Source organism: Leptidea sinapis, chromosome 45 (genome assembly GCF_905404315.1).
Source record: "Leptidea sinapis chromosome 45, ilLepSina1.1, whole genome shotgun sequence".
Lineage (NCBI taxonomy): Eukaryota > Metazoa > Arthropoda > Insecta > Lepidoptera > Pieridae > Leptidea > Leptidea sinapis.
This window is the reverse complement of record NC_066309.1, coordinates 4,175,922-4,320,100: the sequence shown is the minus strand read 5'-3', so window position 1 is coordinate 4,320,100 and position 144,179 is coordinate 4,175,922. Positions and strand designations below refer to the sequence as shown.

General features: G+C 35.0%; 1 protein-coding gene across 1 annotated transcript; it reads right to left on the bottom strand.

Moving 5' to 3' along the window:
- Nucleotides 1-44,129: 44,129 nt before the first annotated feature.
- Nucleotides 44,130-130,338, bottom strand: LOC126977472 (monocarboxylate transporter 4-like). The gene is made up of 12 exons (XM_050826304.1): nt 130,189-130,338; nt 81,981-82,160; nt 79,132-79,295; nt 74,309-74,459; nt 69,970-70,088; nt 58,148-58,315; nt 56,572-56,731; nt 54,995-55,136; nt 51,429-51,560; nt 50,495-50,669; nt 48,558-48,710; nt 44,130-46,477 (listed from the first exon to the last, which is right to left on the bottom strand). Exons 3-12 carry the CDS (start codon nt 79,247-79,249, stop codon nt 45,960-45,962), a joined length of 1,836 nt encoding a protein of 611 aa, XP_050682261.1. The 5' UTR covers nt 79,250-79,295; nt 81,981-82,160; nt 130,189-130,338; the 3' UTR covers nt 44,130-45,959.
- Nucleotides 130,339-144,179: the final 13,841 nt, after the last annotated feature.

Here is a 144,179-nt window from a genome sequence, read left to right as displayed (position 1 = left end):
ATTTGTGTAACGTTATTTTTTTCTTATACGATAGCGTAATAAATGAATATTGTATTTCCACATAAATGTAGTACTTTTATACTGATAAATAAAACCATTGCAATATATTTAGCGTTCACGACCTGTATAGCCGAGTGGTTAGCGATCCTACCTACTAAGCTAGAGGTCCCGGGTTCAAATCCTGGTAGGTGAAAGCATTTATATGATGAATATGGATGTTTGTTTCCGAGTCATGGATGTTTATATGTATTTATGTATGTAAGTACATTGTATTAAATGTATCGTTGTTTTGCAACCCATAGCACAAGCTATATGCCTAATTTTGGGCAAGATAATTTGTGTAAAAAGTGTGTCAATACATTACTACTAGCTGACCTGGCAAACGTTGTTTTTCCATATAAATTATATTTGTAAACCTTCCTTGAGCTTCAACGAATCAAGATTTCATTGAGATCGGTCGAATAGTTTAGGAGTTATTAGGGAACATACAAACATACATTCTCTTTTATATATATAGATTATTATTATATTAAAAAATGCACAACGTTAATGTTCAAGTTACTAAATATTAGCTAGTAGTATAAACGGTTGAATGCTGAATCTATTTAATCAACACGATGTCCGTGCGGGTTCTAGTCAACCACATTTTACGCTCTATGGAAAAACTTCATCATCCAAAGTAGTTATAGAACAGTCTTAATACAGACAGGAATTACAATCCCAGAAGTACCACAATGCGAAAGTGCAAAGAAAGTTTTTAACAATAGAGTTCCGTGGCGTGAAGTCTTCGTGAAGTCTTTTGTCCTGATATCAACTTATATATAAGAAAAAACTATGTATTAGTTATATTGAATTTTTCATTGTTGCCATATCATTAAACAGTAAACTAGTTAACGACGATTTGAATTTACCTACAATATAATATTATTAAATTCAGTGGGAGGTTCCTTTGCACAGGATGCCGACTAGATTATGAGCGCACTACAATTGCGCTCGTCACCTTGAGTCATAAGATGTTAAGTCTCATTTGCGCAGTAATTTCAGAAGCTACGACGCCCTTCAGACTTAAAATTCATGAGTTCAAACGTTATCTAGATATCTTAATATATATAAATCTCGTGTCACAATGTTTGTCCTCAATGGACTCCTAAACTAATGAACGGATTTTAATGGTGATTACTTCATGGAGTGCAGTTTGGTCCAACTTGAGAGATAGGGTAGTTTTTATTTTGATTTGGGACCCATAAATATTTTTATTTTCAATATTTGTTTTGTATGGACATATTTTCTACGAGAGAATTTAGTGACGCACGGTTTGACAGTTCCGCTGTGAAACAATTTCATTCTAACAACAGGGAGCATATTTACGAAATAATTTTTGATATTTTGAAATATAAAACAGTTGTTTTTTTACTATCTACAGAACAACGTCTGTCGGGGCAGCTAGTTGTTCAATAAAGTTGAAATCCTTTATTTGTCATTAGTAGCCAGATTGCTTTGTTTCCAAGTGTCCAACTGTCCCATAACTTTTTCTTTTCTTCGACGTATTTCTATATAAAATTTAGGAATTTGAAATACGAGATTCTCAATACAATACAAGGAAGAAAGGTACGTGGAAGAAAGTTCCTGTATCACCGCATCGTAGACGAACGTAACACATGCAGATGCTGGGAATAATATCATTATTTGTGAATTCAGTGACAGGAATCATGTCAAAAAAAGTGACAAAATGAAGCTACGTCTCTAAGCAACGCCAAGCGATCTAGCCATTCACAGAGCACTTGATTACACGGCTCATATATTATATCCGTTAGATGCTACAGTTCTTAATGTAATTACAAAATGTAATGATAATTAATAAGGGATAAAATATAACAAAACTAAAGTATGCGTATTGATAAAAAAAATACAGAATGGTTCAGAAATAAATGTTAGTTTTTGATATTTGCAGCCAGTGCAGCAATGTAATCATATACTTAAAATTACCATATAAGACACTCCACACACACACACTCACACACATATATCTAGATAAGAAAGGTTTATGAAAATATTTAAATTTTATGTAAGTAAGGGACGAGAAGGGCAGAACGTTCAGCTGATGGTAATTGATACGCCTAGCCCATTACAATGCAGTACCGTTCAGGATTCTTGTAAACCCAAAAATTCTGAGCGGCACTACAATTGCGCTCGTCACCTTGAGTCATAAGATGTTAAGTCTCATTTGGCCAGTAATTTCACTAGCTACGGCACCCTTCAGACCGAAACACAGTGATATTTACACATTACTGCTTCACGGCAGAAAAATGCGCCGTTGTGGTACCCATAAACTAGCCGACATCTTGTGCAAAAGAGCCTCCCACTGGAAAGCATGAATTTTTGTTTCTTTCATAAATAAAGTGAAAATCACTGTTGTGCAACCTTGGGAACTTTCGTAGCTATATTCGCTGGTAGACTGAAAAATATTAACTCTAAGAGCAGTTATTTAAATTCAGAGGAAAAGTGTTCTAAAATAAATAATACCTTGAAACACGTACATTGTTAAATCGACGAACATTGAGCTTCTATTGTCTAACATTTGGAATGTTTATTATCAGTCTTCAAGAATGCCTTCAATTTACGAGCGTTATTCACGCTTTCTGTTGTTCCTTTCAATTCTGATTGAGGCCGGATAAATAACGTCCAAGAAAAGGGGGATAACATTTTTTCCAATAAAAGCTGCCTAAAATTTGATTAATTTGATACACTTTAGTTATTTAATTAAAACACTTTTAATACGCATGTAACATAACTGTCCCCCTGAAAATAAAAATGTAACTTTTACGCAAAAATCTAAACTAGAAACAGTTAAAATTGCATGCGATTTAATCCTTTAAAAGTTTTTTATTTAAATGTGTTACACTCGCGTTAATCAAAGAAAATAGTACATTTCACTTGAAACGGTAATTTTGTTGTTAACACCCTTGAAATGGAGTGCATTAGGCCAACCCGGCTGTTGAACCGCCTCGTCCTGTGCAGCAGTAATATTTATATGGTAAATTATATAGATTATCATCCTATCAATCTCGTATCATCACCCGAACGCCCCGCTCAAAGCCTGTACACGCAAACGAACGCAGACCAAAAAATAATATTATAGAAGCTTCACTTAATTACACCTTTAGAAGAAATTTACTAACAACAGCATACTAATTCTTTACGATAGAAAAAGGCTGTGGTTCTCATCTAGTCGGTATATTTTAAAAACTCTTTATCTACGCGGACGATTGACGAATCGCGGGCATCAGTTAGTATCTTTATAAATTATAGCCTATATGTTGTTCTGATGTGTAAGCTATATTATTGTTAAGTTTCAATAAAACCCATTCAGTAATTTTTGCGTGAAGAAGTAACAAACACACACACACACGCTGGGCGAATTTAAAATGGAAATAAATTAAATTTTATTCATCTTATTACTATTACAATAATAAAATAACCATAAACGTAAAGTAAAGTAAGAATAGCCATAAACCATCTAGGATAAATTTTGCAACGAATGGTGGTAGTTTAATGTAGATACGATCAGTGGTTTAGGCGTGATTGACTCTCAAACAATGACAATTTTCATTATATATATACAGATATATAAGTAGGATAAATCTAGTATACTTAATGTGAAATCTTAACGACAAAATCTAAACTACACAAATAACAGGCCATAAACAACAATGTTCTGGGCATTTACCATAAAGTAGAGACATAATGGTTTGAAACACCTGGCGCTAACATACTGTATGTTATTACAACACATGCACTGCGAGTTAAGAACCTCTTTCTGCTTCCGTTTACTTACGGTCTGTAAGATATTGATAGTGCCTTGTTAAATATTTTTTACTATTTATGTTTGGATAATTTATACTTCTGGATAAAGCCTCTCGTTTATAATAAACCGATGAAAACAGGCCAGGATTATAACTTCAGTGTGCGTGACAAGCTACATTTTACATTCGCGATTTGTATGTCACTTTATGTTAGTGTGCGTGCTTTGCTCAAAATACAGGTTAACTGTCAAAGTCAAATTTGACGTTTTCACAGCTGTCAAGGTCTATGTAGACCTATAAATTATTTTAATATTTATGTAACTGTGTTATGTGACGAGCATTTAAACTGAGATTGATATTAACTCGTTTTTGTATTAGTAATTAAATTCTACAATATAATTAGAGCAACGAGCAACTAGTAGAAAGATCGACATAGAATGTGTTGATTTTTATGGTAGTTTTTATGGGGTTTTGATGTGGCAGGTATTTAAAATGGTAGTTGGGACGAGCGACGGCAAATACCTTATTTACATTACAAAATAGCATAGACAAAGAATAGTAACTAGACTAATTGATAGCTTCTGTCTCACTCACACGAGAATAAGAAAAACTTATACGAGTCTTATGTAAAGCAATGAGATAGAGTGATTTATTGTTTCGGCATTCGTACCGTTTTTTTCAAGGTCAGCACACCAGGTGTGCTAAACAAACTTAACCGCGCTACACAGATATTTTGTTTACTTTTATTTGCGTCTATAAAAATAGCTATAATGGTTGTGAAACTTGTGAAATATCCACTATTTATTCAACATCAGTGACAATTTTGAGTAGAATCGAAGGAAATATGGTGCGTTGTTGTGTTTTAAGATGTAAAAGTGATAGTGAAAGGACACTTGTGTTATATAATGTACCTATTGTACCTTTATATATAGGATATTATCTGTCTCATATTGGCCACGCCAAACCGATGTCTAGTTACAATACTTGGTCTATCAAAGAAATGAAAAGAAAAAAAGAAAAAAAATTAAAAGAGATTGATGTGAAATTGAGTAAAAATTAGGCGACTAATAGTAAACGAGTATAGATAAATATATAAAAGCACGAAGTGAAAATGTTTCGTTGAGTATCTGGTGTTCCAAAATCTTGATAAACAAGAAATAGTTTTAAATAATAGTAAAAAATAAATCACCGTGGTAAATAAAATGATCAAGTTACCTTGAAAACTTCATCAATATTAAAACATTCTAATATTGAATTTTCTTACAATTATCTTATATAATATTTAATAAGACAATTCTAGTATATAGTTTTGTATATATATTTTATGTATCTTAGAATCGGCTTAATCAGTTTGTATGAAAAGCAAAAGAACCCTAGGTTTGTACACGGGGCTTTTGGTGGCTGATAATTGATCTGCCTGGGTTTCATCTTTGAGGAAACGTATTTTTCCGCGTTTACACATGGAATGCCATAACTACTCCCATACAGCCAACGCGGGAAATGTGAAAATTACAAAATATACCTATCCTTAGCAAAATATATTAACAAGTTTTTTTTTTTTTCTAAAATTGACATTAAAATCTTAAGTCTAATAATTTAAACATGGAAATAATATTTAATAATTTAATTTATTTTATTAGAAAAACAAACAGTATTACATAACTTAAATAGGTTAAAATTATACATCTATTTACCACTGACAGTGTTCGCATATGCGTGTAATATATTATGTAATACGTATTACTAAATATTTCTATGAACCAGATTTAGTTGTCTGTGGCACTAAAAACCTGTGATTTTTTGACGTCATTATAATAAACTTTTTTGGACCATAGTCTAGACTTGTTCTACTACAGACAACTACTTACTACTACTTTGACAAAAAACCACACTAATAATTGCAGTTGAAGATAGGATTTTACAGTGGTGAAGGTTATCTCACTAATTAACTTAAAATTAATTCAGTAATTTAATAAACAAAACGATCTCAATAAACTGTAGTTTCCCATATATTATGTAAAATCGAGTAAAAAATTATTAAAAGTACACGATTAAGTATAGATTGGTATGTAAAAGCACGAAGTGAAAATGCTTCATCGAGTATCTGGTGTTTTAAAATCTTGATAAACAAGAAATAGTTTTAAATCATCGTATCGTCTATCGTAAGCGGGCGAAAACTCATAAGCTGTATTTATTTACTACACTTTTTGACACCACATTAACAAAATATAACTTAACTACTAACATAGATTATAACATCATATAGTGCAAATACATAATAAATAAACATATTATTTTCTTCGCTATCTAGTGGGGCCCTGTTTATAGTACAAACAAAACCCTTGTTGCGTAGCAACCCTTCGAAGTATATGACGAGAGTTGTCAAACTTCAACACATTGTTAATTTCAACAGCTCCGTCAGCAATACTCGTAGCTCAGCGGAAAAGTGTTTACTTTAGACGCTGTAGACCCGGGTTCGATACACCTACCAGTGTATGGATATTTTTGGATTTTGTAAAGTTAAAGTAAATTTCTTTCAGGAACAAATCGAACAGAAAAAAAGGATGGAAAATGTGTAACCAGGACAAAAATAGTTAAAAGAATTTTCTAATACAATTTAAATTTAAAGATGGAATGGGAGAGACATTTTGAAAATAGAACGGATCCGGGGGTATATAAGCCGTACTAAGCGTGGCCTACGGCAGTTTTAGTTCTGACTCGAAAGTGTAAAGAAGAAGGAGAAGAAAAGAAGAAGTAGTGAAAAGTGGAAGTGTTACAAGAAGAAGAAGACAGAAGAGACTTAGTGTTCGGTGCGGTGTGACGCGTTTAAGGTACCGCCCGCGCCGCCCACAAGAGGAACAGCGGCAGACCGGCGAAGTGCAAGTTCAGAAAAAGTGTACCCCAAATAAAGGCTCGTTCCTATAAGCGGAGTATTATTTCCAATCCCTGACTCACTCTCGTGTCAATATTAAAAACGAATAATATCATTAACGTTTTACGAGCAATTAGAATTTTATCGTCCATTAAATCGTAAAAGATACTTTGAATACAACCACAATAATAAAATCTTTAAATACACGAAATTTCTTTTTAACCAACCTCAAAATGGAAGAATTCCTCAATACAACTGTATTTTTTTGTATTTATGTACAGCAGTACATGGTAAAATCCGAATGGGCATATGTTTGTACTAAGATTCAAGTAAAATTGTAAAATAAATTTTGTGTGTAAATAAATAAATATAAAAAAACCTATTCAGGCGATCTTGACCAGATCGTCGCCTTGTAGGGGGCCTACCAACACTGCGTCTTCTAGTACGTGTACGGTCGCCATTTAATCAACAAACATCTGGACATTAAAACAAACATTTGTATACAGAAAGCATCATTTGGTGAAATGAAACTGATGATGACACAAAAACTACTGACTTCAAACAAACATAATGCTATAAGACAAGGTAACTAAAAAGAAGAAAAATTAAATTTTTTATCATCGCGGAGCTTTAACATTGTAATTAATATTAAGACGCTTACTCTCGATTTATATTTTATTAATTTGGTGCCGATATTTCGATCCAATTGCATCAACTGCGGAGGCGACGAGAAACTCTTGACACATTGACACTTGACACTAATAGTACATCAATCTGTCCACGTGGCGCCTAATTCGTTTTGGTCGTAGTATCTTTATACACATATTACACACAAATACTTTATACTGATTTTTTTTCACTTTTATAAAAGGAAAGGATGTGTGCTGGAGACGAAACACTGAAATGAGAACAACTTTATAGTTAACTCAAGCAGACTTTACCCAAGACCAACGTAAAATAGCCGAATGTACAAAATAAAGTGTTTAGGAAAGATCTTTCAGTACCAGAATATTATTGTTTAAGTTAATATTTCTAGATAAGTTTTTTACAGCTGCCCAACTATTGCTTTTTTTATAGCTGTTGGAAACAAGAAAAGAACACATTCACAAAATTTTATATTCATTTACGAGATATTATGTCATAAGTTACAACAAAGGAAACAACCCTTAAGGTGGAGATTGACATGTAATATTTTGGTGTAATGTATCGAGTTTTTGAAATAGAAACCAAAGACCACAGAACACTTTTACTGCCAAAGACTGACTTGTTACGTTAGTTTGTTAAAATGTAATTGCCGGCGAGCTCCTTCTCCTCCTGGCTATTGGTCCACTCAACTGTCAGTTTTTTAGCAAATTCCTTCGAGTGTTCCATTACAAGTAAGTCAGTGCACGTCGTGTCGTCGCGAGAGCAAGTCGCAAGCGTAATCCATATCGTTCACTCACGAACAAGTAAAATGCAGCGGTACAACGAAAAACCCCGTTTATTTATCGTCCATTACAAAGAAAAACCAATTTTAGAGGATCCTATTCATGCAAATCATTTCAACTAATTATTATATTTGGAGCACGCTTGAGCCAAGAGCTCGAATCATACATTACAAACATTCGTTGCAAGTCAAACTGTGTCGCCGAATTGGCATCGAATGATACATTACAAACAAACAGTACAAGTCAGTCTCCACCTTTATCTAGTAACATTGTAGTGTACTAGCCCGCTAGTATAGCTGTAGTCAGTTTATTTTCTTACTTTATTCTGATAGGTTTATTAAATCACGACATATCAGCTGCGTGTGCGATTGGTCGAGCACGCCGTCACTTGCCGTGACGTTAGCAGTTAGCAGCGTCCATCGCACCGAGAAGTAATTATCGAGACTAATAGTTCAAGCATTAACTCCGCAACCAGCAGCCTTGTCACTTGTCTTTAACAACAATAATATTGTACCTCGCAAGCAAAGAGCATGTAAATACTACGTAATAAGAGGCGGGATTGCCTAAGTAAAAATTGAAATTTCGTTTAGTATAAAACGTACAGTCATTTGACATAAGTTTGAAATCGTAGTAATTACAGTATCGCGATTGGCCACAAAGTATAATCCGGCTAAGTTTGAAAGCGAACAGTTTCTTGAAACGTAGTGGATCCCCTTTTTTTAAAAAGATTATAGCTGTCATCTGTCAATCTGTCAATGACTGCACGTTTCATACAATCGAGTGAATCGCTTTTTTCTTAGAGATTTCTTCTTCGCTGCTCGCAAACAATAATCTTGTCACTAAACGAACTGTATTATCAGTATCAATCGTTTGATTTAAAAGACCGTGGACACAAGTATACAATTTAAGTAAAGGATGATATAATAAATATACACCCACCACTATCACAATAATATATAACGTTTACGTTATTTACAGAACTATAATAGCCTTATAGTCTCAATTTTATTATCACATATCAGTAGTAAACTTTCATTATTTTCAATATTTTTGAAATAAATATGCTAAAATGTTTCCCAGCGGATTTATGAGTTTCACATTTTTGCGAGTTTATGTGTTGCTCGTTACGTTTATAAACCAACCGCAGTTAACGTTTTTGTGGTCGTTTTCCTCGGGGCACTCTGAAATAAAATGTGAATGAACACGTTTCAACATCTAGCATTTTGTGCTTTTTTTTTATTTCATTGCTTCGATAGAGTAGTAATTTCACTTTCTCAACCAATTCGTCATCGATTTTTGGTGCACTAAGGATAGATTTAGCTACAGGGCTTCATCAGAACGGCGCCTATTTCTGCCCTGATGCATTAAAATGTAAGCACTATTGTGTTTCGGTCTGAAGGTGCAGTAAGCCATCTCATATCTCAAGGTGACTGGTCGTAATATAGGGACATTCTTGGAGTGAAATACTTATAATAAACATTCCAAATGTTAGACAATAGAAACTGAATGTTCATTGATTCAGCAATGTGCGTGTTTTATGGCATAATTTATTTTAGACCACTTTTCCTTTGAATTTAATTAACTGCTTTTAATGGATGGTTTGAGAATATATTATGTATGTCATTGAATACGGTTATGTTCATAACAGATGCTCACAAAGTTACTTATTTAGCTAAATGAAAAAGTAAGTAAAGAATGCATTTTTTCATGACATCACAAAAAATTATATACAAAATAGGATGTCATGAAAAGGACACCCACTCAGCATTTTTGGAATTGAAATATGGATCACCCCAATTCCAACACTGATTTTCAGAAGTTACCTAGTAACGGCCGTCTTCAATAACCTATCTATCCTTAGTTTAACTTACTAGAGGTAGAAAAATCTATCCTTTTACGCTTACTTACATTTCAATAACCCATTGACTATAACTATATTGGACATAACTATGGATGGATAAGATCTTGTCATTAACCGGTAACAGCAATGTATTCGTAAGTTAAACTAAGGATAGATAGGTTATTGAAAACGGCCGTTAGTCGACCTGTTGACAGCAGCCGTATACAAGAAGGTTCCTTTTGTTATAAAGGTAGGTCTCAAAAGTGACCTTTAAACATACTTTAAATGGTACATTATATTATTATTATTTTATGATTTAGCTATGCACCTAAAAGGAAAGTTAGTAATAAGACTATGCTTTGTATGACTACTTTCTTTGCTGCAAATCACTTAACTAACTGTAACAGGTCTATTTATAACAGGTGACCATAGGGTTGTGTGTCTTCGCCCTTCATAAAAAAACAGAATAATATTATCTATTGTATTGGATATAAAATAAGTATTTTTAATCCAGTGGATTCAAAACTGGCGTCACATAATAAAAAATTATCTGACTAATTGTATTTCCAATTACAGAAAGTTATAAAGAAATTCGTTGAATAAGAGAAAAGTTAGGGGGGACTGAGTTTCACAGCTTGTACTCTTAGAACAAAGCAATGTGGTCAGTATGAACTATTATAGCATTTCAACTTTATTGGAAAATGTCCAGCTTCCGGTAGAACTTGATTAACTAATACAATTTAATTTTGTTTTAAACTAAGAATACATATTTCCTGTGCTAGATTCATTGTTATTAATTATAATCTAATTAATTAGCAATAACATATACTAATATGAATTTATTTGTATGATAATATGTATAAATTAAAATATGACAAATAATATATACATGCGTATATTATAAATGATTCGAATAACTTGGAGTCAGACTAAATGGAAATCTAATCATATAGTGATCGAGCCAAAGTTCAGGTTCAATTTGTGCAATAAAACAAAATATTTGGAAGGTTGTACTGAATTTGTTTCTTGAAATTTGTATATTATGCTTTGATAGAAACCTTGATATAATGAACAAGATATCTATCAATAGCTTTTATTATTTTTTTAACGATGCGTTGCTACGCCGAAATCGCGAACGAGCGTTTATATGAAAAATATGACGGGTTGGCTTCTCTTACGTAGACGTGTTAATGGCGTTACGTTCTCGTGGCACGTAGGCTGTTCGTAGTAGATGTAGGTAAAACATGCACAGTATGTAGCATACGAAGATAATATGATCTGTATTATAGTTTTCTTTCAACAAAATATGGTTGGTTGATATTTTATACAAGACTAGCAGTTTGACCCGGCTTCGGTATTTAACAATTTAACAAAAATAAATAAAATATAACATAGCCTATGTCACCCGAGGATAGTGTAGCTTCCCAACAGTGAAATTTTTTTTAAAATCGGTTCAGTAGTTTCGGAGCCTATTCAATGCAAACAAACAAACAAACAATCAAATCTGTCCTCTTTATAATTATTAGTATAGAAAAAAAAATGCAACTGTAGGCGAATACCACTGAATGTTGTTTATATTTTTATTTATGATAGTAAGGGACGAGATGAGCAGGACTTTCAGCTGATGGCTGAAAAGCTCTGAGCGGCACTACAATTGCACTCTTCACCCTGAGACATCAGATTTAAGTTAAATCTCATTTGCCCAGTAATTTCACTAGCTACAGTGACCTTCAAACGGAAACACAGTAATGCTTACACATTACTGTTTCACGACAGAAATAGGCGCCGTTGTAGTACCCATAATCTAGCCAGCATGCACACGAGCCTCCCACTGGTAAATGTGGTACCAGTTTAGGACTTCAGATGACTTGAAAAGTCATACATTGAACTTACCCAGGTTCAATATTGTGAGTTACTTGGCGTAGATATAATGTATTCGTATAATAAACATAAAAATATATCCATTAAAATAAAAGTAACAAAATAGCAGCTTTTTGATAAATAATTAAATTTACACAAAATCTTTTCTAGAATGCCCAATTAAAAATTTTTGCCTGTCTATATTTTTTAATTAAAATTACTTTTATTTCAGAAAATGAATGTGCGTTACGCGTCAATAACACCAATGAAGTTGTTAACAAAATTTGATAAGTGTCAGATTGCCACCAATTAAAAAATAAAAAAACGGGTTGCACTTTTCAAAAAATTTTTTCATATTTTTTTATTTTATTGATTTGACGCAAATGAGTCAATATTTTTGGTAAGATAACGTTAAACCATGCCGGTAATTCCTGAGTTGTTTGGCTCGGATCGGCTTCCACCATCTCTTTCAATTCTTTGTTAATCACCTGTGTGGGTGGTCTTCTACGTGATTCGATCTTAAAATAAAAGTTTTCATCACAATAGCATTTAAACCAAAATCGCACGGTGCGTTAATTGGCAGTCCACCCTCCACGCAACATTGATATTGCGAGCAGTTTCTGTCGCGATAGATCCGCATCGAAACTCATATTCAAAAATGACTCGAATTTTGGAAGTATCGCTCTTTCTTGTCTAAGCTGAATAAAAAAACGAATTAATAGTCGATAATCGAATGTTGCACATTTAAAAAAGAAAGAACTACACAGGTACCATATTTCAAAAAAAGTTTCACTCAAAAATCTCAAACCATGAAGGTTCCATATACCTATATATATACAATATTACAATAAAACAGCAATTTCATACTTTAAACTCTATTATTTTTACAGTTTATTATGGATGAATTTTGATTTTTTCTAAAAAATAAACTCTTAAATGCAAAATAATTGTAATTGTTCTGAACTGAAAAAATTTATGTAACGTATTTTTTTTTATGAATATTGTATTTCCACATAAATGTAGTACTTTTATACTGATAAATAAAACCATTGCAATATATTTAGCGTTCACGAGCTGTATAGCCGAGTGGTTAGCGATCCTACCTACTAAGCTAGAGGTCCCGGGTTCAAATCCTGGTAGGTGCAAGCATTTATATGATGAATATGGATGTTTGTTTCCGAGTCATGGATGTTTATATGTATTTATGTATGTAAGTATATTGTATTAAATGTATCGTTGTCTTACAACCCATAGCACAAGCTATATGCCTAATTTTGGGCAAGATAATTTGTGTAAAAAGTGTGTCAATACATTACTACTAGCTGACCTGGCAAACGTTGTTTTTCCATATAAATTATATTTGTTAACCTTCCTTGAGCTTCAACGAATCAAGATTTCATTGAGATCGGTCGAATAGTTTAGGAGTTATTAGGGAACATACAAACATACATTCTCTTTTATATATATAGATTATTATTATATTAAAAAATGCACAACGTTAATGTTCAAGTTACTAAATATTAGCTAGTAGTATAAACGGTTGAATGCTGAATCTATTTAATCAACACGATGTCCGTGCGGGTTTCTAGTCAACCACATTTTACGCTCTATGGAACAACTTCATCATCCAAAGTAGTTATAGAACAGTCTTAATACAGACAGGAATTACAATCCCAGAAGTACCACAATGCGGAAGTGAAAAGAAAGTTTTTAACAATAGAGCGCCGTTGCGTCTGCCTTCGTGAAGTCTTTTGTCCTGATTTCAACTAATATATAAGAAAAAACTATGTTTTAATTATATTGAATTTTTCATTGTTTTCATATCAAAGAGTAAACTTAACGACCATTTGAATTTACCTAAAATATAATATCATTCAAACCAGTTCCTTTGCACAGGATGCCGAGTAGATTATGAGCATACTACAATTGCGCTCGTGACCTTGAGACATAAGATGTTAAGTCTCATTTGCCCAGTAATTTCAGAAGCTACGGCGCCCTTCAGACTTCTTAAAATTCATGAGTTCAAACGTTATCTACATATTGTTCAGTAAAGTTGAAATCCTTTATTTGTCGTTACTAACCAGATTGCTTTGTTTCCAAGTGTCCAACTGTCCCATAACTTTTTCTTTTCTTCGACGTATTTCTATATAAAATTTAGGAATTTGAAATACGAGATTCTCAATACAATACAAGGAAGAAAAGTACGTGGAAGAATTTCCTATAAAACCGCATCGTAGACGAACGTAACACATGCAGATGCTGGGAATAATATCATTATTTCTGAATTCAGTGACAGGAATCATGTCAAAAAAGTGACAAAATGAAGCTACGTCTCTAAGCAACGTCAAGCGATCTAGCCATTCACAGAGCACTTGATTACACGGCTCATATATTATATCCGTTAGATGCTACAGTTCTTAATGTAATTACAAAATGTAATGATAATTAATAAGGGATAAAATATAACAAAACTAAAGTATGCGTATTGATAAAAAAAATACAGAATGGTTCAGAAATAAATGTTAGTTTTTGATATTTGCAGCCAGTGCAGCAAAGTAATCATACATTTAAAATTACCATATAAGATACTCCACACACACACACTCACACACATATATCTAGCTAAGAAAGGTTTATGAAAATATTTAAATTTTATGTAAGTAAGGGACGAGAAGAGCAGAACGTTCAGCTGATGGTAATTGATACGCCTTGCCCATTACAATGCAGTACCGTTCAGGATTCTTGAAAAACCCAAAAATTCTGAGTGGCACTACAATTGCGCTCGTCACCTTGAGTCATAAGATGTTAAGTCTCATTTGGCCAGTAATTTCACTAGCTACGGCACCCTTCAGACCGAAACATAGTGATGTTTACACATTACTGGTTCACGGCAGAAATATGCGCCGTTGTGGTACCCATAAACTAGCCGACATCTTGTGCAAAAGAGCCTCCCACTGGAAAGCATGAATTTTTGTTTCTTTCATAAATAAAGTGAAAATCACTGTTGTGCAACCTTGGGAACTTTCGTAGCTATATTCGCTGGTAGACTGAAAAATATTTACTCTAAGAGCAGTTATTTAAATTCAGAGGAAAAGTGTTCTAAAATAAATAATACCTTGAAACACGTACATTGTTAAATCGACGAACATTGAGCTTCTATTGTCTAACATTTGGAATGTTTATTATCAGTCTTCAAGAATGCCTTCAATTTACGAGCGTTAGTCACGCTTTCTGTTGTTCCTTTCAATTCTGATTGAGGCCGGATAAATAACGTCCAAGTAAAGGGGGATAACATATTTTCCAATAAAAGCTGCCTAAAATTTGATTAATTTGATACACTTTAGTTATTTAATTAAAACACTTTTAATACGCATGTAATAATAACTGTCCCCCTGAAAATAAAAATGTAACTTTTACGCAAAAATCTAAACTAGAAACAGTTAAAATTACATGCGATTTAATCCTTTAAAAGTTTTTTATTTAAATGTGTTACACTCGCGTTGATCAAAGAAAATAATACATTTCACTTGAAACGGTAATTTTGTTGTTAACACCCTTGAAATGGAGTGCATTAGGCCAACCCGGCTGTTGAACCGCCTCGTCCTGTGCAGCAGCAATATTTATATGGTAAATTATATAGATTATCATCATATCAATCTCGTATCATCCGAACGCCCCGCTCAAAGCCTGTACACGCAAACGAACGCAGACCAAAAAATAATATTATAGAAGCTTCACTTAATTACACCTTTAGAAGAAATTTACTAACAACAGCATACTAATTCTTTACGATAGAAAAAGGCTGTGGTTCTCATCTAGTCGGTATATTTTAAAAACCCTTTCTCTACGCGGACGATTGACGAATCGCGGGCATCAGTTAGTATCTTTATAAATTATAGCCTATATGTTATTCTGATGTAAACTGTATTATTGTAGGGTTTCAATAAAATCCATTCAGTAGTTTTTGCGTGAAGAAGTAACAAACATACACACACACGCTGGGCGAATTTAAAATGGAAATAAATTAAATTTTATTCATCTTATTACTAATATAATAATAAAATAACCATAAACTTAAAGTAAAGTAAGAGTAGCCATAAACCATCTAGGATAAATTTTGCAACGAATGGTGGTAGTTTCATGTAGATACGATCAGTGGTTTAGGCGTGATTGACCCTCAAACAATGACAATTTTCATTATATATATACATATATATAAGTAGGATAAATCTAGTATACTTGATGTGAAATCTTAACGACAAAATCTAAACTACACAAATAACAGGCCATAAATAACAATGTTCTGGGCATTTACCATGAAGTAGAGACATAATGGTTTGAAACACCTGGCGCTAACATACTGTATGTTATTACAACACATGCACTGCGAGTTAAGAACCTCTTTCTGCTTCCGTTTACTTACGGTCTGTAAGATATTGATAGTGCCTTGTTAAATATTTTTTACTATTTATGTTTGGATAATTTATACTTCTGGATAAAGCCTCTCGTTTATAATAAACCGATGAAAACAGGCCAGGATTATAACTTCAGTGTGCGTGACAAGCTACATTTTAATTTCGCGATTTGTATGTCACTTTATGTTAGTGTGCGTGCTTTGCTCAAAATACAGGTTAACTGTCAAAGTCAAATTTGACGTTTTCACAGCTGTCAAAGTCTATGTAGACCTATAAATTATTTTAGTATTTATGTAACTGTGTTATGTGACGAGCATTTAAACTGAGATTGATATTAACTCGTTTTTGTATTAGTAATTAAATTCTCCACCATAATTAGAGCAACGAGCAACTAGTAGAAAGATCGACATAGAATGTGTTGATTTTTATGGTAGTTTTTATGGGGTTTTAATGTGGCAGGTATTTAAAATGGTAGTTGGGACGAGCGACAAATACCTTATTTACATTACAAAATAGCATAGACCAAGAATAGTAACTAGACTAATTGATTGCTTCTGTCTCACTCACACGAGAATAAGAAAAAACTTATGCGAGTCTTATGTAAAGAAATGAGATAGAGTGATTAGATTTATTGTTTCGGCATTCGTGCCGTTTTTTTCAAGGTCAGCACACCCGCTGTGCTAAACAAACTTAACCGCGCTGCACAGATATTTTGTTTACTTTTATTTACGTCTATAAAAATAGCTATTATTGTTGTGAAACTTGTGAAATATCCACTATTTATTCAACATCAGTGACAATTTTGAGTAGAATCGAAGGAAATATGGTGCGTTATTGTGTTTTAAGATGTAAAAGTGATAGTGAAAGAACACTTGTGTTATATAATGTACCTATTGTACCTATATATATAGGATATTATCTGTCTCATATTGGCCACGCCAAACCGATGTCTAGTTACAATACTTGGTCTATGAAAAATAGGCTTATTTAGTAACAAGCATAACGCCATTACGCTATTGAAAGAAAGAAAGAAAGAAAAAACTTTAAAAGAGATTGATGTGAAATTGGGTAAAAATTACGCGACTAATAGTAAACGATTATAGATAAATATATAAATGCACGAAGTGAAAATGTTTCGTTGAGTATCTGGTGTTCCAAAATCTTGATAAACAAGAAATAGTTTTAAATAATAGTAAAAAATAAATCACCGTGGTAAATAAAATGATCAAGTTACCTTGAAAACTTCATATAATATATTATGTAATACGTATTACTAAATATTTCTATGAACCAGATTTAGTTGTCTGTGGCACTAAAAACCTGTGATAATAAACTTTTTTGGACCATAGTCTAGACTTGTTCTACTAAAGACAACTACTTACTACTACTTTGACAAAAAACCACATAATTGCAGTTGAAGATAGAATTTTACAGTGGTGAAGGTTATCTCACTAATTAACTTAAAATTAATTCAGTAAATTAATAAACAAAACGTTCTCAACAAACTGTAGTTTCCCATATATTATGTAAAATCGAGTAAAATTTTATTAAAAGTACACGATTAAGTATAGATTGGTATGTAAAAGCACGAAGTGAAAATGCTTCATCGAGTATCTGGTGTTTTAAAATCTTGATAAACAAGAAATAGTTTTAAATCATCGTATCGTCTATCGTAAGCGGGCGAAAACTCATAAGCTGTATTTATTTACTACACTTTTTGACACCACATTAACAAAATATAACTTAACTACTAACATAGATTATAACATCATATAGTGCAAATACATAATAAATAAACATATTATTTTCTTCGCTATCTATGGGGCCCTGTTTATAGTACAAACAAAACCCTACATATTGATGCGTAGCAACCCTTCGAAGTATATGACGAGAGTTGTCAAACTTCAAGACATTGTTAATTTCAACAGCTCCGCCAGCAATACTCGTAGCTCAGCGGAAAAGTGTTTACTTAGACGGTGTAGAACCGGGTTCGATACACCTACCAGTGTATGGATATTTTTGGATTTTGTAAAGTTAAAGTAAATTTCTTTCAGGAACAAATCGAACAGAAAAAAAGGATGGAAAATGTGTAAGCAGGATAAAAATAGTTAAAAGAATTTTCTAATACAATTTAAATTTAAAGATGGAATGGGAGAGTCATTTTGAAAATAGAACGGATCCGGGGGTATATAAGCCGTACTAAGCGTGGCCTACGGCAGTTCTAGTTCTGACTCGAAAGTGTAAAGAAGAAGGAGAAGAAAAGAAGAAGTAGTGAAAAGTGGAAGTGTTACAAGAAGAAGAAGATAGAAGAGACTTAGTGTTCGGTGCGGTGTGACGCGTTGAAGGTACCGCCCGCGCCGCCCACAAGAGGAACAGCGGCAGACCGGCGAAGTGCAAGTTCAGAAAAAGTGAACCCCAAATAAAGGCTCGTTTCTATAAGCGGAGTATTATTTCCAATCCCTGACTCACTCTCGTGTCAATATTAAAAACGAATAATATCATTAACGTTTTACGAGCAATTAGAATTTTATCGTCCATTAAATCGTAAAAGATACTTTGAATACAACCACAATAATAAAATCTTTAAATACACGAAATTTCTTTTTAACCAACCTCAAAATGGAAGAATTCCTCAATACAACTGTATTTTTTTGTATTTATGTACAGCAGTACATGGTAAAATCCGAATGGGCATATGTTTGTACTAAGATTCAAGTAAAATTGTAAAATAATTGTTGTGTGTAACTAAATAAATATAAAAAAACCTATTCAGGCGATCTTGACCAGATCGTCGCCTTGTATTGGGCCTACCAACACTGCGTCTTCTAGTACGTGTACGGTCGCCATTTAATCAACAAGCATTTGTATACAGAAAGCATCATTTGGTGAAATGAAACTGATGATGACACAAATAATACTGACTTCAAACAAACATAATGCTATAAAACAAGGTAACTAAAAAGAAGAAAAATTTAATTTTTTATCATCGCGGAACTTTAACATTGCAATTAATATTAAGACGCTTACTCTCGATTTATATTTTATTCATTTGGTGCCGATATTTCGATCCAATTGCATCAACTGCGGAGGCGACGAGAAACTCTTGACACATTGACACTTGACACTAATAGTACATCAATCTGTCCACGTGGCGCCTAATTCGTTTTGGTCGTAGTATCTTTATACACATATTACACACAAATACTTTATACTGATTTTTTTTCACTTTTATAAAAATAAAGGATGTGTGCTGGAGACGAAACACTGAAATGAGAACAACTTTATAGTTAACTCAAGCAGACTTTACCCAAGACCAACGTAAAATAGCCGAATGTACAAAATAAAGTGTTGAGGAAAGATCTTTCAGTACCAGAATATTATTGTTTAAGTAAATATTTCTAGATAAGTTTTTTACAGCTGCCCAACTATTGCTTTTTTTATAGCTGTTGGAAACAAGAAAAGAACACATTCACAAAATTTTATATTAATTTACGAGATATTATGTCATAAGTTATAACAAAGGAAACAACCCTTAAGGTGGAGATTGACATGTAATATTTTGGTGTAATGTATCGAGTTTTTGAAATAGAAACCAAAGACCACAGAACACTTTTACGGCCAAAGACTGACTTGTAACGTTAGTTTGTAATAAAATGTAATTGCCGGCGAGCTCCTTCTCCTCCTGGCTATTGGTCCACTCAACTGTCAGTTTTTTAGCAAATTCCTTCGAGTGTTCCATTACAAGTAAGTCAGTGCACGTCGCGTCTTCGCGAGAGCAAGTCGCAAGCGCAATCCATATCGTTCACTCACGAACAAGTAAAATGCAGCGGTACAACGAAAAACCCCGTTTATTTATTGTCCATTACAAAGAAAAACCAATTTTAGAGGATCCTATTCATGCAAATTATTTCAACTAATTATTATATTTGGAGCACGCTTGAGACAAGAGCTCGAATCATACATTACAAACATTCGTTACAAGTCAAACTGTGTCGCCGAATTGGCATCGAATGATACATTACAAACAAACAATACAAGTCAGTCTCCACCTTTATCTAGTATCATTGTAGTGTACTAGCCCGCTAGTATAGCTGTAGTCGGTTTATTTTCTTACTTTATTCTGATAGGTTTATTAAATCACGACATATCAGCTGCGTGTGCGATTGGTCGAGCACGCCGTCCCTTGCCGTGTGACGTTAGCAGTTAGCAGCGTCTATCGCACCGAGAAGTAATTATCGAGACATTTAGTTCAAGCATTAACTCCGCAACCAGCAGCCTTGTCACTTGTCTTTAACAACAATAATATTGTACCTCGCAAGCAAAGAGCAAGTAAATACTACGTAATAAGAGGCGGGATTGCCTAAGTAAAAATTGAAATTTAGTTTAGTATAAAACGTACAGTCATTTGACATAAGTTTGAAATCGTAGTAATTACAGTATCGCGATTGGCCACAAAGTATAATCCGGCTAAGTTTGAAAGCGAACAGTTTCTTGAAACGTAGTGGATCCCCTTTTTTAAAAAGATTATAGCTGTCATCTGTCAATCTGTCAATGACTGCACGTTTCATATCGAGTGAATCGCTTTTTTCTTAGAGATTTTCGCTGCTCGCAAACAATAATCTTGTCACTAAACGAACTGTATTATCAGTATCAATCGTTTGATTTAAAAGACCGTGGACACAAGTATAAAATTTAAGTAAAGGATGATATAATAAAAATACACCCACCACTATCACAATAATATATAATGTTTACGTTATTTACAGAACTATAATAGCCTTATAGTCTCAGTTTTATTATCACATATCAGTAGTAAACTTTCCTTATTTTCAATATTTTTGAAATAAATATGCTAAAATGTTTTCCAGCAGATTTATGAGTTTCACATTTTTGCGAGTTTATGTGATGCTCGTAACGTTTATAAACCAACCGCAGTTAACGTTTTTGTGGTCGTTTTCCTCCGGGCACTCTGAAATAAAATGTGAATGAACACGTTTCAACATCTAGCATTTTGTGCTTTTTTTTTTATTTCATTGCTTCGATAGAGTAGTAATTTCACTTTCTCAACCAATTCGTCATCGATTTTTGGTGCACTAAGAATAGATTTAGATACAGGGCTTCATCAGAACGGCGCCTATTTCTGCCCTGATGCATTAAAATGTAAGCACTATTGTGTTTCGGTCGGAAGGTGCAGTAAGCTAGTGAAATTACTGGGCAAATGAGACTTGCCATCTCATGTCTCAAGGTGACGAGCGCAGTTGTAGTGTCGGTTTATTGTTTGTGTTTTTCAATTCAAATTCAAATTCAAATATTTTTCTTCAAAATAGGGTTCAAAATCATTTATTGGGCGCAAGAAACTCAGCAGGCTATTTTTTTAAATATAAAATATGGATTACAATGTGATATCGTACAATAAACATTTATAATTAAAGAGCCTGAGGGTGTTCACTTCATTCCCAGTCCGTGGTGTCAATAAGAAAATCGTTTATGCTATAGTAACCTTTCCCACACAAACGTTATTTAACAATTCTTTTAAATTTCGTGACACATTTGTTTTGTACATTTTGTGGGATCATATTGCAGAAGCATATACATCGCCCAACAAAAGACTTACTAACTCGACCCAACCGATTAGTAGGCATAACAAGATTATGTTTGTTCCTCGTGTAATAATAAAAATAATCCTAAACGGCACTGCATTGTAATGGACAGGGCGTATCAATTACCATCAGCTGAACGTCCTGCTCGTCTCGTTCCTTATTCTCATAATTCTTTACTGCCAATCGTACGGATTGTTTTAGGGACACCAAATTATCATGGCGTTTAGAGAAAACTCTAAGACTGACTATAAATCATAATCTAGCGGATTAAGATCGGAACTAGACGGCGGCCAGTCTTTAGCTCTGATGACGTCCGAAACGTTCGTTTCTGACCAATACTGCGTAAACCGAGCTTTATAACATGGCGCCGAGTCTTGTTGGAAGGACCATTATTGGTTATTCAACATGGTGTTGTTAAGGGGTTTCATCACCTTCTCAAGAATCGAATCTTGATACACTTGTGCTGATGTTTCGACACGTATTTCACAAAAGTATGGCTCAGTCACTCCTTCATAGCTAATACTCCACCAAACCATCACTGATGTCGGATAGTGCCCACGTTGCACTCTGCTGACTAATTGGGAAGTTTCCTTAGAGCTTTGAGCATAAATACGGTCATTTTGTTTGTTAAAAAGTTGCTCACTTGTAAAAAAAATACGTATACAAAATTTTACTGTGACCTCTCTGTGCGTACCGCTTCGCTTGTTTCGATTTTACCACCCTATTCTTTTTTAAATTATTAGTTGAGAAATGACAAGGTATATACACCTATAAAATTTATCGAGTACATTGAATTTATCACAGATTTCTCATTACACTTGGAATATTTAAATAATGGAACCAAACCTGAAATATATCCTTACTAATAAAAAATATGCAATTTTTGTCATAAGCGGCGGCATTCTGAAACAAGAATAACATAAAAAATATATTAATAATGCATACATTTTAAAATCTTTTTGGAGTGAACTAAAAAGTATGCTAAGATTATTAGTCTACCCTGAAGTTTAAGTTAAAACTTGCCAGCTTAAAATAACTTTAAAATTCAAAGTCAGTATTTTGTATAAAGTGCAAGTTTGTTATTTGAAGGATAATTAATTAAGCTAGAAGTTTGCCTTCATATTTTAAAGGCCGGCAACGCTCCTGTGATTCCTCTGGTGTTGCAAGAGATTGTGGGCGGCGGTGATCACTTACCAACAGGTGACCCGTACGCTCGTTTGTCCTCCTATACCATGAAAAATACTGAATAATGAAAATTTACTATAATGTATTGAAAAATTGTTGTAAAAGAGTTTGTTGAATAATTGGGACCATGTCTGGAAATACAGAAGTCTATGATATTATATTGATGAGAAATAGTGACGAAATGAATAAGAATTTACTTAAGGCTGAGATCTTTATAGTGTACTTAGACTTTGCTCAGATTTTACTAACGTAAAACTTTGCTGAGTGAACGTTAAACAAACGCAAACTTTACTTTTGCGTTGGTCTATCTTTGCTTAGACTTGGCAGAACTTCAGCTGTTAAATAACTATAAAAAAGTGTGTGTATACTTATGTATGCACGCAAGAAGTTATACTTCTTTGGCCTAACAAAGCAAAAATCCTTAAAATTATTGATTTCTCGTGCTATTCTACGTTTGTACAAAGAACAATATTGTAAAAATCTTGCAACGATGGCTTTGACAATTAATTATTAAATATCGAATACGGCTGTACGGGCTTGAACCCTTTGCCTATCCTAATAATAGACGAAGAAACCAAAAAAAAAAAAATTACGAATGTCGCAAACGTCAGAAAATTTTACGAACCAACTTCACCCTGTTACTTTTGTGTTTTAGTGATGCGCGCGCATCTTAAAATTTCACTCTCATCATGAGGTATCGTAACTGCGCTCGTTACCTGTAGACATAAGATTTTAAGACTCATTAGCCCATTAGTTTTATTTTTAGTTATCTATACTAATATTATAAAGCTGCAGTGTTTGTTTGTTTGTTTGTTTGAACGCGCTAATCTCTGGTACTACTGGTCCGATTTGAATGATTCTTTCAGTGTTGGGTAGTCCATTTATCGAGAAAGGCTATAGGCTATGTTTTTTTTTTAAATTAGGGATCCGTAATAAAATTGCTATTTTGTAACACAAGGTGTAAAATCGAAAACCTATTTTTGCGTGCGCTGCAAAAACTATTGACAATAGAACAAAATGATGTACAGGCTATAATATAGGCAATATTATATTACTTATAAAACTATCGCGTGAATTATACTTTATATGGCAAAACAACGTTTGCCGGGTCAGCTAGTATTTTATAATATTTTCAAATGTTTGTAAACAGGATTCTTGGAGACATTATGAAATATGGTACTATAACATTAGTGCATAGCTTTTATAACTTACCTACGTAAAACAAACCCAATGTACATAAATCTAATGCTAACTTCAATTATTGAGCCTTTTGAGGAATAAGTTTAATTCACATTAAGAGATCAAATATTAAAAATCGGAATTTTTATTTCATTTATTTTGATGAAATAGATTATTATAATATTTAAGGCTCTCATATCATATTTCTTGAATCCGTGTTATCCGTTTAAACATTCTCGGATAAAAAAAAATTATCCTTTGAAGTACCGTTCACTGTCAAAAAGTTTTACTTATTTTCGTTACTTCCAAAACATGTTTCAGTAAAGTATGTGAATTCTGTGCATTCGATTATAATGTGAACCCGCTCCAAATTTCGTTTGCGGTCAAAGGTCAAAACGTGACAAGGGTAGTAAGTTCACGAATCACCCAGCCCTTGTATTTCTTGAAAGGATCTTGTCCTATTTTTCATTTAGCCTTCCCTTTAGTCGTTTCCATTATACATGGTATCGTGTTTCAATTAATTTTGCTGAACCGTGAAATTCTTATTGCAAATTCATTTCGGCTTATAGTAAAATAAAATCTATCACGATTAACTTATACAAATCGCTTAAGCATTTCAATTAATTCAAATTCTAATATTTTTATTCATAATCACCCATTCAAAGAGACTGCCTCAGACCTGAGAAGAACGGGCTTCAGAAACTTAGCAGGCTTTTTTTTATTAAAATATAGATTACAATAAATATCGTACAAAAAACATTTATAATTAAAGAGCCTGAGGGTGTTCGCTTCATTCCCAGTCTGTGGTATCATTAAGAAAATCGTTTATGCTATAGTAACCTTTCCCAAACAAATTTTTTTAACAACTATGCATTCAAACATTTCTAACTTTATCTTTTTATATTTATCTTGTCATGTTTTGTTGATTATTATTGTGATTGATCGCTTGATTAATATTTTAAACATAATTTTATGTTTGAATTTCAATATATATGGAGGTTGGTAGGCAATTTCATTTAGCAGCGCTTCTTTATGGTAAGTATAATAATCACAAGCACAAAAACATATTTTTTTAATAAAGAAATTGGAATGGCTAGTCAAAGTCAACGACAATGTTTTTTTTTGCATAAACATGTTAGAATGATGTGACATAAATATTATAAAGTACATGTTGGCCATATTTGTGACGTGCAAATTGTACAAAATACATTACTAAATCATTAATTACATTAATATCAATTTAATTTACCAGTTACCATGGAGGCTCCATTGCACAGAATTCCGGCTAGATTATGGGTGCCTATTTTTGCCGTGAAGCAGTAATGTGTAAGCATTATTGTGTTTCGGTCTGAAGGGCGCCGTAGCTAGTGAAATTACTGGGCAAATTAGACTTAACATCTTATGTCTCAAGGTGACGAGCGCAGTTGTAGTGCTTTTTATGAATATTTATTGAAGTAGGCGTTACTTTGTGGAAATCCATAATTATACAAATGATTTGAGTTTTCTTTAGTGTTAATTCCGCCAATATTTGTCTTTAAACAATTCGACACGTGTTTCGCCTCTACACGAGGCACCCTCAGGACGTGTTGTCCCGCCAAAATCGTTGTAGTGCTGCTCAGAATTTTTAGGTATTTCAAGAATCCTGAGCGGCACTGCATTGTATATGCATGGCGCATCAATTACCACCAGCTGAACGTCCTTCTAGTCTCATCCCTTGGTGTCATTAAAAAAAATTAGATTGAAGTTTATCTAGGTGAGCGCAGCCGGTTAAAGTTTGACACAAGGTCCGCTTTCCATGTTTTTTTTCGCAGCCACTCCCATCATACAGATTCATTTCAAGGAAGTTGTACAACGTACATCGCCACCAAATGCTAGAATAATTGACAACCACCCTTCCACAGCTTGAATACTATTCCAAAATTTAAAAAAAAAAAAATTACGGATAATTAAGAATTGGTAGTGTTGGTAGACCCCCTACTAGACTACAAGATGGACCGGCGATCTGGTCAATATCACCGGATTAGGTTGGATGAAGGTAGAGCAGGACCGATTGTCGTGGAGATCTTTGGGGGAGGCCTTTGTCCAGCAGTGGACGTCTTCCGGCTGATGATGATGAAGAATAAGAAGCACAAATCTAATATTATTTAAATATAAACACGTTACAAAATCGTATATTTAATTTGGTTTTGTTGATGAAAATGTTATAATTATTTATTTAATTATGTTCTCCATATTAATTTAATAACAAATACATGGGAAGTTCATTTTTTTCCAAAAATTATAGTTACTCCGTGGGTGATAATATAGTGTTGAAAATCAGCGCTGTATACCGTTGGGGTACTTAATTTATATGACAAAACAAAGTTTGCCTGGTCAGCACTTGTACTACAACAAAGCAAGGTCTTTTTTAATGGAAGAGCAGGTCTACCAAGCTTACAAGTCACCTGAAGTTAAATGATCACCGCCGCCCACATTCTCTTGCAATACCAGAGGATTAATAGGAGCATTAGGACCTTTCAGAAAGCTGTGCGCGCTTTTTTTGAAGGTACCTTCGTATAATATGTCCTATGGTATATTGTTATCAGGTAGTGCAGTTGATATTAATACCATCTTTATGCTGCAGAAGAGGGCTATTCACGCTTTTTATAACCCAGGAACCTAAAGAACCTAACAAACCTTCTAAAGAATCATTAAGAAAAAAAATTTAATGAAACTGTTTTAACTGTAGCATGTATGTACATTTGCACATTATCGAATTTGCTAGAAAAGGTGATTATCACAATGTTAACAGAACACACATAAACTTATTATGCCTACTACTCGCCTAAGTCGAGCTAGTGAGTGTTTTGCGGAAGCTCTATATGCTTTTGCAACATGATCCCAGAACATGTTCAAAATAAATGTATTTCGAAATTAAAAAGAATTTATTTATTAAAACGACTTTATTCACGTTTTACCGGTGTGGGTACCGACTAGTTCGACCATTCGGAGCTCCTTCATCAGGGTGAGTGTAGTGGGTTCGCGATAACGTCCCGTCTCTTACTGCAGACATGTGCTCGTAGTGCGCGGTGAACGTAGTGTTTAAATTCTCTTTGGTGCAGCTAGACAGGCCAGGGGACGTGGGGGGCGCCGGTGGCACAGTAGACACAATATGTACCAGTACGGAAACTACCTACAAACGGTCGAAATGACACACTCACACAAACATGCGCATCGACGAGGCCTCTAAGCAGTTTTCGCGGTCAATACGAGACGAGTGTCTCATTCACATTATTTGTTTACGTGATCATTTTAAAAATGCCAGCGTATTGCGTTGTATACGGCTATTTGAACTCTGCTTCATCAAAACCGGAGCTATCGTTTTTTAAACTTCCTGGTGATTTTGAAATATTGTAATAATATGATTTATTGTTATAATATTATCATTTGTAGGTACTCGAATTATAAGTCCGTGTGATCGATTGTAATAAATTCGTGAACATAATTATTCACAGTGTTGAACAAATATGGCGGCTGCAATGTTTGATAATAAATCATTTTTTTTTAATGTAGTATGGTTTGGTTTTCTTCTTTATATTTATTTATTTTGGACTAGTTTTCTACATGTGTTATGTCATGTTTTTCGTAGGTATTGAGATTTAAGATGGCGGCTGCAAAAAATTATCAACTTTTTCGTCACCGGTGTCGTTTTCAAGGTTTTCGAGGGTGCTGAAATAGATAGTGCTATCAAAATGTACATCCAAGATGGTGGTTGCATGAAATTGATAATTTATGCATCATGGGTGTCTTTTTCATGGTTTTGGAGGGTGCTGAAATAGATAGTGCTGTCAAAATGTAAATCCAAGATGGCGGCTCTAAGAAAATGACAACTTTTTTTTATCATGGGTGTTGTTTTCATGATTCTCGAGGTTGTTGAAGCTGGACTTTTGAAATAAAATTGTGTGTTCTTCGACACACCCGAAAATGGTACCCTTTTTGATTTTATTGTAAAAGTCATGTCCACCATCTTGTATCTCGAAATAGGTGTTGATTGTTCTTAATAATTGACACTCACGAAAACGATAATTGCCTCGTCTAGACAAAATGTTCGTGGTAGTAGTGAAACTTCAACGGACAAAGTTTAAACGCATATTTCAAAGTTTCTAGTCAATATTTCAAATAAAATATTTCAACGAAAATTAAGAATAATTCCAAAAAAGTTTTGTTCCAAGAAAAACATTCAATAAAATGTTTTTGAAAAATATTACAAAGTCATCATGTGGACTATAATACACTGTATAGCCAACATACATACACCATACATAAAAATCTTACACTAGTTACTCTTTAACGTTCCGCAAAGCCCTATAAGGAACTTCGTTCTAAAAAGACAGTCCAGAGAACCTCTTCATTTTTTAAAGTCGCTTAGAAAAATAGCCTGACAACCCTATTGCTTCAATAGGGTGTGCGCACGTGTGGGTAAGTATTTTTTATAGTGCCGGTGGTGATGACGAGCTCGGTATCACTGATACTATGTCGCTATTCACACGACCTCATTTTTTCTATAAAAAAAACGAATAAAGTAAATTAAATAATGAAACCTTTAAAATAGTTTATCGGTGCTGGCCAAGCCAGATCAATTTAGGACGGGATTTGGTTGTTTGTATAACATATCAAGATCGCCGGAATACGTTGGATGAGGGCAGCGCAGGACCGATCGTCGTGGAAATCTTTGGGGGAGGCCTTTGTCCAGCAGTGGACAAAGCTGATGATTATGATGATGACGAACATTTTTTTATAATTTCGTAATAGGAAGATCAAGGAAGATGATTGTTTTGTTTTTTTCAACTAGCACTTAAATGATTAAGTTATTCGGTCGGCGCTTCTTAATAAAAGTTTAAACCCATATTTCTCAAATACCGCAAAAGAATTACTTTCAATACACAATTCCTTTTTCCATTCGTTTAACAAAACAAGATCGCAACATTTTAAAACCGAAAGATACCGAAAAGATTAATGCAAATAATTCATAAATATTTATGTCCATAATTCGGATCAGCAGTATTGCCAATTTCTAAAATCCATCAAGAATAAATATATATATTATTCGATTATTTTCTTGTTTGTAATGTCGCATTTTTCAGGTTCATTATTATGGTAAAAACAATAATGTTAAAGGCGTAGATCGTTATTTATATATCTATCTCACATGGGCGGGTCCACAGGGAAAAAGACAGAGAGGTAGACCTGTAGCTAGTTGGGAAGATGACATCAAAAAAACAGCTGGCACCAACTGGATTCAAGTAGCCCAATCTAGAGAGGACTGGCTATCTTTGGAGGAGGCCTTCACCTACAGAGGAGTTCTTACGGAATGAAGAATAATAATATAGGATTAAGGAAAAACTAACACAAGTAAATTTTAGGAACCAAAGTTAATTACTAACAAAACTAATAATCGTATATAGGTAAACTAACATAATCTAATATAACTTCATGTTTTATAAGCTGTAAGAAATAAAAGGCTTTATTATTATATATATCTATCTACCAAATCACATCACAAATCAACTTGCTTTGTTTGTGTTGTTCCGGCCATGTTTTTTCTTGCACATTTGAGATTAATTTACTACTTAATAACTAACTTCGCAGCTATTTCGGTCAACGGATCAGCCTAGCTATCCAACGCGGAAATTCTGCCAGTATTCTTGGTACGCTTCCCCGTAATGTCAGTTTTAATTTTATGTCCAATATATAAAATTCTCGTGTCATAGTGTTAAATTTTGAACTCCTTCGAAACGGCTTGACCGATTCCCATGAAATTTTGAGTGCATATTGGGCAGGTCTGAGAATCGGACAACATCTATTTTTCATTCCCCTAAATGTTAAGGGTGATCCACACGATATATTTTTTAAATTTTTTGCCTTTTTTTTTAATTTGTTTGATTATGTGTCAGCATTAAAAAATACATACAAATTTTCACCCATCTACGATCAACAGTTACTTTTGTATCGCGACTTTAATATCAGCAATACAACGTTTGCTCGGACAGCTAGTAATCATATAATATTGTAAATATAGTTATAAGATTTGTTTTGTTTGAGTAAACTAAAAATACTTAGATAATTTAAACCTCTAAATAGCGTCGCTTGGCAATGAATACTCGCGAAGACACTCGCGATACTGAAATACTGAAAATGTAGGATAACAGTTCACCGCAATTTTTTCCGACGTTTTCACAGCTGTCGTAGTCTATCTAGACGTTTAAGTTATAGATCTGTAGTAGTTAGTATTCTAGATAATAATGATGAAATATTATAGGTAATTATATATTTTAGTTTAGGTTAATCTATCATGATGTATTTATAAAAAATAAAACACCATTTTTATTTGTATATCTGGTCTTTTTTATAACCAACTCACCAATCAAATAATGAAATTTCATACTATTGTATGTGTACCTAGGAAAATTTATTGAAATAGGCGTTACTTTGCGGAAATCCGTAATTATCCAAATGATTTGAGTTTTCTTTAGTGTTAATTCCACCAATATTTGTCTTTAAACAATTCGACACGTGTTAATACACTTTTTAATTCCGTTAAATTTTTTTTTAATCATAGAAAACAAACTGTTAAGGAAAATATTTAAGTTTGTTTCAGCGCCATTTATAAATTGTATACTTGAAAAATGCTCTGTGCTTCCCTGGGGCAGAAAAAGAATAGGCAAGTCCCAGCCCCAAGGGTAAGAGGCGACTAAGGGCATTTATCAGTGGGATGCTTCTTTGCACACGATGCCGGCTAGATTATGGGCACCATTTTCTGCCGAGAAGCAGTAATATCTTAGCATTATTGTGTTTCGGTCTGAAGAGCGCGGTAGCTAATGAAATTACTGGGCAAATGGTACTTAGCCTCTTATGTCTCAAGGTGACGAGCGCATTTGTAGTGTTGCTTAGAATTTTGAGGTTTTTCAAGAATCCTGAGCGGCACTGCATTGTAATGGGCAGGGCGTATCAATAACCGTCAACTGAACGTTCTGCTCGTCTCGTTGAATTGAAATATCATTTCACACCAGTTTAAGTTCTAATCGTGTATCTCTAAGGAAATTTGTCATTGCGTAAAGAGACGAGGCAATTTTGTATCTTTCCCTTTTCCAGAAACTTCAACACCGTATCATTAGCATTTTTATAGGTACTGTAAGATGTCGTGCCTTCGAGAGATACCGGGGAAATAAAATGCGTTGGCTGTAAAATATTCATAACTCCGTTTTTGTGACTTAAACTAAAGCGATTATTCGGTAAATAAGTCTCTATATTATTATAATAAAACAGATCATTTAATACGTTTAGATAGACTGTAAAAGTTGTGAAAACGTCGAAAAAATTATTGAGGTTGACTGTTAACCTCTATTTTGAGCAATGCACGTACACTAACAATGGGTGACATACAAATCGCGAGGGTACGACGTAGCTTGTCTCTAGCAGCAAGAGGCTCTATCTAGACACATATATTATCAAAATAATAATAGATTTTCAACATAAGATATTGTTTTTTATAACTATATTTACAATAATACGACTACATAAAATTAAAACTATCATTAGGTGGAAGCGTACCAACAATACTGGCAGCATTACCGCGTTGGATAGCAAGGCTGATCCGTTGACCGAAATAGCTGCCAGCGCTTGGGTTTCCAGTAGCCTTATTGAGGCGCGAAAATAGTATTTTGAACATTCTCCGCGCCTCTGGGCCCCACGAGCCAAGTGTCTCGACACCAAACGGCACAAAGATGCATGACTCACTGAGACCAACATATTTGCGATGCTTGCTGTCTTCGGCAGTCGAAACAGCAGCTCCAGCACCAACTGACGTAACTCGGACATGAGAAGGAGCCAGAGTGTCGACGCAAGTAGCGTCCCACACCAGCGCCCTTCCCCGTGCCCAAGCCACCAGCGTTATTCCATCAGGACGCTTGCCAACGCGGTGGGTAATACCATTTGGCTCTAAAACAGCTAGTATATTAAGAGCGGCAAATGCCCTGCGGATGACTTCATTAATGCTGGCGTGACGACTGATACGGCCTGCCGATTTTAGGCAGGATAACCCGTGGCGTCCAAGAACATCTACCTGAACGCCAAATATTGTTTTAATTCAAATATATACTAGTAACAATCTAATAACTGTAGTATTAAGTTTACAGCAAGCAGTTGTTTGTCTAGGTCTAAATCTAGAAAAACTAAATTCCTTCTCACTATTATGATCATTATTATGAAGGTCTTTTGGTAATTCACTCCTTCACTCCGATTACCATTATCATAATTATTAGCATCTTTATCATCATCACTATCAGCCGGAAGGCGTCCACTGCTGGACAAAGGCCTCCTCCAAAAAATCTCCACGTCGATCGGTCCTGCGCTCCCCTCATCCAACGTATTCCGGCGATCTGGCGAACCCCCTTATACGCATTGTATATGTCAATCTTTTAAGTTGAATTTAGATAGTAGAGTATATTTTTTCAAAAAAAAAACGCTTAATGTGTTTTAAAAATATTAAATGACATTAATGTTTACGTTACGTATCAGAGAAGATAGAATTTATCAATCATCTATCGCAGCAATTTTGTATACTTTATTTATTCAGAAGCTTCAACACCGTAGCATTTGCATTTTTATAGGCAATTTAAGATGTCGTTTCCTTGCGGGGTCTTTGAACACAAGGGAGACGTAGAGTTGATAGTATTCAGCTTTCACAGAGTGACTCATTGATATAGATTCTAGACACGACACTAAAATGCTACAACCTCTGTGATTCGAATAAATCTATATAACCTACTTACATACAAAATATTTTCTTTGTTTAACGCGTTTATATCAAAGTAAAATAGAATAAAAAACCATTTAAAATTATAAGGTAAACTTTGAAAAGGCACTCAAGTCAAGGAATAAATATTATGACTGTTCATTGTCAGTACATTCATGAAATTTAAAATACGTTTACAAAAATCGTCACCTTTTTGCTGTTAATAGTGATTTTCATTATTATAACACTAGAAATAAGGGATTGCTTGTAACTAATTCTAGTAGGCTTCATAGGATACATAATAGCTTTAAGGGTAAATGTATACACTTTAATAATAAATTCCCAGCCACTGTTCAGGCATTATCTATAAATAAATTTAAATGTTTTATAAAAAATGGCTCTGTCGTAAATTCTATTACTCCACTGCTGAATATCTAAATGATCGGACAGCCTGGGACTAGATTGTGATTATTTTATAGCGATAGAAATGACTGTACAATATTGGTTAATTTTTTGAAAAGAGCGCAAAAACATAATGCTGGGAGAGTTTCTTGCACCGCTTCTTCTCTCTCAGAGAACCATTGGTTTCCGAAGCGGTAGTAGGATCTAGTAGAAATGACATCAAAAAGGATTCTAAAGGAATCAATTTTGAGAAAATAAATGCCTTTTATGCCTTTTTATAGATCATTAAAGGCATTTATTTTCACAAAATTGATTCCTTTAGTATTCTTTTTGATGTCATTTCTAATACTACAAACGTTTCGGAAACCACGGCGCTCTGAGGGAGAAGAAGCGGCGCAAGCAACTGCCCCAGCATTCTTTTTGCGCTATTTTTATTAAAATATACAATATCGTAATGTTATTGTTATAAAATAATCATAATCTATATTCAGCTGTGGAGTAGTGAGATTAACGACGGAGCCATTTTTTAATAAAACATTTAAATTTATTTATAGATAATGCCTGAACAGTGGCTGGGGCTTTATTATAAACGTATACTCTTACCCTTAAAGCTATTATGTATCTTATAAAGCCTACTAGAATTAGTTACAAGCAATCCCTTATTTCTAGTGTTATAATAATGAAAATCACTATTATGAGCAAAAAGGTGACCATTTTTGTGAACGTATATTAAATTTACATAAACGTACTGACAATGAACAGTCAGTAAAAAGTTTTTAGGTACTTATTTTTACTCTGATATTCGGAAATCAATATTAATCATTTCTATTTAAGGACCAATATATATATTATTATATTAGTTTTTTTATGAAAAAGTAGGACAAACGAGCGTACGGGTCACCTGGTGTTAAGTGATCACCGTCGCAAACATTCTCTTGCAACACCAGAATGATCACACGTTGCCGGCCCTTAAGGAAGTCGTACGCACTTTTTTTGAAGGTACCCATGTCGCATCGTCCCGGAAACATAGCACAAGGAAGTTAATTTCACAGCTTTGTAGTAGGTGGAAGAAAGTTCCTAGAAAATCACACATCCAGAAAGTGGGGATGATATCCTAACAATAATAATATAATATTCAATTAAATTCCTATCCTATAATACCTACATATATACCTACTAATAAAAAGTAAGAAAACATTTCTAAGTGTCCCGATTAAAAATTGATTTCTCTGTTATATGCAATTCTCAGGAAAAGTAATAGTTCAATACGGAAGGAATCACTCAAACATAAAAATAATATTGTGTGCAAATTTCCTATAGCTTTGTCTTATCTCTGACTTCCAGTTGGCTTCGTAAATCGAATTCACTTTCAATAAATTCGCTGAAATACCTTCGCATATTTTATTCCATCGAAATGGATATTATGAATAATGTACGAGGTGTTTATTGAGTTGCGTAAATTACGTAATAATAATTGTTTTCGCAATCAATAACCATTATAGATATCAGCTAAGATTACGCAATTAAAAAATGTTTTTATTACGCGATTAACAGAACAAACAGTTAAAAAGTTGCTTACTTCTTGCCTGTTGATAGAATCTGCTCGTATGTCTGCCTCTTCCAAAAGCGACTATCTGATTTAACTGGCGATTTAATATGATTTATATGATCTATATATTTAACTAGCTGCCCGAACAGACTTCGTTCTGTCATAGTTAAAAATTAAAAATTACAAAAAAAATAATGTAATTTCCAGGCGATCCCGTTATTTATATATCAACAATAAACGACGATAACATACAAGAATAAGTTTCGTAGACTGATATACTTTAGGAAAATTTATTGATGTAGGCGTTACTTTGCGGAAATCCATAATTATACAAAGATTTGAGTTTTCTTTAGTGTTAATTCCGCCAATATTTGTCTTTAAACAATTCGACACGTGTTTCGCATCTACACGAGGTATCCTCAGGACGTGTTGTCTCGCCAAAATCTGGCACGAGACTGAATCAAGTGAGCCGAAAGGCGCACTTTTATACCCTGGTATAAATGAAATATGTCAAATTGTTTAAAGACAAATATTGGCGGAATTAACACTAAAGAAAACTCAAATCATTTGTGCAATACTTATAACTTGATGATACTCGTTCTAATACTTTCCGGCCGGTACCGCCGCAACCGCTAATTCCTTGCATTTTAAATCTGGAATATCTTCGAAAATGTTCGTTTATATTTCAAGCTGTAAGGGGCCATATTGATCTATATTCAATGCACAATGTATTTAATATATACTTTATTGGATAATTACTTAAAATCGCTTTGTAAATAAGCCATTATTTCTCGTAATAAGTGAATAATAAATTGTTATTCTGGGTTATCCCAAAGAGATGTAGACCGTTTTATGGTGTCCAATATTGTAGTACATTATTTTTATTATTTATAATTATTTATGTCATCATATTAGAAACCTCTATCAGTGTTATGTCTGAATTATCAGAGTTTCTCGACTATATTATGCATGTGTTATACATATAAACCTTAAAATATAAATAAATAAAAAACCGCATCTTATATTATAAAAATATATTTTTTATCTATTATTTATATATAAGTCATTGCGTAGTATTAAAGATTCTATATCTTCTAAGCATACATAGGGACAGACAGCTTCAAGTGACTTTTTTTTATTCTATTTAGTGATAAAGCCGACATACTAAACCACGCAATAAAAACTAAGTATATGTGGAATAAATTTTATATTCTACAACGGCAAGTATTCCTCTTTCAAGTGAAGGTTCCCTGATCTGTGATTCAAATGATATAATATTCAAAAACATTATGATTCATGTTTGATTTAGGGTCGATCACATGGAACTTGGCAGCCCATGAATAATTCCACAATCACCAATGTTTGAGTCACTATATTACATTTCTAGTAAAAAAAAAGAATTTAATAGTATTGTGTGGAATTTATTACCTCTGACAACATGAATTTGATACGTCTAGATAGACTGCGACAGCTGTGAAAACGTCGAAAAAATTGAGATTGACAGTTAGCCTCCAGTTTGAAGAATGCACCCACACTAACACAAATCGCGAGTGTAAGACGTCACGACTTGTCACGCAAAGTAAAAGCACACTAAAGTAGTAAACCTGGCCTGTTTTCATCGGTTGTCTTGCAGCAAGAAGCGTATCTAGTATGTATACGTCTAGACGTACCTATAAAAGATCTAAGGATTTATTACTGAAATCTAAAAAACAATGGGATAAGTGATGGAATAAACAGAAGACCAACCTAAGCTCTTACGCGGTTTCACCTACCTGTAACAGTGACAATGTGATCTCATTCGTAACGTATCATAAATCAACCATTTTTACCAGTAGCACGCTCCTTTGCATAGGATGCCGGCAAGATTATGGGTACTACAATTGCGCCTATTTCTGCCATGAAGCAGTAATGTGTAAACATTATTATGTTTCGGTCAGAATGGCGCCGTAGCTAATAAAATTATTAGGCAAACAAGACTCAAGGTGACGAGTGCAATTGTAATGCCACTCAGAATTTAAGGATTTTTCAAGAATCCTGAGCGGCACTGCATTATAATTAGCAGGGCGTATCATCGTCTTGTCCTTTATTGTCATTAAAAAAATAAAAATAGCGTAAAGCTTCAAAAAATCGCGTACACCTTCCTTAAAGGCCGGTAACGCTCTTGTGATTCCTCTGGTGTTGCAAGAGAATGTGGGCGGCGGTGATCACTTAACACCAGGTGACCCGTACGCTCGTTTGTCCTCCTATTCCATAAAAAAAAGCAACATGACCTGAAATACCTCACTCTTCGCCCCTCACTGTTGCGGTTTCTTAATAATTGGCCGAACATTCGTTTTCGGCTGAACCTACATTCGGTGCATCTCTACTTTTAATAATTTAATAAATTAACAAAATAGCCATCCTAGTCAAACGTTGGTAGTTTTTAAAGTTTTAAAAGTATTTAAATTATTTGATTTTGCATATAGTTTTCGGATCCTTTGCCCAACCTACTATTTTAGTATGTGACATCGTAGGTAGTAGCAAAACTAGATTTTTGGGGTATTTTTCTTTTCGATCAACTATTAAACGGAAATAAAATTAGTGATAAATATTTTTTAATTTTAAATAATTTTGTGTCATTTCTAACCTTACATAGATTAGAAGAGTAGTTCAAGTCATTTCAATTCAAATTTGGATTTTAAATAATTTAAATTAAACATTAAAATCAAACACCTATTCGGAAAAATATGCCTCACACCTTGAGAAGAACGTGCTTAAAAACTTAGCGGGCCCTTTTTTTACAATCGAGTATCTAATATATAAAATTCTCATGTCGCGGTGTTTGTAGTTAAACTACTTCGTAACGGCTTGACCGATTCTCATGAAATTTTGAGTACATATTGGGTAGGTCTGAGAATCGGACAACATCTATTTTTCATCCCCCTAAATGTTAAGAGTGGTCCACGCCAATATTTTTTTATTTGTTTGATTATGAGTCAGCATTAAAAAATACATACAAGTTCAAATTTTCACCCATCTATGATCAACAGTTACTTTTGTATCGCAATTTTAATATCGGCTATACAACATTTGCTGGGTCAGCTAGTCATTACAATAAAATTCATTCAATAGTCTGGGTACAGTCATTACATTACAAAGTGTGGTTTCACTAAGAAAATCATTTATGTTATTGCAACCTGCTAGTATAGCATTCACAGTATAATATTGTATATTTGATTAAAAATAGCGCAAAAAAAATGCTGGGAGAGTTACTTGCGCAGCTTCTTCTCTCTCAGAGCGCCATTTGTTTCCGAAGCGATAGTAGTGTCTAATATATTAGAAATGACATCAAAAATAATTCTAAAGGAATCAATTTTGAGAAAAAAAATGCCTTTTTGGCCTTTTATCACAAAAAATAAATTTAACAATGTAATTATTATGACAGGTACTCATGATACCCCTTGTCCCAAAGTTATGGGACATGAAGGGAAAGTACCTTAAATATCGAAGATAGGCTATTTTAATGAAAGAAGACTTTATGTTATTTTTAAAAGTTAGTACTTCTGCATTCAAAGATTTTCTAAAAAATACTTGCCGCGTCTGGGAATCGAACCAACTGAAATGTAAAAAAAAAACATCCCTACTTTTATAATGTCAATCGGAAGAATGGCCAAAAACTAATAACTCTTCTTAAGTAACATTGTATTTTAAAAGAAAGGAACAACGTAAAATGAATGTTTTCCTACTTGGATTGGTACGAATGGACCGATTAGATGGCCGGCCAGATCCCCGGACCTTACACCATTAGATTTCTTCTTTTGGGGATACGTGAAAGATATGCTATACAAAAACGATGCGAGGACGTGGGCGAGTTACAAACAGAATTGTGCCATATAATATCGAGTATTCACCATAAAATGATAAGAAAATCGGGACAAATCAGGTGGCGGACTCATTAAAAGATTGGCGATTTGCGTAAGACAAGAGGGATCACATTTTAAGCATTGAATTAATAAATTTACAAAAAAATATCCACTTAATTGACTACTTTCTTTTAAAATACTATGTTACTTAAGAAGAGTTATTAGTTTTTGGCCATTCTTCCGATTGACATTATAAAAGTAGGGGTGTTTTTTTTTTACATTTCAGTTGGTTCGATTCCCAGACGCGGCAAGTATTTTTTAGAAAATCTTTGAATGCAGAAGTACTAACTTTTAAAAATAACATAAAGTCTTCTTTCATTAAAATAGCCTATCTTCGATATTTAAGGTACTTTCCCTTCATGTCCCATAACTTTGGGACAAGGGGTATCATGAGTACCTGTCATAATAATTACATTGTTAAATTTATTTTTTGTGACATGTCCCATAACTTTGGGACACCTGTATATTTTACTAATTAAAATGGTCCTCATGTAACTCTTTGGTGCTCAATGCCACTAAAACTAAATATATGGTCTTAGGTACACTAAACCTTATCAATGAAGTTCTAAATTACGATTTGGATATCATAATAAATAATGTGGTGATTGAACAGGTTCCAGTAGCTCGAAACCTGGGTATTCTCTTTGAAGAGAACCTCAGATTTGAGAAACATATCAATGCCATAATATCCAATTTTTTTATAGAATTATGGTTTTGTACCGGATCAAACCATATATTACTGAAACATTGCGTCTTAAACTTTGTGAGCCTCTAATACTCTCCAAATTACACTATGGTGAAAATGTTTACGGACCCAGACTTCTGGCCAGCTCGAGGGATGCAGTACAGCGGGTCCAAAACGCTTGCGCGAGGTATTGTTGGGACATTCGTCCACGAAGTCACATAACTCCGTATCTAATCAAGCATAAAGTTTTAAATATGGAGTATAGAAGACGCCTGCATTTCACAGCTCTACTTTTCAATGTGGACACATTAAAGTCAGTATCCCCGCCTAGTTGCATTCAAATAGACTAGGAGCTTTTAATTTTCTTTTATTATATTATTTGTTATGACTATGATTTTGTTCTAATTTGTAATTACTTTTATGATCTGTATGTTTTTTTTCTAGTTCTTAAGTTTAGTAGTAACTGTTTTTTATGTTAATTAGTAAAGTCAATTTCGTTCAGGCGAAGTGTCCCCCTTGAAGTCATATGTCACGCGGGGGCCACAGAAGATCAGCGTTGCATCACATTTGTGTAACACATGCTGAGTGGCTCCTTTTTTAAACACCACACGTTTTTATATATATATATATATTTTTATATTTTTAAATTGTTTAATTTTTGTTGTTTGTGTGTGTGTTTATAAATAAATATTTTTCTTTCTTTCTAATTTGTTGCCGATATTTCGATCCAATTGCATGAATCGTGGTCGCGGCGGAACTGCGGAGGCGGCGAGATGCTCTTGACACATTGACACTTGACACTAATAGTTCATCAATCTGTCCACGTGGAATTTGTAACATCTCTTCTAAATTTCGTAACACATTCGTTTTGTACATTTTCTGGAATCATGTTATAAATATAACATACATAGAACACAAAGCTAAAGACTTATTAACTCGACTTAACCGAGTAGTATTCGTAAAAAATAAATATATTAATATAAAACATAATTTTATAATAATTTTTATTCTTCATAACATCATATGATTGACTTTCGTGTAAAGCAAGTATATAAAATAATATAGATAAGAAGGTACTTATTTCCCTCGATGTCGTTCACAAATGGGGCTGCAAATCATCGTAATGCTCCATATCCTGATATACGTCATAATGATTGAGTATAAAACAAATTATTTGTTCTTTCTCCGTGCAATATATATCTTCGATGCCAATTTCGAAGAGCCAGTACCATGTTTTGAATATATAACAGCTATAGCAATTACGACATCAATCCCATATCTACTAAGTGTGGAATAAAAAAAAGGTATTATCTTACAATTTCCAAAAAAAAAAATCCAATTCAAGTAAAAAATACAATACTCCTCCAAAACTCGAAATCTAACTAGGCCATTGTTTCAAATATATCGCAAAAGGTTATCGCCACAAGTTAGGACCATCTGGATGTATGGCGATCCTCCACAGTGCGGTTTTCATGGAGCTTTCTTCGACGTACTACCAAGCTGTGGAATGAGCTTCCTTGTGCGATGTTTCCTGAACGATACGACATTGGTACCTTCAAAAAAAGCGCGTACACCTTTCTTAAAGGCCGGCAACGCTCCTGTGATTTCTCTGGTGTTGCAAAGGAACGTGGGCGGCCGTGATCACTTAACACCAGGTGACCCGTACGCTCGTTTGTCCTCCTATTCCATACAGAAAGGTATTATTTACTTATATTCCCACTGAGAAAAAAGATTATTTAAAAAAAAATCTATTTATTATTTTTAGGGTTCCATAGTCAAATGGCAAAAAACGCAACCCTTATAGATTCGTCATGCCTGTCTATCCATCAGTTTGTCATAGCCACTTTTTTCCGAAACTATGAGAACTATACTGATGAAACTTGGTAAGATGTATTCTGTGAACTGTATTAAGATTTTCACACTGAAATAGAAAAAAAAACATTATATTTTGGGGTTCCAATACTTAGACCTGAAACTAAAATTTTTTTTTACCCTTATGTGTGGGGTATTTATGGATAGGTCTTCTTACTGAATAGTTGCCGCGAGAAACACTTCCAAGGTGGTAAAATGTGTGTCCTTCCATTTCATACCTATCATTGGCGTTCATTAGAAAAGACGGTGCTGATATCAGTTGGGGAATTTTTTCCACAAGGAGCCAAGTGGAGTGTGGGCCAAAATGCAATTAATCTTAAAGAAATGTAGAATAGAGCTAAATCGGCTATATCAACATAACAGATTCAAAATCCCAATTACTAATAGACGACATATACCTACTAACGAAATAACTAAGAACTAACAACTAACTGACATTGCATTACCAGTGAGAGGCTTCTTTGCACAGGATGCCGGCTAGATTATGGGTACCATAACGGTGCCTTTTTCTGCCGTGAAGCAGTAATATGTAAACATTACTGTGTTTTGGTCTGAATGTAGCTAGTGAAATTACTGAGCAAATGAGTCTTAACATCTTACGTCTCAATGTGACGAGCGCAATTGTAGTGTTGCTCAGAATTTTTGGATATTTCAAGAATCCTGAGCGGCACTGCATTGTAATGGCAGGTCGTATCAATTACCATCAGCTGAACGTCCTGCTCGTCTCGTCCCTTGTAAAAAAAATAAGATGAACAACATTGCAAGTGAAATAAAAGCTTGTAAATGGGTCTGAAAATAAAGACAAAACGAACTCTTCTCACTCATTCAACTATGGTTGTGATAGTAATGCTAGTGGTACAATGCACATTGATATTATACTTACAACTGTCAGCTCACTTTATTCGACTTTAGTCAAGGCAACCTTTTCCAGTATTATTCAAAGCAGGCCAGCTACGTGATATTTACTCCAAGAGATGCTGACAAAGTGCTTCATTATGTTTCAACGGATTATATTTTATTCATAGCAGTCTTAATATTTCATTGGTAGAATCTTTCTCATATTATTTTCTTCAAAAATAAACTGTTGTAATACATCAAACAGTGTAAAATTATGTATCTTATCTTTTGTTAATGCTTTAAGTCTAATATAATACGTGAAAGAATTACTTTTATCTGGTGTCTATATTAAATATCTACGTCCATTAACTACTACGTCTATTTGAAACGTACACATACAACTCACTTGGAATTAGGTGATAACCCCGGCCATTACATTATTATTAATGTGACACCCATCAAGTTTCATTTCTAACTTCGATAACTGTGTTACTTGGTGGTATAAAATCTTATTGGTTATACTCGTACATTCTTGCTACCCGGTATATACCACATACTAGAATAAAAAAACACAATAAAAAGACGCGGAAAAAATGCAATATTCGGGGATTGATCATGTATACTCGTAGACCAACAACCTCGTAATTAAACGGCTTAATATTTTTTATTCACCAGAAATCTGGCAGTTACTTGTGTTTTAAACCATAATTTATTTATTTACCGCAATAAATGCTGGCAATTTCAGCAAACATTTTCAATGATTACTGTCTCCGTATCACTTATTTTGCTTCGATGTGGAAAATCGCTGAAGGCATCATGATAAATTCAAAAAAATCTTTATCCACTGTAAAACTTTATGAGTTATTTAGTGCAAGTCAGGAAAACCTTGGAAAGAATACAAATACCATCAGATTATCGCCTTATCAATTTACTTACCTGATTAACGAAACTTTTTGAATCAGGCAGTAGATAGACAGTACAGAAAATATTAATAATTCTGAGCTTGGTTTCCGTTTCAACGCTCAGCAATACGCAAGAGTTGCTAAGCATATGGCCGATCACCTTAACTATGCTGGTCTCATGTCACTATAGTTTTTGATGCGGAAAAGGCCTTTTACACAGTCTGTCATGCTGGACTCATAACATTAGGTTATTTCAAATGAAGTTCCAATGCTTCTAGTTAAATCACTCAATCGTATTTAGAATATCCCTTTTGATGTCTTCAAAGGCGATGTTCTAGCGAGTGCGAATGCCTTTAGTGGTCTCTCTAACTACTTATCGTTTATTTCACTTCCAACAAATAAAAAAAGTGCGTGTAAACTTATGTATGCACGCAAGAAGTTATAATTCTTTTGAACTTCTTCTAACGAAGCAAAAATCATTAAAATGATTTATTCCCCGTGCTATTCTACGATTTTAGAAAGAACAATTTTGTAAATATCCCATTATAATCGAATATCTCGAAGATGGCTTTGACAATTAATTATTAAATAATGAATACGGCTGTATGGGTTTGAACACTTTGCCTGTCCTAATAATCGACGAAGAGACCAAAAAAAAATAACGAATGACGCAAACGTCAGAAAATTTTAGGAACCAACTTTAATCTGTTACTTTTGTGTTACAGTAATACGCGCGCATCATAAAATTTCACTCTCATCATTTTTTCATAACGCGCCTAAAGAAGTATAACTTCAAAAATACTCTTAAACTCTTTATAGACATCTAAGTTTTTTAGAAAGACGTACTTAGTTATATAATTGTTATTATGTGATTATGAACAGTATCTGTTGTATTAGGTTTTGATCTTATGATAAGCGAAGACCTTTTCATATTTTTAGCATTTTGATTATGTTTTTATTAAAAAATTTGGTAATTTGAACGTATTTTGTACTGAAACCTCAATGGAATGTTTAACAATAAAACCATTTATCTTTCATGACTTTTTATTATAAATTATTGAATAACGCATCCATAAACGTAAATATATTCAGATTTTATGTAACAAACAATAAGGTGACATAGTATTTCTTAAATCAACTTTACAATAATCTGTAACAAAGTTATAAAATTGACGACATTTTATATATACTCTCCTTTAACATCAAATATTACGTTCATTTCTGTATCTATTGCACAAAAGTTAACCGTCAAGAAGATAAATCGAATAACAGTAGTTTATTAAGATACAATATTACAGTAAATGTCCCTTTTAGTAATATCCTGTAAGTATAGACTGGAAAACATGATCACCGTTCTTAGAAATAATTTAAAATGACTTATGCATATTTACAAAGATTGGAGGATTTTTATTTTTGAAATCCGCAAAACCAGAGATCAAGAAATGCAACGCCGTCTGTAGAGATGGGAGTTTGCTTTAGACTCGAAAGTCCCTAAGTTGCATCGGTTGGGAGATACAGCAGATAGATAGGTAGATAATTCCACAAAATTGCTGTGGGAATCAAATAGTTTCTAGTCAAACACGTGGTTGTGCAATTCTAGTATCAACTCTTTGACAATATTTTAACGCAGCATACGGCTGTTTTTAATAACGTAACTCTAGTTACAGATACATTGCTGTCACTAGTATACTCCAATGCTCTATGTCGATAGGTTAATAAGTAAGAGTAAAAGGATAGATTTGTCTACCTCTAGTAAGTTATACTAAGGATAGATACCTATCTATAATAACCTTATTGAAAACGGCCGCAAGTTGATAATATTATCGTCACAATTCTTTGGTTAATTCACTTTTGCTAAGGCAATATAATGAAAGATACTAAGACTCAGAAAAGGTTTCTTCTATTTATGATACATATATTTTTTTAATGTCAACCCTAACAATTTACTGTTATATTAATACTATATATTTACATACATAAGCTAATATAGTGGTAAATGTTTAACAATGCAGAAGTATTTATTTTCTCTCTAGTTAGTTTGTTATTTTTAAGTGATATTCCTTACTTCTGGGATTAAATATACAAATTTAATTTGCCACAAACTGAGAGTTGAACAAGGCATACCAAGATTTACGCTCGATTCGTGACTCGGTCGATTGAAACAGTTAGTAGAGCGCTCGGACGGAACCCGAGAGGTGCGGTTGCAAGTCACGCATCGTCCATAAATTTGGGTACAAATTAAATTAGTATATTCTCTCTAGTTTTTTTCTTATACAGATACAATAAAACATTACAATAGTTCAACAAATTCAAACTTTATAGAAACATTCATTAATCAGATTAGTTTTGTGAATGGAGATAGAATTTGCGAGCAAAGAGCGTGGAATACGACCTTTTGGAATTGAGAAACGCGTGACCCGCCATAGCATCGGCAAAGCAAGCTTGTATTGTAACGTCGCCAGACGCTTAGAATTATTTTTAGTATAGAATTTTGTTATTTTCAAGTAATTTTACAGTATGGGAGATTCTCAACTTTTATTTTGGATTGTTTGGCAAAGTTTGAGATTTCCGTGGTTACTTTTTATAACGAAAACCAATATTAACCGATAATAACTGGTATTTAATGACAATAAGTTTGTAGTACAAATTGGTGTGTGGCAGAAAAACGAACTAATGATCTATAAAATTTAAAAAGCTATTTTGATACCATTTCTGGAAGATATTTTATGAAATAAAATAATAATTAGTCTGAATGTTTTAAGACCCTTAATTTGAACGCCAACAAACACTACACACGTTACTTTTTTCTGATGTTCACGTCGAAATAATAATAAGTAGTTAGTCCACTAAGTCCACTCAAACAGAAGTAGTAATTTGTTCTATCAAATGATGCTCACGGCGACAATTATTCCTACAAGATCCGGAGCGACTCCAGGTGCCATGCCGCGCTAATCCTTCGGGAACACTACGAGACGGTCTTAAGGGGATACTACGTCTACAACATGGGGGATAGCTGGCCGCACAGCAGGGTCTATTCAAAGGTGCACCGTAGGACAGAGATTTTGGAAGACGGCTGGTGGTACAAGTATTTCCTGTCCAAGCACAGTATGTTGTTGCACCTGCAGCACTGCAGGCACACCACGCTGGCTCGTAGCTTGGTGGGGTCAAACATAGACAGGCTTCAGATACCGTTGGTGGTAATGGGGGAGGTTCGGCTTCTCGCTTGGGGAAACCCACAAAGAATAACAGAATAGCTCCAATAAGCGTTGATGCTGTTGAGAAATAGAATCCTGCTCTAGGGACTTGTTGGTTGATGTAGCCTGTGACCGGGACACCAACAATCACAGGAATCGCTTCAGCGCCTTGCACGAAACCTATAATATAATAAAGTTATTTTGATTTAGATACAGACTATGTTCAAACTTTAATTTTTAACCAATGACGTTCTATACATACAGACAAATCACGTCGTACAAAAAACACCACACGTACAAAAAAAAAATTATTGAATTAGGCGTTACTTTGCGGAAATCCATAATTATACAAATGTTTTAAGTTTTCTTTAGTGTTAATTCCGCCAAAATTTTTATCCGAACTGTTTTGGTGATATGTGGTACACGATGTTTTTTTAAAAGAGTTGAAATTGAAATTTGATATCTAACGGCCATATCTTGTTGACTTCTAACACACGCCACTTCTGAATCTACTGCCAATGTATCAAGGGTTTTTTAGTTAAGACCCGGTCTGATATTGTATTTAAGGCCTTTTTGTAGTAATGAAATTACGGGGGGAGAAAGTTGTGTTGTTGATAGATTTTTGACGCGCCTATAGAATTGATGGACTATGTTATGTGCATCATCGTGATAGGAGTTATTATTTTGACTATCCCGTAATAGCTGTTCCAATTTCCTAGACTGTATTTGATATTTTTCTTGTACTAGTCTATTGGCTAATTCCCGCGCTTTTGGCGGAATTAACACTAAAGAAAACTTAAATCATTTGTATAACCACACGTACAAACAAAGCCGAAATATGGAACAATAATTACACAATAATATGTTTCGACTGCTATAACTATATATTGCTGCATTTATTACAGTTATTTAATAAAACTTGTTAAATAAACAGCAATGTAAAACATTTATTCAGCTCAGGTTACGTATGTTCAGTTTAGAACCCGATTCGGACAGTGACAGTTGACACACCACTATGGAGAAAAGTACGCTTACATTGTCTTTAAGCACACTTCTGCCGTTCCACTGTCAGACTGCGAATGATATGTCCTAAATGTGTATAGAACGTCATTGTTTTTAACTCAAAAAATAATGTAATTATCATTAATTAATTATCATTAAATTAATTCTACCACAAAAAATATCGCACACTAATTATACATTATAAAATTCGCGCTCCAGCTTTGAATTACCAATTTATTCAAACATTTCAACGGTGTTTGTAACGTTTAGAATATTTAAAAAAAGAGATTAAAAGTGAAGGCGGGTCGGCTCGGAAATCGTCAGGAATGCTAAATGAGAATTATGTCAGAGGGATATCCGCAAAACACATTGTTATACAAAAGCTTTTAATCTCGCTAACCCGTCAGTATGACAATGATATGAACCATTTTGTACAAAATTGGAGGGAAACAAATCGAGTCTCATTATGAAAAAGTATTATAACACTAAAGTAAGGACGCAAAACCCTGTAAATACCATTGAATTAAGTTCTTACCATAGTACAGCCTTATTCATAGTTATTTTGTCGCTTTAAGAGCAATGGATATGATTCTTCAATAAAATTCCAATGTATCTAGGAACATAAATAATTTTGCCAATTTTGTTACAAGATTTTCACTACTATACAATATCACATTTATTGGGACTAAAAAGTGTAAACTGAACAGAATAAGATTTAATTAAGATAACAAGAAGATTATATTAAGGAAGATTAAGTTGCAAAATTTCCCTGAAGAAATGTGGAAACAGTGGAGGGTGTAGACGAAGAAAATATACAAATTTTCCTAGAATCCTAGTAAACTAAGTTTCAATACTTTTTTGGGTTGATTCAATATATAAACTATTAGATATTCATTCAATTGGAAATAATGGTATAATCGAATACAATACGATAACGCATAGAACTTTATAATCCTAACGCATAAAAATTGATGTAATTTTAAATAACTGAGATAATTATTAACTGTTGGGTCGTTCAGATGATTAACAGTTGGTCTTTTTTGAATTTGCCAACAATTATTTTTAGCTAAGAAGATTATATCAGACCTCTAACATATGCCATGCTAACAAATGTTGTTGTTAAAATGAAATTCTTACCAAGAGTTCACTAAAAGAAAAACAGATGAGCAAACTTTCTAGAACAATCCATCACATTATTTCTGTAACGTTCCAACTTTCAAATATCAGTGAGTGCTCTCGCGCCGTAGTTAATACTTACTCCAAACTTTAGTGAAGTGCCGTCCTCGAACTCTTTCCATTGTGAGCATTTTCATCGAGTACAGAAAGCCGCCCAAACATAAGCCGTACATCCAAGCAAATAGCACATATCCATGATAGCCTTCAACACTGCTGAGAGCAAGCATCGAAATACCTGAGAAATAATAATGCAATTATATAGCTTGTTTAGGATTGGGCTGTTCTTACATTATTATAATCACTAAGCTAATAATGAACACACAGCTGCACAATTCCCGAATAACTTACACGCGTGTTTAAGAATTAATTACTATGATATTGCAAACTTCTTCCCTACTATTATATAAATGTGAATGTAAGTTTGTTTGTTACGCTTTTACGCCGCAGCTACTGAACCGATTTTTATGAAATGTGGTACAGCGATAGACTAGACCCTGGGAAAGGACATAGGCTACATTTTATCCGGGAAAAATCTATAGTTCCCGCGGGATTTTTGAAAAATCGAAATTCACATCGATGAGCTATGAGTATATCAATAGTAGGTTTAGTTGGCAATAGTAATCTTCCTCGAAATAAGATTTATGTAATATGTTGAGAACGGGAACCGGAAGTGGAACAGAACATGGGACAATCTTCAAATCCAAACTTGCTAACTATTAAACATTTACATTTAAAAACCCGCGGGCATCAGCTAGTATTAAATAAAACGTTGCAATGTATATACCAAATAAGTATAGATGTTTCTACAAACGTAAAAAAGCACGAGTTATAAATTATTTTAGGATTTTTGTTTCATTACGCCAAAGAAGAATAACTTCATGCGAGCGTTAAGTACAAATACACAGGGTTCCGTAGAAAAACGGAACCCTTGTAGATTCGCCATGTTTGTGTTTCTGTCCGTCCGTATGTCACAGCCACTTTTTTCCGAAACAATGAGAACTATACTGTTGAAACTTGGTAAGTATATGTATTCTGTGAACCGCATTAAGATTTTTACACAAAAATAGAAAAAAAAACAATAAATTTTGGGGGTTCCCCATACTTGATCAAACCCATACGTGTGGTGGGGTATCTATGGACTGAATATTTTACGCCAGAGACACTTTCAAGATGGTAAAATGTGTTCCCCTTGTAACTTCTAAATAAGATAAAACTAAAAAAAAATATACGTGGGTAACACTGAAAATGTTTAAAACTGGCCAGTTACAGGTATTGCTAATGAAAACTTTTATTGAATTTCAATTTTAGAACTCTTTGGTAACCTAATGTAGTAATATTGCATTCATTTGTCATTTGTTTTTGTGAATTGGCGGCGGAAGGACAGTTACTGCAGACTGGTATGTCAATCGCTGTTTGCCTGTTGTCTTGGGAAAAATTCGACAGCAGTGCCCTCGAAGTAGGACAATGCTTCAGCGCACTCCGCAAAACGGACTGTTGCTTATTTAATATAATACAGGTGTCGAGGTAATGAGTCATCCGCCATACAGTCCTGACCTGGTGCCCTGCGACTTTTATTTATTCCCAAGCCCTGAAGATGCGGTGAAAGCGTACGAAAATGCCATAGAAGAGACCCCTAAGGAAGAATGGCCCACTTCTTTTCTCAGTGGTTCCATCGAATGCGACGATGTGTAAAGAGGAACGGAGATTACTTCGAAAAACAATAAAAGTATTGGCAAATTTCTACATTAAGCAGTTTTTCATTTTCTAAACATTTTCAGTGCCACCATGCAAAATTCCACAGAAAATTTGTTTGAACGATATCTAATAAGTAGTTTTTTTTAATACGTCATAAATCGTTACAATAAACTTTTATATTATGTTATTTACTGCTACGGAACCCTTCACGGGCGATTCCGACTCGCACTTGGCCGCTCTTTTTTATTAGAAAGTAACCGAGTACTCTACTATATAATTGTCTCAGTCATACTATGATTAGTATAATATCAATTAAGTTCTTACCAATTCCGAGCATAGCTGTTTGACACAAGTACTGTTTAGAAACAAGGCACTGATCTGAAGGTCGCACTAAAACAAGTCCAAACCCAGCACATCCAACGACAGCTGCGAAGCCGAGAAATGTCTGCAACAATACTAATGCGCTTTCTTCAAGACCCTCTTGAAATCCTTGTAATGCCTGAAAAAATATTATCATTTAGATCTGCGAGGAAATTTCGGTCGATACGTCACTCGGATGGAACCCGAGAGGCGAAGGTTCGAGTTCCACATCGTTCATGGATTTTGGTACAAATTAAATTTGTAAATCTATATATTTGTAATAAGAATATGAAAAATTTATTGCATGTCACACACATAAAATTACAATCTAAATAATAAACATATTCTGTGTGGTATTTTATGTGTATCACAAATGTATGCGCGTGCTTGGGGGTGTGGCAATCACCAGGTGATGGCGGAGCGGTTTTGTGCTAAGAAGGGAATTAAAGGACAGGCAAATGTAAGGAACGACCTACCTGGTATTCTTCTGTTATCTTGTAGCCAGTGGTGATTTTAAGTCTGTATTTCGAAGCATGGTACACACTGTATTGTCTGGTGGCTAATCTCTGGCCTGCCTTCCACTAGATGAAGTACGTCGTGTAGACGGATAAGGCTTAGGTGAGCGAAGGATGGATATAAGGAGTAAGGTATGGCGCGGACATTTTCTTAATCCTAACATAGCATAACACGCTGTGTTGCAAAAGAAATGGCCGATGCTTGTGTTGTGAGCCTACACTGGCTAAAGCACTGAATTTCAGCATCTGCCTGGGTAACTGTAGGAGAGGCAGTAAACACTTAAATTTAAAAAGTAAGAAAAATATTAAAAATAATATTGCATACGTTTAAAAGTAAAGGTACAATATAATGTTATTTTATATAATTATTAATATCATCTTACCAAGAAAAATACTGGTGTATAGAGACCAAAAGCAGCAATCCCGGCAGCTAAAAGTAGAACTTTGGCAGGTCGTGAGTGCAGTGGACTAAGGTCGATGATATGGGATTGTTTCAATCCTTTCTTTTCTTTTACCTATGAACAGTGATAATATTATAATTTACTTTTTTTTTTATGACGGTAAGGTACGAGACTAGCAGGACATTCAAGTGATGGTAATTGATACGCCCTACTCGTACAATACAGTGCCCCTCAGGATTCTTGAAAAACCCAATAACTCTGATTATCTGGCAATTACGCTCGTCACCTTGAGACAGTATAAGATGTTTAGTCTCATTCCGACATTTTCACAGACCGAAACACAATAATGACACTGTAAGTTCACGATATATGATTGCTTTTTGCTTAAACGCTTCAAACATATCTATATATATATGTTGGCTAGGAATTAGTTCGGCCCCTAGCCAGTACCGACTTACGTAGTAGCTACGGACTCTCCAAACTTGCACATTACTGCTTCACGTCAGAAATATGCGCCGTTGTGGTACCCATAATCTAGCCGGTATCCTGTGTAAAGGAGCCTCCTACTGGTAATGTACTACGTATATACTCACACTATAATTCAAAAATAGTCTGTATAATTATACTTTTTAGAAGTGTATCGGACTTCGTGAATAACTGTTAATACTATTCAAAGACTATTTTTATTATATTTATTATAACTCAAAGCATAAAAAGTACATTAAGCATAGTAAATATTAAGCAAAACATATTTTTTATTTTATGAAAATATGGGATGAGTCGAGCAGTCGTTCAAATGATGGTAATTGATAGAGCCGCTCAGGATTCTTGAAAAACCCAATAAATTCTGAGCGGCAATACAATTGCGCTCGTCACCTTGAGACATAATATGTTAATCTCATATGGCATTTCTCCATTTTTCAAGTAATTTCACTAACTACGCCCTTCAGGCCGAAACACAATAATGTTTACACATTACTGCTTCACGGCAGAAATAGGCAACGTTGTGGTAATCATAATCTAGCCGGCATCCTGTGCAAAGTAGCCTCCCACTGGTAAATAACCAACATATTACTGATTTATACGAAATAAGCTATTTCCATTTGAAATTCAGTTGCTTTTAGTCATAAACCAAACCAATTTTTTATATTCAATTTGATTTGTTTAATAATATAAGATAGTTAATAAGGTAAAAGCATCTCTCCGTTTAATTAATTGTATTATATTTGTCAAAGGAGCTTCCGACAGACTGATTCCAGTTTAATTAATTAGACAAGCTACCAAATGAGTGTTGAATTAAAAAATTCTGCTGAACATATCTTTGTTTGAGGGGTTCGCTCTGTGGTTAATTAATAACTGGATATTTTATTTATAATACAGTAATAGTCTCCACATAATCTCGTTACATTGAAATATAGTTTGGCTTGGATCTATTGTGCTGTAAGCAACTAAAATATGTAAATAAATATTATATTAATTATTATTAAATATTATATAATCTATTTTATTCAAACAAAACAAATCTTATAACTATACTTGCAATACTAAGACTACATAAAATAAAAATGATGTGGTGTCGTGGGACACCAGGTAGGAACGAAGTTCCTTCGGCTAATGTAGAATCGACACAAATTGCAAAAAAAATCGTTCTAATATTACTATAATCGTTATCATATATTAATATAATAATATTGATAATATATACACTACTCGCTTGTGTATTATTCCACGCACTTTTTTCCACGGATTTTTTATTACGTTTTTACTATCACATTTTTTTCAGTTCGGTCGCGCAACAAAATCCCTATCCCCCTCCAAGCCTGCCGTAAGGAACTTCGTTCCAAAATTGTCAATACGTGGAAACGTACCAAGAATACTGGCAGCATTTCCGCGTTAGATAGCTAGTCTGATCCGTTGAATAATAGCTGCCAGCGCTTGGGCTTCCAGAAGCCTTATTGAGGTGCGAAGAAAGTACTTTGAACATTCTCCGCGCGTCTGGGCACCACGGGCCAAGAGTCTCGACACCAAACGGCACAAAGATGTATGACTCATTGACACCATCATATTTGCGACAAATATACAATAAACATATTATATAATAATATTATATTGAGTCAGTGGAATTTAAAATTGTTTTTTAATTATTTCAATAACTTTTAATGTCACTAGTGTTTTTCATTTTTTCGGTCTACATTGGCTCTTGCTTCGCTTCAACTTGAGCGACTACTCGCGACATGTTAGCTGACAGAATCGGCGCGAGCGACTTCCGTCCCGCGCGTTATTCGCCTCAGTTTGAACAGAGCTTTAACTCGGGCCGCGACCAATATCAGCGGCGTACAGCGTGGCACTCTTTAGTTTTGCCTCCCCAAGATTGCTTAGCGGTCGTGTACATCGTGTGTATGTGTGTGTGCGTCGATTCGGGCGCTCTAGTATGAAGTACTGTTCTATTACTGTCTTGTGCTAAATATTTCACGACTCGGCCTAATGAGACTTTGACGGTAAGTGACGCGAACAGTTGAAATGCCGCTGAATTGTAATGGGCTGAGTGTATTACTAACCACGTGGACGTGTTGCTTGGTTGGTTACTTTCTCTTATAAAAAATGATAAAATCCTTACAAACTATTTTTTTTTTAATATTCCTTACCTACAGCTATTAAATTTAGAGTTAGAGTAGGTATGGTACAGTACAGATTGTAATATTATTTGTTTTTCTTGTTTATGTTCATATTATCACTACTAATATTATAAATGTGAATGTTTGTTTGTTACGCTTTCTCGCCTAAATCTGAACTGATTTTCATGTAATTAAGTACAGATATAGACAAGATCTTGGGAAAGGACATAGGCCTTTTGCCGCGAATAAAAGGCTTTGCAGGGTTGAAATAGGGGATGGAAATTTGTATGAAAGTTTGTGATTATTGCAGATAAATAACACCATGAAAATTTGTATTTAGGCATTTGATAAAAAATTTATAATTAAGATTTGTGCTAGCGTTTTTAAATTAAGACCTGTGTGGGGATGAAAAAGGGGCTTGAAAGTTTTGTATTTGGAAGCTTATTAAAATGTATTAACCACAGTTCGTTGTGTATTATTTGCAAAGTGATAAGTTATAAAATAAAAATTGCTGCCGAAAGTAACTATTACACGTGCACAAAGTGGCGGGAAAAAGCTAGTATGTATATAAATCTAAGTATGTTACAAACTATCTTTTGTATTCTTTTATGTATATGTATGATAGCATTGGAACGTCAACTAATATGGTAACACTGGTAAATGCGGACAAAGTCCCGGGAAACAGGTAGTTAGCAAGAATATGTAATATGTTGACAATATCGCTGACAATACTTTCAATACAATGATAGTTCTGAAGTCTTTCGAAAGTCAAGCATCGTTGCAAATAAACGCGGGAAACGTTGTACGTCTGAATAAACCAATCATAAGCAAAATGTTTTTTTGTAAACATTTTGTATGCAAAATGTAAAGAATATGTTCATGGTTTATTCTTAAGGCTGATAATGTTAATATTAAAATCACATTTAAAGTAACCTTTTTCCGTTGGTTTTTGAGATGTAATATGGCGCGACGCTGCGGATGATAAAGTGACGCACTGCGATACACGGCACTCAGAAAGAATGCTAACACGAGTACTCCAGTTATGGCTTGCAAGCCAAGTCTCCAACCCAGTTTCCTGAAAATAATACATTCCTTTAATACTTCTACTATAATGCCCTAACAGCTTACCAAATAATACTCAATTATTTGCTGTAGTATTGTATAAATTAAGTGTAAAAATAAATTTTCTCAAAAATAAAATACAGCCTTCAAATGCGCAGTTTAAATGGCCGATGCATCATGCTTGTGAACGGGCGCTACTTGCGGTGACTGCATGGTATCGACAACTCTGCTGCATGCATTGTAAAATTAAAGTTATTTTAATGTATTAATAGTTTTTTTTTAATTTATTTTAATAATCATTTATAAAATGCTTGCAAAATACCTTAATTTATTTAAGTTTGTGTATGGATTGATGCATTTACCAATAACTCTTGTATTTTTATTTATTATTTTGTTACATTTAATTTTTTTGACTTAGGTACTTATTCGTTTGAAGCATTGAGTATTTCACTTTTGAGTACTTTTAGTATAGCCGTAAATATTGATTTAAAAAAAGTTGTTATCGTTTTCTTGTCTTTTCTTCTCTTCCTTAAAACTCAACCTATTTCGAAGTGGTGAAAAAATGTTGAAAAGAAAAATCTATTAACATTCCAGGAACGAAATGAATAAAGTGATTTTGATTTTATTTGATCTTTAAAAAAGCTGCCTAAAAGAGAAATGATAAAAGATAAATAATAAATGTTCTTATATAAATTTTGTAGTTGGTGTTGTTAATTACAACCTAAGACGAATATATTTCTTAGTGACTTAGCTGACATTGACATTAGCTGTATATCATCAGTAATCAATATCGTGAACAGTAAATGTCGCAGGCGTGATGTTATAATAATTATTTACCGGTAGATTGTCATTCGACTTCATTTCTTACGATTTGACAGCCTGGTTTTAGTGACGTCACGGGTACGCTATCGTACTTTGTTACGGGTACATTATAAGGCAATGATATTTTGACAATTTAAATGGTTGTTAGTTTATGGTGCCGTCTCTAATTACTCTGCTTCTTGTGTACAATGTATAGTCATTTTTTTAGATATGCATTAATGTTATCAACTAAGTGTTATCTAAGCGAACCAGCCTTTGGTCTCAAAAACAAATTTAGACTGTTGACCACAACGCACGAGCCTAACGCAGCTGGCCGCGGCAGCGTCCGGCGAGTGCCAGAACCGATTCGGCCCTTGTTCACTACCATTTCAACAATAATTTCAGATGAAAATTGCATACATGCTCCAATGTTTACTTGTGACGTTACAATGCCACTAATACCGGGCCGTTAAATTGTACGATATGAAGTCGATTGACATTCTAACGGTAAATTATAATATCACTAGTGAAATTGTAATATCACGGCTTTGATAATATACCTACGACATATATAAGTTAATATAAATATATGAGTATGGATGTTCTTAATTTTCGGATGAATAATATAAATTATATATGTAACATACCCCACAGCCTCCTTATAAGCAACGCTGAACAACGCTATGCCGACCCCCCCACCAGCGTGTGCCACCAGTTCAACAAACTGTCGTCGTCTCTTAAAGTACGTGCCGAGAACTATGCCAGCTGCCTCCCGGACTAAGCCACAACCAATACCCAATACTACACCTAAAACAAAAACAAGCATGATTATTTCACTGGTCTTAATATGTGTATTTATATCTAAGTTCATTTTATTTCATGATAGCAGTGAATAAAACTCTGTTTTGCCACTAAGTGAATAAAATACATATTTTAAATTGGGAGCAGGAACGATCATAAACCTATAGGGTGGTTAAATAGAACAATTTCATAGATCTATAATTACTGCTATCACACACCACAATTATTGCCAAATACAATTTTGCACAAATAAAATTTGAAAACAAAATTTTACGAACGATGCGGAACTCGAACCAGCGAACTCTCGCATTCCTTAGCGAGCGCTAAAACCAATTGAACCAACCGTTCGAGTGACGTATCATTAATAAAATCTTGTATGCTTTGTTCAACTCTCAGGTGGTGTCTTCATCTACAGGATCTACTTTACAGTTGATAACCTGCTCAACCCCAATATTTGCATATTAGGAAGTTGACTTGAGATGTCGTTCTTGCAAATCTAAACAATTTTTTATGTTTTAAAGCACCCTTACTTCTGGGATTAACTACACAAATAAAATTTGAAAACAATTTTTTTAAGTCAACAATCCTGAGTGGCACTGCATTGTAATGGGCAGGACCTATCAATTACCATCAGCTGAACATCCTGCTCGTCTCGTCCTTTATTTTAATAAAAAGCTAATTGTGACTTTTTAACAATTTGGTAATCAATGTTGAATTTCAATTTTGATCGTATTTCTTCTATGTCGTATAATACATACATTAATATCTTTAAAGTACCACTCACTTAGAAACTTAAATGGAAGTGGACGGGGCATACTATAAGAGGACGAGAGAAATGGTGTAAAACTAACTAACTAACTGGTATCCGAGAGACAGAAAAAGAAACCGAGGTAGACCATTTAGGAGATGGGTGGAAGAGATTAAAGCAATTGCCGGTAGAACATGGACTAGGACAGCTGAAAACAGGAGTCAGTGGAAGCAGTTGGAGGAGGCCTATGGCTTTAATAGACAAATATGCAAATCCCATAATTATTCAACTAATTAAAAAAAATGTTTATATATATATATAACAAGAAAATACTGTCAAATATAATATAATAATAATAATAATAATAATAATAATAATAATAATAATAATATAATGCATATAATATAATAATAATAATGCATAAAGGCCGGCAACGCTCTTGTGATTCCTCTGGTGTTGCAAGAGAATGTGGGCGGCGGTGATCACTTAACACCAGGTGACCCGTACGCTCGTTTGTCCTCCTATTCCATAAAAAAAAAATGCATGTAAAATTAGATTAAATATTTTGTCTAAATAAAGGCAATTTTATTTTATTTTATTTATTTATTTACCACTCACTGACACTTAAACATTTAATATAACGGTTGAGAAAATCAATCATGATTATATCTTACCGTAACTTAATAGTGTTTGATGGAGCTGCGTGGCAAAAGAGGTGAAGAGGCAAGCAAGGGGCAGAAGTATACCACCCAGCAGAGCAGCAAGTCTTGGTGACTTCTTTCTTCCAACCACGACAGCTCCTGCTGCCCGCGACACTCCCACACATAAGGCCCCAGCCCACACTATAAGTAACATATTCCATAAGATATTGACGTATACTGAGTAGGCAATACTGAGTGATTGCACTGCTCCTATTTTTTAGTTTTCTTTATAGTTTAAGTTTACATATATTGAAATTACTTTTTTATTAAAGGTTTCTTTTTTATTTTATACGTTATGACCTATTTTCATCAGTGTAATTATTATGTTGCCAATAAAAATTATGACTATGTGCGTCTTTTTTTTTTCTTGCTGCGATCGAGCTGATACTGGGGTGCACCTGACCGGAGATGACAGCAATACTCCATGTGTGGCCGGACCTGCGCTTTGTAGAGCGCTAGTATGTGGGCCGGCGTGAAGTATTGCCGTGCTCTATTAATGACGCTCAGTTTCTTTGAAGCCAATTTTGCTTTGCCCTCGAGATGACCACGAAATTGGCGATCACTTGAGATTTCGAGACCCAGTATTCCGATACAAGGCGAGGCTTTAAGGGAAGTGTTGTCGAAGAGCGGTGATACGACAAATGGGTTTTTTTTTTGTGGTAAACGCGCAAAATTGAGTCTTCTGAGGGTTAAATTGGACAAGGTTTAATTTACCCCATTCCGCGACCTTCTCAAGAGAGGACTCGATAGAAGACACAAGTTTCTCCCGGCACTGGTCGACGATTCCCCGAGAGAGACCTGCATGGCCCATGTATACGGCATCACCAGTGCTGTCGTCTGCATAGCAATGAATGTTGTAGGTATCCAACGTATCATTGATCTGTAGAAGAAATAGCTTTGGGGAACTCCAGCATTCGTCGACAATAACCTGTATGCTGCACCCAGTGTGGAAGCTGGAGGTCCACTTGTACAAGCTCTCGGAAAGCCCAAATGATGGAAGTTTTGAGAGGAGCGCCTTGTGCCATACACGATCAAAGGCCTTCGCTATATCCAGGCTAACTGACAGGCCTTCCCCCTTGCTTTCAATAGCCGCAGCCCATCTATGTGTTAGGTATACCAGAATATCACCTGCCGACCGACCATGGCGAGACCCGTATTGTCGGTCGTTGATCAACTGGTGACCCTCTAGGTATACCAAGAGCTGACGGCTAATTATGCTCTCCATGATTTTAGAGAGCAGGGAGGTAATAGCAATATGCCTGTAGTTTGCCGGATCCGAACTGTCTCCTTTTTTTTTGGATCGGATGGACAAGGGCTGACTTCCATGAGTCAGGGACTACGCATTTAGAATAAGAGTGCCGGAATAAACGCGCTAGCACCGTCAACTCAGGGGCACACGTTCTAAGCACGATTGGAGAAATGCCATCCGGCCCGCTCGACTTCCTTACGTCAAACAAAACAGAGCTCGTCGGCGGTGGTTTTCCGTTGTCGTCAAGAGTCGAGTTGGAGGCGAAAAGAGCACATAAGAGATCGGCTTTCTCTTTTGCCGTATGGCCCATTCCTCATGTCCAACGGCGGCATGGACGGCTGGCTGAAGTTGCCAAGAGCAGCTTTCGATAACGACCAGAACTTGCGTGTTCCGGTCGGGAAACTGGAAAGCTGCTCGCCGATTTTGACGACGTGTTTTGACTTTGCACGGGCGATTTGCCACTTAAAAAATCTGGAGGTACGGTTGTTTTTCCTCTTAAGAAGTATGCAGTACGGATCCTTTGTGCCCAGCGCCGCAACCCAAGTTCGATACGCCTGTTTTTTGCAGTCGGATGCTTCATTGACTGACGCATCGAACCAGGGCTGTGATCTGCCACCGATCGGTACTACAGAGCTTGGTATAAAAATATTCATGCCCTGTAGCAACACATCGGCTACTGCAACGGCGCCGGCACTAGGATCATTCGAAGGGAAACAAACCCTGCTCCAAGGGTAGGATGCAATTCCGATCTGCTGACTTATAGTGCCAAACGCGGCGGGTCGCTGGTGGTCTGCGCCGTTGGCGTCGGATAGGCACTACACTCTTGACCAGGCAATGGTCGGACGTTCCGAGAGGGGCGTCGACAAAGACCTGGTAACCATCGGGATGTGTAGTCAGCAGAAAATCCAATAAGGACGGCATGTGGCTATCCACATCTGGGAGCCGAGTTGGCGACTCAACCAATTGGGACAGACCATACGCCAATGCAAAATTATGCACAGATCGCCCTGCGTAGTCTGTGGTACGTGATCCAAGCCATTCGGCATTGTGCCCGTTGAAATCACCCAAGACTACGATTTCAGCGGAGGGGATCTGTGCAAGCACGTCGTCAATTGCCGCTTGAACGCAGCCCATGAGATGATCGGATGCGGACGCGGTCCTATAAATCTACCCTCTGCTGAAACGGCGACAGCAGATATTCTCCCTAACGTACACACATACCCCGGCATGAGGAAAAAAATTGTGCTCAATTTTGTACCCGGGGTACGTTAAATATGACGTATCGCTAGATCGAGATATCTGCGTCTACGTAAGAAAACACAAGGCCGGCTGCGCCGTCACAAGGTGTTGGTGGACGGCGTTTAAATTGGAGTGAATTCCCCTGATATTGCAAAAGTCCACGTTGAGTGTGGAGTGGGGTGCCGTGGTGTTACTGCCTCGCTTGTTCGGCAGCCCGAGCTAGAGTGCTCGGGGAGGGATTCTCCGACTCTGGTAGAGCCGGTACCCTCCTAGGATAAAATCTTTTGAAGATCCGCTGTCAAATTTGGGTGGAGAGGGGGGGGAATGGCCACCGGTCCTCGACACTAACCTATGCGAAACATAGCGGCACTAGACCGCTACTTCACGCCGGTATTCTGTGCAAGTGTGGTAATTAACCCGGACGAGTCTGGCCTGATTGTGCTGACGTCAAAAGACGGCAGCGTGACTCTGCCACTTCTAAAAAGCCCTTAGTCACCTCTTACGACACCTATGGGCCTGGGACTCCCTTATTCTTTTTACGCCCCGGGGAAAGTACAGGGCGTCTCGGGACGCCCGATAGAAGTTGTAACTTAAACTTATCTAAGTTGAACTACATATTTAATATTGAAATTGTTTATGCCTATTGCTGCCCTATAAGTGACCGAAAGGGAAGCCAGATAAACCGATGCCGTAAAGCATTACGTTACAAATCGGTTTACCCTCCCATATGAAGTTATCACTTTAAAAATATGTCAGCTACCCAAGGCTAAAGTGGAAATAGGTGATTACCCCTATTACGACCTTAAAGACCTTAACTCTTCACCAAAAGCAGCACATGATTACACGTACCAGTGTCTTCAACTGATTTGAAATTTAAGTATGTTACAGGTAGCGATATAATAAAAATCTTTAAATTAATTATGGCGCCACTAATATTGTAAAATACATACTTGACATTATAGCACCTGCATTAGCAAAAATATTTAACGAATACATAGATGAGGGTGTGTTCCCTGACCTCATGAAATACAGCAAAGTTATACCTTTGTTTAAATCGGGCAGTTCTTTTGACCCTGCTAATGCAAATTATTGAACAAAAATCAATTTGGTTTCACTAGGGGCTTATCAACAATTAATGCGGGTACTAGACTCATTGAGTACATCTTTGACGCCTGGGAAGAGTCACAGGATGCATTGGGCATTTTTTGTGATTTGTCCAAAGCATTTGACTGCGTCCACCATGAAACTTTACTCCTAAAACTGAATTATGGAGTAAAAAATACAGCCCTTAATCTGTTAAAATCCTATTTAAGCGAAAAAGTTCAGATATTCGATATAAATGGCAAACGGTCTTCGGGTAAACCTGTGGGAATAGGTGTTCCGCTGGGTTTTATTCTCGGTCCTTTCTTGTTTCTTATATATATTAACGATCTACGTTTGTGGTAGATGATAGCCATGAGATTGTATTGTTTGCAGATGATACTTCACTTATTTTTAAAGTGAAACGAAGTGCAGATATTGATGACTAGGTAAACAATGCACTCTCAAAAATAATGCGTTGGTTTGAGACGAATAATCTGCACTTAAACAGTAAAAAAACCAAGTGTTTACGGTTTATTACACCAAACACAGCAGAGGTACAAACCAACGTACTTATAAATGACCAGAGATTTGAACTTGTGGACACTACGGTCTTTTTGGGTATCACGTTAGATAAAAAGCTTCAGTGGGGTCCACATATTGCCCAACTAGCTAACTACTCAGTTCTGCGGCATATGCTGTTAGAAAGATTAGGGAGTACACTAATGATGCGACCGCTAGATTGGTGTACTTCAGTTATTTTCACAGCATCATGACGTATGGTATTTTACTGTGGGGTCATGCTGCTGACATTTACATAGTGTTTGCTCTGCAAAAGAGAACTGTTCGTTCTATATATCAGCTTGGTTATAGACAGTTTCTCAAAGAAAAATTTAAAGCAATAAATATTATGACTGTTCATTGTCAATACATTTATGAAAAATGATAAAACTGAATAATATATATGCTTGTAACTAATTCTAGTATGCTTCATTAGATACATAATAGCTTTAAGGGTAAATGTATACACTTTTATAATAAAGTCCATGCCACTGTTCAGGCATTATCTATAAATAAATTTAAATGTTTTATTAAAAAATGGCTCTGTTGTAAATCCTATTACTCCACAGCTGAATATCTAAGTGATCGGATAGCCTGAGACTAGATTATGATTATTTTTTAGCTATAGCAATGACAGTACAATATTGTATATTTTTATTAAAAAGAGCGCAAAAAAATAATGCTGGGAGAGTTTCTTGCACCGCTTCTTCTCTCTATATTAGAAATGACATGGAAAAAGAATTCGAAAGGAATCAACTTTGAGAAAATAAACGCCTTTTATGCACGTTATGCCTTTTTATCATTATTATGATATAATTAATGACGTCAACCAACTTTCTTTTATTTTAACAATAATCCCCGTAAAAGTCTAGAGGGACAAGCCGCCATCTATGTGACGTCAGTTCCGAACAGACACTTAAAAAAAACTGTACGGTTTGCAAACCTGTTTTATACTTATTGTTTTTTGTATTTTCATCTTGTCAGCTTTCACTATTGCAACATTTGGGTTAAAACTAGTAAGAAAAACATTAATTAAAAATATTAAGTTATTATGTATGTTTGACAAGGCCTAGCTATCCTCTTTTTCCATATTATTTTTATCACGCATATCCTATTTATATCTTTTCGTTAATTTTCTGTGAATGTTACTGTAATTTAAATTGTAATAAATATATCGGCTTTTTGTTGTTATTCTATAAAGGCTGGGGACCAAGCCCTTTAGGAATCGAGCGGAGCTTGGTTACATCTCCCGCACAAGATCGCCATAGTCTTAATTAAGAATTAGAAGTAATTTTAATTTATTACAAACATAATACATTTTTTTACAAAACTATATCATTTTAAATAGTGTACAATTAGTAAATTTTTGTATAGTTTTTATCTAGTTTGAATGATTATCATGTAGTACTGGTGTAGATGGACTTACTACAAAAACGCTAAAATGCATCAAATCGCTCGTAGCCCAACCACTAGTTAAATGTTTTAATCACCTCATGCTTATCGGCATCTTTCCTGATAGTCTGAAAATTGCGAAAGTTTGTCCTATCTGTCTCAAATCTGGCTCAAAATCGGAACCGGGAAATTATCGACCTATATCTGTTCTGCCCGTACTATCTAAAATATTACAAAGAATACTCCATAAACGATTACAAAACTATCTTAACTCAATAGACTCTCCAAACATCAATATGGTTTCAGATCACAATCCAGTACAGTATCTGCTACTATAGATTTAGTTACTAAAACAAAAACAAACATTGACCAAAAAAAACATAGCTCTAGGCATTTTCATCGACTTAAAAAAAGCATTTGATACTGTCAGCCACACACTTTTACTACAGAAATTAGCAAATCTGGGTATCACAGGAATAGCTCTAAAAAATTTTGAATCATATGTGAGTCAACGACAGCAAATTGTCAAAATAAATAATCATCAAAGTAAGCCTTTATCACCTTTATACGGGGTGCCTCAAGGCTCAATCTTAGGACCCCTTTTATACTTAATTTATGTCAACAACATTCATGAAATAGGTTTGCATGGACAGAATACACTTTATGCTGATGACACTTGCCTTTTTATACTTTGGAAAATCAATTAATGAACTTGTTTCTTTGGCACAGGCCGATCGAATAAAAAATCAACAAATCGAAGAAAAAAGAGAAGAGAAATATCTAGGCCTCATTTTGGACAGTGATATGGCATGGATTCCTCACATCGATAAAGTAAGAACAAAATTATCATCTCTAATTGGTATGTTGCGAAACATTGTCAGATCTATTCCACGCCGTGTCCGATTTACAATTTACAACTCACTAGTTAAACCACACCTATTGTATCTCATAGAAATATGGGGTTGTACTGCAAAGTCGAAATTCGTTAAACTACAGACAACACAAAACAAACTAGTAAAACTACTGTTTCATTATCCCTACTTAACTTCAACTGGAAAAATCTATACAGAAACAAAAATTATGACAATCAGACAATTATACACACACACACTACATGCTTACTCATTTACAAGGTTTTAAATAAAAAAAAATCACACTAACACATCCTTCTTTAAAAAAAGGAATTTAACCAGTACTGTTACACGAAGAGCAGGTCATATTGAGCTGCCAATGGTGAGAAGTAATTATGGAAAACAGACAATAACCTTTGAGGGAGATCAGATATATAACAACCTGCCCTCAGAAATAAGAAATTCCAAAACATTGACTTCTTTTCAGGCGAGCTTTCAAAGGCACATACTCAATAATTATGAAATGTTTCAATAACATATGTAGGTTGTTTTATGTCTTATCTGTTTGCCTAACATTGAATGGCATTCTGTACCTACCAAAATCATTGTTGTTAAGTACCTTAATTTGTACTTTAATTTGTAAAATATTAATTTCTCATGTAAGTGACAATAGGTCTTAATGAGAATAAAGTTATTTAAACCTAACATGTCTCTTACTGTAAAAGCTAGGGGTAGTTTGATGATTTTTTCCTCAAAGTCTATAAAAAATGGATTTGTAAAGAAAAAATTAATTTTCTTCTCATATTCTGTAGACATATAATTACCGTCAAATGGTTTCAATTATCCGCTATTTTGGAGATTTTGGCGGCCTAAATTGTGTAACATTGCCAAATAAAATCTTTTACACCATCTTAAAGATCGGGTCCTATTGTAGTAAATTCCTCTCTTACATAAAGTAAATCCCTATTGAGCTGATATTCTGTGACTCTCTTCGATAAACATGTAAATGATGTTTCATTCCCGCATACATTATTGTGTCTCAGATTTACAGTCACATTTATTTGTGAATACAATTTACTTGCTATTTGGTTCACGTTTTTTTTAGCATTAAAAGGCATAAAAGGCATTTATTTTCTCAAAATTTATTCCTTTAGAATTCTTTTTGATGTCCTTTCTAATATACTAGATACTACTACCGCTTCGGAAACAAAGGAGAAGCGGCGCAAGAAACTCTCCCATAATTCTTAATTTTGCGCTCTTTTTAATAAAAATATACAATATTGTACTGTCATTTCTATTGCTAAAAAATAGTCATAATCTAGTCTCAGGCTGTCCGATTACTTAGATATTCAGCTGTGGAGTAATAGGATTTACGACTGAGCCACCAACATTTAAATTTATTTATAGATAATGCCTGAACAGTGGCTGGGACTTTATTATAAAAGTGTATACATTTACCCTAAAAGCTATTATGTATGTTATGAAGCTTACTAAAAATAGTTACAAGCAATCCCTTATTTCTATCATTAAATAGAATATTTAGATGTTACATTATTATAATAAGTTATTTTAATTAAAAATTTAATAGTATTCTTTTTTTGATTAACGCGAGTGTTACACATTTAAATAAAACAATTTCAAATGATTAAAACGCGTGTAATTGTAACGGTTTTACATTAGATGTTTGCGTAAAAGTTACTTGTTAGTTGGAAAGGTCTTGAAACGTCGGGTTAACTAAAATAAAAATGTTGTGGTGTTTTATATACTGGGTTCACCATAATAGATTACCCATTACCCCGGTAAAAAGCACAGTTCCGCGTTAGTTTCGGATATACATCATAGCACCTTGCCCTCGACAAATAACGCATATCATGTTACAACAAATTTTTCGGAATTATTAGGAAAATTAAAGAATTCGGTTCCAGTAGTAAAGCGAAATCCAAAAGGGGCTCGCATTACTGTTGCAACTGCACTCTCCAAAGTCATTCGATCTACAGTAAACCAAAATTCAAAAGATAGTCGGGAGCATTTGTTCATGTTCGCATATTCATCTTTACATGCAAAAAAAGATGACCACAGTTCACTCACACAGAAAATAAAATCAAATTGTTCTGACTCAAATATCTTTGGCAATATTTTAAATAGTAACCAAAATTCAAAATTCAACATTTTTCGAAAAGTAGAACAGAAAGTTAATGACGGTGACGTGAAAGGTGCTGCATCTATACTTTTTTTAAATGATATCCAGGCACCCGACTCAAATGAAACACTTTTGGCTTTACAAAGTAAACACCCATCACCAGATGCTAATTGTGTTATTCCGGAACCATCTTTTTCCGATAATTATATACGGGCTAATGATGGTGATGTACTAAAAGCAATAATGTCCTTTAAGACTGGTTCTGCCGGCGGCCCCGATGGACTGACACCCCAGCATCTTAAAGATCTGGTATGTCCTTCCACAGGGGATGCGGGTAGAGCGTTGCTTGAGGACATTGTTCTCTTAGTAAATCTCATGCTTTCTGGAAAAGTTAATACCGAAATTACCGAAATTTTATATGGTGCGAATATATGTGCTCTTAAGAAAAAAGATGGTGGTATTCGTCCTATAGCCGTGGGCTGCACATTTCGACGCCTTGTTTCTAAAATTTGTTGTAAACATATTTCTCCTTTCCTATCAACTAAATTCATTCCAACTCAGTTGGGTTTCGGCTGCAAAAGTGGTTGCGAAGCTGCAGTCCACGCTGCGCGAACTTTTTTGGAGAGGAACTCTGGTGATGTCTTTTTAAAATTAGATGTGAAAAATGCTTTTAACTCTGTTGATAGGGGAGCTCTGCTGAGAGAAGTTAAAAATTCAGTTCCTTCAATCTATCATTATATTTGGCAATGTTATAGTAAACCATCCAAATTATTATTCAAAAATCATTATATTTGGTCTTCTGTTGGCTGTCAGCAAGGCGACCCTCTTGGTCCAGCAATATTTAGCCTTGCCATTCATTCCGCCATAACAAAACTAAAATCAAAATTTAATGTTTGGTACTTGGATGATGGTACTTTGGGTGGTGAAGTGGACTCTGTTTTAGATGATTTGAAAGTTGTAATAGAAAGTTTTAGCTCAATCGGCCTTGAGTTAAATTTTTCGAAATGCGAGCTTTTTATCGGCGAAAATTTCCAAATTTCAGACTAGGTTGATATTACCAATAAATTTAATGTTCTTGCCCCCAATATTAAAGTTTTGGATAAGAATTCACTTGACCTTCTTGGAGCGCCATTATTTCCTGTTTCAATTCCAACGATCTTAAACGATCACATTAAAAAATTTAATAACGTTTCGGACAGATTATTGAAAATTAATTCTCATATGGCCTTAACTATTATTCGGTCTTGTTTATTTGTTCCAAAATTTACGTACCTCTTAAGGTCTAGCCCGTTATGGAAATTTCCAAATTTGCTTGATGTGATTGATATTTCACTTAAAAATATTTTAGAAACCGTTTTGAATTGCGCGTTTACAGATCGTGCATGCTCTCAAGCCTCTTTACCGATACGGTTTGGTGGTTTGGGTACTCGCAAAGTTTCGGGCGTTGCCTTACCAGCATTTCTATCTTCAGTTCATAGTGCGCAGCCTTTGGTTACTAGAATTGTAAATCATGTACCAGGTAACTCAGAGATTGTGTATTTGAACGAAGCTAACAATGCTTGGCTAAATATTGCAAACATTCAAAATTTTCCAGACGATTTAAAGTGTCAAAAAGCATGGGACGCACTTCTTTGTAAGTCAGCTTTTGATGATCTTTTGATCTCATCTACTGACATAACAGAGCGTGCTCGTCTTTTGGCCGTGACACAAAATGAGTCGGGCTTTTGGTTACAAGCCTTGCCTTCTGCGCCGATTGGAACGCTACTTGACAATATGACATTGTCAATATGCATATCACTCCGGTTAGGTATAAAACTGAATGAACCACATCAATGTAGATGTGGCGTTCAGGTAGATGCTCTTGGACGCCACGGGTTATCCTGCCTAAAATCGACAGGCCGTATCAGTCGTCACGCCAGCATTAATGAAGTCATCCGCAGGGCATTTGCCGCTCTTAATATACCAGCTGTTTTAGAGCCAAATGGTATTACCCGCCGCGATGGCAAGCGTCCTGATGGAATGACGCTGGTGGCTTGGGCACGGGGAAGGGTGCTGGTGTGGGACGCTACTTGCGTCGACACTCTGGCTCCTTCTCATGTCCAGGCTACGTCAGTTGGTGCTGGGGCTGCTGCTTCGACTGCCGAAGACAGCAAGCGTCGCAAATATGTTGGTCTCAGTGAGTCATACATCTTTGTGCCGTTTGGTGTCGAGACACTTGGCCCGTGGGGCCCAGAGGCGCGGAGAATGTTCAAAATACTATCTTCGCGCCTCAATAAGGCTACTGGAAACCCAAGCGCTGGCAGCTATTTCGGTCAACGGATAAGCCTTGCTATCCAACGCGGTAATGCTGCCAGTATTCTTGGTACGCTTCCACGTAATGATAGTTTTAATTTTATGTAGTCGTAGTATTGTAAATATAGTTATAAGATTACCCATTATATATTATTTAATAAATTTCCTACGAGATAACTAAACAGGTTGTTCTCTGTTGGATTATCTTCTGTAGTCTTTGGGATTTAAGTAAATTATTATTCAAGTGGGTGTCTGTCACAAATAAATTTAAAATTAATAATTTCGTGGAACGTCATTTTTCTTCGAGAAGTTTGTTAGTTTTCATCAATAATTATTAATTTTGTTTTTGCTTTGAGACATGATATCATCATCCGTTTGAACTTTCATGGAGTAGAAATGACATAAAAAAATTCTAAAGGAATCAATTTTGAGGAAAAAATAAATGCCTTTATACATTTATGCCTTTATTACTCAGTCCAACAACGTGTGTTTTGTGGAGAAACTTACATAAGAAGCAATTCGATAAAAGAAGTTAGGCGTGAATTCCGGTGTCAGTTTAATATCAATTATAGGGATCACGCGCCAAATCGTAGAACTGTTAAGTTATGGGTTCGTCATTGGCGTGAAAATGTGTTTGTACAAAATTTGAAGAAGCCTGGACGTCGAAGAACAGTTCATACACCAGAAAATATTGATTTCATTTACACAAACTATCATATTATAGTGAAACAAGATAATGAGAGAGAAAAACATCTCTAAAGAAGATACAGCAAGTTTAAAAAATTTAAGCGAATCTATTTTTACTGTAACTGATTTTGATTGACAAGTCGTAAACAGTGAGCCAATAGTTCCTTATCATTTTGAATACTAAGACAATTTAATAGCGCACGCACACATTGACAAATAAAAATTTGGTCATGCATTATGAGGTTGTCAGGTCTATAAGCTAGTATTTTCTAAGTCTATGATTGAAAGTGCTATAAAAACTTACCAGCATGATCTGCAGCAGGTCCCAGGTGCCTCAACGCGTACACGTGCAGCGCTCCATATGCTAGCTGTAATCCTGTTGATAGCAGGTGTGCGAGAAACGCAGCTCCACAAACAATCCAGCTGTATAATAGAAGACATTTTATTTATTTATATTAGGGGCTGACAGCCATAATACAGAGATAAACGTAAATGTTAGTAAGTAAGGGCCATTTATGAGCCTCCACAAGTAAAATAACAACTAAAAATTACAATTCAAATTCAAATTCAATTATTTTTATTCAAAATAGGATGTGACATCACTTATTGAAAGTCAAAAACTACCCGCCAATCCAAAATGAATGCCTCAGACCTGAGAAGAATGGGCGCAACAAACTCAGTGGGCTTTTTTATTTCATCGAATAAATATGTTTACAAAGTAATATTGTACAATTAAACTTATTATTTAGCCTGAGGGCGATCACCCCATTCCCAATCTGTAGTATCATTAAGAAAGTCATTAATGTTATAGTAACCTTTACCACACAAACGTTTTTTAACAATTCTTTTGAATAACGCTTCACACTTAAGTCGAGGTATAACATTTGCAAGATTTAAGACTTATAAACTAGATTATATACAATACAATCCTATTTAAGATAAAAAAGATAAAAGCCCTAAGTAACAATTAGCCAAAATTATTTTATCTGATTGATTGATAGCAAACTAGTTTCGTAAGTCTTAATCAGGGTGAGTGTATTGAGTTCGCGGTCACGCCCCGTCTCACACTGCGTATTTGCGCTCGCAGTGCTTGGCTTGACGGGGGTCGCGGGTCATGACGCGAACGGGTGCACTGTAACTTTTGTGTCACTATTGGCGTTGTCTTTTGTATTTACACCGCGGTACGAGCCTTATACAAAACAAATTTGTGTCATACTTTTATTACAACATGTTTTGTATCAATGAAGTTTGAAACCTGACGTTTTAACAACCCATTTTCTACTGACCTCTACTATATACCACTGGACTAGCGGCTGTCAAAGTGCTTTTGTGCTTGTTTGATATTCGCCATTTTGCCGCTGTTGGCCATGTAGCGAGAGTCTGCGGTACAAAAACTAGTGATGACAACCTCAGCAAACATCGATAGATGATGGGAAACTATTTACAAAATTGTTTACTTTATTACGTTGATTCTTGAAGTATAAATAACATGGAAAACGAAAGAAATTAATTCAAAATGCAAAAATAAATCAGAGTATTGTACGTTCCTTCGCAACAATTTTTAAGTCAAAATTAATTCTATGGACGCTCGCGGGTGGCGCTTCTTAAAGGCACAAAAAATGATGTCAAACATATGGAACAGCCTGTCCAGTGGTATTTATACAGGTCAGTGTGATTTTCGGTTTTAAATGGTTTATACACCATTTTCTTACACTCTAGTATTTCTTGCCACACCTAGAATTAGAGAACATTTTCTGTGTAACTGTGGAATAGATTTAATTGCCCTTTAATGAAGTCTTCCATCTACAATTGTATATCTCCTCAAATCCCCCGCCCAGCAATAATGGCTTTTCTCCCTTGTTTTCACTCCTTTTGTAAATAATTTATGTAAATATATTAAACAAAATAATATTGAGTTATAACTAACATACTAAATATTTTATTATCTGTGTTTGTTCATTCTAATCTAACATGCATCTAGCATGCATACTTGTTTCAGATTTAATAAAATAAAACTTTATTCAATCTTGGCAACAATCAAAATGTAAAAACTTCCAAATTTTGGTGGTCTACTTTAACATAATATCGTTTGAATTGTGGTGCCCCTTCCACAGAATCCACAGTAGGATAGTACCTTATTCTGTAATTCCGCCTTTATATTCATTTATTATAAGATAGACGAATAAAGAATTTAAAAAAATAAAACATATACCTAGTCTAGCCATAAGCTCTGTTACAATTAAAATAAATTGTGTATATATATTTCTGTTATATAGTTTTGTACAATATAAAAATTATAATATAATTCATTGGCGAAAAAACAAGAAATCATAAGGTCAATTGTCTGTATATGACACTCCATTTATATTCAAATTGAAAAGAAGGCAAGTTCAATGTAACCAAGTACACAATGCTCTGTCTGTTATTATGGAGTGGTCTAGTTCTAATAAAAATGTCAAATAACAAAATCTATATCTTAATATATATAAATTACGTGACACGTTGTTTGTCCGCGATGGACTCCTAAACTAATGAACGGATTTTAGTGGGGATTACTTCATGTAGTGCAGTTTGGTCCAACTTGAGAGATAGGATAGTTTTTACTACGATTTGGGACCCGTAATTATTTTTATTCAATATTTGTTTTGCATGGACATATTTTCTATAAGAGAATTTAGTGACGCACGGTTTGACAGTTCCGCTGTGAAACAATTTCATTATAACAACAGGCAGCATTTTTTTACGAAATAATTCTTGATGTTTTGAAATATTATTGGCAAATTCCTATAAAACAGATTTTTTTTCATCTACAGAACAACATCGGGTCAACTAGTATTACATAAAAATCTAATGTTTGTTTCAAAATCTCTAATGTTCTCAATTAAAAAAGGGATTATATCGAAAGTTATAAAATATGTTGTATTTGAGTTACAGCATAATATTTTTATTAATATGGCTATATAGTACAGCTGAAAGTAGTACGACTTTACTAGTAAAATATAATGTTTAGAGCGAGGTTTGCGATATTATGTGTGTGGAATGTGTGATAATCCTTGGTGCTTATTACCCTTGATTCCAATATATCTGATATATCTCCGAATGGTTGATAGATTTTGACTCTAATAAGATATTTTGAAATGACTTATTTTGAATGAATACACATGAGTGCAGCAAAGCAATAGAAACTACATTCAAATGAAAATTTAAGAATACAATAATAATTAGATTTATAAACTTTTACACAAATTATCTTGCCTCCAACTGGCCATAGCCTGTAGGCTGTACTATGGGTGCAATACAACGATATATTTAATAATCGAAGATACGATAAACGCACTTAAGCATACATAAATACAAAAACATCCATGACTCGGAAATAAACATCCATATTCATCATATAAATGTTTGCACCACAGACATGGGGTCAAATGGATGCCGCGAGTGTATGTACTTCAGTACTCGAAAAGAGGAGCAATGCTCTTCCTTAGACGCTTTTATTTTATTTTATATTATGATTTATAATAAATTTTCCATTTTAGTAATAAGCAGTACCGACTATTGATGTACTGAAAACGTCAACTAATGATGAGGTGAGTGGCTAAACGTTAGGCTCGATGCATTGGCATTTTAACGACGTCACAATAAGTACAAAAAAGGGCACGCTTGCTTTTCATACAGACGGAGGGATTTGCGTTATTTACTTGGATTTGTACCTACCGGGATTCGAACCCGGAACATCTAGCTCAGTAGGCAGGGTCACTAACCATTGGGCTATATGCATCGTCTATATGTTATGCACACAATTTCATATCAATAAAAATAGTTTAAAAAACTAAAAAAAAAAGCTTTCGTAGAAACGATAATGGTTGAAATTTAAAATCGAACATGAATTCCTGCCTTATAGATGAATCTTATATGAATTAACTAAAATCTTATTTTGCAAATTGATAAATGGAATAAATTTATCAAATTAATGTATTGTCATCGGTCCTCGAAAAATCTACGAAGTTTCAACTCAATCTGGCCGTTTAAAGTGGGTCAAAATCGCGCGCAATTGAGTCGGTTACAAACAAACATACATACAGGTGAAGCTTATAAAAAGCGTGTAAGAAAATAAATCTTTTAAGCTAATTATAAAAATTTGTAGAAGTTGATTGAACAAATTTTTCACAAAAACTTTTTCGTCTTTCTCTGTTCTAGTAATGAAATAATGTCACAGCAGAACTGTCAAACTGTGATTCAAAAAAATATCTCACAGAATTATTAATACAAAAATAGAGTTTGAAATTAGAAAATGTTAAGGGGTCATGAATCGAAATAAAAAATCCTAGCTCTCAAGTTCGATGAAACTGCACACGGTGTTCAAATTTGATTAAAATCGATTTTGTAGTTTAGAAGTTCAACGCGAACAAGGTGACACGAAATTTAAATACATATATATATATATATATATATATATATATAGATATTCTAATCGATGAAATATAAATGTTACTATTTTCTATATTCGCTACTCAAAAAACCACTAAAAATAGTGCCATGATATGTCAAACCACTGAAATTACTGCCAAACCCTTTACCTGATCAAAATAGCTAACGCACAAGTGACTTAGCTTAAATTAATTGGTACATAATATATTTACCCCCAACCACCTTCTGGGTAGAAATGATGTTTAATTGCGCGTGTGTCGAGTTCTCGTCTCCGCAGAGCTGGGACCGTCCGGTGCAGAGAACGAAGCTCGCGTTCTCGCAGAGCTCCACCAGTCGTCTCATCTTCCAAGTCTGGCCAACCATCTAGAAACAATATAACATTAAAATTTCTAGGACCTTACACGTAAAATTACAAAACACTTATATAATATTTGTGCTGCAGAAGAAGGCTATTCGCGCTATTTATAACCTAGGTCCTAAATAATCATTGAGAGCAAAATTTTAAGAAATTAACATATTGACTGTTGCTTCTCAATATATTCTTGATAATGTAATGTATGTTCATAGGCACATAAGTGAATTTGCCAGAAACTGTCATGTCCAGGAACAGCCATAAACTTATAATGGCTACTACTCGGCTGAGTCGAGATAGTAAGTGTTTTGTGGCACGATGCTTTTACAACAAGACCTCAGAAAATGTTCAAAACAACTGTATTACGATATTCAAAAGAATTATTTAACAACGTTTGTGTGGTAAAGATTACTATAACATAAATGACTTTCTTAATGATACCACAGATTGGGAATGGAGCAACCGCCCTCAGACTATTAAACAATAAGTTTAATTGTACAATATTACTTTGAAAACATATTTTTTTTTATGAAAAATATAGCCCACTGAGTTTGTTGCGCCCATTCTTCTCATTCTGAGGCTTTTCGTTTTGGAATGGATGTAGTTTTTGACTTTCAATAAGTGATGTCACATCGTATTTTGAATCAAAATATTTGAATTTGAATTTGAGTTCCATAGCTCTAGGAACCATCGACAAAATTGAATCATTACCCACTTTGCTGATACTTCGTTTAAAATCATAGAAACATCTAGTTTTATATTCGCACGATAAAGATTTTATGTATGTCCAACTGGTCCAATCACTATCTCATAAGATGATAACAGTTACAAAATGTATGTTAAAGCTAATTTCTAGCTACACCCGCCCATTACAATGCAGTGCCGCTCAGGATTCTTGAAAAACCCAAAAATTCTGAGCGACACTACAATTTCGCTCGTCACCTTGAGACATAAGATGTTAAGTCTCATTTGCCCATTAATTTCACTAGCTATGGCGACCTTCATACCGAAACACAGTATTGTTTACACATTACTTTTTCACGGCAGATAGGCGCCGTTGTGGTACCCATAATCTAGCCGGCATCCTGTGTAAAGGAGCCTTCAACAGGGTTATTATGACTGTTGGAATATGATATTTAGTTGGGTCTACTACTGTATTCAATAACTTCCTTTTTGGTACTTGTTATACACGTATAAGGCATTGACTACTTGACGTTTGAGTATTTTTCGCATCACTTTAGATATATTGTTATTGAGTTAAAAAGTAATATTTTGACATTCATAAGTGTCATTTTCGTGACCTTCATGAAGAAAATGAGTTTGATTTGCCGAAACCTTACGGAGCTATATTTTGATGAAGTGGTTTTGGGTTAGGAATTTATATTGCGGTTTTTTATACAAGATATAAATATTATTTATCAATTAACGGTAACCAACATTTCAATACAATAATTAACTGCACGAAAACTATTAAATCCTTGGTATGGGTAAATATTGGTAGAAGCGCTGAAAATAGTAAGTATCATTTTTGTCTCAAATATTTTCGATATACATATATATATACACCAGTGGGAAGCTCCTTTGCACCGGATGCCGGCTAGATTATGGTTACCACAACCAACAATTTGAAAGAAATTGAGAACGTCCACCTCCTTTTGTGAAGTTGGTGCAATGCAATACACACTACCAGTAATTTGTTTTTGTTTTTCGCCAATAAATCAAACTCTGACACGACGATCTACTAAAAAAATGCAACCTATTTAACCAATTATTCGGTCACTACCATTGTTGGAAATTGTTGGCACTAAAATTTAACTTTTGAGCCACAACACTATGTAATGTACTCAGAGAAGTACCACCATGGTTGGTATCAGTGAATATTTACCTACAAACCTACAAACCTTCTGAACATTATGTGAAATATGACCTAGATGAACATTAAATTCATTATATTTGATTGTGAACGTAGATTAACTAAACTTTGTAAAGTATAACTTTAATCTAAATAAAAAATTAAAAAAACTTCTAACTCTAATAAGCTAAATTATTAGCTTCATTCTACCTTTTATTTTTTGGTTTCACCCAACTTTCCTGAAGTGAATCTGAAAGTGTCTATAATTCTCAAACATAAATAGTAAAAATAATAATTCCTTCTTTTTTAGTTTTATTTTAATCTGACCCAACCTTACACAGCTAATTACAAATCTATTTCATCTTAAAAGTAAACTACAGCACATATAAAACGAATTAATTATGAATATTATAGCTTACAATTGGTTAGTTAACTAGTAGAAAAGAATTTGTAGCTTGAAACGTCAGTATCCAAGCCAAACTAAATAGACAAACTAGGTTATCCGGTTCAACTTCGTAAGCCCTCAAGTAAATGCACTTGGTGAACAATGTCAATGCAGTATAACTGGTCAGGCAAACTTACAATATTTTAGTACTCGGTACTCGATCCTCATAACTAACTAGATAACTTTAACTATTTAGAAATGAAAACTAGAATTATGATATCAAAAGGTACTTATATTAACAAAAAAAATCCGCTGAGTGTCCATCTCTTTCTTTGGTTTAGCGTAAGCGCCACCAGGTCCTTGCATGCGTGACGTTGCGCTGCGTAATGATTTACTTAACTTTCATTTAAATAAAATAATTTTAATTGATTAAAACGCGTGTGATTGTAAATGTGTGTTTACATTAGTTTTTGCGTAAAAGCTTAGTTTCAGAGCACGTTTTCGGCGGGACTGCGGTTGACAGGAGGCGAATCCAGCAATTATTGATACCAGTAAATAAAATACTATACCTAACTTTCAATAAAGTTTACTTAGCAGTAAATAAATATTAATTTTTAATGTTTATTTCGCCATATACCATGTCCTTGAGTATCATTTCTGTCCACCAGTCATGCTGTATATGATAATAAAATAACTTCTGATAGAAATCCTTCTATGTACACACTGCTAAGTAGTTATAGATATAATTGGGGTTAAACTAAATTGACATAGAACCTTCATGGTTTGAGATTTTCATTGAAACTTTTTTCACATGGTACCGAATGAAACCCTAAAATATGTGCCATATCCGATTATCGACTTTCAGTTGTTTTGTTTATATTATATTCAGCTTAGACTAGACAGATGAATACTTCGAAAATTCGAGTGATTTTTGAATAAGAGTTCCAACCTTGGAACTAACGCGGCAGAAACAGCTCGCAATATCAATGTTCCTTTTGGAGAGGGGACAGCTAATAAACGTACCGTGTGATTTTGGTTTTAACGCTTTCGTGATGGAAAATTTGATTTGAAGAACGAACCACGTGGAAGACAGGTGAATTGAAAGAGATGGTGGAAGCCAATCCGAGCCAAACTACCCAGGTATTAGCGGCATGGTTTAACGGTGCCTTACCAACAATATTGACTAATTTGCGTGATAATTTCCTCATGATTTGACTGCAAAAGAACAACAACGGGTGTTGAAACTTGTGTTACCTTGCTGAATCGATACAGAAAAAAAGGAATATTGAATTGTGACATGGGATGAAAAGTGGATTTTTTACTATAACTGTAAGCGATAAATGCAATGGCTGACCCAAGGTCAAACGCCGCAAGTGTTCTAAAGTAAAGCTAATGGTAAAAAGGTAATGGTAACCGTTTTGTGATCTCAGCATGATGTTATTCACTACAACTTTCTTTTCTTTTTTTCTGGTCAAACAATAACGGCAGATATCTACTGTGCTGAACTCCGAATACTTATAGGAAAACTTGCAGTGAAATAGGCCTGACTCATGAATCGATCTTCACCATTATTGCTCCATAATAACGTGAGACCTCATACAGCACGAGAAACCGTTTTAACTCTACAGGAACTGCAATCAGAAACCATTCGTAACCTTCCGTATTCGCCATACCTTACTCCAATGGACTACCATTTTTTTTTGTGATTTCGCCTTAATTTTCAAAGTGATAAAAAGTTTTCTTCACAGGAGGTAGTACAAAATGCTTTCACACAGTTTGTTGAATCTAAATAACCACAGTTCTATCTCAAAGGCAAAAATGACCTTCCTATTAGATGGTAGCAATGTAAAGATGACAATAGTAATTATTTTGATTAAATAAATATATTTAAGTAAAAAAACCAGTGTTGTAATTAAATTCAGTAAATCATTACAACACTCGTTTGGATGATGTAATGGTTACTAGGACTGGCTTTTTAATGTTAGCTGTTAGCTAACATGAATGAATTTTTTATAGAGCATTAATATTATGGGTGTAGATAAAGTTTTGTATGCAACTGTTGATAGTTAGGTATTAAACCACTCATGTGATACTTTTATAACAATCGTGTTTTAATATAGTAGTATCACATGAGTGGTTTAATACCTAATTATCAACAGTTGCAGAAGACTTTATCTACACCCATCATATGCATACTCTGTAAAAGATTTTGAAACAGTTAGCTTACTGCTATCATTAAAAAAGCCAGTCCTAGTAACCATTACATCATCCAAACGACTGTTGCAATGTTGTACTGAATTTCACTACAACACTCGTTTGGATGATGTAATGGTTATTAGGACATTGGGTGTCTTAATGGTAACAATAAGTTAACTGTTTTGGAATTTTTAATAGAGGATTTAATTAGCAAGGATGTTGAGTTGACGGTAAGACAAGTGTATCATACCATAGTGTGGTAAGCAGTTGTAGCTGGTTGACACCGGATGTGGGCAGCGACAGCGCGGCAGGGCGCGGGGCGGCGCGGGCGGCGGAGAGGCCGGCGGCGACGGCCAGCCCGCGGACATCAGCCGGCCATCACCGCACCCGCAGCCGCACCCGCGCGCTCGCTACCTGCACAACACAATCATTAATGAGTCTTCACCATCATCATCATTTCAGCTGGAAGACGTCCACTGCCTGACAAAGGCCTCCTCCAAAGATCGCCATGATGATCGGTCCCTCATTCAACCTACTCCTGCGATCTTGGACAGATCGTCGGTCCATCTTGTGGGGGGCCTACCAACACTACGCCTTCCGGTAGGTGGTAGCCATTTGAGGACCTTACTGCCCCAAAAGTCAGTAAGGACCTCGCAGGTTCAGTTTCGCAATCATTTGGGCTATGTCGCCGCGTGTGGCACTATAGGTCAGCATAATGGGACGAGATGTGATATTTATTTGCATCCTACCCGTGCAGGTAGATCTGGTTTTCGCTGGGTGATCCAGCCGCTGCTGACGCTATTGCTGATGTGGTACTGCAAGGTATGGAACCCATCCTCCTCTGTGCCTAATGTTGACAGGTCCCAATCATGGTTTGACCGCTCCTTAAAAAGGCCTCTCGCGGAAAGCAGGAATGCTATCAGGCTTGGGTCAATACGGTGCTTAGGATGTGAATTACAGCGAACTTAAAAAAACACTACAATCATGCCTCCAGGTCCTTCAAATGAGTTATTTCTGACGCGAAGTCGAAGCACATTGGCAGAATTGAGAGACTTGCACGCCTTCCCTCGGGAACTCGTGCGTTTTGGTCGCTCGCCAAGGATGTCCAAGGAAACATCTGCCATCCATTCCGCCGCTGGACAGGGATGATCACTCGCTGGCTCATGAGGCGAAAAAGAAAGCTGATCTCCTGGGCTCCCTCTTCGTGTCCAACTTGACTCTGGATGACCAAGGAGCACCACCACCGCATATTCCGCGGTGTGAGTCAGATATTCACAAAACCAGCCCTATGGCATTCCCCCGATAGTGCTGCGGGCATGTGCTCCGGAACTGGCGCCGGTCCTTAGCCGTCTTTTCCGGCTTTCCTACTCATCAGGCGTAGCCACGATATTATGGAAGGCGGCTTTAGTGCACCCGGTCCTTAATAAAAGTGTACGCTCGGATCCGTGCAACTACCACCCCAATGCCATTTTCTCCAAAGTAATGGAGTCGATCATCAACCGCCAGCTCATGGGATACCTAGAGGAGCACCAGCTGATCAGCGACTGCTAGTACGGTTTCCGTCAGGGTCGCTCAGCTGGTGATCTTCTTGCATACCTCACCCATAAATGGGCGCAAGCCAGAGGCGACGAGAGAGGCGAAGGGAGAGGCGTTGGCGGTGCTATCCCCTACACTGTTTCTTCTGCATATCAATAATACGCTGCAAATCAGCAGTATTCTATGCATACGACAGCACAGGGTATGCTTCCTACAGCGGCAGTGCCAACATTTCCCGAGATAGCGTCGACGAGAACTTGTGTCTGAAATTGATAATATGCTTTGCAAGTTCTCGGAATGGGGACGACAAAATTTAGTCCAATTCTACCCCAAGAAGACACGAGTTTGTGCGTTCACAACTAAAAAGTCTCCCTTTGTCATATCCCCTCCATTCGAGATCATTACTCTAACTGCGACAGCCTGTATTGGCATACTTGGCATCGATATATCAAGAAGATATGTCGAGAAGGCCAAACTGGCCTTTAAAAACGCATACAACGAAGAGCGGCTCATCGAGCATACTCGAATTATCGGCGATCAATTCATCTCCGATCGGCTTGATTCTTTTGCATTGCGTAGAGATGTGGGTTCGCTCTGCATCTTCTACCGCATTTATCACGGGGATCTATCAGAGGAGCTGTTTGGCTTGATACGAGCGGCAGAATTCCACCGCCGGACATTACGTGTAAAGTACCATCCGCATCAACGTAGACGTCTGTCATTCCACAACCGCGCGTTTTGTTAGAAATTTCCTGCCTCGCACAGCCACTTTGTAGAATCAACTACTGGCTGCGGTCAAGAAAAAATCATACTCCCACCTAAAAGACCGGCAACGCATTTCTTGACACACCTGTTGGTGCGGATGTCCATGGACGGTTGCCTCACCTCTCGCCATCCCGTCAGCCTCTTGCCCGTTTGCCCCCTTTTCTATATAAAAAAAAGTGAAGCGAGTGCAGGACAACCTACGAGCGCACGAGTAACGTATACTATTTTTCCTATGAAGTTGCGCAAAGTTCGACGACTATAATTATTTTCACACATTCCCGCACGCTCAGCTACATTCCCGGACGCTCTTGTCAACGTGTGGGAAAGTGGTACTTTGCGAACGCAAATGCATATGCAAAATCGAACTTTACTTTTCGCACGCACGATAATAGGAAAATATAGTTATAAGATTTGTTTACTTTGAATAAATTAACACTTAATAAAATGTGTTTTATTATATCTTAGATTATTTAAATTTGTAAATAAAATCTATGAATGGTTAGCTCAGTTGGCAGAGCACTCACCCGGAACTAGAGAGGTCGTGGGTTCGAGTCCCGCATCGTTCATAAAATTTTGTTTTCAATTATTTTATTTGATGTTAATTTATCATCGAGGTGCTGAATATTAATATCTATTTATTAATGTGGCTCTACAACACTGGTATTAATTTATAATTAAGGATCTTAATTGATATTAATTTAGCAACGTGCCGCAAGAGGTTTAATATTATATCATCAGCATAACACTAGGGTTCTATATAAATCCCTCTGGGTATGGTAAATAAACTTTGTTAAATACCTTGGGCAGGTGCACCGCTCCACACCTTCACTAACACTATAAACACTGCCGCGACGCATCCGAATGCTCTGTGTCAGACGTGAACCCACATCTTCACAGCTTCGTATACCCTTACTGTATTCATATCATCACTTCACATCAACACGCGTGCCGACTGCCACCCAAGAAGCATAGTTCCACCTGTCAACAAGAAACAAAATCTATAATAAATATATATAATATATATATAATGACAACCTGTATAGCCGAGTGGTTAGTGATCCTACCTACTAAGCTAGAGGTCCCGGGTTCGAATCCCGGTAGGTGCAAGCATTTATATGATGAATATAGATGTTTGTTTCCGAGTCATGGATGTTTAAATGTATTTATGTATGTTTATGTGTATGTTTATATGAATTTGTGTATGTGTAAGTAAGTATATTGTATTAAATATATCATGGTCTTGTAACCCATAACACAGGCTATATATGCTTAACTTGGGGCAAGATAATTTGTGTAAAAAGTGTGTCAATATTATTATATTATAATATATTGGTAATATGTACTGCCATAGAGTTATTACGTCCTAGAGAAGATGTCTCACTTTTATTTTTTATAACATGACTTGAAGCCAGTTGTAGTCAACTCACATAGTCTACGCTGATTGCTTGAACACATGTCCAGATTTGGTACGGCCGATCCATCGGACGCAGTCCGGTAGCGGACCATATTCGATGGAATTTCGCATTATCCATCGCATAAAACTGTTATTTAATAATAACAGTTTTATAATATAATAAGGTAATCCTTTCAGACCGTACCTAGTATGACGGCGGACCAATTTGTCAATTGTTCGATTTTCTTTATTTAAATTATTTTTCAATTTGTAGATTGTACAATGAGCTAGTTTTTTGTGTAACACATCAGAAAAGTATACCCTTTTTTTATAGTATATTTCTACTTGTTAACATCAGGCCCAAAAGTCCCATTCACCTTTGATAACTTAATTTGATTAATAGTAGTTTAGGACGAAATTGATAGCAGCGGCGATATTGTCACACTATGTTGAATGTATTGCCAGGAATTACATTGCGATGTTTTTTTCGCGAGAAAATTGTACCCTATGAGTACTTTCCAGCACTCTATTATTTTTTAATCAGAGATTAGAGAATATATTTTTTTAAACTGCACCGAAATTAATTCTAATTCTTACCAAGATTAAACAAGACTTTTGCTTGCGACGGCTTTCTGGTAAGAGTACAATTCCTCAATGTATTTTTCAATAAACTTTATAAAATGAAATGATGTGTATCGCGTACTTACGCGAATTATCACGTTGCCGTAAAGGACAAATATCATTAATTATAAGAAATAATGAAAAAGACGTATAGAGTTTTAGGTCACATCTTTATGAAAAGTAAAACTGCATAATATGATTTTTCAAATGCAATATTCTTATACACATATTAATAAAATAATATGTATAGGTATTTTAAGAAATATAATGGTCAATTGACCCAAACTATAACGCTAGCTGACCCAGCAAACGTTGTATTGCCATAAAAATAAATCAATAATGTAATAAAAATAAATCAATGAATAAAATTTTTGGTATTATATAAAATAGATGACGACTGATTCTCAGACCAAATACGTCGTACATAAAATTTATCGTACTACAACAATCATTATCCGTTTACCATCTGCCAACCCTATTGGGGATCTGTGGATGGAACAAAATGATATAAAAATCGCGATACAAAAATGGGTGTTGATCGTAGACGGGTGAAAATTTGTATGTATTTTTTAATGCTGAATCTGAAAAAATATTTTGGGGTAGGTGACCTATCATTTAGGGGATTTAATCCATAATTGGCCGATTGTTAGACCTACCCGATATACTTAAACACAAATTTTTAAAACAAATTGGTTTAGCCGTTTCGGAGGAGTTTGGTAACAAACACCGGGATACGAGAATTGTATTTATGTGATATATCTCACTCTTGAAAAGATGTAATGGTACCTTAGTTTCCTCAACATGCATAATTACTTATATTCATGCTGCACCGTTAATTATCTTCGTGAACAAAATTTGTTTCCCGAAACAATATTTGTACACTGTAAATTTAAGGAGAAGTTAATATATAACAAGTTTAGCACAAATGCTCTGTGTAATGTGACATGTCGAGTTAACATCATGTTTTGTGATTGTAATTAATAATGACACCACTATATGCCCACAAACTCAAGCAATTGCCGTTAATTAATGAGCTTAACCTACTTATATTTAGATTCTCTGGTAATTTATTTTAACAAGCTTAATAATTTTTGAAACAATCTGTAAGATGTTGCGAACAGCAATAAAATAAAAATTGGAAAGAATATTAGTGTTCAAAACGATTATACGCTCATAAAACAAAATAACTTTACATATTTGCTGATGCCGTTTTCTTGTATTATTTGTATTAAGTATTGTCAGCAGGTCGACTTGGTATGTACCTATTGAAAATCAGTGTTGGAATTGGGGTGATCCTTATTTCAATTCCAAAAATGCTGAATGTGTTTGTTAATTTTATTAATCTTAATATATATAAATCTCGTGTCACAATGTTTGTCCTCAATGGACTCCTAAACTAATGAACGGATGTAAATGGGAATTACTTCATGGAGTGCAGTTTGCTCCAACTTGAGAGATAGGATAGTTTTTATTTCGATATGGGACTCATAATTATTTTTATTTTCAATATTTGTTTTGTATGGACATATTTTCTTTGAGAGAATTTATTGACGCACGGTTTGACAGTTCTGCTGTGAAACAATTTCATTATAACAACAGGCCGGAGCATATTTTACGAAATAATTCTTGATGTTATGAAATATTATTGACAAATTCATAAAAAATAGTAATTTACTTATTATGTACAGAACAACGTCTGTCGGGTCAGCTAGTAGTATATAATCTTTTGTGTTGTCATGTATAAATGAATTTTCTACTTTACTTTACTTTTACACATTTAAATAAAACACTTATTAAATGATTAAAACGCGTGTAGTTGTAACTTTGTTTTAAGTTACATTTTCATTATTATTAACCGACTTCAAAAAAGGAGGAGGTTCTCAACGTATGTTATTTTTTTATGTTTGTTATTTTCGGATTTCGACTGGGTCAACCGATTTTGATAATTCTTTTTTTATTCAAAAGCTGGTACAGATCTGACAATGGCAACCATGAGAAAACCATAAAAGTCTTAAATTTGCTTCTTTTAGTGCATATGATCTGTTGTTTTGTAAAAGTGTTTTTTTTTAGTTAACCTGACTGATCTGTCTACAGCAAATACCACCTCCGAGGCAATAAATGGCTCTAAGCTTCATAATGACAACTACCTATTACTATTACTATAATACTATCTTGACTCATTTCATCTACAGTCTCCCTGAAAATGAGATCTGAAAAGGTCTTGAAAAAAAAAATTAAATTTTATGTAAAATATATACGTGTTTGTTTTTAGCTCAGCATTTTTTAATTAAAAGCGTTTTATGAAAAAAATCCCTTAATTTGGCAAACATGGTAACCAAAGCTAGTTTACAATACATTTCTGTTGAAAAGAGCAGGTATTAAGTTCCTTACATCTTATACTATCAAATTCATCCTGAACGAATCGCAACCTCGGATTAATATTTAAATAATCAATCGTAATACACGTTATCTAGTAGGCGCTCATTTTTAGAGTGCCATTATATCTTGTAAATCATTTTGTAAAGGAGTCAGAGAAAATATAAACAGTATTTTATCACAAATCACCTTAATACAGATTTTACAATTATTACTTTTAACTTTCAAGTATACTCTCGTAATTAAATTATCAACACTGTAGAATAATTAATTTAATCTCGAACAAGACATTGTAAACCCTTCGCCCCTCCTCTACTCGCCGCACACTTCACACCGCTAAACTAGCGCCACCTCTGAGACACTCGCTGCTCACTTCACTTGATTCATTACAATTTATATTTTTTTTTTCTATCACATTCAATACGGGCGATGTCATGGCGGAATATTAGTAACAAATAACGATATATATTTTTTATAGGAGGCTTATTACTAATCGATGTATAATAACTCAATAAAAAATTGTATATCTACACAATTAAAAGTAGTTGCATTTAAAATTAATTTTTCCATTCCTCAATTTCGTTATAGTAATTACTATATAAACATCTATTATTTATAATAGACGACCTGTATAGCCGAGTGGTTAGCGATCCTACCTACTAAGCTAGAGGTCCCGGTTCGAATCCCGGTAGGTGCAAGCATTTATATGATGAATATGGATGTTTGTTTCCGAGTCATGGATGTTTAAATGTATTTATGTATGTTTATATGTATTTATGTAGGTTTAAGTAAGTATATTGTATTAAATATATCATTGTCTTGTAACCCATAACACAGGCTATATATGCTTAACTTGGGGCAAGATAATTTGTGTAAAACGTGTGTCAATATATTATATTATATATTATTATATATTATTATATTATAATAATACTCAACGTGAGGCTGAACAACAAAGCTAACCATAAAAGTAATAAAATTTAACGTGCAGTTAGTTCATTCTAATGAGACGTGTTTATAATACACGTCTCTATCGCCTTTGGCTATACATTTATTAGTGCCCATTAATCTCTTGCCACTGGCATAAATAACTGCTAATTACGTTCAAAATAAATTTTCGATTCGTTTCATTAACAGAATTCTTTTTTTTCTTTTTCTTTGTGAAAATAAGGGACTAGACGAGCAGGACAATCAGCTGATGGTAATTGATACACCCTACACATTACAATGCAGTGCCGCTCAGGATTCTTGAAAAACTCAAAAATTCTGAGCAACACCACAATTGCGCTCGTCACCTTGACACATAAGATGTTAAGTCACATTTGCCCAGTAATTTCACTAGCTACAGCGCCCTTCAGACCGAAGCACAGTAATGTTTACACATTACTGCTTCACGGCAGAAATAGGCGCTGTTGTGGTATCCATAATCTAGCCGGCTTCCTGTTCAAAGGAGCCTCCCACTGGTAAACTAAATTGAAAAACCATGGCTTAAGAGTACTTTTCTTAGATAGTGACATCTTTCGATGATCTGTATCTTTTAATTTCAAGCAACAAATACATTTCTATTAAAATTTATGGTTGGATTTAATTTAAAATTGTTTGAATACATTTTCCCGTTTCATACACAAATTATTCATCTATTCCTCATACATTTCAGTTGAAATATGAGTAAATAGTTTGAAGTGGAAATAGAATCGTGTCTCTTAAGGATATTTGCTTTGAAAACTGAGTTCGTTACTGTCACACTCAAGGTACATATAAAGCAATTCTAAGCTCAAATACATTTGGCTTATTTTATTTTGATTAATGTTTGATGTCCAAACAGAATATAAGAAAGTTGATTTCAGATAATAAGTTAAGATCAATTCTTAATTCAAATTCATAGAATCATCGTTATTATCGGTCCGTATCAGTCTGTGACTACTGAACATACGCGTCTCCTAATGTACTCAGTCTTCGGTTGTTCTCATCCGCTGATCATAACTGACACCTACACTGCGTAAGTCATCTCCACAATAGAATATACGCCAACTTCGTACTACAGCGCCCGAATCGACGCACGCACACATACACACGATTTACTCGGCTGATAAGCAATCTTGGGGAGACAAAATCATTGAGTGGCACGCCGTACACCGCCGAGAATGCGGTCGAGTCCGAGAATGTCCGAGTTAAGGCGAAGACACGCAAACATGGTGTTTTTAGACAAGTTTTGTGGTGAAAGTATAGCATTTCGAGCTATGAACACTACTTAATCCTGTTACACATATCCTTAAGTCTTATTTGTAGGTTGCTAATGCTTGCTGTTGGTTATAGTTAACACTGCCGAGCCTTTTTGAACAACCACTTTTCTTTGAAGTTAAACAAGTTTTTTGGCATGGCGTGACGCATTTTTTTGGTACTTCTCTCAGAGAGTTATTCTTATAGCTTGTACTTTTTTGTGTAGGTTAATATATTCAGATTAGTAGTGAATAACGAGGATTGTAAGCATATAAACTGATTTACACCCAAGAATTTTGAAAATATTGGCTTTGTTACATAGATGGCGGGCCGGCAGCCGTGAACTCATATCGCTCAAGGTCACTGGCATTTGTGTCGCCTTAAATGAGAGTCAAGAGTTCTTTGTATGTCCCAACGCTAGCACTCCGCCTTGACGTATTTATAAATTTCAAGGAGACCACTGAATTACGCCACAATTCTTTTACTTGTATTGTGTCTCCACCCAGTCTAATGGCGGCCCTGTACTACGTTTTCCAAGTCACGGTGTCTTCTATACATCAAGTCGTCCCTAGAGGTTATCTGCTCTGCGGCTAATAGCCCACTGCCATTACATCTTGCTTATACGATGGGATATGTCAGTTACTTTAGTTTGAAGTAGTCAGATCATCTCATTTTTATTAGATTCCTCAGAGAAATACCATACATAGCTCTATCCATAAAACGCTGAGCAACATAAAATTTGTGAATTGGTCGAATCGTGAGTATCCTCGAATCGTATCAGTATGTATTGACTGGTTAAGACGCACTAACATTAGTCATCAGGCATTGGGGTGTATGTGACTGGAAGACTCGATAAGTTTCTCAAAAAGCCCAGGCTGTATTTTTGAATAAGACAGAATTGAATATGACCACTTCTGAACCACCTGATTTAAGGAGCTCCGTCGTAGCTCCATCTTCCACAGGGTTCTGTTTCTGTGAGTCAAAATGGCTCTGAAATCTACTTTTTGTTTTGGGATCGGGATAGAAGCGCATTCGATGCATATAGAGGACTGTATAAATTCTTAACTTCCACGAGAATTGAAAAACGACAAATTTCTCACTTATCGTGGTCATCCTCATCAGATGTCTTCTCTCTTTCTCTCGAATTTTTCCTTTAAGGAGAGCGAGCAATAACTTTATCTCAGAAAAATTTCAATGAAAAATATCAAATTGTTCCATTAACGGCGGACAGGTAACAAAAATACAAAAAAATTGAGCCCAATTAAGAACCTCCTTCAGCTTTTGAAGTTGATAAAATATATTCTTTGTTTAAAAATTTTCTATTTCTGCTATCTTTTGTAGAGTAAAATAACAACTGGCGATATTAAGCTTTTGCGTTGGTCGAGAAGCGTAATATAGATACTTAAGAAATGCCATTCTATTTCTCACAATCAGCTGGTAAATAATACAATCAAATTAAATCCATTTTAGGAAATTAACTAATATTCTAGGATAACCGGCCACCATTTAGAACTCTGTAAACTAAAGTTAAATTCCATATTTATGTTATTCTAGTAGATACATATTAATACATCTCAGACTGTTGTTTAAGGTTTTATTTATGACGACCACTATAGCCCAGTGGGTAGTGACCCTGCCTACAGAGCTAGAGTTTTGAATCCCGGTAGGTGCAATCATTTATATGATGAAAATGAATATTTGTTTGAGTCATGCATGTTTATATCTATTTTTTTATGGAATAGGAGGACAAACGAGCGTACGGGTCACCTGGTGTTAAGTGATCACTGCCGCCCACATTCTCTTGCAACACCAGAGGAATCACAAGAGCGTTGCCGGCCTTTAAGGAAGGTGTACGCGCTTTTTTTGCAGGTACCCCTGTCGTATCATCCCGGAAACACCGCACAAGGAAGCTCATTCCACAGCGTTGTAGTACGAGGAAGAAAGTTCCTTGAAAACCGCACTGTGGAGGATCAGGACACATCCAGATGGTGGGGATGATATCCTAACTTGTGGCGTGTCGTGCGAAGGTGGAATTCTGCGGCAGGAATCAGGTTAAACAGCTCTTCGGAACGTGTGTTTAAGTAAGTATATTGTATTAAATATATTGTTGTCTTGTACTCATAGTACAGGCTATGCCTAGTTTGGAGCAAGATAATTTTTGTAAGAGTTATGTGTCAATATTCTTAATATTATTATTTTGTGTCATTCTAGCATTCAATCTATTTGAAGATTTGTAACAATCATCACTCATTATGATCCATCAGTCTCAGCTTGAGATTTACAAACTAAGGCCTAATTTACATTAAGTGTGTAAAGTGTTTTTTTTTTAATACTTGGAACTCATAGCTTAAACATTACTAACACGGAAAGTTACCTAATAATATCATAGTCACCACTATGGTATGCTTCCTGTTGGGTCCGAACTCACTATTTAGTGAATACCTTATAATCCTTTCGACTGTTGTTAATATTTTATGAGCGCTATATGGGTCATAACTAAACAAAATTGTTTTTTTTCTCTCCATTTCGTGGCCCGAGCTGGATAGATCTGGTTTTTGGATACATCAGTTTTGTTTATATTTGCCATAGTGATAAATGAACGGAAACAGAACCGGAAAACACTATGTTTTATTACAAACCTCACAATTTTGAATTCAACTTTAGTCAATTTTAAATAATTTGATTGATTGATGATTTGATTGATTTATTTATTAAAATTATTACAAATAAAAATTGGTATACTACAAAAATTACCCGTGACAATTTTGCGCACTATCAATTTTTAAATGTACATTGAAGTAAAAGAAATGACTACGTGGTAAAACACGTATATCCTACCTTAATTTTTTGCATTTGTACACTTTATACAAACATCTCATTGTTCGTAATTTTACAAAATTCTTTCTTATGTCTTTTTCATTCTAAGAATTATGTCAACGTGAGTTCTAAAAAGGCATAAAAGGCATTTATTTTCTCAAAATTGATTCCTTTAGAATTCTTTTTGATGTCATTTCTTATACTACTAGATACTACTACCGCTTCGGAAACAAATGGCGCTCTGAGAGAGAAGAAGCGGCGCAAGAAACTCTCCCAGCATTCTTTTTTTTGCGCTCTTTTCAATAAAAATATACAATATTGTACAGTCGCTATAAAATAATCACAATCTAGTCCCAGGCTGTCCGATCATTTAGATATTCAGCAGTGGAGTAATAGGCTTTACGACAGAGCCATTTTTTTATAAAACATTTAAATTTATTTATAGATAATGCCTGAACAGTGGCTGGGACTTTATTGTAGAAGTGTATACATTTACCCTTAAAGCTATTATGTATCTTATGAAGCCTACTAGAATTAGTTACAAGCAATCCCTTATTTCTAGTGTTATAATAAATTTAAGTAACTCACTCTTCAGTTTTTTGATAAAAATAAAAATCAGTAAAGAATACTGAGCAATTATTAAACGTCATAGTTCAAGACTCCGAAGACATTTCATATTTGTCTCATTTCTTGGGTAGTTTATAATTTTGAGTGCCCATTCATTCCGCTTTTCACCAAGGAAGTATAAATTATAAGGGGGTGTCAAACTTAATACATGTAATGAATTTCTGCAAAAACAACTCCTAATTAATAAAATAACACGTGAGGCGCATTAATCTGTAGACAGGCAAAATCTAGTAGAAATATATTAATATTACAATAACAACCTCTCGATAACAAAACTCTGATCCTATTTATAACAATTCTGATTAATATGTATGAGCAAACTCAACGTGGGTGCTTACATATCATTGTATGTTAAATGATACAATACACTTGTATCTCACGTACTTTCTGTTTTTTGTAAGCATGTTTGTGAGCGACGAAATAACTGCTAAATTATAGTATTGAAATATATTGTGTTGAATACAATGAGGGTAGTCCAATAATATTTGATGTTACTTAAGAAGAGTTATTAATTTTTGGCCATTCTTTCGATTGGCACTATAAAAGTAGGAGTGTTTTTTTTTTTACATTTCAGTCGGTACGATTCCCAGACGAGGCAAGTAATTTTTAGAATATCTTTGAATGCAAAATTACTAACTTTTAAAAATAACATAAAGTCTTCTTTGAGTAAAATAGCCTATCTTCGATATTCAAGGTACTTTCCCTTCATGTCCCAGAACTTTGGGACACCCTGTATATTCTATTCAAATGGTTCTTAAGTGTATTTATCAATAATATAGATATGAGTTTAATTTGAAAATAATCTGATACTACTGACCTGCTAGCAAGTTTTACTGTAGCTTATAAAAAGACCGAATCACTAATACGTAAGTATTCATCCATATTCTGTGCTAATAGTCAAAATGTCAATGGAAATTTAACGTTGATTTTTGTACGATTGGCTTTGGACAATTAGCTGACAAAGATATGGAGCGACTAGATTACTTTATCTTTTTTTTATATTATTATGTCCTATGCTATATTGTTATGGGGCAGTGTAGTCGATATTAATAACATCTTTGTGCTGCAAAAGAGAGCTTTACAGAGAAATTCACGCTATGTATGACCTAGGTCTTAAAGAATCATTTCGAGCCAAATTTAAAACATAAACATCTTAACTGTTGCTTCTCAATATATTTTTGATCATCTAATGTCTAAAGGCACTTAAGTGAATTTGCTAGAAACTGTCATAACTATCACAAAAACAAATGTAGAAATATCTTAGTCGAATTATCGGAATAAAAAAATAAGATAACATTTAAATAATATTGATACAGGCCCGATCACTTTACACTGCGCCCTCTATATCACATCTGCCTACGAGAATAAATACATTTTACAAGTTTATTGCCATGAACTCAATAATATAATTACAGAGTTATGAGCCATCATTGTCTCCCTCTGCAAGACTATGAAGCCCTTAACCTACATTCGATTTTAATAATCATAACTCCTAGCTATAAAGCGGTACATCGAAAATTGTTATATGTTATTTAAGATTTAAGTTGATTACAAAAATATTAATAACAGACAAGTCATTATTCAAAACAAATCTTATATCTATATTTACAATACTATGACTACATAAAATTAAAACTATCATTACTTGGAAGCTTACCTAAAATACTGGCAGCATTTCCGCGTTGGATAGCTAGGCTGATCCGTTGACCGAGATAGCTGCCAGCGCTTGGGTTTCCAGTAGCCTTATTGAGGCGCCAAGATAGTATTTTGAACATACTTCGCGCCTCTGGGCCCCACGGGCCCAGTGTCTCGACACCAAATGGCATAAAGATGCCGTTAAATTGCCGAAAAATATTGATTATTGTGTAGGTTCTGAAGATTTCGTTTATTTACCCTGTGCTTCCCTAGGGGGTATAAAAAGGATAGGGCAGTCCCAGGCCCTAGGATATCGTAAGAGGCAACTATGGACATTTGCCGTCGGGAGGCTCACTACAGCGGCGCCTATATCTACCGTGAAGCAGTAATATGTAAGCATTACTGTGTTTTGGTCTGAAAGTCGCCATAGCTAGTGAAATTACTGGGCAAACGAGACAACATCTAATGTGAATCTCAAGGTTCCGAGCGCAATCGTAGTGCCGCTCAGAATTTTTGGGTTTTTCAAGAATCAATTACCGTCAGCTGAACGTCTGCTCCCTTATTGTCATAAAAACAGATATTGTACTTTTAAACCTATATGTATAGACAAACTACAGATTTATATAGTTTCAGTAATCTATATAAATCTGTAGTCTGTCTGTAATTAAATTTTATTTTTTGAAAATTTTATAATAAACTAAACTCCCTAATAGTAATACAAAAATAAATTTTGTTCTATAACTCTACAACGGTTTTAACCACACATTGTTTTGATACCCGACGAGACGTTAGTCCTCGTCCTGTAATCGCTTCACTACACTTACTCACACACGGACTGACTGACGGACTGACATACACCACTTACACAATCACAAACACACTCCACAAACAGACAAAAACATATATGCACACAAACATTTACACTACGTACATACATACAAACACACATACATACAATCATAAACACATACATACACACTTACATACATTACACAAAATATCTCCACACTCGCCGGCGAGTGTGTTCTTATCACCTTTCCATATCTTCATTTCATCTTCATTTTCATTCTCTCTCCTTCCCACAAGCACACACCCGGTCTGAGGTTCGAGTCTCCTTAGGAGACACCCCGCGACTGTTGTTGCGTAGTCTTTGCGGCCTCCACGGCCCACGTCCTACTTCGCTGTGAAAGCCAGGGCTGCTAACAGCACAGAGGAGGTTTTAGTCGGTATGGGGTGTCCGCTTACGCGGACACTCGAGTCCGACATATTACGCCCCGTTCCGGGGCGTAAATACGTAATCGTATTTCCTCCTCTCAAAAAAAAAACGGTTTTAACGATCTTCACGAAGTAAAAGTCTAATGCGTCATAAACTTATTAGTAATTCTTCGTCTCTGTAGTGTTATACTACATAAAATTTCCATTCAATTGAATTATATTTTGGTAGCCTATAAACAATATTAATAAAACAACTGTTTAAATAAAGCAGGGTTCATGGGAAATGACCTCATTTGCAAATAGAACACAATAATACTCACAGCGTTCTTAAATAGATTGTAAAATGCAAATATTCCAAAATGTACTCTCAGTTCAACAAACGGGGTGTTAGATGTACGCGTTGACGTTTATAACAGTTCTAGGAAAGTGGAATAGAGCTTGAGGTCAGCGAACATTAATTTTATTCACACCGTGGGCAAAGTTCCAATTTAAACCTGACCAGCGAATTAATTGCAAATTTATCATGGCCTCTACATTGTTGCTATAAAATACCTATGAAGTATTTATTTAGGGCACAATACATCCCATATTTTATTCCCGACTCACGCCCCCGTCTCTCTTATCTAGGACGAGAATCTTGTTTTTCAACGAGAATAGACATTTTGCAAACACTGACAACCACTTCGCAATGATACAGCGAGAAAAATAATACAAAAGCAGTGATGATCTATTCATAGCAATTTTGTATAAATAAATATATTTATATTCAGGGTAATAAGTATATTCTATGACGTACAGTAACGAGATGCAAACAAATATATATGGCATGCAATATTTCTCATGATCTTCATCGCCATTCATATAAGTAATTTGATGTAAAGTTATTATAATATCTCTGTTTAGTTTAATTTAAATCGAATACAAACATTAATCATTACTTCGTTGAATGATTTCGATATAAATAATTATATATTAACTATAATTTTAATTTTAATATATTACTCAGTGCAAAATATGGGTCAAACGTACAAAGTGTTGTTATTTACAGTTTTGGGCTGGTATAATATCTTATACCTTTAAACGAGCAATTCCTGTATATATATATTCTGAATCTCGGAAACGTCTTCAACGATTTTAATGAAATTTAGTATGCAGGGGATTTAGGGGGCGATAAATCGAGCTAGGTTTCAATTTAAAAAAATGTAGTTTTGATGAGAGACAGCTACAATAACATTAGAATACAAAGGTACATTTCGCCACTATCTTCAAGATTATAATAGGTCTGATGGGACATTGATTGATCCGGAAAGCAGAAGACCTCGGCTCGAATCCAGATGTCCAATTAGTATTTTTTTTGTTCAAGTTTTGTACATTCTTAAAAATCCGAGCAAGGGTCGGTTGTCCAGATATTGTAGTACATAATTATTTATATAAGAAATGATGGACTTTTGTTAATATTTCATTTTTATTCTATTCTCTTTTAGCGATGGACTGAAGCCGAGAATGCATGCTATCGGTCACATGCCTAACGTTTTCACCTGAAATCTCTTTCCGGTCACTTAACAAAGCCTTAATCAGTTTATCCTAACCGTAGGGCTTTCCTCTTTGTTACCCATTGTTTTATTAGCACCTCATAGAGTCCCCATAGACTTCAACTACTGGGCCCCTTTTTCTGTGCAAATAGAATCACAAGAGACCTGATTGTCTAATTATAATGCTGAGCAGTTACGTTACGCTCATTGTAAACCAGGTTCAGAAACATTATTTACCTCAAAAAGGATTACAAATTCACTTACCGAGATAATACTTATTCAAGTATCAGAAAAAAATAATAATATAAAATAAGGGACAAAACGAGCAGGACGTTCAGCTAATGGTAATTGATACGCCCTGCCCATTACGATGCGATTCCGCTCAGGATTCTTGAAAACCCAAAAATTCTGAGCGGCACTACAATTGCGCTCGTCACCTTGAGACATAAGAATGTTACGTCTCATTTGCCCAGTATTTTTCCTAGCTACGGCGCCCTTCGGACCGAAACAAAATAATGTTAACATATTACTGCTTCACGGCAGAAATAGGCGCCGTTGGTACCCATAATCTAGCCGGCATCCTGTGCAAAGGAATTAATAATAGAACAATAATTAAAAATAATAGCAAAATCGCATCTACTATATAACTAATTACAAGTACCTAGATAAAGGGACCACTATATCTTAATTATATTCCAGAAAATACTTCCTATAACGATACAATTTAGTTATCTATGTTTACGAAAAATCCTTAAATATGTGTGTTTTTAGCTTAGGTTTGCCATGTAAGCTAAAAACACACATAGTCCTAAATTAAAATTATTACGTCATTGTCTTTCTTGGTCTCGCATTTTTTTTTATTATTTTAGTACTTACAAACCATCACTGTCCTATCGCGTCTCATCAGCCTTTACATATCTTCATCTAAACTAACCCAAACTTTGTGTAATCAACAACATTTAATGTATTATTTTAATTACCAATATCATCTTTGAGACCCAATATTGGGGACATGTAAACCCTTGACACGAAAATAGCATCAGTTAATTGATCACATTTTCCATAACCGGTTGGATAATAAAGGTAGGTTTGCATAGGTTTGAAGGACAATGGACAACCTTATTAGTTTTTGTATATCGTTTTTATTAACGGTTCAGATATTTTCACAAAGTTGTTGCTTTCTGCCCAAATAAAATACAGATATTTGTGATAACACATATTCAAGGCTTATAACAATTGATACTCTGTAACACTTGAGATATTTTTTATGATTAACTTATGTTTTAATTTTTTCACATAAGAAGTAAAATTAATTGAGTATTTTACTGCATCATTTCGCATAGATTGTATTTTTTTATGGAAAAGGAGGACAAACGAAAGTACGGGTCACCTGGTATTAAATTAACACCGCCGCCAACATTCTCTTGCAACACCACAGGAGCGTTGCCGACCTTTATGGAAGTTGAACGCGCTTTTTTTGAAGGTACCCATGTCGTATCGTCTCAGAAATACCGCAAAAGGAAGCTCATTCCACAGCTTTTTGGTATTTGGAAGAAAAAACCGCGCTGTAGAAGAATGCCATACATCCAGATGATGGGGCTGATATCCTAATTTGTGGTGTGTCGTGCGAAGGTGGAATTCGGCGGCAGGATTCATTCAAGGAATATTTTACCTCCTGTTTGTGGCATTAGACCACCGTTTAGTACTCTGTTTTAAAGTTAGCACACAAGACATTAAGAATGGCAATATTTTTCTTACCATATTTCATCAAAGAAGAACTTTTTAGCAGTTGTGAATCTATAATAATATTATAAAGCTGCAGTGTTTGTTTGTTTGTTTGTTTGAACGCGCTAATCTCTGGTACTACTGGTCCGATTTGAATGATTCTTTCAGTGTTGGGTAGTCCATTTATCGAGGAAGGCTATGTTTTTTTTTACAAAATTAGGGATCCGTAATAAAATTGCTATTTTGTAACACAAGGTGTAAAATCGAAAACCTATTTTTGCGTGCGCTGCAAAAACTATTGACAATAGAACAAAATGATGTACAGGCTATAATATAGGCAATATTTTATTACTTATAAAACTATCGCGTGAATTATACTTTATATGGCAAAACAACGTTTGCCGGGTCAGCTAGTATTAAAATATACTTGTAATTTTTTCTTTACTCACATTATTTTGACATTCATATGTATAATTTTTGACCTACATGAATACATTAACTTTAGAGTTTAGAGCTTGACTTTGAGGTCTTAATTATAATGTTTTAAAATGTGTTTATATTAGCTCTCATAACTATTGCAATTGTATGATCCCAATCATTAATTCATGTAAAATACAGAGAAAGAAATATATATATGTATGTATATACTTTGATGATATTAAAGCTCAAATTCAACAACTGAATACCTTAAATTATAATGAAATGTGTGAGCGAAATTCACTGCAGTGACCTGGTTCTAAGGTTCTTAAGATGACACTTGTCAATCAACCTTGAATCTGTAGTCGCTCTTCGCTTCAGCATTTCGAGCTGGTTTTCCATTAATCTATGAGCTAAATCCTATTGTTCTCAATTCACTGTATTTCATTATTTATATATATTTTGTTTTATGGAAGATGAAGACAAGCGAGTGTACGGACAAATTCTTCTGCAATACAATAGAAATCATAGGAGCGTTGCCTCCTTTTAAGATGTACTGTCTCTACGACATTATTTGACATATATCATCCATGAAACATCTTGAAAAGAAGCTAATTCGACAGTTTGGTTATACGTGGCAGAAAGTTTATTCAAGTTACACTGCGAACACTACTGAACCGATCGGAATAATACTTTTACCATAAGAAGCGACGTGTATTGTAGAAGATTTTAGCATATAATATAAATGATATGTTGGCGTTTACTTATTCAGAACCTATCATTATATATATAATTCTTGTGTGCGTGTGTATGTCACTGAACTCCTCCTAGACGGCTGGACCGATTCTAATGAAACTTTCTGTGTGTATTCAGGTGGATTCGAGAATGGTTTAGATTCACAATTGAACTACCTCCTAAACGGCTGGACCGATTTTGATGATATTTTTGTGTGTTCCAGTGAATTTGAGATTGGTGTGTGTCTTCAGGTGGATTCGAAAATGGTTTAGATTCACAATTAAACTACCTCCTAAACGGCTGGACTGATTTTGATGACTTTTTTGTTTGTTTCAGTGAATTTGAGATTGGTTTAGATTCTCAATTCCGCCCATATAATATAAATCTCCTGCTCATGTGTATGTTAGTGAACTGCTCCTAACGGCTGGACCGATTTTTCAAATTTAAGACATGTGTACAGGACAACGTCTGTTGGGTCCACAAGTATTTTATAAATTAGAAAATCAATTACAGTAATCAACTGTTATCTAAGCGAATCCGCCTTTGTTCACTAGTAGGTCCCAAAAACCAATCTATTCAATGCTAATTATAACGCACGAGCCAAGCGTAGCGTAAAATTACATACACGCTTCGATGTTTACAATTATTGTTTTGCAAATTGCGTATAAAAAAAAAATTACCAATCAGAACGCTCAACGTTGCACACTACTTCACTTCATTTTTAATAACTTCATTTGTGATGTATCTAGATTTATTACAATATCACTATTGTGTACCCGTGACATTACGATGTCACTAAAATCAGGCCGTTAAATTGTAAGAAATGAAGTCGATTGACAATCTACCGTGTTATTATATTATCACTAGTGAAATTGTAATATCACGGCATCGAAAATATACCTACGACTTATATAATCGGAGCGTGATAGTTCTTTTAACACTACAAAAAATGCTCAACACGCCTTAAGTAATTTTCACTGTTTACAAACAAATACTTACAAGAAAGTAATTTACAAAGTTCAAATAAGTAAATGATAAAATCCATTATTTGTAAATATTTTTGTGGTTGCAAATTCTTCACACTCCAAAAATTTTGTGATTCACCCGACTCGGTATCACGGTCGCCCGTTATATTTATATTCTTGTTGGTACAGCCATAAATATTATTTTCTCTATCACTATCTGTCATAACAATCCGATGATTTATCCGAATATCTTTGTACGGGTTCCTTCAGAAGGTCGGATAAGCTCGCAGGAGTGAAAATAACAAGAGAATAATAAAAGACGTACGTGTGACACGATACTGACTGTGCATTTATTTTATGTTTCGTCTTTATATGAGATGTTACCGACACATCAAATGAAATTACTTGTGATACCGTTAAAACAAAAGGTGAAAGTTAAGTAGCATTAAGTGACACTTAAACGCTTTTATTATAGCTCATTTTGGGTGGTTACGATGATACGATCTGGCTAAGCTGCAGCATATAAGAGACAGCTCTTTTTTGAGTGTGGACTTGATGAAGGAACTCCCAGTCACATCTTATTCAGTTGCCCTCGACTATCTTCTTCTCTTTATGAACTCATTCCTTCTGATATCCCTCGCCCCACTGATTTCAAATCCTTACTCTCCTTTGTAAATTCCCCTTTTGTTTATATTTTATGTTCATTAATTGCCCATACAGCCGCATTCATTATTTAATAATTATTTGTCAAAGCCATCTTTGCAAGATTTTTACAAAATTGTTCTTTGTTAAAACGTAGAATAGCGCGAGGAATAAATCATTTTAATGATTTTTGCTTCGTTAGGCCAAAGAAGTATAACTTCTTGAGTGCATATATAAGTATACACACACTTATTTTTTAGTCACACTATTCTTTCTTAATACAAACGGCTGGGCGCAATACCTACGTGGCTCGAGTTGGGTAAAGTGATGAACGGACTTAAATGATAATATTAACATGGCGGAACACTACAACCACAATTGCATCGCGACAATAATGGCTGTGATGGTTGTAAAACCCAATCCAACGCAACTCAATTAGTTCAAACGTTAATTACAATCAATTATGAAAGATATTTCCGACAAACTGTTTCAATAGATACAAATTGAAAGTTATTTCATAAATAATGCTGATAATTGCATACAATGCTAGTCAGAACTAATTTAATTTGACACAATACCACAAACCATGTTGTATAACGTATGAATAATATAAAAAATATTCCATCTACAGGCTGCGTAAAATTGCTAATTCTTTTAAAGTGGATTGTGTTATTTTTTATAATAAACTCCCAAATGATATTAAAATATTAACTATTAAAAAATTTAAATGTATCGTAAAAATTAATTAACATCTAAGGCCTATTATAATGTGAAAGATTATTTGAATGATAAAGATAGTTGGAATTAATGTTCCAAATTTTGTTAATGAATATTGTTATGCTCATTTGAATACTATTGTTTTTGACTTTGAGTTTGATACTATATATTTCGTGGATAGAGACTTTATGACCTGATTCAATAAAGTTGAAGGTTTCTTTCATACCCTAAAAGGGTATTATTTATATTAGGTGATCTTAATAGTGCAACTAATAATATTTATAATTATTACTGTTACGTACAGCATACTTGAGATGAATGTAGTGACAGCTTCGTACGGAGGTTTTTTATAACAATAAGGGACGAGACGAACGGGACGTTCAGATGATGGTAATTGATAAGCCCTGCCCATTACAATGCAGTGTCGCTTAGAATTCTTAAAAAAAAACAATAATTCTCTCGTCTCCTTGACACATAAGATGATAAGTCTCATTTGCCTAGTTACTTCACTAGCTATGGAGCCCTTCAGACCGAAACACAGTAATGCTTACATATACTGTTTCACGGCAGAAAATGGCGCCGTTGTAGTACCCATAATCTAGCCGGCATCCTGTTCAAAGGAGCTTCCCACTAGTAAAGGTAAAGGTATGTTAAATGTGGTGCTGCTCCAGGAAAGAGTTACCACCCAAAGTAAGGCATGTTACATCTCATAGCTCCGATAACAGAACCAAGCAACATCCGACAATCCGATAAATGTATTGTAATAATTGTTTAGCAGTCTTAAAATGATAAAATGGAAGAGTAAGTTTAAGGTCAGTATTCCAGTAGAAGAAAGAAATAATGATACGTCACTTGAATGGTTAGCTCAGTTGCAACAGCAATGGCACGGAACGCGAGAGGTCTTGGTTACGAGTCCCGCATCGTTCATAAAGTTTTGTTTTCAAGTTTTATTTGTGTATTAATCTTAGTAATGAGGGTTATCACTTTAAAAACATAACAAATTGTTTAGATTTACAAGAGCGACATCTCAAGTAAATTTCCTAATATGCAAATATTGGGGTTGAGCAGGTTATCAACTGTAAAGTAGATCCTGTTGATGAAGCCACAACCTGAGAGTTCAACAAAGCATACAAGATTTTATGACGATACGTCACTTGAACGGTTAGCTCAGTAGGCAGAGCACTCGCACGGAACACGAGAGGTTGTGGGTTAGAGTCCCGTATCGTTCTATTTTTTTTTTATAAAAATTCCTAGAAGCGAAGGTTATCACTTTTAAAACTTAACAAATTGTATAGAAGAAAGAAACTTATTATACACTTTATCACGAATTACGTATTGGGAACGACTTACAGAATACAGTCTTATATGTTAGTTAGACTTATAGACAACATAATTGTCTGAGAAAGGACATATACATCTCCAAATTACATTACTCATCTATCGTCACCTAGCCGATATCATGCCTCTCGTCTTCGAACATTAAATCAACAAGTATTTTCTGGGTCAACAACTTGGTGACATCACCATGACCCTTTACTATTATAAAAATATTTGCATAAAAATTCCGCTTTTACGACTATATGTGAGACAAGACATAGTTCAAGAAAATTTATTATAGGAAAGGGTTCTGTTTGATATTTTATTGAAAACAAATCGCTTGGAATGAATAAATAAAAGTAATGTGTACATTTTTATCTTTAAAATTGTTTTTTTTTATAAATTGAAGCCTAAGATGGGCAATTTATATATATTTTTTATGAAAATACGGGACGAAGATCAGGATTCTTGAAAAACCCAAAAATTCTGATTGGCACTACAATTGCGCTCGTCACCTTTAGACATAAGATGTAAAGTCTCATTTGCCCAGTAATTTCACTAGCTACGGCGCCCTTCAGACCGAAACACAGTAATGTTAATACATTACTCCTTCATGTCAGAAATAGTCGCCGTTGTGGTACCCATAATCTAGCCTGTACAAAGGAGCATCCCACTGGTATATTATTATTATATTCTGCCCGTATGCTAGTTTAGGTTCAATAAAAGCGGCCTTGGAACGCATCAAACGATGGATCACTTCATGCACTGATAAATAAATGTAACTAAAAAATGAAATACATACTTGTTTTATCTCGCTGCTGGTAATTTTATCATCTATACTAATATAATATTATAAAGCTGCAGTGTTTGTTTGTTGGTTTGAACGCGCTAATCTCTGGTACTACTGGTCCGATTTGAATGATTCTTTCAGTGTTGGGTAGTCCATTTATCGAGGAATCAACGTCATTGCTTGTAACCGATATTCTGCCCAGTTTCATGGATCATGTACAGTTCTGTCGTAACATTATCGAAAATAACTATTTGTCTCTTATATCGAGACCATCGCATCATACTTAACGTAAATGTTTACACGATTTTAATCCGATCACTAATATTTTTTTCTCTACTTGATCTAAAGGTAACATGATCTAAAATAAAATGAATACATAAATAAAACTGAAAACAAAATTTTATGATCGATGCAGGACCCGAACCCGCGAATTCTCGCGTTCCGTGCGAGCGCTCTTTCCAACTGTGCCAACCGTTCGAGTGACATATCGTTGATAAAATCTTGTTTGCTTTGTTCAACACTCAGGTAGTGGCTACATCTACAGGATCTACTTTACAGTTGATAACCTGCTCAACCCCAATATTTGCATATTAGGAAAATGACTTGAGATGTCGCTCTTGTAAATCTAAACAATTTGTTATGTTTTAAAGTAATAACCCTCTGGGATTAATTACACAAATAAAACTGAAAACAAAATTTAATGAATTCATGATCTTAATTCATCACTTTAAAACATAATAAATTAAAATGATTATATAATATTTATTAATGGAAGAAATTATAAAAAAATCAAATTTAAGGCTCATAGTATGACTACGCAAATGAAATATGCGGGTGACGTGAACGATAAGTTTTATTCAGATATTTCAATCTTATTTACTCCATATAGTTGTTTGCAACTTTAATCCCAAACGTGTGTCCCAAAGGAAATCAGCAGGAATATAAAAGAATCTAACCAAGGAAGGTAATTTTGAATCAATCCTTTATTCAACTTTAAACACCGTATCGCTTGAATATATAATATATTGAAACACTTTTACACAAATTATCTTGCCCCAAATTATTAAGCCTATATATATGAACCAGGAAACACTAGACTGTGACAACTGTGAAGACGTTGTAATAAAATTGCGGTGAACAGTTTACCTCTATTTTCAGCAACGTTCGCCCACTAAAACAAAGTGACATACGTATCCTGAGTGCATTACGAAGCTCGCCACGCACACTAAAGTAATAAACCTGGCCTAATGTTATGTGTTGCCTAACAGAAAGAGGCTCTATTTGGACGTATCAATTATATAAGCTACAGCTAGACTATAAGCTTTGTCAAATATCGTCGTATATATAAATGCGTTTTAATAATTAAATGCGTTTCTTTGACAGGACGTATCAGTCGTCGAGCCAGCATTAATGAAGTCATCCGCAGGGTATTTGTCGCTCTTAATATACCAGCTAATGTAGAGCCGAATTAGTATTACCCGCCGAGATGGCAAACGTCCTGATGGAATGACGCTGGTGGCTTGGGCACGGGGAAGGGCGCTGGTGTGGGGCGCGAAATACGTCGACACTCTGGCTCCTTCTCATGTCCAAGTTACGTCAGTTGGTGCTGGGGCTGCTGCTTCGACTGCCGAAGACAGCAAACGACCCAAATATCGGTCTTAGTGTGTCTCTCTCATCTTCGTGCCTCAATAAGGCTACTGGAAACCCAACCGCTGGTAGCTATTTCGGTCAACGGATCAGCCTAGCTATCCAACGTGGAAATGATGCCAGTTTTATTGGTAGGCTTCCACGTAATGATAGTTATAAGATCTAATGACTTAGACAAAAGATGTGCTTCGTTTCTATTTTAAACTATCTGACCCGACAGACGTTGGTCTGTATATAATAAATAAAATTATGTTTTTACTTGAATTTGTCAATAATATATCATAACATCAGAAATTACTTCGTAAAATATGCACCGTGCTGTCGTAATGAAATTGTTTCACAGCAGAACTGTCAAACCGTGCGTCAATAAACTCTCTCATAGAAATTATGTATGGACACGTCAAAGAAAAACAAATTTGTTTTTATTTAATTTAGCAGTATTTTCCTATTTATTCACCTTTTAAACCTTCTCTGGACTTCCACAAATAATTCAATACCAAAATAAGCCAAATCGGTCCAGCCGTTCTCGAGTTTTAGAGAGACTAACGAACAGCAATTCATTTTTATATATATATATAGATTAATTTTGCAGTATTAATTAATGTAACTTATGTCCTTTTTTTACTAAAATAGTATTATCTCAGTAAGTGAGTTTGAAATTCGTTTTTAGATGAATAAAGTTTCTGAATTAAATAGGATGGTAGGTAAGAGCTTCGTTAATACTAATATTTAAGAGCACAGCTGATGCACTTTAACTCGTTAAGCTGTTTCTCGCAATTAGACTTCCCAGTGCACTTCTTAAAAGATTAATCACCAAAAGGCATTCGCTTTTTAAATCCGATTAAAATGTTTTTTTATGATAATAAGGGACGAGACTAGCGGGACGTTAAACTGATGGTAATTGATACGTCCTGCCCATTACAATGCAGTGCCACTCAGGATTCTTGCCGTTGTGTTACCCATAATCTAGCGGTCATTCTGTGCAAAGGTGCCACCCACTAGTAAATGTCTTCTTTTAATATAGTTGAATCCCATGAAATTCATTTAGATCACCATCGTAATTAACTAATCATCCACTGTTTCAGATTTTTTAAATGAAAGCTTTCGTTTGTAATAGTAATTTATTTTAAGCCAATTTAGATGAGACGAGAGATACCTGCATAGAAATCTAAATGAGGAGGTATTATATTTCATCGGTAAGTTATTTTTAACTGTATATTTATATATATATATATATATATGCAGTTTAGTGGTTCATGGAAAGGCAGGTCTCACATCTGACATGTGACTAAGTACACACTTAGTACGCACGCTATTTTTTTATAGCAAGAAGAACTATCAAGCTGAGGCCTAACAAATCACCCTTAACTTGAAGTCAGTTATGTTCAAAAAGTAAACTATTTGGTGGATTTTTCTATATAAGAAGGCACATAAATAGATTTAGTCATGTTCTAATACCCACCAGCCTTGCATACTATTTCTCGTCTCACCGTAATATCACCCTTGCAGTCTCGATCAGCAAAGAATTCGTGTAATTTGAAAACATGACGTTTAGATTTTACCAAATCTCAATTTCTCAACATCTGCAAAATTTTGCTTTCTCATATTACAGATTATTAGTTTTGTCATGATTTGATAATAAAGTTATGTTATGCTCTAACGAACACTGAGTATTATCTTATGTTATTTATATTGTATTTTTTCATTTTGCGTTATGCCGTAGATCGGCGTGATTTTGGCGCGTGCAGCGGTCTGTAAATGCATATTATTTCACATGTATTAATAGATTGCTTATAATTACGATGATTTGATTAAACGTATTGAAACAAGCTATAATACTATGCAAAATAAACCATCTTATAAACAAAATAAAGAAGGGAACTTGGTCAGGGATCGTAGTGTGGCGTACTATTTTGGTGTATCTAAAAATCTTGTGCAAGGGGCACTTACCGATTTCGGAAGGTTAAAGTGTAGATAAGAAATCTAAGTTCATAAATGTTGCAACAAAGAAAACTTTACTAGCTTTTCCGTTCCCGGAAACTCTGATCGCGCGCTATGCCTCAGATTGGCACGATTTTGTCGCTCGCGCAGCGTTCTATCAATGTATTATTTAACGTGTAGCAATAGATTGCTTATAATTAAGATGATTTGAGTGAATGTATCAGAAAGCTGTTGAAATAAGCTATAAGGTCATGCAAAAATAAACCATCTTATAAACAAAATAAGGGTCAGAGCTTGGCGAGGTAATTGGGTGCCGTATGGCACTCTCGGTTTTGGTGTATCTAAAAAATCAAGTGGCCTGGGACTCTGCTGATTTGGTAAGGCTAGCCAGCACATTATTTTAAAGAACTTAATTTTCGGAATCAATTATTGTAATTAATACCTATCAATAGAAACTAAAAATTCAGTTTACTGCCATGAAAACTGTTAAATAAGTTGAAATTCTAATGATTTTAATTAAGATACAATTCCTTTGAGGTATTCAAGAGTTATTACAACATATATATACACTATAGTTTAAAAGAATTCTTTAGCCGAAAATACCAATATTTAAAAGTTATTATTTGAGAGTCTGTTTATTTTATGTTATATAATTGAGTTATAGCTATGTTATATGTATTAATAACGTAGAAATATAATAATTGTAATATCGACAATCAAATATTTGTACACCGATTTATTAGCGAATTGTGCTGTGTATTTAGCAATTGTTAAGATGTTATAATAATAATAAATCATTTATTTTCAGGCATTACCCATAGATATACAAACAATCTTAACTTAAATTAATTCACATAACACTGTTGAGTTTAATTTGATATTAATTAAATTACAGATAAAATTACAGCTTAAAATTTAAGATATGTCATAATCACAATTAAAAAGAAAATAATTAATAATAATATTAATAATTTAAATTCGGAAAATAAATCCATAATAATTGTTAGTAAAATGTCCTAAATTATGTTAGTATAATTATAACTAAACAGGCACATGTAGCCGCATAAATTCCTTTATAATTGGCGCATCGTAATGACTAGCAATGGTTTGCAGAATGTTGTTAGGGCTACCCAACAACCTCCTCAGCAATGACGCGGTTCTTTTGCGTTGGATGGCATGGAAGCCGTCCATCCTCGCATCCGCGAACATTGCCGAAGCACTGCAAAAGCGGGGCAGCTCCAACATCAATCTGAAACCATTGTTGTACTGAACGCGAAAGGCACTAAGCGTTCTTTGAGTATATATGACTCACGGGCTGCTCGTATAGAAGGTTAGACAATATGCTTTGAAAAGCGTTATCTTTACCTCTGCTAAATCGAGCAAACCTGCGAGCCAGCATATTACTCCTCACCGCCAGTGCCCTGCGGTGTTATATGTTACCACGACTCATTCTAATAATTAAATTTCATTTCAATTTCATTTCATATGAAGTGAAATGAAGTGAAATGTTATATAACATGCAAGATTATTTACGGAATAACAATGTTATAGGAGGAGCCATATGGCCTACTAATAACACATTTTGTAGCGCGTTCAACATATTATATCTTCAAAAACTGCTCAACGTGGAATGCGGCCACACATCGATTTGATGTATCCAAATCATTAAGAAATAAAATCATATTGTAATATCACATTGTTTCTTATTTGAGTTTATATATACTCATATATACCTATATACCTAAATACTAAAATATATAAATGTTGAGGGTACGTGTTTTTCATTTACCATAATTACAGAAAAGTTGAATGTGAAGAAATGCATGCAATATGCTGCACCAAGAAGGCTGAAACATTTTGACTGAATTGTGTAAGGTGAAGAAAAAGTAAGTAATTAAATCATAAAATAAAACTTTTAAAACAATAATAAAATAATAATAATAATAAAATTTTATGAACGATGCGGGACTCGAAACCACGACCTCTCGCGTTCCGTGCGAGTGCTCTGCCAACTGGGCTAACCGTTCAAGTTACGTATCGTCATAAAATCTTGTATGCTTTGTTCAGCTCTCAGGTTGTGGCTTCATCCACAGGATCTACTTTACAGTTGATAACCTGTTCAACCCCAATATTTGCATATTAGGAAATTGACTTGAGATGTCGCTCTGGCAAATCTAAACAATTTGTAATGTTTTTAAAGTGATAACCCTCACTTCTAGGATTAATTCACAAATAAAATTTGAAAACAAAATTTTATAAACGATGCGTGACTCAAAACCACGACCTCTCGCGTTCCGTGCGAGTGCTCTGCCAACTGAGCTAACCGTTCGAGTGACGTATCGTCATAAAATCTACAAGATTACTTTGTTCAACTTTCAGGTTGTGGCTTCATCTACAGGATCTACTTTACAGTTGATGAACTGTCCATACCCAGCTAATAATAATTCGTGCCCAATATTTAAATAAGAGGCTCGCAATAAGAAGGCTAGTAGTAAGCAGAACGAGATGCCACCAATGCTGCAACCAGGAGGGAAGTCACACAGACTGCTGAAGCACCAACCCTTATGGCTCCTGCCAACATGTCAAAATCAAAACTGGTATTGCCTAAGTTGCCAGAAAAGCGAAAGGGGAATAGTCAGAAGAAGAAAGCGGCAAAAGCAAAAAAGAATGCCGCCTCCTCGGTCCCCCTCCACTTAAAACAACTGGGAGACCAAAAGCACTTACGCATGAGTCCAAGATTGAGGTATTCAAAATCACCACACGACTCATGCAGAGTGTGATTGAGGCTCTCGAAAGGGGAGAATATCCTTCTTCCTGCGTCCTCAGCGAGATATTTAGACTTAAATAATGGCCAGCTCGTTGAGGATTATCCACTGGAACGTTCGAGGCCTTAAGAATAAGGCTTCATTTCTAAAGCATCTCCTCCGGGACCAGAAGATCGATAATGCACTCCTAAGCGAAACACTGCTAGCGAGTGCCGACGCTCTTCGGGTCCCAGGCTTCGTCGTTTATAGAAAAGATGAAGTTGGCGCGCGCGGAGCCTATCGGGGCCTTGTCGTGCTCGTGAGGAGGAGTTTGATTCACTAGCCATTTCCACACCAGCTTCTACGCATTGGGTGTTGAGACCAAAATAGCCAATAGTGATGTCCGAATCTTTGCAATTTATCACCCGTCCAACCGTCCGCTTAACTTAGAAGAAGTACAGGGGTTGCTTGACTCTTCAAAAACAACCGTCACGGCGTGTGATTGGAATTGTAAAAACCCAGCGTGGAACTCAAACCACGCAAACCATGAAGGTTCAAAACTTTGGAGAGATGCACAACTTCACGGGTATGAGGTTCACGGGCCAGAGACTCCAACGCACTATCCTGACGCTCAACAGTTTCAACCAGAAGCCATCGACTTCTCCATTTTTAAGAACCTCGACTGCCAGATGTTGCAAATGGTGCTCAGCGATGAACTCCAATCAGACCACCTGCCAGTCCTTATCACATTGACAGGGAATACCACTCGCATACCTACTGCATTACCACCTCGCAAAATTTTCGACTGGAGGTGGTTCACTGACATCATGGCCGTGACCACCCGAACAAGGAGGTACCCTCCTTGTGTCGTATCTAGCGAAGATGTCGAGTCTCTCGCCGTGGACCTCACAGAGTACCCATCGGGCACTGGTCACAGCAACTAAGGAGAAGACGCTTCACAGGCTCCAAGAGCTGCAAGAATCCGGCGCCTCATCGACCAAAAGAGAACAAAAGAAAACTGAGGCGCCACTGGCAAGAGACGTGATACCCTCCGCTAAAGACCGAGATGAATAGGCTGGCAGCTCAGGTCAAGAAGGAGATGAGGATGGATGAGGCAGCCGCAGAGAGCTGGGAGGAAAGCATCTATGGAGCAACTGATGACTGGTCAGCACTGCACAAGCTATGTCGTCGATTTGCAAAGACACCGACCCCAGTACGCCCCCTGCGGCATGAAGATGGCTCGATGCGGTATGCAGTGGAGGACTGCGTCAACATCTTCGCCAAACATCTCGAACGCCCATTCCAGCCCAACCCATCGGACGACACTGCTCACCTGACAGCACGGGTCCTTGAAGAGGAGGACTGACGACGTGCTCAATCCGATGCATGGCTAATCACCCCGTATTTTGTCACGAGGCTCGATCGCAAGGGCCGTTTGAGGCAACGATCTCTCACCGGAATCGACATCGCGCCCAAATAATATGGATGCTCCTCGGCTTTACCTTCTTAAATTAGAATTTTGATCTCTCTACCTACATTTTTTATGAAAAGAAGAAGACGACATTAATGGGACTCATCCACTTCCCCACCCAATGACCTGAGCATATCCATGCCGAGCGGAAGAAATTTGATGCGTGGGAATATTTCCCTGAACATCATTCCCCACGCGCCCTTAAGGCGCGCGTGAGAAGACTATTTGTGTAAGTTTTAACTGTAACAATCCTATCAATCGAGAGTGATTCAACTGCCAGGTTCTTAGTTATTGATTTTGAAAGTCATCACAAGTTTCTTATGTGACCGAATAAGGCGCTAATTCCAATAGATTATTTTATTATTTTTGTTTGGATTAATTTTGCTTTGTTTTTGTACACAGACTTAGTTTACCTCTCTTCGATCAAATATACAGCCAAGCGGTACGACGAGCGAAACTAGACACAAATCCACGGAATAAAAATGGATTTTCTATTATGTAACCATAATACATTACGAAACAGTCAGATTCGTGTAAAAAACATTGTGGTCGTATTTCGGACAGCTCTGCCTTATCGCATATTTCCAGTTGAGTAGTAAATCGAATCGCTCTCAACGTATTTGCTGTAATATCGCTACATATTCAGACCATTTCGTGTGACGTGAATTGGTTTTATATAGAGTATGTAATGGTTTTGTAAATTTACGTGATTCAAAAAGTTTTACGATATCTTTAGCGTCAATCATCAATATCTTTAAATTTTAATTTCCATTGTAATTTGCAACATGTTTCAGTACGAGTATGACAGTAGTGTGTTGGTACTTTGAGCATAATTCAATTAGCGAAAAAATTTGCGAAATTTTACAAAAACGGGATGTAGATAACTCTATGGCATAGTTTGCGTGTCATTTCACGAAACATATTGGATTATTAATGATATTATGTTAACATCTTAAGTACAATGTTTCATGCAAATAAAATAATCTCATTTTGATTTCTTTTCAATAATTAGCTGTGTTCCGAGGTCACCTTACTTCTAAATAAATAAAAATTAAAAGCCTTTATTGCTCTACTGATTTTACATAATACTAATGAAATAAAGTATAAAGTGCCTTTAAATAAATATCGATAACGGTCGTTACTTTAGCACAGCTTGCCTTCCGACATAGGCCTCCTCCAAAATTTTCAATTCTGCTCTGTGTTTTGCTGTACGAGTCCATAGTTGCCCCGCTATTTTCTTGATGTCAACTTCCCATCTCATAGGCTGTCTACCTCTCATATAACGTGTGTATATTTGTAGGAAAGTTCGTGCAATAATTGTTTTCTGTGGGTGGTTGGGTTGGTAGATTTAGTAATAGGTGCGTTTGATGAATAGGTGCACTTCTTTACTCCATTTCATGCGCACTCTCGGTTTACCGGTGGATGTAGGTAAGAAGGCATCCAAGGTCGGTTTGGATGAATATCTGTTTGAAAGGGGTGAGTACGAAATGAATGGTGTATATGAGATGGTACTTGGACTATAGGGTTCCGTTAGAGTTGTCCTGTCAGCCGGTCTGTCATATTTGGCTGTAGAATTTTTCAACTCATTGCATGCCTGAGATTACTCTAGGTGTTCCCCGGCGATCACCTCCGGGAAAGGTTCTATACGTTTTTTTAACCAGCGCGTCTCCATATTGATTGGGTTGTTGGGACCGTTGGTCAGAAATGTGTGCTATTGGTGACTTTGTAAAGTATTTTTACTATGTACGTTACGAGGTTGCGTTTTATCAAGATGTTAATCACAATTTGACCAAGCCTTCCTTAAGCCCCTCCACCTGACGTGGTCCTCTAGAGGGGAATTAGTATTTTATATCTGTATTTAACCGACAAGATATTATCTGCATTATATTATCAATGAGGGTTCATTTATAAAATTATATTTAATAAAAAGTAGCTCAGTGAGTTATAAATGGCTCACACCGCAGCAACTTTTTTCTCGCTTGGGAAAATTAATTATCCTGCCCGCATAATTTTCCGTTTGCGCGTCACAACCTTTGTCCCTTTGTTTATTTTCGTCTATTCCTGTTTAAATCATTGTCGGCTTTGCCTTAATCTGAGAAAACACTTTAAGGCGCATTTTATTGCTGTTAGAAAATATAACACAAATAAAATTACTGTTTGAAACATTATTAAGTTTTTTTTTATGAAAATATGGGACGAGACCAGCAGGTACGGCCTTCCCATTACAATGCAGTGCCGTTCATGATTGAAAAACCCAATAAGTTTTGAGTGGCACTATAATTGCATTCGTCACCTTGAGCCGAAAGATGTTAAGTCTCATTTGCCCATTAATTTCACTAGCTACGGCACACCAGACCGAAACACAATAATGTTACACATTAATCTAGCCAGCATCCTATGCAAAGGAGCCTCCCACTGATTGTCTGTTGATCGGAATTTTAAAAGCATCAAAATACTATAAAAAAAACATTAATATAGATACAAACTAAACTATTATTAATATAAATAAAACATCTATGACTCGGAAACAAACAAACTCGTTGGTGTGGGACGCGACCTGTGTCGACACTCTGGCTCCTTCTCACGTCCAAGTTACGTTATTTGGTACCGACTGCTGCCTCAGCTGCCGATGACAGGAGACGTTGCAAATAGACATATTAAGTCAATCTCAGTTAATCTTACTTCTTCATGCCGTTTGATGTCGAGAAACTTGACCCGTCGGGTTTTAAACCTCGGAAAATGTACAAAGTACTATCTTCTCGCCTCAATAGTGCTACTGGAAACCCAAGCGCTGGCAGATATTTCGGTCAACGGTTCAGCCTAGCTCTCCAATGCGATAATGCTGCTAGTATTCTTTTCCCGTTATGACAGTGTTAATTTGATATTATCATAGTATTGTAAATATACTTATAAGATATGTTTTGTTTGAATAAATATAATTAATACACCTTTGATATAATAATAATAATAAGCCATTTATTCCATAACCCATAATATACAATCAAATGTTAGTAATTTTAAGTTCTTAAAATCTAGGGTTAATTTTATTTAAAGTGACCAGTTATTAATAATAATTATTTATTCTATATAATTTTGGTTATGGACCCCATTTTGGGTATAAGCCTCCCCCAACTTTTTCCATTTTTCCCTATCCTTGGCCTGATCGATCCAGTTTCTCCCCACCGACTGCACGATGTCATCTGCCCATATCTGCTTTGGTCTACCAGTGCATCTTTTACCTGGTGGTCCTTTCCATTTGGTGGTCCCTATTATCCACCTTCTGTCTGTGAAGCGTGCAATGTGGCAATGGGATGGCCACACCTTTGATATACTATATGTATCTTTTTGAAAAACTCATGTTTTGCGTAATTGAAAAATAAATTTTATAATATGACTATGTTACTTCTTAAATCATAATGCGGGCAATATGACTTGTATGTAATGGTGCCTTTTTATGTTTTTGTCACCAAGCAATAATGTGATTAGCAAGACTTATTATATTTATGATCTCACCATCGTAATATGTCTCAAGGTGATAATGGTATTAGTGGCGGAGCTCAGAATATTGGGTCTTTCAAGAATTCGTGCACCTCTTTGGAATGGGTAGGGCGTATCACTACTATCAGTTGAACCTGTCTATTATTTCGTCACTTTTTCTCATTAAAAATAGATACAAAATCTATATTCTAATAAATTGAGAGCTATTTTTTTCCTTCGGTTATACTGCGAAAACTACTGAACCGATCGGAATAATACTTATACCATAAGATGCAACGTGATTCGGAGAAGGTTGAAGTATATGATATGTTGGTGATAACTTATCCTACTATTTTTTGACTTAGAAATACTCAGTCAATCAACTGTTATGAACTGGTATTTAATTTAAATGGCAAAACATCGTTTACTGGTTCAGATAGTTTATATATATTAGAGATACAGTCATTTCAATAATCCCTTTAAGATGCTTTCATGTTTTAATCTAATCTGTAGATCTACAACGACAAATCATAGCAGAGTCTACCGCAGTTGGCATTATTTCAATTGAGTGTCGATTGCAGATACCAGATACAGGCGGCTTGAACCAGATTCCTAGACTATTAATTTACCAGCTCAGATTAAAACCAGCCTAGTGACACGGAACATAGATGGTTACAAAAATGCTCAAATTCTTTTTTCTCGCATAGCCACTTTGTGGAATCAATTACCGGGTGCCCGAACCGATACGACTTAGGGACCTTCAAGAAAAGAGCATACTCCCATCTTAATTGCCGGCAACGCATCTATTACCTGTACGGTACAGGCTGTACCTGTGAGCCTCTTACCCGTTTGCCTCCTCTTAATAAAAAAAATTCATCAAATTCAAATTCAAATTCAAATTCAAATTCAAATTCAAATTCAAATTCAAATATTTTTAATCAAAATAGGATTTAAAATCACTTATTGAACGTCAAAATCTACCACCCATCATTCAACTGAAACTCAAAAACAAATAATGCCTAACATTCGATATTACCTTTTTTTTAAGGATTAAGAGGAGAAACGAGCGTACGGGTCACCTGTTGTTAAGGGATCACCGCCGCCCACAATCTCTTGCAACACCAGAGGAATCACAGGAGCGTTGCCGGCCTATCCTAACTTGTCGCGTGTCGTGCGAAGATGAATTTCGTCGGCAGGTATCAGGCTAAACACAACCTGCCTGGATAATGTCTGATATCAGCTCAGTTTTCCCGAACAAATACGACTTAGGGATCTTTAGCTTAGAGGCCGGCCCATTTTAAAGGCCGGCAACGTCACTCCTCATCACGTCAGCCTCTTGCCCATTTGACTCCTATTATATAAAAAAAAATTAACACACCATTACATTGTCGTAGACTACCACCATATAAACTTTATCTCTTTACAATATGAATTCAGACAAGACCACATAAGGTTATAAGTGGGAGGCTTCTCGGGATGCCGGCTAGATTATGGGTACCACAACGGTGCCTATTTCTGCCGTGAAGCAGTAATGTGTAAGCATTATTGTTTCGGCCTGATGGTATCAATTCAAAATTAAACTTAACTTAATATATATATATTTCATTATGTTTATTTATTTATAAGTATTTGTTTTATCTATTACTATTTAATTTTATAAAGTTTCTTATTTTAAGATAGGTATACTTTAAAACAAAGTATTGGTATATTGTTTTAGTTCTATTTCAATCATTATTAACATTAAAAAGAATTACATAGCAGACGGTAATCACTGGTTGGCTCTGCACAGGATTTCCTAGTGGAATCTAATCTCTGTTTTTAAGAATGACACTGTAAATTGATATTAGGCATGAAGAACAATACATGTAATTATAATAAATAAAGAATTGAAATAAAATGATGGATGCCGCGGCCGTAGCTAGTGAAATTACTGTGCAAATGTGACTTAACATCTTATGTCTCAAGGTGACCAGCGCAATTGTAGTGCCGCTCTGAATATTTGTGTTTTTCAAGAATCCTGAGCGGCACTGCATTGTTATGGGCATTGCGTATAAATTACCATTAACTGAACGTCCTGCTCTCTCGTCCCTTATTGTCATAAAAAAGTACTAAATATTAGAACGTAAGTCTCGAAACATTCCTGTGTTTTGTATGTATTTTACTTCACACCTTACTATTTGAACAATATTCAAGCATTCTCAACGCATTCAGAATAGGAATGCGTTGAATTTAGAATTGTGGTATTCACAGCAGATGTTTATTTGGCATTTGTTGTGCATTTCATTTGCCTTTGGTGCTTTAAGCATTCTACTAATTGTCGTAGCGATTTTAATATGTGTTTCGTCACCTTCTTTTTCGTCGGATTACTCTTGACAGAGCAGTCGTGGTCACGTCGAACGACGAACGATTCTACGCCAGATATCCCTGGCTGTTGCTTCTCTAGCACATGTGTTGAGGGGAGTATTGGTTAGGGCTTTGACCTGGTCTATCCAGCGCATAGGGGAGCGTCCTCTTGACCTACTGCCGTTGACCCTTCCCTGAACAACAAGTCTCTCTATGGCATGCTCTCCACGTCGCGTGATTTGTCCGAAGTATCTAAGGATTCTTCACCTTACAAATAGCCAAATTTAGATTATTTATACGTTTAGACAGACTATGACTGAGAGCTGTAAACGTCGAAAAGAAATTAATTTAGAGTTTACCTTATAGAGCCTTTATTTTGAGCAATGCACGAACACTAACACAAAGTGCGATACAAATCGCGAGTGTAAGACGTAGCTTGCCACGCACACTAAGGCAGCCTAGTGAAACTCTCTAAGAAAAAAGAAATTGTATGAAACGTGCTGCTTGTTTCGACTTTAATCTTATAAAAAAATGGAGATCCGCTACGTTTTGAGCAACTGTTCGTTTTCAAACTTAGCCCGATTATACTTCGTCGCAATAATATTGTTATTACAATTTCAAACATATGACAAATGACTGCACGTTTCATACTGAACTAATTTTCAATTTTTACTTTGGCAGTCCCACATCTAATTACGTAGTATTTACATCCTATTTACACTAAAGTATTAAACCTGACCTGTTTTTATCGGTTGTCTTACAGTAAGAGACTCTATCTACATATAAATTATGTAGGTAGCCAAAAAATAATAAATAGTGTGAATCGTATATCGCTTGATAATAATTTGACTAAACAAATGATCTTAATAATTACATTATCTGTAAACTACTTAGCGAAGACTGCGAATCTTTTGTGAACAGTCTGCATCAACTTCATCAACAACTACATCAACAATCATCAGCGACCTCTGCTCTAAACCGGAAACAATTAAAATTATTTTACTATATTTTTTTTTTTCAGGAAGAGAGTACAATCCACTTACTAGGCGAGGCTCCTTTGCACAGGATGTCGGCTAGATTATGGGTACCACAACGGTGCCTTTTTATGCCGTGAAGCAGTAATGTGTAAGCATCATTGTGCTACGTCGTAGCAAGTGAAATTACTGGGCCAATGAAACTTAACATCTTATATCTCAAGGTGACGAGAGCAATTGTAGTGCCGCTCAGAATTTATGGGTTTTTCAAGAATCCTGAGTGGCACTGCATTGTAATAGGCATGGCGTATCAGTTACCTTCATCTGAACGACCAGCTTGTCTCGTCCCTTATTTCATAAAAAAAATTACACCTTGTCTTAAGTGGTCTGCGCCGCCCAGTTTCTCGCAACTCTAGAGGAATCACAAAAGCGTTGCCAGCCTTTAAGGAAAGTGAACGCGCTTTTTTTGAAGGTACCACAAGGAAACTCATTCCACAGCTTTGTAATACGTGGAAGGAACCTCCTTGAAAACCGTACTGTGGAGGACCACCACACATCCAGATGGTGGGGATGATAATCTAATAGCCACGTGATCCAGTCGTTCAGAGAGAACTGGGTCCCCGACAATTCGAGCTGCTCTACGTTGCGTTATCATACTATAAATCATATTTTATGTTTGATACTGTAACGACTTGTCTTTTTACCACACGTTGCTGTTACATATTATTATTATTACTTAATATTATTATGTTATTTAACTATTATATTACCACATGCCGACCGTTCTAGTCTTAACGAATTATCTGTTCTCTAGAATGTTTTTTATTGTCATTTATGTGTACCAAATGTAAATTACATTCTTTTTAACCTTTCAGCCAACGACTTTGCAAGAAGACGTACAAATAAGATCACCTTGTACAGAAAATCCAAACTTTGAATCTTGCTCAAAAACTTCTAAAATACTTCTTTATTTTATGCGGTTATGATCTTCATTGCAGAGAAGAAGTTAGAAGATACACACATAAACAACTTTTTACTATCAACATAATATCTGTTATGTAGTCGCAAAAGCAACTCTTTAATAGGAACGTTGTTTAAATAGCCCAGTTGCGTGAACTAAATCCTTTTCACAGTGTGGGAATGAAAGAAGTTTTTAAAGCAGTATCCCTTTGTCTGTTCAAAGAAATTATATGAAAACACTGCAATAACCCATATTTTATTCAAAAGCATAGATATCATATCTGTATTGAAAGTGTATAATAGTAACAAGCAGATAATAAAACTAAAGAATAATGAATGCATTAACAGGCCCTGAATAATAAATCCTTTGTTGGAATATGACAACAGAAACACACGTGAAACGAAATTTAATATGCGGAAGTCTCTACGAAATTGCTAAAAACAATAACAAAAAAAGTTGCGTGCGTACAAACTACACATGTCAGAACTGGAACCTGTATTATGCATGAACCTCTAAACTGCATATGAAGTCCTGGTACATGTTTTCAACCGCTATGAAAGACATTACTATCACCGCTACCATATTTATGCTCATTTACCATTATTATGTTCATAAGACAATCTATTCTATTATGATCGCCTCGTACTGAATAATGCTTCACTTCTATCTCATTTTCTCCCATGTTTTAAATCTTATGAATTAATGTGTCTGTCTCTTTTTACTGTCTCGCTTTTTCGTATCATCGATTTTCAAATCACAACGATGCTAAAGAAGTTTCCACTTCAAAAATATTTTAACATCCATATAATATATATCTGACGGGAATTGATTTAAAGATATTAAATAAGTGGGAGAGTTAAAATCCCTGTAAGTTAGGTTTTACACCTGGGCTTACGACATTTTCCTTCATCGTTAAATCTTTTCTATTGAATAGTATAACTAGGTCTACGTATAGATGTGGCTGGTAGCTGGTGTTATGTCAACACTAGAGGAATATTCATCACCGAGAGCGTTGCTGACTTGTCGCTCAACCATGTCGTATCATCCTGGAAACACTACACAAACTAGCTCATTCTATAGTTTGATAGTTGAATAAACGTATTTATTAATTGGTAAAATTTAAAGTAAATTTTTTGACGGGTGGATATCGAACCGACGCACAAAGAAACAACGGTAGTGCCTTTGCCCGTCTCATGCTACCGAAGCTCTCATCATTAAGTTATACGAGGGTTGTCCATGCCAAACCTTATTCCTTACATATCCATCCTTCTCATACCAAAGCCTTATTCGTCTACAGGACCTATTTTATCTAGTGGCAGTCTCAGAGAATAGCCTCCGGTACAAGGATATGAACAGTTCGTCCGTGGCACCAAGCAAGTGAACACACCGCCAGTCTATCTGCGTTGACACACGGAGAAGACACGGCTAATTAGTTGTTCGGTACTGAGTGTGCAAACCTACCGCAACTAACGCCGCGATAATTCGACAATACAGTGTGTGCCGTGCTCCAAAATACAGTCCCCTTGCAAGAGGAGAACAGAGGAATACCAGATCGGTCGTTCCTAACATTTTCCTGTCCTTTGATTCCCTTCTTAACACAAAACCGCTTCGCAATCACGTGATAATTGCCCCAAGTACGTGCATACATTTTTATGGTACAAGGGTCAACCAGAACGTTCTTGGAAAATCTAAAACTTATAGTAGTAGGGGCTAAAGTGAACTAATAAGTTACATTATTTTCAAAATAGTATCCATTCACGTCAATAAATCACTGCATCATATGGAACCACTGAGAAAATCTCTTTGGTCACTCGTCATAATGAGTCTCTTCGACAGCCTTTTGGATCATCCATCATCAAAGGCCAATCGTAGTCCATCATAACCTTCTTGTTGACTTAAATGACATTAAATTCATGCTGACATTTTTTTATGAAATAGGAGGACAAACGAGCGAACGGGTCACCTGGTGTTATGTGATCACCGCCGCCCACATTCTCTTGCAACACCAGAGGAATCACAAGAGCGTTGCCGGCCTTTAAGGAAGGTGTACGCGCTTTTTTTGAAGGTACCCATGTCGTATCGTCCCGGAAACACCGCACAAGGAAGCTCATTCCACAGCTTCGTAGTACGAGGAAGAAAGCTGCTTGAAAACCGCAGTGTGGAGGACCGCCACACATCCAGATGGTGAGGATGATATCCTAACTTGTGGCGTGTCGTGCGAAGGTGGAATGACACATATAATTTTCAAACAAATGTAAAACAAATTAATAAAATACATAATATTGTTTGAAGTATTCCATTTTCAAAGCTTTTTTTACTTTATTGTTTTCAATTGACCATTTCTAAGAACTTCCAGTGTCCCCCTCGTATAAACCAAGTAATGATTAAAGTTAAAAATCCATCTAATAGATTTTGCTTGGACGCTTAGTAACTACTCAGTCATGCTCGACATGATATATAATTCAATAATAAAATTGCAAACAAAGTTATGATGCTGATCCTGTTTCAACTTGGATCGCCCAATATATATTTTATTACTTAATGAATTTCCCGTTGCGATGAATATTTAAACATACATTGAATTGAGCCTGTAGTGGTAAAGTTTGAATTAGGTACATAATTTTTCCGTCTCATTTTGTGGATTTCGCTATTGCTTTAGTCCAGTTTTACCAGTTCTCAGAGGCTCCTTTGAATCGGATGCCGGCTACATTACGGGTACCACAACGGCGCCTATTTCTGCTGTGAGGCAGTAATGTGTAAGCATTACTGTGTTTCGGTCTGAAGGGCGCCGTAGCTAGTGAAGTTACTGGGCAAATGAGACTTGACACCTTATGTCTCAAGGTGATGAGCGCAGTTATAATGCCGCTCAGAATTTTTGGGTTTTTCAATGAGCGGCACTGCATTTTAATAAGCAGGGCATATCTATTACCATCAGCTAAATATCCGAGCAGGACATTAGGAGACGAGTAGTCTCGTCCCTTTTTTTTAATAATAAAAAATTGTTGGAATGATGATCAATTAAATTAAATCAACATATATTTTTTTTTACTATCAAACATTCTTGATTTTTGTATCTCTTTGGTTTTTAACACCAAATCATTATTCAGATGACATTAATATCATCATTAACCGCGTCACTTTGTTTAGTTTCGTTTTTTATATATCTTTATTTATGAAGTGAAACTTTCTTTAGCGGCGTTGCTATATATCAGCTTGGTTATAGACAGTCTCTCAAAGAAAAATTTAAAAAAATAAATATTATGACTGTTCATTGTCAGTACATTTATGAAAATTTAATATATGTTCACAAAAATCGTCACCTTTTTGCTCTTAATAGTGATTTTCATTATTATAACACTAGAAATAAGGGACTGCTTGTAACTAATTCTAGTAGGCTTCATAAGATACATAAAAGCTTTAAGGGTAAATGTATACACTTCTACAATAAAGGCCCAGCCACTGTTCAGGCATTATCTATAAATAAATTTAAATGTTTTATAAAAAAATGGCTCTGTCTTAAATCCTATTACTCCACTGCTGAATATCTAAATGATCGGACAGCTTGGGACTAGGAAATCTTGGAAAATCTAAAACTTATAGTAGTAGGGGCTAAAGTGAACTAATAAGTTACATTATTTTCAAAATAGTATCCATTCACGTCAATAAATCACTGCATCATATGGAACCACTGAGAAAATCTCTTTGGTCACTCGTCATAATGAGTCTCTTCGACAGCCTTTTGGATCATCCATCATCCAAGGCCAATCGTAGTCTATCATAACCTTCTTGTTGACTTAAATGACATTAAATTCATGCTGACATTTTTTTATGAAATAGGAGGACAAACGAGCGAACGGGTCACCTGGTGTTATGTGATCACCGCCGCCCACATTCTCTTGCAACACCAGAGGAATCACAAGAGCGTTGCCGGCCTTTAAGGAAGGTGTACGCGCTTTTTTTGAAGGTACCCATGTCGTATCGTCCCGGAAACACCGCACAAGGAAGCTCATTCCACAGCTTCGTAGTACGAGGAAGAAAGCTCCTTGAAAACCGCAGTTTGGAGGACCGCCACACATCCAGATGGTGAGGATGATATCCTAACTTGTGGCGTGTCGTGCGAAGGTGGAATGACACATATAATTTTCAAACAAATGTAAAACAAATTAATAAAATACATAATATTGTTTGAAGTATTCCATTTTCAAAGCTTTTTTTACTTTATTGTTTTCAATTGACCATTTCTATGAACTTCCAGTGTCCCCCTCGTATAAACCAAGTAATGATTAAAGTTAAAAATCCATTTAATAGATTTTGCTTGGACGCTTAGTAACTACTCAGTCATGCTCAACATGATATATAATTCAATAATAAAATTGCAAACAAAGTTATGATGCTGATCCTGTTTCAAATTGGATCGCCCAATATATATTTTATTACTTAATGAATTTCCCGTTGCGATGAATATTTAAACATACATTGAACTGCGCCTATAGTGGTAAAGTTTGAATTAGGTACATAATTTTTCCGTCTCATTTTGTGGATTTCGCTATTGCTTTAGTCCAGTTTTACCAGTTCTCAGAGGCTCCTTTGAATCGGATGCCGGCTACATTATGGGTACCACAACGGCGCCTATTTCTGCTGTGAGGCAGTAATGTGTAAGCATTACTGTGTTTCGGTCTGAAGGACGCCGTAGCTAGTGAAGTTACTGGGCAAATGAGACTTGACACCTTATGTCTCAAGGTGATGAGCGCAGTTATAATGCCGCTCAGAATTTTTGGGTTTTTCAATGAGCGGCACTGCATTTTAATAGGCAGGGCATATCTATTACCATCAGCTAAATGTCCGAGCAGGAGATTAGGAGACGAGTAGTCTCGTCCTTTTTTTTTAATAATAAAAAATTGTTGGAATGATCATCAATTAAATTAAATCAACATATTTTTTTTTTACTAACAAACATTCTTGATTTTTGTATCTCTTTGGTTTTTAACACCAAATCATTATTCAGATGACATTAATAGCATCATTAACCGCGTCACTTTGTTTAGTTTCGTTTTTTATATATGTTTATTTATGAAGTGAAACTGTCTTTAGCGGCGTTGCTATAGACAGCTTGGTTATAGACAGTCTCTCAAAGAAAAATTTAAAAAAAAAATATTATGACTGTTCATTGTCAGTACATTTATGAAAATTTAATAAATGTTCACAAAAATCGTCACCTTTTTGCTCTTAATAGTGATTTTCATTATTATAACACTAGAAATAAGGGACTGCTTGTAACTAATTCTAGTAGGCTTCATAAGATACATAATAGCTTTAAGGGTAAATGTATACACTTCTACAATAAAGGCCCCGCCACTGTTCAGGCATTATCTATAAATAAATTTAAATGTTTTATAAAAAAATGGGTCTGTCTTAAATCCTATTACTCCACTGCTGAATATCTAAATGATCGGACAGCTTGGGACTAGATTGTGATTATTTTATAGCGATAGAAATGTCTGTACAATATTGTATATTTTTTTTGAAAACAGCGCAAAAAAAAGAATGCTGGGAGAGTTTCGTGCGCCGGTTCTTCTCTCTCAGAGCGCCATTTGTTTCCGAAGCGGTAGTATTATCTAGTAGTATAAGAAATGACATCAAAAAGAATTCTAAAGGAATCAATTTTGAGAAAATAAATGCCTTTTATGCCTTTAAGCACTTTTCGTCGGATGGGTACAAAATGTTAAACTCGCGTCAGGACACGTGACCTGAGCGAAAATTCGTAAGACTGTCGTTGAAATTGTGGATGAAAGTTAATTTTTCTTAGAGATAAACCGTTTAATGTAAAATAATTGTAATAGTCCTGAATTGTTAAATGTTTTGTGTTATATAAATTGTTATTTTTGTTGCTAATACTTTTATACTGATAAATATAACAATGTGTGCAAAATTATTCCCTAACCATTCCAAAATATTCAAAAATACCCAACGTTCACGTTCAAGTCTTAGATTCTGCCGGCACTCCCGACGGTTTGCACACCCGTATTTTTTTTAAATGCTTCCTATTTCAAATAGTACCATCGACAAAATTGATATCATAAAAACATTCAGCTTATCACGTTTGAGGATCAAAATACTGATTTTAAACTGTTTAAATTGCAGGAGTTAATCATCAGTCAGAGATATCGACGATCATGACGTTGACATTTTTCAAGTCATGTCAAGTAATTTAGAAATAAAGTTTTAGAAAAAATAACGACCACGGTAGATAATAGTTTGTATTAGATTGTTAATGACTTATTAATTACCACTTTATAATTATTTACATTGTATAGTTTCAAGAATAAGATTAAATTACTTAATTTTTTCATAATTAAAATGTTGAATGTACCTAATTAGAATAACCGACCTAGAATTAGTATGTAAGAGCAAATCAATTGTTAATGTTAAGTTGAGTTATTGTTGGTACATCTTAAATAAAAAAATAAATAAATCGGTATATTCAGGCTAATTTATTTATCGTCACACATATCGTCACACTGTAATTTAAAACATTATATTCGAACAAACCATCACATTAACTCACACCACTCACATTCACTCACATCACACAACCTCCTCACCATTTCAGTTACTCAATATATACGAATTCTTCTATTCTTTCTATTAAATTTTTTCTTGTAGATTTTTCTTAATTTTCAGGTAGTATTTTTCGTTTTTGTTAAGCTACAAAATCATTGGACTGTTATTAGTATTCATTTTAAGTATCGTATCTATTCTGTTTTATTTTTTATATATTTGTATCATAAATAAATAAATAAAACTAAAACACAGAATATTTCCTTCCCATTCAGTGTTCAAATATCGTTACTATTGGTTATGTTTTCAAGGAGTAAATAGTCGAGAATGAAACAATGATTTTTGAATTTTTCGAATTAGAATTCTTAAATCTTAGAACGACTTCAGCTGTTAGCTCTTTACTTAAGAAGTTACACAAGATCAGATATAAAGATATGCACAAAGTCTGCGTTATTATACTGAGAAAATGTTTAAAGTTAAAATAACTAAAAGAAATCGCTATAAAAGTAGAAAATAATTTTAAATGCAGATAGTTCATTCACAGCTGACTTCTGAAAGCTTTTATTAAAAATGAGATAAATCAATTATTATAAATATCTTTATATTGCTATAGAGCAACAGCCCACTCTCCATATTAAGGATTATTTTCTACTATTGATGCGTGGCTTCTAGTGTTTTTATACGCTTTTTATTAGTTTCACCTGTATTTTTGTATGTTTGTAACCGACTTCTTTGGGCGCGATTTTGACCCACTTTAAACGGCTAGATTTCGTTCAAACTTTGTAGATTTATCGAGGACCGATGACATTACACTAATTTGATAAAAAAATAATAGTTTAAAAAAACTAAATAACACGCTTTTTATATATAGAAAACCGAACTTAAAAATAGAAAATAAATAAAAGTTTAGTTAAAATTGAAGTGAAACTTATTTAGAATCGTTGTGATTTGAAACTCGATGAAACTAAAAAGCGAAACGATAGAAATACAAACAGGTAAAAATGTAGGATTCAGCCGGCGAGAGAATGAAATAGGAAGCATTATACAGTGTTTTGGTACCAGACGATTATAAATGAAGAAGAGATTGTCTTATTTATGACGAAAGTATATCTTAATATATTCTCGTCATGCGCTGGACGTATTACTACATAGACACAAGGAAAACATAAATATTGTAGCGGTGATAGTAATGTCTTTCATAGCTGTTGAAATCATGTGTCATCTTTGGAACATGTACCAGGACTTCACTATCACTTTTTACCACGTCTGAATTGCACTCAATTATTTTTATTAATTTTTAAACTTAAAAACAGTGGATGTGACCTTCCTTTTCTTTTAAGTGAGGAACAAATGTGCCAGAAGGCCACGCTCTTCCATATCAATTAATATAAACAGTACGAAAAACTAGCGATCACAAATGTCTATAAAACTATAATATAACAAGACAAAAATATTATACGAACAGGATGTCTGTGTGCTTGTGTGTTTGTGTATGTGTGTCTGTGAGTATGTGTGCGTGTGTGTAGTATGTTTCAATGTTACTTTTCAAAATTGGTCATCATATTCGACTACGACAATTACTTTAGCCATAACTATGTTATGGTAGATTAAAAAAGACTTAAATATCGGAATACCTTAAAAAGATTCGGCCGAGTATCGTTAATTTGCTCCTAAGAATTGAAGAGTTCCGTTACTTTGTCATAGATTCCGTAATCAGAACCTAACCAAACTATTTTTGAAGTATATCGTTTCTAATAAAAAAAAGAATCATCGAAATCGGTTGCCGCGATATTGAATTATTCGTAAATTTATCCTCTACTTTACGTATGTATAGCAAATTTAAGACTTTTATGGTTTTCTCATGGATTCCAGTGTCAGATCTGGACCAATTACAATGGAACCACACGGGAAGCACGAACTTTCAAATAAAAAAGAATTATCAAATTTGGTTCACCCAGTTGAAAGTTTTGAGGTAACAAACATAAAAAAAAAGATACAAGCCTCTTACCATTTTTTATTTGGTACCTATTACGTACAGACTAATAAAATGCCTATTATTTCTGTAGCTTTCTAGCCCAGTGGGCTTAAATAAACTTTCAAATGTCAGCTCACGTCATAAAAATACATAATAGGGCGATTTTATAAATGCGGAGTAAAATTCCACGCAGCCTTTTCCAGCTTTATTCAAACCAAGCGTGCTACGTGATATTTCCTTCAAGAGATGCTGACAAAGTGCCTCATTATCTTCCGACTGATGATATTCATAAAACTACTCAAACGTTAGTAGATTCTTTATGTAATGTTTTATTCAGTTCTATTTTATCTGTAGACTAGACAATGCCTCGCGGTTTCACTCGCGTTAGATTCCGATCTCGTGGCAGTGGGAAGTCTACTAAGTCATACTATAGATTTATTTTTGTTAACATAAAAATTCTATTTCACTTTTTTTTATGGAATCGAAGGACAAATGAGCGTACGGGTCACCTGGTGTTAAGTGATCACCGCCGCCCACATTCTCTCGCAACACCAGAGGAATCACAAGAGCGTTGCCGGCCTTTAAGGAAGGTGTACGCGCTTTTTTTGAAGGTACCCATGTCGTATCGTCCCGGAAACACCGCATAAGGAAGCTCATTCCACAGCTTTGTAGTACGTGGAAGAAAGCTCGTTGAAAACCGCACTGTGGAGGACCGCCACACATCCAGATGGTGGGGATGATATTCTAATTTGTGGCCTGTCGTGCGTGGCGTGATTATTTTATTAATGCATTATTATTTTAATGGAATGTCCGATTTTAATAAATTAAAAAGTATTATGCAGGTATGAATGGGGTAAGGACTAATGCAGAGTATGAATAATATGGTTTGATTATTGTCGACATTTATATCAACTTTTAAAATGTAAAAATGTAGTTATAGTTCCATAACTACAGTAGTTGGACATTTGGTATTTTTGTACATATTGATACGTTCTATAATACTGAAGAACAGTTTTTTGTTCTATCATCAATAGTTTCCGCAGCGCACGCGACGGCAGATAATTTATGACTAATTTTATACACCTTGGGTTATATTATCGAATTTTTACTAAGGATCCCTATATACTTTAAAATGTAATATAGCCTATGTCACTCACTGAAGATGCTGAAGACGTAATAGTGAAAGAATTTTAAAAATTTGTTCAGTAGTTTTTGTGTGAAAACATTACAAACATACACACAAAAACACAAATGTTTCCTCTTTATAATATTAGTTTAGTATTAGTAAGATCTAGTATATTAGAAATGACATCAAAGATAATTCTAATGGAATCAATTTTGAGAATATAAATGCCTTTTATGCATTTCAGATTTAGTACTTATATTTATGTATATAAATATAAATTGTATGTTCGTTATAAAGTTCTGTACTGTTTTGAAATTGTTAATAATAATAATAAAATATTAATATTAGTACAAGCATGTATGAACGATTATTTACGAGTTGAAGAAGTCGATTAATTATGTCAGGAATAATAATAGACGCACGTTATCTCCGCCTTAATCTCTGAGAGAAAAGCTGTTGACACTGTCAAACTAGAAAGCACAACAATGAGAATAGACGATGTAATTTGGTGATTTTTAAAATTTTTATTGAATCATTCCATATGTAACGAAGATATACTCTTTGAGCATATGCAAGCTCAATATATTGTCGTCACTTCGAAAGATTTCATTTTCTTATGATATTTTTAATGTTTATTGGTTATGTTATTTATTATTATTACAGATTATAATACTTATTATCTTCCTTCAAAGCCAGTAACTGTGTGGCCATGATCATCGGAAAACTCGGAAAAACGCGTTTTCCTTGAGCCAAGCCAAGGGTAAAGCGAATTGAATAAAATCTTGGGATCCGTTTTCGAGATATTTCTGAAAAATATAGGAATATTGAATAAGAAAATAATTCGTATGTAATTATGTATGCGGATTACAGTTTATCTATTTCTATAGAGATAATCATAGAAGGCTCATACTACCAAAAACGTATTCACAAAGGTGACCTAGTTAGATCGATTATTCGGCCCTAAGACCAGCGGCTCCTTTGCACAGAATGCCGGCTAGATTATGGGTACCACAACGGCGCCAATTTCTGCCGTGAAGCAGTAATGTGTAAACATAATGGTGTTTCGGTCTGAAGGGCGCTGTAACTAGTGAAATTACTGGGCAAATGAGACTTAACATCTTGTCTCAAGGTGACGACCGCATTTGTAGAGCCGCTCAGAATTATTGGGTTTTTCAAAAATCCTGAGTGGCACTTCTAAATAAATCATACATATATATTATCCAAACTGTTACAGCTGATTCCGATATATAAAACAGTGTAAAGGAATATATGTAAGGATCGTTTACATATATCTGATAACATTATTGCAAGTGTAGTATATATTATATATTTAGTTGTTCTTTTGAAGGCTATAAAGCAGTTAATATGTATATTATATGTTATCCCTACCTAATCGTAATATTGACGTAAAATTGTAAAAAATGTATTCAGTAGTTCTTGCGTTTTGCCCGGATATAAAGACAAACAGACAAAGAAAATAAAAAGAAAAATTCGATAGCGTACCTCTTTGGATTCAGTATTCTTTGTACAAAACACTTTTACTTTATTAACGATTTAATTATATAAATACCTATATATTATAAAGAAAAATAATTTATTTAAGACTAGTTTTGGCATATGGAGTTAGGAATAAAAAATATCAAACATAAAATGGAAATTTAATAGATAAGATATCCAAATAAATAATTACTTAGTTGATTAGCTTATTAGTAGCAAGCGTAATCTAAACGACTATTGAAAATAATTATTTTAAATGTTAATGTTAGTCAAATAATTCTTGAACTTGTTTTGAAATAGAAATTTAAATAGATCATTAATAGATATATATATCAAATATAATTTACAAAATCAATAAACTAAACTATCTCATCAAATAATAGCAAAATAAATTTATTGGGATGAGTGTTCACTGAACGCAAAGCATAGTATAAAACCGTCATTTATCGTGTAAATCGCCTTGATAACACCGATTCCCTTCAATCATTTACGACTTAAAAGTAGACAATTTAATGACAGATTTTGTATTAACACTAAAAAAAACTTACAAGTAAAGAAGCAGTACTTTTCGTAGCTCAATCAACGTTCATAGTCCACAAACACTACCGGAAAGAGTAAACTGTAATGCTGTGAAAGCGCGCGTAAAATTTTCAATACGGCAGCACACATCCAGTCGGCGGTTCGTAGAATACTGAGCTCTCGTCGCCGTAGGCCGTAGCTACATGAAAACCCCGGGACAGTCGACAGTCGACACCCCACATCTCATCGGCCTTGTAAATTCTTATATCCCCAATTCATAAGGAATACATTCAAGTGCCTTAAATGAGAAACAATTACTCTTTGTGGAGGGTGTGAGGTATGTGAATGCGATTTCCTTTCCTCTTTATAATTTTTGTGCGTACTGTTACATAAAATATATTGTTGACTCATCTAAAACCCAACCACTTTTTCTAGCCAATATTCCATACTCAGAAATATATTTTTCTATATAAGCAATACATTTCCCTCATTTAAGGCTTTTTCTTTAAATCGCTTTCACCGACCTAACTACAGTTCTTGCCCCAGTAGGCCTGTCGGTTAGCTTGAGAAAAGGAATAGGGAATTTTAGGTACAAGGAGTAACTTGGATCTTTTGTGTAAATATACGATTATTTGTTTGTCAATTTCCTTATGTTTTATTTATTAAAGTATATAGAAAGCACCACACAACAGTACGATTTTTATGATAGCAATTTTAAAAGAAATATATGACAAGACATGGTGTGCACAATTTGGACCGATTCGGACAGGTGGATTTAAAGAAATCTCAAAAAAGGCTTTACCGATCGATTCCAAAAACTAATCAACTCTTAATATAAAAAAAAATCACGTGGATCGCCACCAAGATTGTGAAGTGAAATAAACATTTATCAGACTTTAGCGCTCAAACAGCTCAAAAACATAGAACAGCTAACTCTTTGGGCACGAAGAGCTCAACATCGTCATAAGTACATTTAGAAGGATTTAGTTACAGAATAAGGAACCGCAAAGGTGTCTATTTCTGCCGTGAAGCAGTAATGTGTAAGCATTACTGTGTTTCGGTCTGAAGGGCGCCGTAGCTAGTGAAATTACTGGGCAAATGAGACTTAACATCATACGTCTCGAGGTAACGAGCGCTATTGTATTGCCGCTCAGAATTTTTGTGTTTTTCAAGAATCCTGAGTAGCACTGCATTGTAATGCAGTTGGGCAATTTCATAGAAAATGGCCTTTGCGATCAACCGTTTTCCGGTATTTTCTGTAATACAATATGATTTTTTGTCACCCGTCACTATCAGGTCTTACGCATAAATTTGAGAATGTGTTGTAGTTCAATAAATTGTGTTAAAGTGTGATTACACAGACACAAGTGAGAAATTATATTGATAAACTACACGTAACTGTTCGACCTATTCAATGAATATATTTCTTTTAATGTAATTTTATTAAAGAACGGCGCCCATTTATCTCAGGTCTGAGGCGTATCTTTCCGAATGCGTGGTAGATACTGACAATTAATATTCTGACATTTAAGAATCCTGCTTTGAATTACAATATCCTATCACGGTAATTATATCGTTTAGTAAGCGGTAGAAGATTTATTAATTTCTGATATATTTCGATATTACTTGCAATCGAAATTATTTAATTTCAGAAAATTTGGTAATAAAGTATTGAAGTATTTACAAACTGAATTTGACAACCTGTTTTTGGGTATGTCGTATGTCATTGTAACATTTATTTATATATATAAAAATGAATTGCTGTTCTTAGTCTCGCTAAAACTCGAGAACGGCTGGATCGATTTGGCTAATTTAGGTCTTGAATTATTTGTGGAAGTCCAGAGAAGGTTTAAATGATGAATAAATAGGAAAATGCTGCTTAATTAAATAAAAACAACAAATTTGTTTTTCCTTTGATGTGTCCATACATAATTTTTATGAGAGAATTTATTGACGCACGGTTTGACAGTTCTGCTGTGAAACAATTTCATTACGACAGCACGGTGCATATTTTACGAAGTAATTTTTGATGTTATGATATATTATTGACAAATTCATATAAAAACATTATTTTTTTTATTATATACAGAACAACGTCAGTCGGGTGAACTAGTCTTATATATAAAATTTGTGTGTATATCGGGTATGTCTGAGAATCGGCCAACATCTATTTTTCATACCCTTAAATGATAAGGGTCACCCAGTCCTGAATATTTATTTATTTTATTTTATAACGATTCAAAATTAAAGAATAGAAACATCTTCAAATTTTTACCCGTCTCCGATCAACAACTATTTTTGTATCGCGTTTTTAGTATTATTTTATTCCATCTACAGACACGCAATAGAGTTGCAAGATGGCAATTGAATGTAATGATTATTGGAGCATGATAAATATTTGGTAGGTCGAAAATCGGTCGTCACCTAATTTTATATATTTTTTTAATGATTTATATGACAATACAACGTTTGCTGGGTATTAATATATAATTATTTTTGACTAAATAAATATTGTATAAAATTTATATATAAATATAATAAACATACATTCGTCTTGATAACTTTAATGAGTCAATATTTAAATCTAAAGTACTAATTGTGAAATTAAAATGCTCTAAATTTGCATAAATGTACAATAACATTATATGTATCAGATCGATTTAAAACCAGCAATGCATGTAAAGTAAATAAATTCACTCGTAATCACCTCAAAACCCATAGTTAAAACTTCACATGTACCGAAAAATAATAAACTTATTTTAATTGTTTAAAAGTGTTGTTCCGAGAATAAAAGACCACTTGATCTTTCGGCTACCTTTTGTTAAGCATTTTTATACAGAATGTTACAAACGCTCAGGTGGAAAGCGTTAAATTTGTAATTTAAAATTCAGCCATTTAGGTTGTGTCCATTCATAAGGCGCGAAAATTTTCACTTTAATGAACACACAATTTTAACGTAGCGAAAATTTTAGAATTTCATTTCCTGGCTAGAATTCGTACGCTTTTCCACTGATTATGACCGCTAAGAGATCGTAATATTAGGTTCAAAGGTTTCGAAAACTCAACCAACTCAAAAAGTAGGTGTTCTCAATTCACGTAGTATATTCATTAAATACTTGCTTATAATCTAATATATAAAATTCTCGTGTAATGGTGTTAAACATTGAACTCCTCCGCAACGGCTTGACCGATTCTCACGAAATTTTGAGTGCATATTGGATAGGTCTGAGAATCGGACAACATTTATTTTTAATCCCCCTAAATGTTAAGGGTGGTCCACACGAATTTTCTTATTTTAATTTTTTTTGACATTTTTTTTTTTTAATTTGTTTGATTATGAGTCAACATTAAAAAATACATACAACTTCAAATTTTCACCCATCTACAAACAACAGTTACTTTTGTATCGCGATTTTAATATCGGCAATACAACGTTTGCTGGGTCAGCTAGTATAAAATAAATAATTCAAGTCACGATATGCCATTTTGTTAATCATGTCACAATAATTGAAATGAAATAGTACAAGATCCCACTGCCCGATTCTGCCAGTAACTGTTTTTTGATAAAACTAATTTTAAATGAACGTTGAGGCAGTATGATATGTATTAGCGATAGGTTACCTATAAAAAATTGGCTTCAATTACGGGTTATTAATTTTTGTATATTTTTTTTTATTATAATGAATTTAAAAAAGGAAGTTTTTTTAATAAATTTTACGTCAAACGTTATGTTTTATCAAAAAAACAGATGCCTGCTGAATCGAGTAGTGGGATCTTAGGCTAAACGAACGAAATTCACTTTGCATTATAATCAAAATAATTTTCACTATGCTCATGTAAATTATATATACAATATTGTATATTTGGTTAAAAAGAGCGCAAAAAAATATGCTGGGAGAGTTTCTTGCGCCGCTTCTTCTCTCTCAGAGCGTCATTTGTTTCCAAAGCGGTAGTAGTATCTAGTATATTAGAAATGACATCAAAAAGAATTGTAAAGGAGTCAATTTCGAGAAAAAAATGCCCTTTATGCCTTTTATGCTTTTTAATTCAGGAACAACAAAATTATTTTTAAATAAATTGTGCGTTGATGTATACTACTCATAAGTATTTTTGTAAGTATTCTTTGCGAATATTTAGCAAGTCTCTGCGAATATTGTACTCTATAAATAAACAGATGAATAATACATCAAGAACACTGTACTGACTTTTACACGACGGCACGAATACTAAAACGCACTTTGAATGTCGTATCGATACACAAGTCAATATGTCTATAGACTTGTAAGGCTTTCTTGAAAGACATTGCGCATTCTGGACACGCATCATGACTGCTGAAGTCCACTTCTGATCGCCTACCATTGAGTAAGACTCGATGGCCAACACTGCAAAAGAGAAAGCTGCTAAGCAATGATCTCTTTTCGAGACTCAATCAACTTTGGATGACAAACCACATCAACGTTTGAACAAAACAATTTTTTGCTTGTTTTCATCCCCGGTTCTCACGAATTTCTGTACACAGTTTTTTTATTTGTTTGGCATATAAAGAGCCAGTAACAGTAGTTCAACATTTCGAATACATGATCTTTCCCGCCGAACAAGTGGCCTTAAATTTCTTATAGATTAAAGATGAAGGTCGCTTCCAAGTCATAGACTGATTTTGTCTGCAGATAATAATGGTGAAACCCCGTTTTATAATTGTTTAAAAGTAGAACTAATAAATTCTTAAGATCTCGCTGTAACAGTTGCAAAGGAGATCGAGAGATTTTCAGTCTCGTTTTTGAAGTGATAACTTCTTAAGGGAGGGTAAATTTCTTCGTAACATAACGCGTTACAGTGCCAGTCTATCTGGCTTCCCTTTCTCTCGCGCATATGGCAGCGATAGACTGGCTCCACCTCTCTCGCTCTAACCAATTATAACTTTTATAGGATTAAATAATGATACTTATAATGTAAATAAAAATAAAATTCTAATGTACATATTCAAGAATTGTAACTAAGTATAAAATATTAAATATATAAAATTTTATATTAATATATTTAATATTTTATTCTTAAGCTGTTTAATAAAAGTTTTTATTAAGTAACAACCTAAGCTTTTCTCAAGTTCAACAATTTCTATATTAAATAGTTCAACTTAGATTAGTTTAAGTTATCATTTCTGTCAGGTCTCCCGAGCCGCAACCGTTTTTTTTTTGTTCTTCAGTTAGCTTTCTGGGAACCCAGCGGTAACTTTAGTGTAAATGTTCGCTTCGTCGACGGTCTTCAATATTTGTACTGAAATCTGTGACTAAAATCTTCATAGTATATCAAATTCATCGTATATCTATTAGAAATAGCTATACGCGTCTCGTAAGTACGCACAAACCGTTCCACAATTGAAAAAATAATCTGTCTGATAATTAAAGAAATGAATGTTTATTTCATGCAAAAGTCTTCACGTATGTAAGTATTACTTACGTAAGCACTGTAGGTTTATCTCACAAAAGAGTACTTGAATAATCTAAGCCCGTGCACTATATTCTCACTGTTTTCACCTCTGTGCGGCGAATGCATCTCAGAGCTTTCCCGCGGTAATAACGCCGTGGAAAACTCTTTACAGGTAATGCATGCTCCCATTCACCGCAGAAAACTTTGTGTGTTCTAAGTAATCTGAATATTAAGTTGAAGCTGTAATTAAGGAAGAGTTTTAACGATTATATCTAAATATTCATTTAACGTCATGAAGTTCGTAAAAGGGCTTTGACATGGGCAGAAGTACTGATAAGAAACTCTCAGTCCATCTTTTAAAATATCGTATACTTATAATATTATATGAATAGGCTTGCGTAGAACCAGACAAGAACTAACCATTATTATCTTAATATATATAAATTACGTGACACGTTGTTTGTCCGCGAATGACTCCTAAGGAGGATAACTTCATCGAGTACAGTTTAGTCCAACTTTAAAGAAAGGAGTAAGACAGTTTTTATTTCGATTATTACCTATAATTATTTTTATTTTCAATATTTTTTTTGTATGGATATATTCTATGAGAAAATTTGTTGACGCACGGTTTGACAATTTCATTATAACAACAAGGAGCATAGGTACGTTAAAAAAATCTTGATATTATGAAAAATTATTGACAAATTCATAAAAAAACAATATTTTGTTTATTATTATGTACAGAACAACGTCTGTAGGGTCAGCTAGTATTCTATATAATCTGCTATAAGTACTATAGTAAGCCTTCTCAGTCAAAGAAGGTTTAAGATATTTTTTCAATTTGTGCTCAGTGAGTCTTAGTATACTGTCTAGTATTTTATTGTAATATTCAGTGAGAATTTTCTATTTTCATTTTGTGTTGCTCAGAAAAGGAAAGGTTTACTTAGTTTTACAAATTACTCTTTTGACAGTTATCGTGTTCTTTACTTTACGGACGATGGCATTAATTTGCTTCTACCTTGAAAGAATAAAGCAAAGCTCTATGAATTATAATATTTTGCAATTCACATTATCCTCATTATTTTTATGACAAGAGTTTTTTTTTTACTTTTTAATTCGGGTCAACAAACAGTAGCACGCAGTGCTTAGAAAAAAAATCAGTAATAATAGAATACAGTAATACTATTCACGCTACCCACATTAATTATTAATTAATAGGTACTTAATTACAAAAGTTACATGTATAAATAGAAGTTTAGAACTTATAAAAAGTATATTAGTTTAGTTACCATCTTTATTCAAATTATTCTACACGTTTAGTCTAATAAAGTAATATTCTTCTTATGAGGTGAGATGAAGAGGAGAAAAGGCCTGATGGTACCCAAGTAATACGCACCGCATTACAACTCCGTTCATTATCTTTGAAACCCCGAAGTGCTGAGTGAGTAACTCCGCGATTGCGCTTGAAAGATAAGATGTTTGATTATAAGATGAAGTTGGCAGCCCAATAATTGAAGTAGAAAAAGCGCCACTGTGGCCATCACTTTTTTCATTCTCTGCCCTCTTGCAACAACAGAGGAATCACAGAAGCATAGCCGGTTGAGAAGTCGCTTTTTTTAGGTGCTTATATTGAAGGAAAGTCAATCGGAAACACCACACATGGAATCTCATTTTGATATCATCCCCCAGATGGAGGGGATGATATCCTAATTTGTTGTTTGTTGAAGATCAAACAGCTTTTCGGAAAATGTTATAGAAGAGACACATTGGAGCGATTATAGGATAGCTTTGTTTAATATCTCTTATATCAACACATTTTTATTTTGGTAATTTTCAAATGTGATCAACATAGAGTATGTAAGATATGAATAAATTTTCACGAAATAATATGTAAACAGCGAACCAGTGAAAAGCTATTTGGTGGTCTTATTTTATTGGGAACATCAAAAATTTTAAACGTGCTTATGCTTTCGGAAGCTTGTAACAGATTCGAGTCGCGTCTTCAATATTTTTACCGTTCCAATACTGGCACTTTTTAACACTTCTCGTCTCATTGAGAACATATTACATAAAACTGTTGTATCGCATTTTTGCACAGGTGCTCATGATAAGTTTTTGTGTTGATATACAAATTTATATTATTTTATACCATACCATATGTTATAATTACTAAGTAGATATGAAATATAACGCATTCTGTCGGTTGTTAACAGTAGTTGGTTGTTAATTATATCATTAATATGAGCCTGTATGAAAGGGTTGAAAAGAGAGTAGAATTCAAAGCGTCAATTCAGTTTTTCTGTAGTGAAAAATAGCAGAATTATTACATACCTATTAAACTTTTTAAGAATCCTGCCATATATTGAGGACACTACACTTATACATGTACAACACAAACTACTGTTAATTTTTCATAAAATACGAGACAAATAGTAAAAGGCTCACGTTGTCGGGGACCCAGTGCTCTGTGAACGGCTGGATCACTTGGCGTTGCGTAGAACGCGTCGCTTCATTGTGTGTCTTCTACCACTTTTATCACGGGGAGTGTTCCGAAGAGCTGTTTAACCTGATTCCTACCACCAAATTCCACCTTCGCACGACACGCCACAAGTTAGGATATCATCTCCACCATCTGGATGTGTGGCGGTTCTCCACGGTGCGGTTTTCAGGGAGCTTTCTTCGGCGTACTACAAAGCTGTGGAATGAGCTTCCTTGTGCGGTGTTTCCGGGACGATACGACATGGGTACCTTCAAAAAAAGCGCGTACACCTTCTTTATAGGCTGGCAACGCTCTTGTGATTCCTCTGGTCTTGCAAGAGACTTTGGGCGGCGGTGATCACTTAAAACCTTTCTCTTCAGTGTTAAAAGTACATTATTTCAAAGGCTGGGAAGTAGGCAATTGCAGGTCGAGTATGAGTTTGAGCACTAAATACGAGACAGGCAATTGCCATTTCCCGCCGAGGCATATATAGTGCTTTTCTCAAAAGAATGCAGGGAAATAAAACACACGTTTATGTATATATATAATATAAATTAAAAGTAGTTTAAATTACCATAATTTTTCAAGTTGCCCATAATCTTTTTGGCTTTTTGATGGCCTTTTAGTTTTAGAAATCTCATTAAAATACGCCAAAAATACTGTTACGGAGAAAATTTTCACGTTTATTCTCGTTTTTACAACTCATAAAATTTTCATATAGTTACATGTATTTTTCTTTTGACTACGCTGGAAGCAGATTTTCCACTGTCAATTTGGCTTCTGATCTTAAATCTGGTGGAGTACAATCAATCTACATTTCACTCTCTGAACCATTGAAACTCATTTTAATTAAATTTATATTTATGAAGTACAAAAGAGATCCGATCAAAGAGTATTTACTAAGCCCAGCACGCCGTTTCATACACAATTGCAGTAGCGTTGTATTATTCCAAATTCAAAAAACGCTCCTGCAATGGATTTGATTATGCTTTGTCCGTTATAATGAAATTGTTTCACAGCAGAACTGTCAAACAGTGCGTCACTAAATTCTCTCATAGAAAATATGTCCATACAAACAAATATTGAAAATAAAAATATTTATGGGTCCCAAATCGAAATAAAAACTATACTATCTCTCAAGTTAGACCAAACTGCACTCCATGAAGTAATGCCCGTTTAAATCCGTTCTTTAGTTTAGGAGTCCATCGCGGACAAACAACGTGTCACGTAATTTATATATATTAAGATATTAAGTAGGCTAAGTTGTTATAGGATATTTTAAAAGGTGGGCTGGGAGTTTCTTATTAGTTCTTCTGCCCATGTCAAAGCCCCTTTACGAACTCTATTATTTCCATTTTTTTTGAATTTGGAACAATACAACGCTCCTGCAATGGATTTGATTATGCTTTGTCCGAAAATACGATAGTTCGCGTATTCTTTCTTCGAAAATGTTTCCATGCATGTTTAAGAAAAATATTTTGATCATATGTGAAATATAATGGGATTGATCATAATATATCATGAAGTAAGCCCAGTTTTTGCAAAGAATCATTAAGAGAAATATTTAAATGAATAAACATTTTGATTTTTGCATCTCAATATAGTCTTCATAATATTTTATATTTTCATAAGCACATTAAGGAATTTGCTAGAAACTGTGACAATCATAATTATAACACAAGGAACAAACATAAACTTGTAATGCCTACTATTCGGCTAAGTCTAGTTAGTAAGTATTTTATTGGGCGATGTATTTGCTTTTACAATATGATCCCAGAAAATTTTCAAAAGAAATATGTTACGGAATTTGAAAGAATTGTTAAAAAACGTTTGTGTGGGAACGGTAATTATAACATAAGCTATTTTCTTAATAATACCACAGACTTAAAATGACTCTCTCAGGATTTTTTACTATAAATATTTATTGTACGATATTGCAATGTAATCCATATTTTTATATAAAAAAAGCCCGCTGAGTTTCTTGCGCCCATTCTTTTCAGGTCTGAGGCAGTCTATTTTGTATGGGTGGTAAGTTTTGACGTTCAATAAGTGATTTTGAATCATATTTTGAATACAAATACTTAAATTTATAAAAGTATTAATTATTAAGTACTAATTAAGTAATCTAATTCTAGTTACGATTATTGTTATTTTTGGAATCGGTGTCGCGGCCCCGCTCTCGCCTCACGCCTCCCCACGTCGGCCGAGTATCGTTAATTTGCTCCTAAGAATTGAAGTGTTCCGTAACTTTGTCATGGATCCCATAATCAGAACCTACCCAAACTCTCGCCAAATTATCTTTGAAGTATATCCTTTTCAATAAAAAAAATTATCGAAATCAGTTGGCGCGATATTGGGTTATTCGTTAATTTGTCACGCAAATAGGTACATTTAAATTTAAGACTCTTATGCTGTTAGGAATTATCAAAATCGGTTCACCCAGTCGAAAATTCAGAGGGAACAAATATAAAAAAAACATACCGACGAATTGAGAATCTCCTTATTTTTTGAAGTCGGTTAAAAATTTATTACTAGTGGGAGGCAACTTTGCACAGGATGCCGGCTAGATTATGGGTACTATAACAGCGCCTATTTCTGCCGGGCAGCAGTAATGTGTAAGCATTATTGTGTTTCAGTCTAAAGGGCGCCGTATCTAGTGAAATTACAGGGCAAATGAGAATTAACAACTTATGTCTCAAGGTAATTAGCGCATTTGTAATGCCGCTCCGAATTGTTGGGTTTTTTCACGAATCCTGAGCGGCACTGCATTGTAATGGGCAGGGCGTAGTTGAACGTCCTGCTCGTCTCGTACCTTACTGTCATAAAAAAATGATATCTCTTACAATGTGAACCGAGCTTAAAACTTCACATTAAGTGCGATATTTCCAGTTACACTTTTTATTGAACAGCTTTCATAAACGCCTGATGCTTGCAGATTGAAGCAGAAAATCACACGACTGTAGTTTGTTTTAGGCAGCGTACCCCAATGAAATTTGTTGCAGGGCCACGGCAGACCTAAATAGTAAAAGTAGGTAGCTCAGCCACAAACGATGGAAAAGTTATTGGGCTATGAGAATGTCAAAGTGGCAACTGGTAAAGCTATAAGACTTTAAATTAGCAATGAGGAAATAATTCAGTTCGTAAAGGGGCTTTGAAATGGGCAGAAGAACTAATAAGAAACTCCCAGCCAACCTTTTAAAATATCATATAACAACTTAGCCTACTTAATATATATAAATTACGTGACACGTTGTTTGTCCGCGATGGACTCCTAAACTAAAGAACGGATTTAAATGGGATAATTCATGGAGTGCAGTTTAGTCCAACTTGAGAGATAGGATAGTTTTTATTTTGATTTGGGACTCATAATTATTTTTATTTCCAATATTTGTTTTGAATTTAATGACGCACTGTTTGACAGTTCTGCTGTGAAACAATTTCATTATAACAACAACGAGTATATGTTACGAAATAAGTCTTGATGTTTTGAAATATTATTGGCAAATTCCTGTAAAACAGTATTCTTTTTATTATCTACAGAACAACGTCTGTCGGTTCAGCTAGTATTATATAAATAGGTGCCTTCCGCAGAACAATATCTCTGAAATCAATACATTTTAAGTTTTCAGACGTGATCATCATAGAGTATATAAGATAAGATGAAATTAATCACGAAATGTGTTAACAACGAACTACTGAAAGCTATTTGTTGGTCTTATTTTATTGGGAATATCAAAAATTTTAAACGTGCTTATGCTTTCGGAAGCGTGTAACAGATTCGAGTCGCGGCTTTAATATTTTTACCGTTCCAATACTGGCACGTTCTAACACTTCTCGTCTCATTGAGCACATATTACATAAAACTGTTGCATCGCAACTTTGCACAGATTATCATAAACTTATTTTTATTATACTTCTATACCGTAGGCTTAGATTAAGGATTGGTATCCGCTGCGCTCCAACTAGATGCCGCACTACCTCAGAACAATAGCTTTTTCTACTACGGCAACTATTAGATGCTTGTGTGCGTGGCACCTTGACACTCAATGTCATCTTTCAAATTTTGTAAAATACGCTTCGTGTTTTTTTTTACATTTAAATTAATAAAATACAAAATACTTACTAATGATATGTAATCTCAGTGTCTTTCTTATTTCTTGTAGTTATTATTTTTACAAAGATTTACTACACAACCCGGCTTTTTAGTGGAGCATAGTATTAGTTGCCGCACTTTGCCACTACGCCTGCGGTATGTATACGGAGCGCAGCGCAGACCAATCCGTGTGGTAAGGCATCCGCCTGTGGACATCAGCAACACCATAGGTATTTGCACTATCTAAACTCACAGATATGACACTCTCACCATGAAGCCACAACCTGAGAGTTGAACAAAGCAAACATTATTTTATAACGAGGTGGTACTCGAACGGTTAGCTTAGTTGGTTAGAGCACCGGCACGGAATTCCGGAGGTTTCGGTCCGGAGGTCGTGGGTTCGAATCCCGCATCGTTCATAAAATTTTGTTTTTCAAATTTTATTTGTGTATTAATCCTAGAAGTGAGGGTTATCACTTTAAAAACATAACATATTGTTTAGATTTACAAGAGCGACATCTCAAGTCAATTTCCTAATATGCAAATATTGAGGTTGAGCAAGTTATCAACTGTAAAGTAGATCCTGTAGATGAAGCCACAACCTGAGAGTTGAACAAAGCAAACTGAATTTTATAACGAGGCGGTACCCGAACGGTTAGCTCAGTTGGTTAGAGACCGGCACGGAACGCCGGAGGTCGTGGGTTCGAATTGTTTTTCAAATTTTATTTGTGTAATTATTTGATCGTCTGTCAAATATAATGGGACTGATCATAATATATCTATCATAAAGTAAGCCCAGTCTTATAAAAGTATCTGCAAACGTATATTTAACCGCAAAATAATCATTAACAAAACACATTCAACATATTGAAGTAATCAACACACCGCATGAAGTACTAAATTCAGTCTGCAATTAGAGTCAAATATATTACAGTTACCATTACCCACTCGTAGCAGTGAGCGATGAGTGATTTAATTACAAATATGATGCTACAATAGATTTGGGTCAATATTGGAGTAGGCACTTTGAGATACCACATGTGATTACAGGGAAATAATATGAAACCTGTGCATTAACATAATTAAAGTCTACTTACTGTGTGAGAATGTTTTTTCACATATTCACAAAATAGTTTATTTTCGCGTAAATGTGCAGTGTGTAAACGAGGGCAGGGGGGCACTATACGCTAGTAAATAAGAAAACAATTAACTTTTCGTGATAAATTTTATTTTATTTTGCGATATAGTCTCCGTGAACCACTATGCACTTATTCCATCTTCATTCAAAAACACTTATACCTTCCATAAAATGATTTCTTTCGAGGCCTGCAAAATCCTCCACTACAGCGGCTATGACTTCATCATTTGTGGCAAATTTCTGTCCGCCCTATTAAATTCTTAACTTAGGGAATAAGTTGAAGTCTGATGGCGCTAGATCAAGCGAAAAAGGTGGGTGGGGCAACAAATCATACTTCAATATGTTGATTCTTGCCATAGCTTTAACACATGTGTGAACCCTAGCGTAGTCTTGGTGGAAGAATATTTTATTTTCGCCAAACCTGGTTGATTTTGCTGAATACATTGATGAAACTTATCTAGAAGATTAGCGTAGTATTTTCCATTAATTGTTTGACCTCTAGGAAGGTAATCTATCATCAAGATCCCATCTGCATCCCAAAAGACGGAAGCCATCACTTTTCTAGCCGACTTTACAGCCATGGCTTTTCTTGGAGCCGGACATCCCGATTGAGTCTACTGTGTTGATTGAATTTTTGATTGTAGCGTGTTATGGTGAGCCCATGTTTCGTCTGTTGTTACAAATCGACGTAAAAATTCGGCCTTACTACTCTGAAAACCCAGACATTCTTTTGAGTTTTGCACTCAAATCCTTTTTTGATCGTGCGTAAGCAATCGCGGCACCCAACGGTCCAACAACTTTTTCATATTTAATTCCTCATTTAGGATATGATGTACCCGTTCTTTTGAGATACCTGTAGTGTCAGCTATTTCAGATTACTTCA

Coding starts and splice junctions, on each gene's coding strand:
- LOC126977472 (XM_050826304.1), bottom strand. CDS start 79,249: ATGTCCGCGGGCTGGCCGTCGCCGCCGGCCTCTCCGCCGCCCGCGCCG. Junction 51,561..54,994: donor TCAAAAACCAACGGAAAAAG/GTTACTTTAAAT, acceptor CACTGTTCATAG/GTAAAAGAAAAGAAAGGATT. Junction 50,670..51,428: donor ATACACCAGTATTTTTCTTG/GTAAGATGATAT, acceptor ATATTTTTTCAG/GCATTACAAGGATTTCAAGA.